General features: G+C 52.1%; 7 protein-coding genes across 12 annotated transcripts; 2 read left to right on the top strand and 5 right to left on the bottom strand.

Moving 5' to 3' along the window:
* Nucleotides 1–2,590: 2,590 nt before the first annotated feature.
* MRPL51 (mitochondrial ribosomal protein L51) lies at nucleotides 2,591–3,790 on the bottom strand. The gene is made up of 3 exons (XM_079715564.1): nucleotides 3,531–3,790; nucleotides 3,336–3,446; nucleotides 2,591–2,907 (listed from the first exon to the last, which is right to left on the bottom strand). The coding sequence occupies exons 1-3, from the start codon at nucleotides 3,637–3,639 to the stop codon at nucleotides 2,711–2,713; spliced, it is 417 nt and encodes a 138-aa protein (XP_079571690.1). The 5' UTR covers nucleotides 3,640–3,790; the 3' UTR covers nucleotides 2,591–2,710.
* A 1,713-nt stretch (nucleotides 3,791–5,503) lies between these two features.
* Nucleotides 5,504–32,072, top strand: NCAPD2 (non-SMC condensin I complex subunit D2; the record flags this gene model as incomplete). 3 transcript variants are annotated; one of them, XM_079715225.1, is made up of 31 exons in its annotated part: nucleotides 5,504–5,630; nucleotides 13,940–14,015; nucleotides 14,302–14,360; nucleotides 14,828–15,009; nucleotides 15,316–15,458; nucleotides 17,759–17,886; nucleotides 17,959–18,082; nucleotides 18,264–18,411; nucleotides 19,642–19,839; nucleotides 20,190–20,324; nucleotides 20,424–20,511; nucleotides 20,608–20,788; nucleotides 22,130–22,254; nucleotides 22,779–23,009; nucleotides 23,309–23,483; nucleotides 23,998–24,082; nucleotides 25,726–25,859; nucleotides 26,203–26,335; nucleotides 26,429–26,513; nucleotides 26,589–26,756; nucleotides 27,051–27,220; nucleotides 27,928–28,039; nucleotides 28,114–28,237; nucleotides 28,320–28,475; nucleotides 28,818–28,995; nucleotides 29,083–29,177; nucleotides 29,648–29,728; nucleotides 29,878–30,061; nucleotides 31,119–31,239; nucleotides 31,354–31,509; nucleotides 31,729–32,072. In XM_079715225.1, the coding sequence occupies 31 exons, from the start codon at nucleotides 5,504–5,506 to the stop codon at nucleotides 31,812–31,814; spliced, it is 4,188 nt and encodes a 1,395-aa protein (XP_079571351.1). In that variant the 3' UTR covers nucleotides 31,815–32,072. The 3 variants fall into 3 exon arrangements, with proteins under 3 accessions (XP_079571351.1, XP_079571350.1, XP_079571349.1); XM_079715224.1 differs by having other exon boundaries at nucleotides 31,119–31,245; XM_079715223.1 differs by having other exon boundaries at nucleotides 22,770–23,009; nucleotides 31,119–31,245.
* Nucleotides 32,073–34,715: 2,643 nt separating this feature from the next.
* GAPDH (glyceraldehyde-3-phosphate dehydrogenase) lies at nucleotides 34,716–39,015 on the top strand. The gene is made up of 12 exons (XM_079714204.1): nucleotides 34,716–34,749; nucleotides 35,010–35,050; nucleotides 36,848–36,947; nucleotides 37,028–37,134; nucleotides 37,253–37,343; nucleotides 37,469–37,584; nucleotides 37,674–37,755; nucleotides 37,967–38,118; nucleotides 38,202–38,280; nucleotides 38,363–38,446; nucleotides 38,530–38,627; nucleotides 38,731–39,015. The coding sequence occupies exons 2-12, from the start codon at nucleotides 35,028–35,030 to the stop codon at nucleotides 38,798–38,800; spliced, it is 1,002 nt and encodes a 333-aa protein (XP_079570330.1). The 5' UTR covers nucleotides 34,716–34,749; nucleotides 35,010–35,027; the 3' UTR covers nucleotides 38,801–39,015.
* A 756-nt stretch (nucleotides 39,016–39,771) lies between these two features.
* On the bottom strand, nucleotides 39,772–52,840 carry IFFO1 (intermediate filament family orphan 1; the record flags this gene model as incomplete). Of its 4 annotated transcripts, none has more annotated exons than XM_079714516.1 (9): nucleotides 39,772–40,863; nucleotides 41,506–41,636; nucleotides 44,409–44,504; nucleotides 44,764–44,884; nucleotides 44,987–45,144; nucleotides 47,370–47,510; nucleotides 48,136–48,231; nucleotides 48,322–48,382; nucleotides 52,053–52,840. In XM_079714516.1, 9 exons carry the CDS (start codon nucleotides 52,823–52,825, stop codon nucleotides 40,752–40,754), a joined length of 1,689 nt encoding a protein of 562 aa, XP_079570642.1. In that variant the 3' UTR covers nucleotides 39,772–40,751. The 4 variants fall into 4 exon arrangements, with proteins under 4 accessions (XP_079570642.1, XP_079570639.1, XP_079570640.1 ...); XM_079714513.1 differs by having other exon boundaries at nucleotides 44,987–45,168; nucleotides 52,053–52,825; XM_079714514.1 differs by having other exon boundaries at nucleotides 44,409–44,501; nucleotides 44,987–45,168; nucleotides 52,053–52,825.
* Nucleotides 52,841–53,363: 523 nt separating this feature from the next.
* NOP2 (NOP2 nucleolar protein) lies at nucleotides 53,364–61,867 on the bottom strand (the record flags this gene model as incomplete). The annotated part of the gene is given in 15 exon segments (XM_079714997.1): nucleotides 53,364–53,596; nucleotides 53,598–54,154; nucleotides 55,339–55,567; nucleotides 55,671–55,793; nucleotides 55,938–56,027; nucleotides 56,170–56,309; nucleotides 56,852–56,992; nucleotides 57,069–57,156; nucleotides 58,008–58,097; nucleotides 58,251–58,707; nucleotides 58,822–58,877; nucleotides 59,950–60,188; nucleotides 60,382–60,470; nucleotides 60,649–60,694; nucleotides 61,762–61,867. Coding segments are annotated over 15 exon segments (2,574 nt in total). The 3' UTR covers nucleotides 53,364–53,473.
* Nucleotides 61,868–63,119: 1,252 nt separating this feature from the next.
* Nucleotides 63,120–93,457, bottom strand: CHD4 (chromodomain helicase DNA binding protein 4). The gene is made up of 40 exons (XM_079714500.1): nucleotides 93,337–93,457; nucleotides 92,352–92,529; nucleotides 88,463–88,584; nucleotides 88,060–88,254; nucleotides 87,735–87,853; nucleotides 87,373–87,614; nucleotides 85,701–85,828; nucleotides 85,333–85,468; nucleotides 85,007–85,185; nucleotides 84,557–84,796; nucleotides 83,710–83,913; nucleotides 83,389–83,594; nucleotides 82,932–83,063; nucleotides 82,756–82,852; nucleotides 81,880–82,071; nucleotides 81,217–81,417; nucleotides 80,895–81,032; nucleotides 80,351–80,472; nucleotides 80,052–80,225; nucleotides 79,513–79,654; nucleotides 79,288–79,419; nucleotides 79,067–79,184; nucleotides 77,438–77,562; nucleotides 76,847–77,084; nucleotides 76,509–76,684; nucleotides 71,673–71,853; nucleotides 71,502–71,588; nucleotides 71,322–71,410; nucleotides 71,084–71,217; nucleotides 70,598–70,742; nucleotides 70,319–70,484; nucleotides 69,958–70,055; nucleotides 69,719–69,848; nucleotides 69,398–69,469; nucleotides 68,935–69,075; nucleotides 68,573–68,681; nucleotides 68,326–68,458; nucleotides 64,816–65,011; nucleotides 63,913–64,076; nucleotides 63,120–63,730 (listed from the first exon to the last, which is right to left on the bottom strand). Exons 2-40 carry the CDS (start codon nucleotides 92,449–92,451, stop codon nucleotides 63,713–63,715), a joined length of 5,721 nt encoding a protein of 1,906 aa, XP_079570626.1. The 5' UTR covers nucleotides 92,452–92,529; nucleotides 93,337–93,457; the 3' UTR covers nucleotides 63,120–63,712.
* An 11,138-nt stretch (nucleotides 93,458–104,595) lies between these two features.
* Nucleotides 104,596–105,758, bottom strand: LPAR5 (lysophosphatidic acid receptor 5; the record flags this gene model as incomplete). The annotated part of the gene is made up of 1 exon (XM_079714539.1): nucleotides 104,596–105,758. The coding sequence occupies one exon, from the start codon at nucleotides 105,756–105,758 to the stop codon at nucleotides 104,655–104,657; it is 1,104 nt and encodes a 367-aa protein (XP_079570665.1). The 3' UTR covers nucleotides 104,596–104,654.
* Nucleotides 105,759–114,308: the final 8,550 nt, after the last annotated feature.

Here is a 114,308-nt window from a genome sequence, read left to right as displayed (position 1 = left end):
TATACTTCCTTCTGATTGGTTGGTGGTGAGGTAACAGGGTGATGTTTCAGGAATCTCAATCATCAACTTCTGGTTCCAGCCAGTCTGGGGTCTATGTGCCTGTGGTCAGCATGTAGTTAACTTCTTACACCTGGTGGGGGTTTAGTATCTGCAAAACAGCTCAAGGATACGGCTCAGGATATTATTTATAACCCTCAGGGAGGAACTAAAGGTCCTTGATTTTGTTTTAAGGCTATTTATTTTGTCTTGCTTGACTGTTTCCCTTTGTTTCTGCATTTTCTCACTCCTCTGATTAAATTTGCTCTTTGGAACTTGGGGAAGGCCTAGGAGGCTAAAGATTTTCTACAAACAAGATGCAGAGGACACGAGTGGTGGTGGGGTGTCAGTCCCCAGGAAGGCCCCATGGGGTCCCGCTGGGTTTCAAGCTCTGACAAGAATTCTAACATGTTGCCAGGATTGAACAGCACTGGTCTACAGGGGAAAAAATAAATTTAAGCTCTTCATCCTGGCTGGCATTCAAGACTCCTAGTTATTTGGCACTAGATTTCCTATCCAAACTTATTTCCTACTACCTGAGAAAGCCTACTGTGTGTTAAAGATCACTAACTAGTCCTACGGACTTGTGTAATTCCCACCTTTCCTCACGTCTGTCCTCAAGACAAGGCTGCCCCCTCCCATGCCCCTTACCCATCTGAATTATCTCATATTCTTCAAAGCTCCTCCCTATAGATATTACTGTCCATATTTAACAAAGATTTCCCATTTCCATCAGCTGAAATTTTCCAAGATTTAGTTCAAATGTCATCTCTTCAACAAATAACTTTTCTGATCTTCCCCCAGCCAAAAAAGAATGAATTTTCCTATGCAATTATCATATCCAAATTTATATTGTTTACATATTGTATCTCTTAAGTAGATTGAAAACTACTGAGAGTCAGGAACCAACCCTGACTTAGGGATTTATGTCCCTTCAAATAACACTGCACATAATGGTTAAGTGTTTATTGAATAAAAATATTACACACTGTTTCACACCAAAACCAAGATTGTTCTGTCCTTGAAAACATGATCTTATATATCTTCACAGCAGGAAGATTCAATGCTCGTTGAATTAAATGATCATTTTCCTCTTTACCAAGAACCACACATCCTACTAAAGCATGTACTTATATTCTTTGGGGCACCTTGTACTTAGCAGAATCTCAAATGTTTGATTTTCTCTTCTCCAGTCCCACCAAATCATGTAAAGTATCCCAGAGCCACTCATACTTCACACCAACCTCTCCATTCTCATAACCAGCTCCTCTCCAGCCATCCCTTTAAAAATTCACTCCCTTTGAGTCCTGACACTCTCATATATACATTTACATGAGACCCAGGATCATAATGTATGGTCGTGTATACCCATCAATCCACTTCTCCAAAATCTACTTTTCAGTTAATCTAACACGTACTTAATTAGCTTCACTTCTATTGAGCCTTCCAAAAGATAAAGTCCCAACAAAGACACAAAACGTTACTGAGGTAGATTGCCTGAAAATATGTCTGTGGACACTTCCTCACATCCCTGTAATCGCATGCACGTTCTCTGATCCAAAAATGGAGTACATTTCCACATAGCCTTGAATCTGCGCTGGCCTGTGACTTACTTTGACTGGTAGAATGCAGCACAAGTGACAACATGTCACTCCTTGGCCTATGTCTGTCAAACCTTGCAACTTCCATTTTTGCCCTCTGGAGTCAAGCCTCCATGTAAAGAAGTTTAGGTTAGCTAGACTACTGAATAATGAAATCACGTGGAAAAATATCTCAGCCACTCCAACTGAGGCACCAGACATGTGAGTGAAGACATCTTGGACATTCTTGCTTCAACCAAGCTCCCAGCTGAATGCAACCACATGGTTGACCCCCGCCAGCGCCAAATGGAGCATAACCGCCCTTTTAAAAATTTTTAATTTTTTAAAATTATTAAAAAAAAAAAAACCTACCCACATAGACCCACAAGACTCAGCTCAGCTCTACAGATCACATATCTTTGGGGGCAGGGACTAGACTTTTTAAATTGTTAAACTATCCAGAGATTCTGATGATCAACCGGGCTTAGGAACCACTCAAGCAAACCACTCATATGGTACTTAATGCTCATATTAAAGTGTACATGTGAGACTATAACTTTATACACATAACTAGAAAAGCATGGGGGGAGGATATATTACATTTTGGTTTTCCTACAGTTCTCAGCTCAGAAAAGGTACTCAATAAATATTTTTTGACAAGATTAGTGCAGAAGTATAATTCCATTTTTCTATTATACTTCATTTCAGTGCGGAAGGGTTTTTAAAAATACATTTAACATGATGGCACTGTGGGGCAATTTAAAATTACCACTTTCAATACATGAAGGGCCAAAGATCAAAAGATGCCAACAATAATTTTTTAGTTTGTAAACATCATAGGTATGGCTAGACTGCAAAGGGCAAGTGGTGAAGTCCAAACCTAAGACTGTAAGACTGAGGGATGAGTACCACTTCCTAGTCGCATGAATGAGTGAAAGTAGCATCTAGAGGAAAATAAAGATGTGGGTAACAGATTTCAAAGAAGTCCCATTTTATTCCTGAGAGCATACAAATCCCTTTCCTCATAAGGAAAAGTACTTTCTCTTTCTCTTGGGTGATAGATACACCTCTTCCACAGTTCCCAGCATTCTCTTCTACCGGTGCTTTCCGCGTCGGTTAAAGCATTTGTAGAGATAGCTGATGCGTTTGTTCAGGTTGTGCAGGTCATCAATGAACATCCGATTTCCAACCATTCTCTTCTTTCGGATGCAACGCTGCAATTCATTCCCCTTCCAGCCTCGAAGCCATATGGGGCCCTTGATCAGTTCTTTGGGGTGCTTTTCAAAGTTTCCTGTGTAATGTGAGAGAAGGTATTAGTTCCAAGAGGAGAGAACCCAGCCTCCACCAGCTAAGCCTTCAACACGGTTGCATCTCCCTGAGCAGCACCTAGAGACAAGACACATTACGTTAGGGTAACAAGAGCACAGGCTCTGGAGCAAGACTGCTTGGGGTTCAAATTCTGGCCCTGCCATTTACTAGCTTTGGAAAAACTACTTAACCTCCCTGTGCCTCAGATTCCTCACCTGCAAAGTGAAAAGGTTATGAGGATTAAATGTGTTTATGCATGCGGGGCACACAGAACAGTGGCGAACACAACGTAAATAGCCACGTGTTTGTTCTTACTATCGAAGAAGGTACCATTTCTACACAGGTGAAAAAAGATAGTCATTACGGCATAACTGCCGTTCTGAAATTCTGCACTACGGAGTCGAGTCTTACCCAGGATCCCGATGTTGTCATATACCCCGAACATGGCCCTCTTCTCGTTCCAACGATCCACCACTTTGCGGGGCGGAAGGGTGACCCTCACATGGAACAATCTGGGAACACCTAGGGATGGGGAAGAAAAGGAATGAATCTGAGCCGCTTACTGAGAAGTAGTTCTCGGGGCGTCCTTCTGCACCAGCCACTTACCCAGAGAGAAGCTTCTGCAGGCCAGCGGCACCTGGCCCCATAGGCTCCTGCCTGCCACCAAGGAGAGGCTGCCTGCCACCCAAGAGAGGCTCCCTGCCATTGCTCTCATCTCTCTCCTACAACAGTCCACCTCACAAGCACAGGAAGGAGGGCCAGACGTGGCCTTCAAGGAGAGAACAAGAACCGTCCCCGCTGGTTTCACCAGGATACTACGTGCACGCAGCCATCTTGGGCTTTACGCAGGCAGCTCCGGGTGAGACCCAGCCTGGCCCCGCCTTCCCTAGCCACGAGCCCCGCCCTCCAGGTTCCGCTGCAGAGAGTCTTTGACGCCCCGCCCAGCCGAGGCGCTTCCGGTCTGCCCGCCGGAAGGTTTGGAGCCCCGGAAGAGCTGAGGGACTCGTCTCGTTGCCTAGGGCCCCCCCCAAAGCTGAAGGTCAAACAAATTCACCCTTTCCTGTTCACGTGGGCGTCCCTCAACTGAGGGAGAGGAAGGTCCAGAACCTGGAACCCAGAGCTTCCTTTCTCTGTGCCCCACAGCAGTTTTGCGCTGTAGCGGTTTTTATTCCCCCTATTCGACAGGGGAGGAAATCTGAGGCTGAGGAAGTGAAGTGACCTGCTGGACGTCATAAGGCAGAGGACATGGCGGAACCTGGACTAGAGCCTAAGCCTTCTAACTGCCGGCCTGAACTTGCTTCCTGTCCTGGGGGTGACGGAGTGGGTCACGGTCCCAGGGCACGGCCACTGCCCAGCTACAAACGCGGCATCTCCAGCAGGCACCGCCAGGGCCTCCTCTCCACCGACCGCGAAAAAGGAGGACCCCGTGGGGAAGGAGGCTGCCGCGAGACTACGGCGTGTGTGGGGGGTTGGGGGAGCCGGAATCTAGGCCCCGCCCTCCTCGGGCCTTCCAGCTCTTGCGCTCTGATTGGCCGGTGTCTGCAGCGAGCGTCGCCATTGGCCCCCTTGCGGCCGTTGAGATTTGAACTGCACTTTCGTGGCTTTGCCCGCGCGGCGCCCGGCTCGGAGGCGGGTTTTTGCCTCCGCCTGGCGGGTATTGGTCGGTCTCTCTACCGGCGGGGGTGCCGCGTCGCAGATTGGTGCGTCCTGTGCCCTCCTTGGTTTTTCCTTCGTTTCAGCCCTACAGCCCGAGTTGGAGGAACGGCTGGCGAAGTGCTCTAGTAAGGTGCGGTGTTGAGGGGGAGCGGGGAAGGAGAGGCCGGGAAAATCGGCCACCGGGCTGTAGGACGCGGTATCGGGCTGGGAGGTCTAGTGGGTGTGTCCTTGTGGTACGACGCGGTAGAAACAAACAGTAAGTCTCACAGATCCGCAGTGGAATTTGGGCAAATCGCTTAACCTTTCTTAGTTTCAGTTTCCTCATCTGTAAATTGAGCTATGTTACTATGCACTTCATGAGATTGGCATTTGGAGACTTAGATCAGATAGGACGTTCAAATAGCCGAACAGAACCTGGCACAGAGTAAACAAATAGTAAATGTTCATGTTCTCTCATTCTGGAGACAGGAAGCGCATTAGCCCATACTGGGTCACCATTCTGGCCTCAGATGAGACAGTGTCTATATACTTAAGAAGTTTTGCCCATAAAAACAGAAATAACAATGCTAACTTAACGCATCGATATGCCACTTTACAGTTCTTTAAATACTTAATACCCCTTGACTCATTTGATCCTGAGAGAAATTTTGTAAAGTAATCAGAGATCAGTAATCCTGCTTGACAGATGAGGCCCAGGGGGTTAAGTGACATGGCCAAGTGTCAGAGTCACAACTAGAATTAGATTCTAGTCCAGGCTTAATCTCACACGCCCTAAGATAATGTTATTAGCTTGATGTAAGACTAAAAAGTGTAATGTATCGGAGGAGGGGAATAATAGAACCAGATTAAAAAGACGACCCTTAGATATAGACCCTGACTTGTTTGCTGTTTGGCTTCTAGCCCTGTGAGCCACTGGGGGAAAGATGTCTCCCCAGCTGTATGAATTCCATCTGCCCTTATCCCAAGAGGAGTTGTTGAAAAGTGGAGGGGTGAATCAGTATGTCGTGCAAGAGGTACTGTCCATCAGACATCTTCCATCGCACCTTAAAGGTAAGACTCCATAGCTGCCACTGTGCCTAGCACTTCAAAACAACCACCCACGTGTGATTATATTGTCTGTCTGTTCCACTACACCACTAAGCTCCATGGGGGCACGGAACATGTCTTTCCTATTCCTTACTGTTTTCTCCCTAGCATTGCATTACACGAAGAGTATATTCATTGACCACCTTCCCTAGGTTATTCAATAAACCGTCTTGGTGTGTATGGTTAGTCTTTGGGGAGAACTTTATTTTAGATCTTGACTTCTTACCATATGCCAAAATAAAGTACTGGTGGTTTTAAGAGTTGTAGGAGAAGGTAGCTCCTAGAATGTCTGGGACTTGACCTGTTTCAGGTAATACTTTTTTAGAGTCTAGATCACATTTCCAGGAGTGTGCAATAATGGAAAAAAGCATATGTGCACAGTTGCAACACTGTACAATATATGTACAGTGCAGTTGCCCATTGAAACCTAGAGATGACCAAGAACAATCCATGCATTATCAACAAGACCCCATCCATAATGTCACTGTACTTCTTGGAAGTGTCTTGTGTCAGTTAGATTGCTTTGGAGAGTTATAGAGAGTAGAGATTAAGGCTGTGGAGCCAGGCTGCCCGGATTTGAATCCTGGCTCCACTACTCTGACCTTGGACAGTTACTGATTCTCTCTGTGCCTTGGTTTCCTCATCTGAATAATAACCTACTTTTGAACCTCCTACAACAAGTAGGGTTCATTAATTATCAAGCACTTTGATAATACAATTCCAGCTTGTTTCTTCTTGGCCTTCCCATCATTGTTGCCAGGTGACAGCTCCTTGCTCTGATGTGCAGAAGGAGAAGAAGGGATTTTTCTATCTTGTGCTTTTTCTTCTTTCTTGTTTTAAAACTACCAGAAGTCTCATAACAGACTTAGCCAGAATTGGATCAGGTGCCTATTTCCCTAACTACTGGCAAGGGAAATGGAATTATCCAGATTGGCTAAATTGATCAAGATCATTACCTAGGCTTCCCTAAACCCGAACATATCACCATTTGGTAAGCAAGGAAGAGGGCAGAGTGTGGAGTTGACTGATGGGTGTCCACAGAGAGACCATTCTCTCCATATTGCATGGATCTGTGCATCCCCAGTGGCACAAGCTGCACACTCTAGCAAACTGTTCTTCAGTTGTTATTATGCATCACTTTGTTACATGAATGCTCGTTCCTTTTAAGAGTCCTTTTTATAACAATTGCATTGCTTTTGGTATTTAGAACCCTAAATACAAGTTCTACGATCAGTACACAAGATCAGGTCATTTAATTTGTTCAAGTATTTACTGGTGTTATACTATGTGCCAGGCAGTTTTCTAGGCGCTGGGGATACAACAGTAAATAAAGCAGCCAAAGTGACAGAGTTGTTTCTCTCAAGGCTTTCAACAAGTAATAAATAAATATGGAGTATGTCCGATGGTTGTAAATGCCAAGGAGAAAAATAAAGCAAGATAAAAAAGAGTACGGTGAGCCAGGTTATGGACTAGCATTTTATGCTGGATGATCAGAGAAGGCTTGCTGTTAGGTGACATATGAGCAGAGACCATACAAGTGAGGAAGGTGAACTATGCAGATTCTCAAGGAAGGGCATTCTAAGCAGACAGGAAAGCCAGTGCTGAGGCCCTGAGGTAGGGAAATGTCAGTGTGGTTGGAGGGGAGTACTCTAGGAAAAGAGAGGTCAGGTGGGAAGTGGTACAGATTATTCTAGAGTCTTGCTCTTCAGAGTGGTCTTCAGACCAGGAGCGTTAGTATCATGATTTAGGAGCTTATTAGAAATGCAGGAGGAAGACCCATCCTCAAACTACTGAATCAAATCCATTTCTTAAGAAGATCCCCAGGTAATTCGAATGTACATTTCAGTTGGAGAAGCACTGATCTCGGGTGTTGTGGGTCATGGTAAAGACTTTAGCTTCAGAGAGAGTGAGCTTGAAAGCCATTGTGTTTTGGGCACAGGAGTGACATGGTCTGACATTTTACAAGTATATCTGCTGTGTTGAGCAGGGACTGTAAGGGGGAAGGGAAGAAGCAGGGGACTAATTAAGAGGCTAATAAAATAATACCAGGCAGCTTATCTGGGGTGATAGCAGTGGAGGTGTTCATAAAAGGTTAGATCCTGAGTGAATTTTGAAAGTAGAGCCAACAGGATTGTTGATGGACTGGATTGGATTTACAGGGTTCGAGAAAGAAGGGTTGAGGATGATTATAAATAAGGCTTTTTGGCTTGAGCAGCTAGAAGAATGGAGTTGTCATTTACTGAGATGGGTAGAGTGTGAGAGGAGCACATTGAGACGGTTGGTTATATGACTGTGGAGTTCAGGGGAGAGGTTCCAGCTAACGGTACACATTTGGGATTTAATATTCAGCATGTAGAGGGTGTGTAAAGCTGTGAGATTGGAGTAAGTATTGATGGAGAAGAAAAGCAGTTTCAAGACATATGACGTAAGACAGTCCAACATTTAGAGGCCGGGAAAATGAGAGAGAACCAGTAGAAGAAACTAAGGACTAGTTGTTGAGGCAGAAAGTGAACAAAGACGCTAAATTAAGAGAAATTTCAAAAGGGAAAGGAGAGATCAGCTGCACATTTAATTGCTGGACTTAGCAATGTGGCAATGGCTGGTAACCTTGAACACTATTTCAGAGCCGTGGGAATCAAGCCTGATTGGAATACGTTTATGAGAAAATGGGAGGAGAGAGGTTAGAGATGATGAGTTTAGATAACTCTTTCTGGTTGTTTTGCTTTAAGGAGTAGCAGAGAAATAGGGCGTAGCTGGAGGGGAAGGCAGAGTCAAGGGAGGACTTTTTTTTTTTTTTTTTTTTTTTTTTTTTTTGCGGTACGCGGGCTTCTCACTGTTGTGGCCTCTCCCGTTGTGGAGCACAGGCTCCGGACGCGCAGGCTCAGCAGCCATGGCTCACGGGCCCAGCCGCTCCGCGGCATGTGGGATCTTCCCGGATCAGGGCACGAACCCCCGTCCCCTGCATCAGCAGGCGGACTCTCAACCACTGCGCCACCAGGGAGGCCCTTTTTTTTTTAAAGATGGGCAACATTACATGTGTATGTGCTGAATGGGAATAATCAGAGAGGGGGGAAAGCTGACGCTACAGAGGGAGAGTGGATGAGTGTCGGGAGCAGTATCCTTTAAGGAGTCAGAGTAAGCGATCTGGTGCTCGGGGAAGGAGGTGGGTTATTAGAGCATGGACACTTTATCCACAGCAGCAAAAAAAAGGCAGAGCTTAGGGCACAGGTGCAGGTCGTGCCGATAAACACAGACCTTGACGCAGTTGGAGTTTCTCTTCTGTCCGATTCTGTTTTCTCGGTGAGATAGGAAGTGAAGCCTTTAACTGAAGGTGAGTTGGGGGAAAATGATCTTGATGTTCTGAACAGAGGAAAGGTGTGAAATAATTGCCTAGAAGAAAGCAAATAGGCCTGGGAACTTGTTATAGGCTTACTAAGAAATACTAAGGGCCTCCTTGAGGTCATAGAGTGAGGATAGTTGGCATGGTTTTATGTTTTTTTCGAGCCTCTTTTATTTGTGTAGTTACATGAATGGGGTAATCAGTGGGATATAATCCAGGTTTACAAGGGGAATAAATGTGTTAATAATTAGCGGAAAAAATTGGAAGTATCATAATGTCTAACGATAGAGGAAAAGGAAGTTAATTGAGGTACATTCAGTGGAATGTTATGCAGTCATTTAAAACGATTACAAAGATTTTTTTTAATATCCTTATGGTAATATTATGTTTTAAAAAACAGAGGAGAGTTGAATATGTGATATGACCTCAACAATAGAAATAGTATGCATAGAAAATAAACTGAAAAAAATTAGCCAGGTGTTAAGAGTGTTTATTTCTTTCTCATTTTCATTTTACCGTATTTTCCAGATTACAGAAGGAGGTTTGTAAGAGTGGGAAATAACTTTCAAGTACTGAGTTACATTATGTGCTAAGTATTGTCCTGACTGTTTCACGTGGATTATCTCACTTAATCTTTACCAAAAAATTCTGAAAAGCCCTATGAGGCATGATCTGTTATTATTCCCAATTTACAAAAGAGGAAACTGAGACTTGGTAAGCTAAGTAGCTTAGCCTAGTAAATGTTCAAGCCACATGTAAACCTAAACAGGGTGACTAGACTAGATCAGTGGGTGATGCTTCGGAGAAGTAAAGAGGGATGTGAATGGAGAGAATCATTGGATGTAATAAAAAATAGGCAATGGGTAATCTTTGAGAGAATAGCTGTTAGATTGGTAAATCTCAGAAACTAGGTTTCAGGGAATTGAGAAAGATTACACAAAATTTTAAAGGGATATGAGAGCAAAGTCAAATGAAAGGCACTGATCATTTTTGGTTTGTTTGTTTTAAAGAAGTAGGGACCTGAGCACGTTGTCAGGAAAAGAGCATTCCCTAGAGAGGACGAAGCCAGAGGTGAAAGAAAGGAGACAAGTCTTTGGGGCAGTGAGACAGCTTAGCTTTAGAACAGAAAATCTTTTCACTTGAGACTGAAGCAAAGAATGGGAAGGTGTTGGCAGAATGACTTGTTGACAGAGAGGCAGGATTACATGAAGGAGCCCATGCTTTGGGTCTCATTCTTTTTGGTAAAGTAGAAAGCAGTCATCTGCTAAAAGAAGAGAGGCAAAGCATAAGAAGAGGTATAAAGAAAGGGGGGAACATGCTATGGGTATAGTGCTAGGGAGTCAGTAGGAATTGGAGAAATAAAATAGTTTGTTAAACATCGCAGAGGACCAGGTTGTAGTTGGACAGCATAACACTGCAATATGATGAATCAGGTCAGTGAGCCAGCAGTGATAATGTAGTACAAGGTTCAAGCTTTGCTTTCTAGGCAAACCCACTTCTTAGTGCAGAAAAGAAGAATTTGGTGGCATTCTTTCCCTCCCCATCCACAGAAAGAGCTAGATAAACAACTTGGTTCAAAAGTTAACTCCGGGACTTCCCTGGTGGCGCAGTGGTTAAGAATCCGCCTGCCAGTGCAGGGGACACGCTTCGATCCCTGGTCCGGGAAGATCCGTGGAGCAACTAAGCCCGTGCGTCACAACTACTGAGCCTGCGCTCTAGAGGCCGCACATCACAACTACTGAAGCCCCCCTGCCCTAAAGCCCGTACACTGCAACTACTGAGCCCACGCACCACAGCTACTGAAGCCCACGCACTCTAGGGCCCATGTGCCACAACTACTGAGCCTGCATGCTGCAGTTACTGAGCCCACGTGCTGCAGCTACTGAGCCCATGCACCACAACTACTGAAGCCCATGCACCTAGAGCCTGTGCTCCACAACAAGAGAAGCCACCGCAATGAGAAGCCTGCACACCGCAATGAAGAGTGGCCCCCACTCACTGCAGTTGAGAAAGCCCACATGCAGCAACAAAGACCCAACGCAGCCAAAAAAAAAAAAATTAACTCCCATACTGCCTTGCTACTCTTGCATGTTGTAAGTCATAATTAGCTGCTACTCCCTTTTATACTGAAGTTTTTATATAGAAGCAGTACAGTGAAGATGAAAAGAGCCCTGAGTTTGAGAATCAAAAGGTGCTGGGTTTTCAGGGAGTTCCCTGGTGGCCTAGTGGTTAGAATTTCAGGCTTTCACTGCTGTGGCCCAGGTTCAATCCCTGGTCGGGGAACTGCAGCCCCCCCCCCAAAAAAAACAAATGCTGAATTTTCAAAATGTAATACAAGTACAGATATCCCCCAGCTTACGATGGTTCAGCTTATGATTTTTCAGCTTTATGATGGTGCAAAAGCAATATGTATTCAGTAGAAACTGTATTTCGAATGTTGAATTTTTATCTCTTCCTGGGTTAGCAGTATGTAGTAGGATACTCTTCTCATGATGCTGGGCAGCAAGCACAGCTCCCAGGCAGCCACATAATCACAGGGTAAACGACCCATACACTTAGAGCCATCCTGTACCCAGACAGCCATTCTGCTTTTCACTTTCAGTACAGTGTTCAATAAATTATGAGAAATATTCAATACTTTATTATAAAATAGGCTTTGTGTTAGATGATTTTGCCCAACTGTAGGCTAATGTAAGTGTTCTGAGCATGTTTAAGGTAGGCTAGGCTAAGCTATGATATTCAGTGGGTTAGGTGTATTAAATTTGTGACTTACAATGTTTTCAACTTACAGGGGGTTTTTCAAGATGTAACCCCATCATAAATCAAGGAAAAGCTGTGGTAACAAATGAACCTAAGTGTATTACAGATGTTTGACATAATCACACTAAAGGACTGCAGAAGAAAATAACTAACCTAAGTAACTAGGAAACCCAGTATTTCGGGTTTTTTGTTTTGCTTTGTTTGGCTGCGCTGTGTGGCATGCAGGATCTTGCCTGACCAGGGATCGAACCCGCGCCCCCTGCGGTGGAAGTGCGGAGTCTTAACCACTGGACCACCAGGGAAGTCCAGTATTTTGACTGTAAACTGTGTAAAAGAACTTTACACGATTAGCATAAGGTAGTTAGTAAATCTATTTTTTAAAGGAGTGTGGGTTAGCAATTCTGAAACTGTTTTATGTGTATACTAGGATTAAGCAAAGATATAAATGTTTACCTTATGTTTTTAATATATACACAGAGAGATAAAAATATAGGGGTGTGTGCATTTATACCTACATATATGTATATCCTGCTTTTCTCTACTGACAGGGCCTAAAAGCTCCAACAGCAGTGATCTTAACTAGGGCCTAGAACTTGGTTTCTACATACCATTCTCTCATAAAAGAAACCAGGACTCCAGTGAGAATGGTTGATTCCAGGACTGAGCCAGGGAAGGTACAAGATGAGCCTGGAACATCTTGTGGTACAGGAAAGTAAGAGAACAGGAGTGAAGGAAGCATGTCAGACACAGGCCAAGTTGAAGGAGCTCCCGGTGGTCAAGTATGGGACAGTCTGAGCAACAAAATTAATAAGAAGCAGAATGGATTAAAACACAGAATAGGGGCTTCCCTGGTGGCGCAGTGGTTGAGAGTCCGCCTGCCAATGCAGGGGACACAGGTTCGTGCCCCGGTCCGGGAGGATCCTGCATGCCGCGGAGCGGCTGAGCCCGTGGGCCATGGCCCCTGGGCCTGCGTGTCCGGAGCCTGTGCTCCGCAATGGGAAAGGCCGAAGCAGTGAGAGGCCCGCGTACCGCAAAAAAAAAAAAAAAAACACAGAACAAAAGAAACGTTCATGAGCCCATTCTGTTATAAACAAATAATTGGATACATAAATGAAGGGAAAGTAACAGCTCATACTTAGCCTGGCATTCCCATTAAGTAAGCATAAAAGGAATGATGGAAACAGACGAATCACCATTTAGTAAAAGTAATAATTGTGGCAGGCAGGAATCATCCATAGATGCTTAAATAAGTGGGCAGAATGTGGTAAGAAACAGGATTTTCGAAGTATCTCCCCACAAGATACTTATTAGTTGCAAAGGGGAAAATAGTAACTTTGCAGCGGAGACACCCAGGCAAACACTACCAACTGATCAAAGTTAATATCGCTACTAATAAGACATGACATCACCTACTTCTGGGTATGATGCGTCGGAAGGACCCATCCTCCCTTTCCCAGTGATCTAGCCAAAAGTGCATGACCTCAATCTAATCATGAGAAAATAGCAGACAAACCCAAAGTGAGGAACATTCTACAGAATAACTGGCAAATACACTTCAAGTGTCAAGATCATGAAAGACAAAAATTGGAGGAGACTAAGAAGGTATGACAAATCAATGCATTGTGGTGTCCTAGGTTGGCTCCTGGTCTGGGAAAAGGACAAAAATAGAACAGCTGGCAAAATTCAAGTAAGATCTGTAGATTAGTTAATAACATTGAATTAATGTTCATTTCTTGGTTTAGAATAGATCCTTGTACTATGGTTATATAAGATGTTACCATTATCTGGGTGAAAAATACAGGAACTCTGTACTGTTTTTGCTACTTTTGTAATTTCAAAATTAAAAAAAAAAAGAAGATCCTGAGTTTGTGTTCATTACTCAGTTGGACAAGTCACATAACTACTCAGACATTTAATTTATTTTCCCATAAAATAGGTACAGTACTGTTTGCTTCATCTAGTTCAGAGATGTGGTAATAAAACTCAAGTAAGGCTTTAATTGTAAAACAGGACAAAGTGTCAGATATTATTATAATAGTAGTTTACATTGAAATGAAGTGTCTACTTTTGTGATTCTACCAAGAAAAGCAATTAACTCCATTTTCTGCCATGAATAGAACTTACCAAAAAGGCCTGTCCCCTCTGTATTGATCAGTTTCTTTCATCTTTATAGCATTTCAGGCTGCCTTTCGAGCTCAGGGGCCCCTGGCTATGCTGGAGCATTTTGATGCCATCTACAGCATTCTGCAGTAAGTAAAGTACCCCTCTGATACTTTAAAAAGAACTGGTGGCTATTTGCCCTAACTTTGCATGTTAGTCCTGAAATTCCAAATTATAGTTCACTGATAAATGGTTCTGGGTGCTGATATTTCTACTCATGAGCATTTACCCCAGCTTGCCACCATATTTATTCAGTCGAGTAATTTCACGTGTTTTTTTTTTTTTAAGTATTAGATTCCTCAGGTTCGATCTGATCTATTAGAATGGGCTCTGCAGGTTCCTGTCTCACCCCCCCGCACTTTCTTTCCCTCATAGTCACTTTCGAAGTATAGACCCTGGCCTCAAGGAAGATACTCTGGAATTCCTGATAAAAGGTGTTTATGGGTCGGGGGTAGGGGATGGAAGGTGTGTGTTGCTGTTTGTTTGTTTACTGTTTCCTGCCACATGATGATATCAAGGCTGTGGTGATTCAGTTGGTTTGGCTAAGCCCGGGGACCTCCGACCTATAGGTCTGTAATCTTGGTGGGCAATACAGAGTGAATGTGTGTTCACTGTAAGGGCAGACCAACAATAAATTCTTCCCACTCTTGAACTGCCTCTTCAATAGATGCAGTTCTTCCTGTTACCAGAGAGAAATTGGGATAACTGGAGTGCGAGAGTAGGGATAGGGCATGTTCAGGATATCAGGGTCAGGGGTCCCAGAGGACTTAGCTTGTGTTGTAGCCACTGAGAGATGAAACACAGATCTTTGGTAATCTGATGGCTGCAAGTGCTGGGGGTTTTGAAGTTGGGTTGTATGAGGAAAGTGAATGAAACTGACTCCAGATCCTGCCCCTCACAGTGGTATCCCGCCACACCCAGGAACTTCCCGCCATCTTGGATGATGCAACTTTGAGGGGGTCAGATAGAAGCGCACACCTAAATGCCCTCAAGATGAACTGCTATGCTCTGATACGCCTCTTGGAATCCTTTGAGACCATGACCAGCCAGACAAGCCTCTTGGACCTGGACCTTGGTGGGAAGGTAATTTGTTATTCCTGGCTCACTTAATATGGGATCTGGGGAGATACGGGAATTGGTGGGAAAGATGGAATTCAGTGATTCTGAAAATCTTTTCCTTTCTGCCCTTGACCCATGTTTAAGGTTTATGAGGAGGTACTCAAAAGTATCAAATGTATCTTTTGCTGACAAGCAGCTCTTTTATATTTTGGAACTTGTAATACTTCCGTCTTACCTTCTACCTTGTCTCAATACTGGATAGTTTGGGCACTCAGACTAGCAGATCATGATCCTTTCGGCTTATTTTTTCTTAAGTATATCCTTTTTTAGGGTAGGAAAGCCCGGGCCAAGGCAACCCATGGCTTTGACTGGGAAGAAGAGAGGCAACCAGTTCTTCAGCTTTTAACACAGCTGCTCCAGTTGGACATCCGTCACCTGTGGAGTCACTCAGTAATTGAAGAGGAGTTTGTCAGGTGGGTAGTTGATTGCTATAGGTGATATTGGCTGTGAGGAATGAGGGCTCTGTTGCTAGATATGCTATATATATGTGTATATATATATATATATACACATATATATATGTATGAATGAATGACTGCATTGGGTCTTCGTTGCTGCACGTGGGTTTTCTTCACTTGCGGCGAGCAGGGGCTACTCTTCGTTGAAGTGCACGGGCTTCTCATTGCGGTGGCTTCTCTTGTTGCAGAGCACGGGCTCTAGGCATATGGGCTTCAGTAGTTCTGGTGTGCAGGCTCTGTAGTTGTGGTGAGTGGGCTCTAGAGTGCAGGGTTAGTAGTTGTGGTGCACGGGCTTAGTTGCTCCGCGGCATGTGGGATCTTCCCAGACCAGGGATCGAACCCATGTCCCCTTCATTGGCAGGTGGATTCTTAACCACTGCACCACCAGGGAAGCCCTAGATATACTTTTTGTTTGTTTGTTTGTTTTGTTTCAATTTTTTAACTTTTTATTTTGAAATAATTTCAGATTTACAGAAAAGTTGCAAGAACAGTACAAAGAATCCTCTATACCCTTCAGACTCCGCAATGTTAACATTTTACCACATTTGCTTTACTAGATATGCCTTTTAAATACTTCATTTCATCCCTCAGTTCTGTCTGTAATACATAGAAGTATTCCCATTACGTTGAGTTGTTCAGAAGTAGATAATGAAGACTAGAAACTGCGTTGAATTTCTCATCTTTAATGCCATTTATTCATTCATGAAACAGTATTTACTGAGAATCTCCTAGGTGCATGGCTGGTGTCATTAAAGTCACTGAAAACCAGCGTTTCTGCCCTCTTAGAGTTTATATTTTAGATCAGAAGACAATTTTTTAAATAAGTAGAAATATATAGTATGTCTTATAGTTTATTACTGTGGAGAAAGATAGTGGAGGGAGTGGGAAGTTTGATGGGAAAGTGTTGTAACCTTTATCAGCTCTTCTGGCAAGACCTCTTTGAGATGGTGACATTGGAGCAAAGCCCTCGAGAAGGTAATGAGAGCCGTGAGGATATTTGGAGGGAGAGCAAGGGCAAGGGCAGGAAACAGCAAGGACAAAGCAGGGAGTGTGTTGAGCACATATAAGTCATAGCACTGAGGCCAGAGCTGGCAGCTGAGACAGGGTGAAGGGTAGGCTGTGAGGTCGGGGCAGCAGGGAGCCAATTGCAGGTCCTCACAGGCCATCACGGTTTGGCATTTATAAGAGTGAGATGGGGCCACTCGGGTTCCGAGCAGGGCAGTGAGGTGGTCTGGCTTGTCTTCAGCAAGGTCATCCTGGCAGTTGTGTCGAAACAGACTCTGGAGGGAAAGGAGGAAAGCAGGAGACCAGTAAGGAGGCTGTGGTGGTTACTTGGGCAAGAGATGACAGTTGCTTAGGCCCAAGAGGGTGGTGGAGATGGGGAGAAGTGGATGCAGTCTGTACTTGTTCTTTAAGGAGAGCCTGCGGGATGAGCTGACAGATGTGTGTGAGGTTTGAGGGAGGGTGTGGTCAAGGGTGACTCACCCAGGGTTTTCGCCTGAGCATTTGGAAGAATGGAGCTGCCAGTAACTGAAATAACGGGGAAGGCTGTGGGGGCGTGTTTGGGGGGACAGTAGAAGTTCTGCTTTGGACATAGAAAGCTGGAGGTGCCTATTAGACATCCAAGTAATGTCAGATTTGGTTGTGGAATGTACAAAGCTGGAGGAAGACAGGAGAGCGGTCTAAGCTAGAGCACACATTTGGGAATATAATGTATTTATATAAATGGTATTTGTAGCCATGCGACTGAATGAGATCACTAAATCAGTAAGCATGGCTAGAAGAGAGCAGAAATCCACGTACTGTACCTTGGGGCACTCCAGCATCAGGAGAGTGAGATGAGGAGGAAGAACCAGCTGAAGAAACTGAGAAGGGAGTCTGGCCTCCTGGTACGAAATGAGGCATGTTTCAAGGAGAAAGAAGTGACCAGTTGTGTCAGATGCAGCTGAAAGGTCAACTAAGATGAGGACTGCGTTGGCCATTTAACAATGAGAAGTCAGTGGTGATTTTGTCCCGTCTTTTATCACATATTTCAGCTTCTGTGTAGACATTATAACTGGTTGAAGGTTGGTAATCCAGAAGGAGGAAGTATCTATCTGGGGGTCATTAAAGCAAAGCAACTTGGTGTAGAAGGCGATAGAATAAAGAAAACTAGAAGACCCTGACTGGGGCAGCAGAGATGGAATGAATGAGGCAAGACCAATGTAGTTGAGTCCAGACCGCTGATGCCACCACCTCAACTCTTCCTTTCTCAGTTTGGTTACTGGCTGCTGCTACCGCCTCCTGGAGAACCCCACCATTAGTCACCAGAAGAACCGCTCCACCCGGGAAGCCATAACACACCTGCTTGGTGTCGCCTTGACACGTTATAACCATATGCTGAGTAAGTTAGCACTCCGCTTTGCCCCACCCTTTTCATTTTGCCCATGATTTCTCATGTCTAGTACTTCCACAGGTGCCACTGTGAAGATCATCCAGATGCTGCAGCACTTTGAACACCTGGCATCTGTTCTGGTGGCAGCTGTGAGTCTGTGGGCAACTGATTATGGAATGAAGAGCATAGTAGGAGAGATTGTAAGGTGACCCTTCCTTCTCTAAGTTTCTAATTCTCATTTCCCTCAGGGAGAGTATAAAGATTGGAAATTGCTTCTCTGTGTAACATTAGATTCCTTCAGATATTAGATACCAACTTTACCTTCCCTTACTGAGACCTGAGTAATTAAGTTATGCTGCTATGGCTATGCTTATTCCCCTGTGTAGAGAGATTGGACAGAAGTGTCCCCAGGAGTTGAGTCGGGACCCTTCAGGGGCAAAGGGCTTTGCCGCCTTCCTGACAGAACTAGCGGAGCGTGTCCCGGCCATCCTGATGTCCAGCATGTGCATTCTACTAGATCATCTGGATGGAGAGGTAGGTGGTCCCCTGGGGATCTCAGGTTTTTCTAGAGGTTTTTTTTTTTTTTTTTTTTTTGTGATACGCGGGCCTCTCACTGCTGTGGCCTCTCCCGTTGCGGAGCACAGGCTCCGGACGCGCAGGCTCAGCGACCATGGCTCACGGGCCCAGCCGCTCCGCAGCATGTGGGATCCTCCCGGGGCAAGAACCCGCATCCCCTGCATCGGCAGGTGGACTCCCAACCACTGCGCCACCAGGGAAGCCCTTCTAGAGGTTTTAAGTGCATTGTTGAAAGGCTGTTTCTTAACAGGAAGAAAGCTTTCACTGAAGTCAAGTTGTCTAGGTTAATCACTGTGGCAGTTCCTTCCTATAGAGAAGCAGATGAAGTTTATTGAATTAAATAAAGAGCCACTTATTAATCCTATTTCAATATCACACTGGTGTCACCCAGGTCTGGTAGGGGAGATGACAGTTCCACAGCTTAGGTCTAGTGAGAGTGACTCAGCTGTGATTCTGGGTCCCACCCATTCCTCAGGATGAAGCCCCTTCCTGCCCACCTGGTTCTCAGATCCACCCACATCATCTGTCTTATCCCTCAGTGTTAGCCTGACTGCTTCCCAAACTGATGCTGGCACTCCTCGGTGAATGTCAGGAACAAAGACAGTCTGCCTGCTCATCTAATGTACTATAACTTTTTATGCAAGACCCCATTCTCTGGCTCTTGGCCTGGCAAAAACCCCAAACACTATTCTCCATGATTCTGTAATGGACTTGGTTGGCACTAGGGCTGGTTTCTGTTTCCCTGTCAGTAAGATGTGGGAAGGGAAGTGTGAGGGAAAGGCGGTGTTTATCAGTAAGGATGAAAGGCTTTGAGGCCTCAGATGAAAGGTAGTAATTAATGTTTTCAAACGTGTGTTGGTGGATGGACGTGATTTCACATTCAGCTGCCACCATGGTTACCTGGGTGAGCCTTGTGGGGAAAAACTGCTCTGGGCTCTTGTTTATTTTGTCCCTACATTCTCCTCTGACCAGACAAGGCCCTTCTGGGATTCAGCTTTTTCTAGTGACCTCAGGAGTCAATGAATACCTGCTGGGCAGTTGACCAGAAAAAGTCAGAGCTAAGAAAAGCAAGCTTAACCTTGCCTAAAGGCCTTACCCCTTCTTTGTGCCTGGATGAGCACAGAGTTTAGGAAAAGGACAGTCACTATGGGGGTGCAGAGGCCCATACCAGCCTCACACCCCTCTCAGAATTACATGATGCGCAACGCCGTGCTGGCGGCCATGGCGGAGATGGTGCTGCAGGTTCTGAATGGGGATCAGCTGGAGGCGGCAGCCCGAGACACCCGAGACCAGTTCTTGGACACCTTGCAGGCCCACGGCCACGACGTCAGCTCCTTTGTGCGGAGCCGTGTTTTGCAACTCTTTACCCGGATCGTCCAGCAGAAGGTGAGTGGCCTTTGACATGATAAAGATACACGTACCCCTCTATGTACAGGCCAAAGAAAAGAGGAATCCAGGGTCAAAAGAAAAGTAGCTATGTCAAAGAAGAGTCTAGAATTCAGGATTCTACTACCAGTAATAAAGGTCTTCCTCTATCAAGGACAAGGATTTTGGGCTCCATTTAAGGACTACAGTATGTCTTAACCACTACAGACAGTCCTCTTGAGCTATTCACATCCCGTAGAAAAGTTTCCTTAGAATGAGTGGCTAGCTCATGTAGAGTGTACTGCACGATCATCTGGAGCAGAATGGAAGGTGTGGGGCGGGATCTGATCCTGTCTTCCTGTTCCACATAGGCTCTGCCCCTGACACGATTCCAGGCAGTGGTGGCCTTAGCAGTGGGCCGTCTGGCAGACAAGTCGGTGCTCGTTTGTAAAAATGCCATCCAGCTCCTGGCCAGTTTTCTTGCCAATAATCCCTTTTCCTGCAAGGTAAGTAGTCTGGGCCCACCCAAAAGAGAAGGAATTAAACGGAAATAGCAGTAAAATTCCATGACTCAGTGACCCTGATGTTCATTTTTACCTTGGTAGCTTAGTGATACTGACCTTGCTGGACCGCTGCAGAAGGAAACCCAGAAATTACAAGAGATGAGGGCCCAGAGGCGAGCTGCAGCTGCTTGTGAGTAGTTGCTGCGGGGGCGTTCTCACCCCAGACATCCTTCCCCTTGCAGCCGGAAACTCAGTGCAAGAGTCTAAGTGAGACTTTCTCATTCAGCCGCAGTGCTGGACCCAGGGGAGGAGTGGGAAGCCATGCTGCCAGAGTTGAAGGCTACCCTGCAGCAGCTGCTGAAGCTTCCCCAGGAAGGAGAGGGGATGCCTGAGGAGGTTGCCGAAACAGAGACGGCGGGAGAGGTGGCAGGACGCGTCCGTCGGTTGCTAGCCAAAGCTGGCTACAGGTACGTGAGAGAATGGGGTATTCCCTCGTGACCTGTGAGGTTCAGAGGTAGCCTTTGAGAAACAGTATTTTTTTTTAATTGAAGTATAGTTGATTTACGGTGTCGTGCTAATTTCTGCTTTACAGCAAAGTGATTGTTAATACACATGTGTACATTCTTTAACTGTTTTTTCTTAAATGAACTGCACTTAGGGTATGCTGCCGTCAGATGGTGGTAGGTGTTTTCATTGCAGTAATAGTCTGAACACCAGATTTATGCCAAAGGCAAAGTCTACAATTAAGCATGCTTTTCTACTTTTACAAATGTTTAAAGAAACTACTAAAACAACTAAACGTAAATCGTGTTATAATTAAATATGACCAAAGTCCCGCTTCATTTGAAGAAGGCGACCTGTAAATATAATCCTAGTTCTATAAAGTAAGTTACTTAAACTTTCTGGGCCTCAGTTTCATTATGTATTTAAAAATAGTTGATTAGGTCATAAGATCTCTAGTGGCTTTCTAATTCCAAAATGGGTGAGCTGATAAATAAGAACAAACGTGCTCAATCGTGCCTTAATTTTTAAATCAACCTGGTATGAATCCTGATCTTAGAGAAGAGGTTTTTGTGACTAGAACTTGGGAGCACCTTGGCAACAGAAGCGTTATAGCTGTCCAGGTATTCTTAAACCTCAGCCACAAGTCATTAGTTTACTTCTTACCTAATTAGGCTGCTCAGAAAGGCTGAAGAGAGGGTGGCTAGTTGGCTCTCTAACTCCCTACGTCTCTCTGGTGTCCCTCTTTGCTAAAGCATAAAAGGCAGCCTGCTCTGCCTCCAAGCATGCTCGTGAGGAGGTAGGAAAAGGCTTCTCACGTTAAAGATGTCCCCTCGTCCTTCAGCAATCCTTGGCAGCCAGTGCCGGGTGAAGTTCTTAACAGCTGAGGTTCTGGCTTCCGGTTACAAATTTAAACGTGTTAGAACGTAACTTTTTAACAGTTTAATAGCAGAGGTTTTTTTGGGGGGGTTGTTTTTTTTTAAGCAGGAAGCTACTTTTTCGTAATTAGACAATATATTCACATCGTACAGTATTTAAAATTCGAACAAGGACGTGCCATGAAAAATCCCTTTCAAGCCTGCTTTCCAACCAGTTAGTTCCCTTCCCTTAGCGAGCCTCCTTCTAGAGATAATATGTAGTCACACAGTCAAACATATCTACATATTTTTCCCCCTTTTTATACAAGTGACAGAATTCTCTACCAGTAGGTCTAGGTTCTTGATGGAATCATGACACAGGCTCCCTGACACAAGGCTGCAGTGACACTCTTATGGGTGCCTGATTGGTGACAGGTGATGTTCTGTCAGGCAGGCCATCATTCTCACCAAAGAAGCCATAGGCCACTTCCAGGACTCTGAACCCTTCTCTCACATGGACCCAGAGGAGTCAGAGGAGACCGGGTTCCTGAATCTCTTAGGAGCTATCTTCAAAGGTAAATTCCTTTTCTTTCTTCAGTCAGCAAACAAGACACTTCAACTGTATTTATAGACCATTTACTTTATGTCAGACACTGGCCTGGCTGGCAACCTGGTGCTGAAAGAGGCCAGAGGGGAGTTAGTGGTGCTTCTGCTCTGGAATGGAAGCAGCCTACGGGCCTAAGATTTAGTCACAGGGTATAAAGGGTTATTTCCAAACCGTAGAGGACTTGAGGAATCTTTTTTGAGAAATCAACCAACATATTTTAGAATAAATTCTAAATTTATACTTTCCTAGTGGGAATTCCCCGGTGGTCCAGTGGTTAGGACTGTGCATTTCCATTGCAGGGGGCACAGGTTCGATCCTTGGTCAGGGAACTAAGATCCCGCAAGTAGCGCGGCACGGCAAAAAAAAAAAAAAAAAAAAAAAAAGCTTTCTTATTGTAGAAACAAATCTTCAGCGATGTTTAGAGCTGTTGGGTTTCCCTGTATACCCTTGAACGAAAACCATCCTGTAATTCTTTAACTCTAGGCCCAGCAGCTCCCACACAGGAGAAGAATCCCCAGGGGGCTGTGGGGAACTTGGGCCCAGGAGAGACTGGCTGCAAAGACAAGCCCAGTGTGTCAGAGCCTGAGAAATGCAGGGAAAACGATGAGCTGGTGAAGCAGGAGATGCTGGTGCAGTATCTGCAGGACGCCTACAGCTTCTCTCTGAAGATCACAGAGGCCGTTGGCATCATAAGCAAGATGATGTATGAACACACAACTACAGGTGCGCCGGCATCCCCTCTGCAAGGACTGGGTCTTGGAGTTGGAAGAACCAGTCTTGTCCGTATTTTATTGATGTCTGTCCGCTCCTTTGAAAGGCCCGGATTCTTACTTCAATTTGCTTTGTGTAGCCCTGCGGAGTGTGCATACAGTATTTCACGGGGCATTTAGGGGAGTTGGCATCCTCAGGGAAAAAGGAGGAAGGCCTCCGCTCGCATGTTGCTACCTTAAGAAAGGCTCCGTCTTTAAGTATTGGGGGAGTTTTGCCAAGCAGATAGGTGACATTTGTGTCTGTCCTCTCAGTGGTACAGGAGGTGATTGAATTCTTTGTGATGGTGTTCCAATTTGGGGTACCCCAGGCCCTGTTCGGGGTGCGCCGCATGCTGCCTCTCATCTGGTCAAAGGAGCCTGGTGTCCGGGAAGCTGTGCTGAACGCCTACCGCCAACTTTACCTCAACCCTAAGGGGGACTCTGCCAGGTAGATGGGCTGTGTCTCGCCTCCTGAAGGAGTGGGGGGGAGTGGGCACCCTTCTAGGGGAGTTCTAGCTCCAGAGGCACTAGGTCTGTAATGGGCTCGGGGTGGGGCTGAACTTCCAGTGAAACCCATCCTAAGCAGTTATTTGGTTTGTTTTTGTTTTTCTTTTTATTGAAGTATAGTTGATGTGTACAATATTAAATGTTATACGTGTGCAATATAGTAATTCACTATTTTTAAAGGTTATACTCCATTTATAGTTATAAAATATTCCCTATGTACAGTATATCCTTGTAGCTTACTTTATACATAACAGTCTGTACCTCTTAATCCCCTGCCCCTATATTGTCCCTCCCCCTTCCCTCTCCCCACTGTTGACCACTAGTTTGTTCTCTATATCTGTGAGTCTAAGGCAGTTATTTATTATTTGACACTGTGATGGGATTGCCTAGTAACCTGTTTGCCAGGTTCAGCTTCTTGGTCTTTTAATGACCCCTGATCTCTGCTGTTCCCACAGAGCCAAGGCCCAGACTTTGATTCACAATCTCTCTTTGCTGCTAGTGGACGCCTCAGTTGGGACTATTCAGTGTCTTGAGGAAATTGTAAGTCTCCTCACTTTGACTTACTCATTCAGCAAGTATTAGTAAGTGATTACTATGTGTTCAGCAACGTACTCAGCCCTGCAAAGAAGTATAAGATTATTTGCTTTCAAGTCTAGTTGGCAGCCCAAAACACAAAACATTTCTAGAGCAATGCTGCAGATTGCTAAGTGGCCCAGGCAATGGTTATAGTAGCGATAGTAATATAATAATAACAACACGTTATGCCAGGTACTGTATTTAGCACTTTGCTCATATTAATTTGCTAATCCTCACAACAGCCCTAGGAGGTTATACTATAATCAGCATTTTACAATGAGAAATCTGAGGCACAGAGATCTTAAAGAAGTTGGCTAATTTCAGCTACTTAGGAGCAAAGTTTGAGATTCAAACTCAGGCATAAGAGTTCCAGAAAACATACTCTTACCTGGTATGTTATACTGACGAGTAGAGTGGGAAAGAGAGCAGTGTGAGGTGGAATAGTCGAGGGAAAAGCTTCCTGAAGGTGGCAGGACTTAATTTGGGTCTTGATGAGTAGGATTTAGAGAATTAAAGAAAGGACGGAGTTAAAGAGAATTAAAGAAATGAAAACGTTTCAGACAGAAAGCCAAGAAGGAGCACTGCCTATATTGTAGAATGAAGACGACTGTGTTCTGGCTCAAAACTGTCATCTGGAAAAGATAGGAAGCTGGAAATGTGGGTTGGAACTAAACCGGGAAGATCCCGGGATGCCTTTCAAGAGTCTCGGGCCTGAACCTCGTCAGCCAGGGACTGCAGCATTTTAGTGCGGCAGAGCTGCTTTGGAGGGTTCGGATTGTGGGACAGAAGGCAGAGGTGGTGCTGACCACCAGCGTCCACTGGGAGGAGCGTCACCACTGGCCACGTTTTCTCCTCACTGCGGGGAAGAAGAGCCTGCTGGTGGCACTTGGCCCGAGACCTTGTAGAGTGGCTGCTGGCCAGGAGCCCATACAGCAGGCAAAGGAGAGCTATTTCTACGTGGTGAGCAGAGCTGTGGCGTGATGAAATAGACGTCTGGGGAGGTCACAGCATACAGGTTGGTTGGAGCAGAGGCTAGGGACAGGGACGTCCCTGGAGGCTGCTGTAGATGCGCAGTGACGGGGTCTAGACTTTGGGGCTGGGAGGAGAATCTATAGAATTGCACTTTAATGGAAGATAAATTTTAAAAGGAAGAATAGGTCGGACTAAGTGACTGATACATAAAATATTAGGTGACTGTGAAGTTTGAAGCATATGTGACTGTTGGTGTTGGTGCCGTTGGCAAAATGAAAAGGCAAGAGAGGACGATGGCGTCCATCTCAGACATGCTGAGTCAGTGGTAACAGCAAGGAAACCCACTAGGAATCTCCAGAATGTAGTCCGAACTGTAGATCCACATGAACTCAACGAGGTCAGTTTCAGTGTGTCATCTTAATGAACGTAGTTTTGAAGGCATGAGAGCAGAAAAGTAGCAGAGACGGAAGTACCTCCCCAGACCCCACTTTACATTTCGAGCCTCCTCCTTCCTCTCCCGCTCCTCAACATTGCCTTTACTTACTTAGGTTCTCGATATTCTCTTCAGAGGAGGTGGACCAAGCATCAGGGGAATTGTTATTTTTTGGCCTGAGCCCTTTTTCTTTTCTCTTCAGCTCTGTGAGTTTGTGCAGAAGGATGAATTGAAACCAGCGGTGACCCAAGTGCTGTGGGAGCGGGCAACCAAGAAGGTGCCCTGCTCTCCTCTGGAGCGCTGTTCCTCTGTCATGCTTCTTGGGATGATGGCACGGTGAGGCTCAGATCCAGACAGGCGGTAGGACGAGAGAGGAAGGGAAGGTCCCCTTAAGACTGCTTCAGTAATAGCAGTCAGGCCCAGCTGAGCTCTGCGCACGCATCAGCCACCTAAATGGAGAATAAAACAGTGACCGTACCAGTCTACCCGCAGGCAGCAGAAACAGTGGGGTCAACAGAGCAAGAGGGATGCCAGGGGGCCAGCCCTATGCCAGAGCCTCTCTGTAGCACTCCAAGGCTCTCGAAGCCCTGAGTTGGGTGCTGGTTCCTACCCCGCTTGGTGTTGTCCCCCACGCAGAGGGGTCCGTGAGTGGCTTTTAACTATGGCTTCCTTCTCCTAGAGGAAAACCAGAAATTGTGGGGAGCAACTTAGACACACTGGTGAGCATAGGGCTGGATGAGAAGCTTCCACAGGACTACAGGTTGGCCCAACAGGTGTGCCATGCCATTGCCAACATCTCTGACAGGAGGAAGGTACGTGGGGTGGGTACGTCCAAACTAAGGAGAGTGGGCGTCCTCCTGCCCACCCTCAACACACACCCACGTTGTCTTCCCTGCTTTTGACAGCCTTCTCTGGGCAAACGTCACCCTCCCTTCCGGCTGCCTCAGGAACACTGCTTGTTTGAGCGACTACAGGAGACCGTCAGGAAAGGTGAGCTATCATGAAGGGCCTCGGGCAGAATTGGGCCTTTGTCTGCAGTGGCAACTTCTCCCTTCTGCTGCGCAGGCGTTGTCTGCCCAGACCCACTCTGGATCCCATTCAAGGAGGCGGCAGTGACCCTCATTTACCAGCTGGCAGAGGGCCCCGAGGTGATCTGTGCCCGGATGCTGCAGGGCTGTGCAAAGCAGGCCCTGGAGAAGCTGGGAGAGAAAAGCACCCCCCAGGAGGCCCCGAGTAAGTAGGCAAGAGGGTCGGTGGGCCCGCGGGCAGCAGCCAGCTTCTGCTGCTGTCCCTGCCGGCCAGGAGCCACTGACGCCACCACTTCCTACAACCACTCCCGATCCCCTCAGTCCACGCTGTCTCTTTCTGTCACTCAGGCTGGGCCAGTCACTGCTACCACACCCTCCACCCCCATCTCTTGCTTCTTCACTGGGGTGTAGAGCGCGTGAGCAAGGGGGCCATCAGTATTGTGGGGGCCTGTGAGACTTTCGTCTTTTTCTCCCTGCTTTCCCGCTCCCCCTCCTGCAGAGGACACCCCCGTGCTCCCCACTTTCCTGTTGATGAACCTGCTGTCCCTGGCCGGGGACGTGGCTCTGCAGCAGCTGGTGCATCTGGAGCAGGCAGTGAGTGGAGAGCTCTGTCGGCGCCGAGTTCTTCGGGAAGAACAGGAGCATAAGACGAAAGAACCCAAGGAGAAGGTGAATGGCACGCCTGGGCATTTGGGTTCGGGTCCCAGGCGTTTCCCAGATTGGCTTCCGGCCCTCGGGTCTTTCACATTTCCTTCTGGGGATCTGCGCTTCTCTCCTGTTAAATGAGCTGATGGAGACTGTCTCCTTGCTGCTGCTACTCTGGAAACTATTAGTGAGAACAAAGATGGATCACCCAGGAAGGAAAGTTTTAGGTAAATACAGAGCATCGAGATAGGGACCTTGGCATAAGACACAGGCTGTGCCCTAGGCAGTGTTTGTTAGAACCAGCACACTCCCACGGCCTTTCCAGCAGCCTTGGTGACTGGGCCTAGCACCTGATGGGACCTTGTGTTCTCTCCACTAGAGGCAGTGACGTCTGGCAGACAAATCATTGACAGAGCCCTGCAGCAGTGAGATAAAGTCTGACCTTCTCTGTGACCTTGAACCATTGTCTGGCAGGCTCCATCTGTTTACTGTGTATAGGAAGTTATATGCTTCTGAGGAGGAATTCAGAAGAGATGTGGGATGCTTTGGCAACTTAAACACAAACGGACCTAGTTCTTTCCGGTTTAATTCACGAGTCCTTTGGATACACGTGACAAGCCTGTGAATGGTTTTGCAGAATTTGTGTTTCCCCAGATCCATTTGTGCGAAATGAAGGGTAGGCTGGAATCAAAACGGTCTGCTCACCCATGACCTGGCTGCTTTCCCATCAGAATCCAAGCTCTGAAGCCACCATGGAGGAGGAGATGGGGCTGGTTGGGGCTACGGCTGATGACACCGAGGCAGAACTCATCCGTGGCATCTGTGAGCTGGAGCTGCTAGATGGTGAGAAGAATTGCTGAGTGACCCTGTCCCTGGCGAGGCAGGCTGTCCCAAACCTAGAGTTGTTCCTCCACCAGGCAAACAGACACTGGCTGCCTTTGTTCCACTTCTGCTTAAAGTCTGCAACAACCCTGGTCTCTATAGCAACCCAGAGCTCTCTGCAGCTGCTTCACTTGCCCTGGGCAAGTTCTGCATGATCAGGTAGGCCTTGGGGTGGCCGTCGCCTTCTCCAGGAGGAAGGGGGATGGGTTGGTTTCCCTGATGATCCTCTCTTTGCCCCTAGTGCCACTTTCTGTGACTCCCAGCTTCGTCTTCTGTTCACCATGCTAGAGAAGTCGTCACTCCCCATCGTTCGATCTAACCTCATGATTGCTACTGGGGACCTGGCCATCCGCTTCCCCAACCTGTTGGACCCCTGGACACCTCATCTGTATGCTCGGTGAGGGACACCTCGCAGCACCTTCGCCGTCCCTGCCAGCCCTGGAGGCTGTGGTGGAGTCAGTGTGAGAATCCCCGAAACTGTTCCCTGGTCTTTAGCGTTCCCTTGAACATCTGTGCAGGCCCTGGCTGAGCGTGGCCGCAAAGGGATTGATGCTTCTTGTCTAAAGCCTTGGTTACAGCCTTGGCCTCTTTCCCCAAACCCAGCTTTCAACTCTAGACATCCTCTCCCTGCTTCTAGAATGGCACTAGGAAGAGGCCCTAGGGTCCTGCTGAGGGCCTCTCTGCCAGTGCCAGCTTTAGCCCGTGGCCTTGGTCCTAATGACTTGGATTTCATTCTCAGTCTCCGGGACCCCGCTCAGCAAGTGCGGAAGACAGCCGGGCTTGTGATGACCCACCTGATCCTGAAGGACATGGTGAAGGTCAAGGGGCAGGTGAGCGCCATGGCCCTGCTGCTCACCGACCCCGCCCCCCCGATCGCCGCCCTGGCCAAGAACTTCTTCAACGAGCTCTCCCACAAGGTGAGAGGTCGGGGCAGCTCAGAGTGTGCTGCCGGGGGGACACGCAGGTCACCTCGTCTCTTTGACATGACTCTCTCTCTCTTACAGGGCAATGCAATCTATAACCTCCTTCCAGATATCATCAGCCGCCTGTCAGCCCCTGATGGAGGAGTGGAGGAGGAGCCTTTCCGCACCGTCATGAAGTACAGTTCCCTGGGCCTTGGGGCACACTTTCCACTGTAGGGCAGCCTTAGGAAGCAGACAGAACTGTCTGTGGTTTCTGGCTCTGCTACTCTTTAGCCGTGTGGACTTCAGCAATAACCACCTCTGTGCCTGTTCCTCGTGTGTAAAAGGAGGCCAGGAATACTTCCCCTTTATTAGTTCTTGAAAAGATTCAATAAGGTAAAAGTCCTGACACTGGATGGCAGCTGCTTTTGTTATAAATTTGCAGTCACAGTGAAATTCCTCAGGAGGGTGGGGTGGACCCTTCCCTGAGGCTTGAGAGAGGGCAGGAGGGACAGGCCCGGGCATGGGCCGCGGCAGAGAAGAGCCTGCTACGGCGGCAGGAGGATGACGGAAGGCTGGTGCTGGGGAGGGTACGGGGCTGGTGTTGGCAGCGGGCGGGTTCGGAGCTGCCCCCAGAGACGGCACATCCGCATCTCTCCTCCTGCAGGCAGCTCCTTTCCTACATCACCAAGGACAAGCAGACCGAGAGCCTGGTGGAGAAGCTGTGTCAGCGGTTCCGCTCGGCCCAGTACGCTGCCTGCCTTGAGGGCTCTTTGTGGCGAGAGGGAAAGAGCTCCCCCCAACCAGGGGCCTCCCCAGGGCTGTGGGAGGCTGATGAGGAAGGAGGCCTTTCCCTCCTGGGTCCCACTGCTCCTCACAGAGCCGTCCCGCCCACAGGACCGAGCGCCAGTACCGGGACCTGGCCTACTGCGTGTCACAGCTGCCCCTCACAGAGCGGGGCCTCCGCAAGATGCTGGAAAACTTTGACTGCTTTGGAGATAAACTGTCAGACGAGTCCATCTTCAGCGCCTTTTTGTCCGTTGTGGGCAAGTTGCGGCGTGGAGCCAAGCCCGAGGGCAAGGTGAGCAGCGCCCGCTGCACTCCAGCCGCAGTTCATTTCACTGTTCTGAGGCTCTGGATTTGTGACTTAGCCCCAGCTGATTGCAACCAAGTATCCAGAGTGACCTGAGACCAGATCTTTCTGTCTCCAATTCCTGATTCTTTGTTTCTCTTTTTTCTTTTCTTTAGTAGACTTTATTGAGGGCAGTTTCAGGTTCAAAGCAAAATTGAGTAAACTATAGAGTTCCCCCATGTGCTCCCTGCCCCCAGGCAGGCACAGCCTCACAGCCTCCCCGGTTACCCGCATCCCCGCCAGAGGCTAAAGCGGGACATCCATGAACCTGCCTGGACACATCACCATCGCCCAGAGAGCGTGGTTTCCAGGAGGGCTCACTCAGTGACGTGCGCGCTGAGGGTTTAGTCAACTGTATCGTGGCCTGTGCCCACCACTGTGTGACATTCTGAGTAGGTTCCCTGCCCTGAGCATCCTCTGCCCCCCTGTTCACCCCACCTCCCCGCAGCCCTGGCAGCCACTGGTCTTTTTACTGTTGCCACAGCCTCGCCTTTTGCAGGGTGTCATATCGTCGCACCCACACGGTATATGCTCTTCTCAGTTGGGTTCTTTCATTTAGTGATATGCGTTTAAGGTTCCTCCATGTCTTTTCATGGACTTGTTTCTTTCTTTTTTTTAATTAATTTATTTATTTTTGGCTGCGTTGGGTCTTCGTTGCTGCGCGTGGGCTTTCTCTAGTTGCGGCGAGTGGGGGCTGCTCTTCGTTGCAGTCCGTGGGCTTCTCATTGTGGTGGCTTCTCTTGTTGTGGAGCACGGGCTCTAGGCGCGCGGGCTTCAGTAGTTGTGGCTTGCAGGCTCTAGAGCGCAGAGTCAGTAGTTGTGGCACACAGGCTTAGTTGCTCCGCGGCATGTGGGATCTTCCCGGACCAGGGCTTGAACCCGTGTCCCCTGCATTGGCAGGTGGATTCTTAACCACTGCACCACCAGGGAAGCCCCGACTTGTTTCTTTTTAATTACAGAAATAACTATATTTCCAGGCCTGCTTTTCACCTCTTTTTGCCTCCAGGCTGTAATAGATGAATTCGAGCAGAAGCTTCGGGCATGTCACACCAGAGGTTTGGATGCAATAGAGGAACTTGAGATTGGCCAAGCGGGTAGCCAGAGAGCCCCATCAGCCAGGAAACAGCGTGCTGGTACGTGAGGCAGCCCCCTCGCGGGACAGACCAGGTGGGGCCCTCCTCTCAGATAGAGGTTCCTTTTTTTTTTTCCTTTTTTGGACTCAACGCCTCTGCCTTTTCTAGTCTCTAGACACCGGCATCTGGCTTCTGCAGCATCACACAGTGACTTTGTCACACCTGAGCCCCGCCGTACTACCCGATGGCGTCCAGACACCAAGCAGCAAGTTTCAAGAAAGAAACTCAGAATCGTCTTCTCAAGTGATGAGTCCAGCGAGGAAGGTACGGTGCTTCCTTCCACACCCGGCCCAGAAGAAGCACCGCTCGGGGGGCGGTGGGGAGGCTGGCTTTGATGGGGTCCTGCTGTGTAGGCCCCCTGCCCCCAAGGCCCTCTGCCTCCCTGTGCAGTGCGGTCTGGGACTGTCCCATTTGTTCTCTGAGACCTATGTTTCACCATCTTTGTGACTCAGCTTTTTCTTATTCCCCCAATTCTTTGAATAGAACCGTTAGCAGAGATGACAGAAGATGAGACACCCAAGAAAACCACCCCCATCCGCCGAGCATCTGCTCACAGGCACAGGTCCTAGGGGCAGCCTTGCCTGTTCCCAACCCTGCTGTGCTGGTGTCTTGTGGAGTGACCTTGAATTCCATTCCCCTTGTAAAATACTTGTTTCCCTGTCTCCTTGTTTTTTTTAATGCATAAATGGTCTTTATAACAGATGGCTTTGCTCTTAAACTAGCCTAACTGAACCAAGTTGAGCTGCTATCCTTGGAATATACATTTGCCAGTTTCCTAGTTTTCCAATGAATAAATGTTTTTATATACTTTTAGAGGTTTTTCCTAATCTCATCTTTGTTTCATCTTTCTCGTTAGCCCAGAGGCAGGCAGCAGATAGAGCGTTACTGATCCCGAAGGATAAGATGAGCCCAGGAGTCTGGGGCCTGTCCCAGCATCTGCTGAGTTTCACGCCCCCTCAGCGCCTCGTCTTTCCCTCTCGACCTCCCCACCCTGCACGCGTGGCAGGATTGCTCTGCTGTGCAGAATTAGGCAGCGTCTAGACTCCAGATCTGCACTTCTCAATCTGGGGGCGATCTTGCCCTGCAGGGGACAGTCGGCAGCATCTAGAGACTATTTTTGTGGTCACAACCCAGCGGGGAGGGGTGCTACCAGCAGCTAGGGGGCTGAGGCCAGGGATGTTGCTAAATATCCTACAATGAATGCACAGGACAGAGCCCACCACAGAGAACGCTCCGGCCCAAAATGTCAGTGCAGCTGAAGTTGAGAAACCCTCCTCTCCACCAAGGGCTGGCTTCGGTCCTGCCCTCACCCCGACTCGTGCCCCTGACCCCATCTCTAAAGACCAGGTGACTGACCTGGCCAGGCTGATGGGAGATCAGGTCATGCATGATTCCCCGTCAGCTCTAGACAGTGTCTCTGGGGACTGTCTCCCAGGGATTCTTCACCGCGTTACAGGGTCTGCAGCACGTCAGCCCCTCAGGTGCAGGCCCCGTCCACCTCCTCCTACTCCCCAGTTCCTCTCTGCTGAGTCACCTGAACTGGAGGCAGTGAGGCTGTTGTCATGGCTACACTGGTGTCTTTGCTGTCATGACAACAGCACACTGCATCAGTCGGTCCGTGCTCCCGGAGCACTGAGCTTCCTCTTTTCAGCAAAGAACAGTAATGAGAAATGACAAGCACGCGGCAAAGGGGGACGTGCTTTGGGTAGCACAGGAGGGTGGAGGGGCTCCTAAGGCCCTTGTCAGGGAAGGCGCTGCCGTCCTGGTGGGGCCTGAGGAGGCGGCGTCTCCCCTCCACTTACCCGGCAGACCGCTGGGTGCGGTGCTTCCCGCCTCCCCCACCATTAGCTGCCCTGTGGCCCTGCCCTTCCTGCTCCTGCAGAAGTCTGGCCATGGGCCATGCAGATGGCTGCCAGCCACAGCCAGCCTTGGGTCTGGGGCCCCAAGAGGGAGGGCAATCCCAGAAAGGCAAGGGATGGGCTGGAGTCGGGGTGCAGGGCAGTGCTCTCTGCCTTTTAAGCAAAAGGTTATCACCATGCGGGGCTAAACTTAGCCACAGGCTTTTCAGCTGGAAAAGGGGGCTGGTCTCAGGTTACGCTGGGCCAGCAAAGAGGCCCCAGTTCTGTCCCCCAGCACCTGCTGATGGGCAATGTCCATCCCACCCCACCCCCCTCTAAACCCTCAACCCTTCACGTCCTCAGAACCAGCCCTTCCTCCGTCCTCAGCTTACAAACCCAGCACAGTGCAGGCTTCTGACTGACTGGTCTTGGAGAGGAATGGATCCCTTCCTCCACATCACGTGTGGGAAGGGGCTGGGGGCCTGTTCCCACCATGCGCCCAAGACCTCCCAATATTTTCCCTCTTCTGGACTCTTCACCCTGCCCCCAACATCCCCTGGACGCAGCCAGTGAAGGGGAGGCCCTGGCTGCAGGGCTGGCCTGCACGTCCCAGGATGGGGAGGGACTTCCGCCCTCACGTCCTGCTCTGGGCCCAGGGTGAAAGAGGCATTGTCTCCCAGCCCGGGCGGCACAGCCCTCAGGTTTCCCAGGAGCGCATTTGTGGGAGGCCTCCGGCCCTCTACCGGGCCAGCCCCCAGCAGTGATGCTATCCCGCCCCGGGGCCCCAGCCCGGGCCTAGGGGAGAGCAGCGGGTGCGCACAGGGCCTGGTTTGTCTGCCCCGATTCTCAGGTCTCCAGGCTGCCTGCGCCGCAGGACATCGTGACCTTCAGTGCAGACCCCTCCCCCTCATGCCTCCTCCGGAGCCTCCTTCCTCTCCAGGCCCGCACAGCCCAAGGCCCAGACCCGGCCCCCGGCCCCCGGCCCCCGGCCCGGAGAGGCCAGAAGCCGGGCCTTGGGAGGGGGGGAGGGGGAGGGGGCTGGGCAGGGCCCTGCGGGAGGCCCCTCGCGAGCCTTTTCCTCTGCTGTTCCTGTGTCACTACCGAAGAGCCTCGATAAGTTCCTCAGCCTTCCCGCCTCTCAGCCTTTGAAAGCAGGGGAGCGGGGCCGGGGAGGAGGAGGAAGGGGGACACTGCAGCCGCGAGCCGTCCCTGGCTCCGGGTCCAATACCCTATCTAACCAGCTCCCCAAGTTCTCCCGTTACATCCGTGCAGCATCCCTCAGTTCTCACCAGGGCCCACGGCCCCGAGTCCACAGAATCCCCCAGTAACCCCCCCGCCCCCAATCGCCGCCAAGCCCCATCACCGGTCCCCTCCTCCTCTGGGCCAGTCTCGGTCCCCTCCCCCTCTCCGTCCTCAGCCCACACGCGCGGTGCGTGCACATTTGAAGAACCAGGCTGGTCCAAAAAAAGGGGAAGGCCGACTACTCGCGACTTTACGGGCGCACGTAGCTCAGGCCTCCGCACCCGGGGGCTGGGACTGGGCGAGGCGGGCCCGCGTCACCACGCCCCCGCCCCTCCCCTGCCCTATAAATTGCGGCTGCAGCCTTCCCCTGCGCTCTCTGCTCCCCCCTGTTCGACAGACAGCCGTGTCTTGTGTGCAGTGCCAGGTAAAGCCTGGCGGAGAGGATCCACAAAGGGCTTGGGGACGGCCCCGAAAGGGACAAGGGGCGTGCGCGGGCCCGGGGTGCGGCTGAGGAGGCCGGGGTCCGGGTCGTACCCGGCGGGGCCCCCGCATTGCAGGGGCGGGAGGGGAGGACGTGCGGAAGCGCAGGTCCGGGATGGAGGCCTGGGGGAGGGGCGGGGAGGGCAGCACCGGACTTCAGCCGCTTCGCCCCGCGTTCTAATGCTCACCTTCCTCTGCCTGCAGCTGCGTCCCGGAGACAAGATGGTGAAGGTCGGAGTGAACGGGTGAGTTGCGGGGTGGGGCGGTAAGTCCTGCGGCCCCCACCGAATTGCGTCTGTGGGTCTTGCCCTACCGGGTCTCTGCCAGCGCGTGGGGGACCTGGATGGGGGTGGTGTACCCCCCCCCCAAGGAGAGCTCAAGGTCGGTGCTCAGACCTGGAGGAGGCCCTCGCAAGGCCTCGTGTCCCCCATCCCCGGCTGTTGCGCCTCCTGTTAACTCCGCCTCTGCGGAGCCTTCCACTCCGCCTGCGGCAGATGCACAGGAATCTCTGATTCTTGATCTGGACCCATTCTCTAATCTTCCAGCTGGGGCCCTTTCTTTCATTTCGCGCCCTTCGCGGTCACGTGCTGGGGAGGAGCCGGTCCCCCACCTGCAGCCCGTGCCCCCGGCCGGGCGCAGCCCGGGGATGCAGGAGGCACAGCTGCGCGCAGATCCAGCTGGGGGCGGGGTGGGGGGGTCATCTGCGGTAACCAGCCGCCATGTTGCAGCTAGGAAGGAAATGAATGAGCCGCCGTTAGGAAACCGTCCTTAGCCCTTCAGCCTTCCTCCTTCCTGGCCTAAGACTAATCCTCCTACCCCTGTCTCGTGGGGTGGAGTCGCCTTTATCTCTTAAGCCAGGTGAGGCCAGGCTTTCCCGTTCTTGTTCAATTCTGACCATACTAACCCTAGACCATCCATTAAACCGCTAGCCACATTTCCCCCCAGGGATGATAGGATGCTCTTCCTACATGGTTCTCTGATGAATCAAAAACGTGGGTTTATGGGGGTGGTCTTGTGTTGTTTTGGGGGTTTTTTTCCTTTCTTTTTTCCGGAGAGGTGTGGTAGCCGTGGCTTGGTGCCATGCTGGGGGAGCTGAGTCATGGGTACTTAGAAATTTTCCACCACAAAATGGCTCCCGGAGCTGCAGCCCCCGTCTTCACAGCGGCTCTCCTCGAAGCTCATTTCTTACCTCCATGCCTAGAGCTGACCCAACCCTAAGGGCCAGGCTGTAAAGGTCACCAGGAGGGATTAGGTGTCTGTGAGCCTCAGGCATCCTGCCCTTCTCCCCATCCCGTCTTCCAGAAACCGGATCCCCACTCCACCCTAAGCTGGGGTTAAATATAGCTGCCTGACCTTTCTGCAGCTGGGGTCCTGGGCTTCTGCTCTTTCCCACCTCCTCCCCGTGCCCTCCCCACACCCAAACGTCTGTTGCTCCCACTCCTGATTTTTGGAAAAGAGCTAGGAAGGACAGGTACTAAGCAAATCAGAGTGCTGGGATGAGGGGTTGAGAAACCATTCCTTTTCCCTATCTTTCCCTTTTGTAGGAGGGACTGGGGGAAGGGGTGGGTTTCCCCTGGCCAGTTCACTTCTGACCTTTGCTCTTGCCCTTTGAGCTTGGTGATGCTGAGTGTACAAGTCTTTGCTCTCTAGAGGGTGTAGCCCGAAGCTGGGCCAGACAGGAACAAGCATTTACAGTTAGTGGGTGTGATGAGTGCCATGTGCCTGCCACGTGCCCAGACTGTAGGGGGCAGCAGCAGCACACCACCCTGTCACTCCTCAACAGATTTCAGATGGGTGGGCAAGTCTTTGAGCCTAATCCCCTCTTGGGCAGGATGTGAGCCTTCACTTTGTGGCCGTGCTGGGAAGCCAGGCTGGCCTGGCAGAGTTGCTTAGGAAGGTGAAGTGAGCTCTCCTGGGACTTTTCTGATGCTAGCAAAGTGGCATCCTCTTCCCTCTGAAAGAGGGTGAGTGGGCCTGGGGCTGCTTACATACCCAGGAGGACTCCTCCCTTCTCACACCTTCTCACCTGTTGTCCCCCTCAGATTTGGCCGTATTGGGCGCCTGGTCACCAGGGCTGCTTTTAACTCTGGCAAAGTGGACGTTGTCGCCATCAATGACCCCTTCATTGACCTTCACTACATGGTGAGTGCCACCCGTGCTGGTGGCCGGGAGCAGAGCCTGGCTGAGGCGCAGCCCCTTGATGCCCTCCCTCGTCCCCTCAGGTCTACATGTTCCAGTATGACTCCACCCATGGCAAGTTCCATGGCACCGTCAAGGCTGAGCACGGCAAGCTTGTCATCAATGGAAAGGCCATCACCATCTTCCAGGAGTAAGTGTGGGAGACGGAACAGGAAGAAATTTGCCTTGGAGGAGGTCCTGGGATGGGGCGACCTCCTTGGGTCCGTGGCAGCCCACGTCCCTGAGTCCTGTCCTGGCTTCCCTTGTAGGCGAGACCCCGCCAACATCAAATGGGGTGATGCTGGTGCTGAGTACGTGGTGGAGTCCACTGGCGTCTTCACCACCATGGAGAAGGCCGGGGTGAGCAGCGGGAGGCGGGAGAGGAGGGGAACGGACCCCGGGCTCTGGTGTGACAGGAAGGTCGGGTGGGGCGGACCAAGGCCGGGAAGGCGGAGCCCGGGTTTGTAAGCGCCCCTCTGCTGCAGGCTCACTTGAAGGGTGGAGCCAAGAGGGTCATCATCTCTGCCCCTTCTGCCGACGCCCCCATGTTTGTCATGGGCGTGAACCACGAGAAGTATGACAACCACCTCAAGATCGTCAGGTGAGCGCGGCAGAGGGCGTGGAGAAGCGGGCAGATAGCGCTGCGTGGTACACGGTGGGCGCACCCCTGACCTGCCTCCCTCTTTCCAGCAATGCCTCCTGCACCACCAACTGCTTGGCCCCCCTGGCCAAGGTCATCCACGACCACTTCGGCATCGTGGAGGGACTCATGGTATGAGTGATGCGGGGCTCGCCAGAGCACATTCAGTCCACACCCAGGGTGGGACCCTTCTCCCTCCCAGAGCATGGCCCTGGGCTGTGGGGCTGAGGGGCATCCGGGCTTCCAAGGGATCTGCTCAGGTCACTTAGTTCTTCCCCCGGGAGGGGGGAGGGGTGGCGTGGTGAGCACTAGGCGGGGCCTTCACGCCCCCTCCTGTTTCCAGACGACGGTCCATGCCATCACTGCCACCCAGAAGACCGTGGATGGCCCCTCCGGGAAGCTGTGGCGTGATGGCCGAGGGGCTGCCCAGAACATCATCCCTGCTTCTACTGGCGCTGCCAAGGCTGTGGGCAAGGTCATCCCTGAGCTGAACGGGTGAGACTCGTTGCTGCTTTTCTGCCCTGGGGACCCGGGGATCCGGGACGCCTGGTGCTGACTCTGCTTCCTTGTGTCTACAGAAAGCTCACTGGCATGGCTTTCCGCGTCCCCACCCCCAACGTGTCTGTCGTGGATCTGACCTGCCGCCTGGAGAAACCTGTAAGTTGCGGCTGGAGCAGCTTTGGTGGGCTGGGGCTTGCAAGACTGGAGCTTGAATAACCGCCTACCTTTACCTCTTCAGGCCAAATACGAGGACATCAAGAAGGTGATGAAGCAAGCGTCGGACGGCCCCCTCAAGGGCATCCTGGGCTACACTGAGGACCAGGTACTGATGGGGCAGGGAACTTGGTGACCACGTGGCCGCCGTGAGCAAGACTGGGTTCTGTGCTTGGCTCTCTCCCTCCCTAGGTTGTCTCCTGTGACTTCAACAGTGACACCCACTCTTCTACCTTCGATGCTGGGGCTGGCATCGCCCTCAACGACCACTTTGTCAAGCTCATTTCCTGGTGTGTGGCTGGGGTGTGGGAGTGGTGCGTCAGGGTGGGGCTGAGTCTGCTGCCCCCTGGTGGCCGGCTGGGGAAAACAACCCTTAACTCCCTCTCCTTCCAGGTACGACAACGAATTTGGCTACAGCAATAGGGTGGTGGACCTCATGGTCCACATGGCCTCCAAGGAGTAAGAGTCCCTGGACCACCAGCCCCAGCAGGAGCACGAGAGGAAGAGAGAGGTCCTCCGCTGCTGGGGAGTCCTTGCCCCACCTCTGTCCTCCAACACACTTGAGAATCTCCTGACCTCCACCCAGTTTCCATCTCAGACCCCCTGAGGAAGGGGGGGAGGAGGGGCTTAGGGAGCCCTACCGTGTCATGTACCATCAATAAAGTACACTGTCCCCAGGCTACTGGTTTGTCTTGCTCCAGGGTCTAGGATAAAGGGGAGGGGAGCTGGCTGGGGCCAAGGAGAACTAACTACATCTTGCTGAGAGCACCCAACCAGGCAGGAGCCCCGCCCTGGTCTAGGAGCGGACACTGCTCCCCTGAAGAGCCACCTGTCCTCAGGTCACCTTGGTTCCTCTCTGAGGCCTTTGGGTGCCACGGGGACTCGCTGTGATCCAGATGGCTGTGGCCGAGCCCAGGAATGGCCTGGCTCCACGTATCCAGATGCCATTGTGTCTGCAGCTCCCCGGAGGGTGACACTGGCACAGGAAGTCAGGGCAGAGTCCACCTGGCCTCTGGCCAGTTAGCTGACCTCTGCAGCAGCATGGAGCACGGCCAGCCTGCCAGGTGCAGACCCCAGCTCTGACCAGCAGCTGCAAGTCTCAGTGCCCCAGTGACCACCGGCAGTGCAGCTGGGTGAGTGCCCTAGTGTCGCCAGAGGGGTTACAGTAGGCTGGTCCATGGGAAGGGTGGGGATGGCTTTGCTCCCATGTCATCTGGCACCCGTGGACGCACGTGGGTTTAGCGGTAGAAGCCAGCAACCAGGGCTGAGGCCCTGGCTGTGCCACTCGAGGCACCATTACTTTGGGCAGGTTACTTAAAACCTCTGCACCAGCCTTGCACCTGCATGTTTTTAAAGTGACGTGCAGAGGACTGTATAACCACCACCAGAAAGTGCTGGAAACAGTGACACAGACGTGTTCAATAAATAGTCGCCAGTTTCATGATTATTAGATTCCACACAAACAGCTCAGCCCAGCCCACCTCAGGCAGTGACGCTGAGGGACCCTCGGTCTCTGTAGCCCCAGTTCGCCAAGCTTTTCCGAGTCCAGGACATCTTCTCGCTCAGCCAGTTGGTCTCAGCTTGTGACAGACACGGAGGAGGCACACCTGCAGCTGATGCTTGAAGAAACTGAGACCCTGAGCGTCCACATACACGCTCGTGTGCACACACACGTGCCCCCCCCCACACACACACAGCTTCACCTTTCTGTCACCGGGCGGCGGTGACTGGGAAACAAGCAGGGGCTTCTGTCTCCCTCCACGATACTGACACTGCCCCCAGTCAGACCCAGAAGCCGCCGGGACCGGACGACCAAGGCCCCTGTAATGCGTGGCACTTCCACCAGGGAAGGCTCACAGCCACATCACTGCTGTCGACCGGCAGCCGGCCGTGAGCACTCGGACAACAGCGAGGACGAGCGCCCTGCCCGGGCCCGCTCCGTCCGCTTGTGCCACGGAGGGAAGCCCTCTCTGGTGCACAAGCCACAGAATGTCCAGCCTAATCCCCTTCATACCAGTGCCCAGGCCAGTTAGCACCAGTACAGACTCAAGACAGCCGGCTGGCTCGAGGCCACAGGGACGGAAGGAAGGACAATCCATCACGTTCCTTACTCAGTGGAGAGGGTGAGGGGCCACGAGCGCTCTGGCAGCATCTTAAAGATGGGAAAGTAGCATTCACCCACGCATGAAGGCAGGAGAGCCGGCTGTGCAGGGAGTCGCCTGGGAAGGGCAGGCCAAGCCTCACTCCAGACACCCCAGAGCCCTAGAGAGGCCGAGGACCGAGGGAGGAGGCTGGGGAGGAGCGCCCCGTCGCCGGGGCCAGGCTCGGTGCCGCAGGACAAACGGCGTTCCCTTCTGTGAACCACCCAGCCCTCTGCCTCGGTGAGTCCCAGCGGGCCGAGCTGGAGAAGGCCCCTATCTCATGGCGCCGTCAGATGAGACATCGCGATCGGAGTCCTCAGCCTCGCTTGGTGGCGGCGGGGGCGGCAGGTCGCTAAGCGGGGCCGCAGTGAAAGCAGGAGACTTTCTAGAAAAGAGCGTCGGCTGTAACCTCGGGGCGGGGAGGAATCCTGACAAGGCTGGCTCGCCCACCACCCCTGGCCTGATCCCCTGGCAGGCAGGTGAGCAGCGTCTCAGGGCAGAAGGACCACCGGGCAAGGGAGCGGGGGAAGGGGGAAGAAACGGTCCCCACTTTAACTTGGGGACTCGGCGAGGTTGAGTTCAGAAGTATCTGAGGTCACAGTACGAGACACCGCTGGAGCCGGAGGGCACCGGCTCCGTGGCCCCAGCTTCACGTCTATGAAGTGGTCTTGCGATTTTTAAAAACTTACGCAGGGTCAAAGGCACAAATTGTGGCGCTGACTTTAGATAAAAATCTTTCCCTTGCGCTCCTTGTCAGTTTTTAGCTGCCTTTCTAACCAGGGGAGCCGCCAGAGTCAGCGGCATCAGGAGGTTTCGGCAATCCAACCACGGATGGACGGATGGACGCCTGTATCGTCCAACTGCCGAGGGGGAGGGAGCTGCCGGGCGGGGGCAAGCAGACCAGGCGACCTCCAACGGGCAGCCCCACGGCAAGACAGGCCTGAGTCGCTGCCGGAGGGTCTCAGGGCTCTCCAGTGAGAGGCGCCGGGTACTGTGCCCTCCCCACCTGTGCCCGGGGGGCCCTTACCGGTCCCCGGACTGGGTGATGAGCCGGCGGCAGGTCTCCATCTGCACGTCCAGGCCCCGCTTCATGCTGCACATCTCCATGTACTCGTGCAGGTGCCGGTTCATGTCGTTCTTGGCCGTGGCCAGCTCCAGCTGTGGCGGGGGCAGGGCAGGGCCGCCGGGTCAGCAGGGCCCCTGTCCCCTGCCCCCAGGAGGCTAACCTGCCAAGGGCACCCCGGCCGGGGGCACAGGCAGCCGCAGTGGAAGTGAAGGACTCACTCAGGTTTTAAACTAAACCAGCTCAAGGCAGGAGGCGCCTGATACCCCACCATTCCTTCTAGTTTCCCCGGGCGTCTCTCCCACAGAGGCTCTCACTAAGGGATCTGCTCTGGGCCTGCATTCTCGGAACAGACTCCCAACGAGAGCCGTGAGGAAGGGATGCTCCCGAGTGCTCGGGCGGCACGTGGGGATGACCTTGCCCCTTCCCGGGCCCCCCCGGGGCCTGCGCCGGTCCTCACTCCCCACACAGCGCTGTCCCCCCAGCCTGTCCCCCTCTGCCAGCTGGGAGCTCCTGGCAGGGCTGGCCACGGGGCCTACTCATCCCTGCGTACACGCCCCGCACCTCGACGGCAGAGTCATTAGTTAACTTCAAGCAGCGTCCACGAGGCTCATGGCCAAGAGGCCGGCTGGGCCCTGGTGAAAGGCACTCTGCTCTCCCACCACCTATTCCCTCTCATTGCTTTTCTCACTTGTAAGTCCTTTTCAGAGAGAAACGGAGGGACTGCCTGCCTCGCTGAATGTCCGACGGGCTCTGAGATGTAGCCCGACTCAAGACACGTCATGCGTGACATGATGTGCGGCCCAGAGTCGGGGGCACGCAGTCTCCCTCCCAGACCCCGCCTCTGCGCCACAGGCTCGGAGGTAGAGCTGACAGCCAGGCGCAGAGGCGGTGAAAGATCTGGGCCACAGACAATGTGCCGCCTCTCTTTGTTCTGGGCACAAGGAACAGGGGCCACAAGGGGAGGCGGAGTAAAACTGCTCGGAGGTGACGTGCTCGACTGCCTGAGAGCAGAGAGAAAGGGCGGGAAGCCACCCGTGAACGGTCTGAGCTGGGCAGAAAGGATGGGAACTCGGAGAGAAAAGAAAATAGTCACAGAGCCAGACAAAGAGATGGTAGCCTGGGTGCATCAGAAGCCCTAGTGAGCACGGCTCAAACGACAGCCTTGGCTCCAGAGCTGGGATCCCAGCCGGGGCCCCCAGCAGCAAGAGCATGTCCAGGGGCAGGACGCACCGACTGCTCAGTCCAGGAGGGAAATACGGTGCCGCCAGCTCTTGTCCAGACTGGTCGCCACCTACACCCCAATCCCTACACCTCAGGGGAGCCGGTATTAAAGAGGAGGGGTGGGTTCTGGGGCCCATCACTCCGCGGGGCAGGGAACAAGGGAACGAACCAAACATATTCCAGCAGAATACGAGGCGAGGACGGCTGCCAGTCTCTACACAGTCAGAGCAGGGCTGCAGGAAGGAGACGACCCCAAAAGCCACACTGCAAACCCCGTGCACGCTGGCAGCAGGGCAGGGCGGAGGGGTGAGGCTGGGAGCAGATGGAGGGGAAGGGGTGGGGGGAAAGAATTCCCGCCCACCCTCCACCTGCGCCTTGGTCTCACCATCCAATGATGGAAATGGTCCTTGCCTCCATCCCAGGGCCCCTGAGAGATCAAAGGTCACTGAGTTAAAGGGACCTCAGGTGTCCCATTTGGATGTCCAGGAGCAACACTGCAACCAACACCACCGTGTCCGCCCTCCTGACACCTCCCCTCAGGCCATTCTAGCCGTAGGGAGGAGGAGGACAGTGGGCTGGGTGTAAACGGGAGAGCGGAGTGCAGTTCCCCCGACCAGCTCTTCAGCTAGTGGCACACAGCTGGCTGTGGCTTTCTTTTCTTTTTTTTGGCCACATGGCATACGGGACCGGGACCGGGGGGATCGAACTGGGGCGCGAACCCGCGCCCCCTGCAGTGGAAGTGTGGAGTCTTAACCGTGTGACTGCCAGGGAAGTCCCCAGCAGTGCCTTTAAAAGTGAGCATCTGTCTGCCTGGGCAAAAAAAAAAAAAAAAAATGAAAGCAGGTTTTGCTTAAAGGAGCAGCGCCAGCTAATGTGCGTTCGGGGAGTGAGGATGCAGGAAAATAATGCCTCAACTTCCACTGCCGCTGTGAGGGCAGCGGGCTTGGAGAAAGGCTGAGAGGTCCAGAAGGCCCCCAGCCTCATCCCCAAGTCAGAGCGCAGGGAAAGGAGCCTCTCACGCTTGCTCAGGCAGGAGGGCTCACGAGAATCACACGCAAGCCTCGTCCCACAGCCCCTCCTCCCAGGTGCCACAAATCCTTCCCGCCGCCCCTAGAGGCCTAGAGTTTAAGTTGAAGCACCAGTTCCGCTCGCATCTCTAGAAGGTTCCTCAAGGCTAGGGAATAAGAATGGAGATTTCCACATTGGCTCAAAGGTTGAGCCGACGAGGGGACTTCACTACAGCACTAACAATAATAACAGCAATGATAATAAAGCAACGACTACATGCTGTGCTGACTACGGGACAGATGCTGCCCCACGCTCGGCCTGGGCCTTATTTCACTTGACCTTCAAACAACCCTGCGGGAGGTATTAGTAAGAACCCCACTTTACAGATAAAGAAGCAGGCTCAGAGAGAAGAGGCCTGTTAAAAGTCGGAGTGGAAGTAAATGACAGAGCTGTCGGCCTCCCTCCCCAGCCCGAGGTCTTAAGGACCCACCAGAGGTGCTACAGTGGGGAGGTCACTCCGCCCCCGCCAGGAAGAAATGGCGAGGCCCTGGTGTCTGGGGTCCCGCAGGGGTGAGGCCACTGCACCTGCGACCCACCGGGAACCTGGGCCCCTCAGCTTCAGCGCACGGCCTTACCTCTATCTGGTCAATGGTTTCCTGATATTCTTTCTCTCGGGTTTTGAACAGGGACTCAGTATCTTTAATCACCTTCTCCAAACTGTCTTCCGGCTGCTGGAGAGGAAAGGGAAGCAGGGGGAGGCCAGATGGGAGGGGTGGGACGGGGCACCACAGGGCAAGGCGAGGAGGGAGAGAGTGAGTCAGGTTAAAGGAAGCCGGAGAGAGAGGGGACGAGGACAAAGGACCAGGGAGAAGCAGGTGACGGATGGTGGCCACAAAGGGAAGACAGAGCACGGAGTGGACGGTGGGCGGGGAGGAGACGGGCCTGGCGCCCGGAGAGGAGCCGGGACCCTGCGGCCGGGAGGGCGGTTACCTCTCCCGGGGCCTCTGCAGCAGCCAGCGCATAGCCCGAGAAATCCTCCCAGAGCAGCAGGGTCTCCTCGGTCTCCTCCCAAGTCAGGCTGTCACAGTCGTCCTCAAAATCATACTCCCTCCTAGAGACAGGGAGCCCCGGCGTCAAGGCGGGCGGCAGGGAGGGGCTGCTGGGCGGGGCTCCGGCCTCGGGGGAGGGGCGGCGAGGGGCCTGCGGGACTCACAGCTGGTTCAGCATGCGCTGCATCTCCTCGTTGATGCTGAGGGCCGTGCTCTCCTCCTCATCCCCGTCGGGGTGGCAGGGCCCGTCACTCTCCGACAGGGAGGTGTCCTCCTCGACGGCAGCCTTGCGCTCCCGCTTCCGCCCCCCCATGGACGGGACCTTAATGGGAGACAAGTGCAGAGACTACAGAGACGAGGCCGGGTGCATGAGGAGAAGGGCGTGGGCGCCGGCAGGGGAGGGAAGCATGGACCAGCGGGCAGGGCGGGCAGACAGAGAGAAGACACAGTTACAAGACGGAACAGAAACACCAGCGTCACCGAGACAGGCAGACAGACACAGATGGGGACGGGGCTGCAGACTAGGAGGAAGACAGAGAAGAAACAGAGAAAACAGAGCAGTAAGATAAGGGGGAAATGGCGGGCCTCGACCACAGTAAGATGTGCATAATGGCCCAGAGGATTTCTTTTCTAAAAAAAGTCTTCTAGTGAAATGACTGAACTGAGAGGGAACTTTCAGGCTGCAAGGGGGAGGGAGACACGGAGTTGACAAAGCAGAACCTGAGTCACACATCCAGATCTGGAAGCCAGAGGGCAAAGGGAGAGAGCGAAATGGAGGCGGAAGAATGAGAGAGGGAGGGAGAGAGAAGAAGGGGAGGGAGAGAGAGAACAGGTGGGGGAGAGAGAGAACAGGTGGGGGGGAGAGAGAAGTGGGGGGAGAGAGAAGTGGGGGGAGAGAGAAGGGAGAAGAGGGAGAGAGAAGGGGGAGAGGGATAGAAGGGGGAGAGGGAGAAGGGGGAGAGGGATAGAGAAGGGGGAGAGGGAGAGAAGGGGGAGAGGGATAGAAGGGGGAGAGGGAGAGAAGGGGGAGAGGGATAGAAGGGGGAGAGGGATAGAAGGGGGAGAGGGATAGAGAAGGGGGAGAGGGATAGAGAAGGGGGAGAGGGATAGAAGGGGGAGAGGGATAGAAGGGGGAGAGGGATAGAAGGGGGAGAGGGATAGAGAAGGGGGAGAGGGATAGAGAAGGGGGAGAGGGATAGAGAAGGGGGAGAGGGATAGAAGGGGGAGAGGGATAGAAGGGGGAGAGGGATAGAAGGGGGAGAGGGATAGAGAAGGGGGAGAGGGATAGAGAAGGGGGAGAGGGATAGAAGGGGGAGAGGGATAGAAGGGGGAGAGGGATAGAAGGGGGAGAGGGATAGAAGGGGGAGAGGGATAGAGAAGGGGGAGAGGGATAGAAGGGGGAGAGGGATAGAAGGGGGAGAGGGATAGAAGGGGGAGAGGGATAGAAGGGGGAGAGGGATAGAAGGGGGAGAGGGATAGAAGGGGGAGAGGGATAGAAGGGGGAGAGGGATAGAGAAGGGGGAGAGGGATAGAGAAGGGGGAGAGGGATAGAGAAGGGGGAGAGGGATAGAGAAGGGGGAGAGGGATAGAGAAGGGGGAGAGGGATAGAGAAGGGGGAGAGGGATAGAAGGGGGAGAGGGATAGAAGGGAGAGAGGGATAGAAGGGGGAGAGGGATAGAGAAGGGGGAGAGGGATAGAAGGGGGAGAGGGATAGAAGGGGGAGAGGGATAGAAGGGGGAGAGGGATAGAGAAGGGGGAGAGGGATAGAAGGGAGAGAGGGGGAGAGAAGGGGGAGAGGGAGAGAGAAGGGGGAGAGGGATAGAAGGGGGAGAGGGATAGAAGGGGGAGAGGGATAGAAGGGGGAGAGGGATAGAAGGGGGAGAGGGATAGAGAAGGGGGAGAGGGATAGAAGGGGGAGAGGGATAGAAGGGGGAGAGGGATAGAAGGGGGAGAGGGATAGAAGGGGGAGAGGGAGAGAGAAGGGGGAGAGGGAGAGAGAAGGGGGAGAGGGATAGAAGGGGGAGAGGGAGAGAGAAGGGGGAGAGGGATAGAAGGGGGAGAGGGAGAAGGGGGAGAGGGAGAGAGAAGGGGAGAGGGAGAGAAGGGGGAGAGGGATAGAGAAGGGGGGAGAGGGAGAGAGGGGTGGGGAGAGAAAGAAGGGAGAAGGGCAGGAGGATCGAGGGGAGGGGTCTGCGCTGCGAGCCCCGCGGGTCAGGAGGCCTGGGGAGCTGAGAAATGGCCCGGGGACGCAAGAAGCTCGCGTGAGAGCAGAACTAACCAGCTTCTTCTGTGGAGGAAGCAAGAGAAGATGAAAGGCAGAGAGGCGAGGAGGCGGAGGGAGAGAGAGGGGAGGAGAGAGACGGCGTTAGAGCCCGCTCCAGCCTCCTCTCCAGAGGCTGTCCCTCGCCCCCCAGCCTCGTCCCGCCAGGGCCCAGCTCCCGCGGAGGACCGGGCTCTCGCGGCCCCGCGCCCCCCTACAGAGCTCGGGCGCGGACACCAGGCCGTGGGACGGGGCGGGGGCCGGACCCAGGCGCCCCGAGCCCTCACCTGGAACATCTTGATCACGTCCTCGCAGTTGCGCTGCTGGGCCAAGTCGCAGAGCTTGGCGGTGATGTCGATGCGGCGGCAGATGTCCATGTCCACCTTCATGGCCTTCTCCTGGATCTTCGTGTCCAGGTCGGACAGGTTCTGTGCGGGGAGCACGGGGGCGGTGAGGGGGTCCTAGGGCCCGGCAACGTCCCCTCATCCTCCCAGACGCACGGCCCCTCCCAGCAGAAGGCACCCCTTTTCCTGGGTGCCCCTCCAGCACTCTGCCCAGGACAGCTGGCTCCCTGGCCAGACGGGGCCCCCGAAGGGCACGGCCCAGTGGCTGGGACATGCAGGGGGCTCCCTCCTGGAACTCAGGCTCCAAGAGAGACTGACTGTGACCACCAGGGGCTGTGAGAGTGGAGAAAGGATCGCAACGGTGACCTCAGCTGACACTGAACTAGCGCCGCAGCCTTCGAACCAGCCTGCGAAGTACGTGCTTGACTATCCCATTCCACAGACCCAGATATGAAGGCAGAGAGGGTCAGCACTTCACCCAGGGCCACACTGTGAGCAAACCACCCTGAGTGACGATGGAGGCCACGGGGACTTTTGCTCTGTCTTCTTCTCCGGGGTTAGGGGGTGAGCAAGGGAGAAAAGCAATGGAAGCACATACGCTGGGGGGAGGGTCAGTGAATTGGGTGCAACTAAAAAGGCCGGCGGCTCCCTAGCCTTGGGCAGCCTCGCCCCGGCGGGTAGGGACGAGGGGTGACGTGGCCGCACTCACGTTGCTCATGAGCCCCTTGAAGACCACCAGCTCGGCCTTCAGCTGCTCCACCTTCAGGGCCAGCTCCTCCTGGCAGGCGTCGGCCTCCTGGGCCTCCTACGGTCGGGGAGAAACCGGCGTGAGCCGCGCTGCCTGCGGGCGGCGGGCGGGGGAAGGCGGGACGAGGCGGGGCGGGGCGGCCCTCACCTCCTGGAGCTCGTTCACGCGCTCCTGCAGCTGCAGCCTCACCACGTACTCCTCTTCCCACCTGCAGACAGCGAAGGGCCAGCGCCTGGGTGCGGGGTCCTCCCGCCTCCCCTCTCCGCCCCCCCGCCCGTCTGGCTCAGGCCCCAGCCCTGGGTCTGCTTCCCCAGACGGGAGGAGCCGGGCACGGGCACAGACGTGTGGCTCCAGGCTCTCCGCCAGCTCCCAGCTCACCAGCTGCCTTCCCGGAACCTCAGGCCTCGCACCATTTAAGAGCAACTGCGGCTGCTCCGCTCCCTCGCAGGGCCCAGCCCGACCAGCTGTCCGGCCGGCCTCGTCCCCCTCCTGCCCACACCACCCGGCCCGGTCTCCCACCTCCAGTCCTCAGATCCGGGCTCCCGCCTGCTGCCTGCACCAGAACAGAGCTCGTCTAGCCCGCTGCCCTGCCTCCTGTGGTACCATTAATCCTGTAAAAGCAGCTGCAGGACACATATGGCGTCAGCAAAGTTGGTCAAGAGCCTGGTAGGAAATGCTTGAAGTCCATCCCCACAAGCTCCAGAAACTGCCCACCCAGAGGCCCCGGGTGAGCCGCAGAGAGGGGCCAGGGTGCAGGCAGGAGCCCGGGATCACTAAGCACCCACACCCAGAGGGAGAGGGAAACGAGCGTGGAAAAGTGCCTCGTTACTGTGGTGGATGAGAACTAGAGGCAGGGCCTCCTGGGCCCCAGAATGCAGAGCCTGAGACCACGAGTAGGCTAGAAGACACTCCTGGCCAAGGCTGGGAGCTGGCCAGTGCGTCCCCCTCCTCCTCACAGAGGCAGGAGGGCAGTGGCGGGGGCAACACCCCTGCTTAGGATGGACTTCAGGGCCCCGCAAGGTTGGCTGGAACAGCAGGACTCCTCAGACCCCACTGACATAGCCCAGCACTTCTCCCCCATCCTGGAAAGGCTTCCTCCAGGCTGAGAAAGCAGGGGAACTGCACCAAGAGAGAAACCTCAACACCAGGTGGTTAGGTGTTGGAAGGTGGTTAGGAGGCAGCACGGAGAACACACTCTGCAGGCCCAGGATCTGGTCTTCCCCTCCCCTCCCCTCCATCTCTGTTCCCAGGTGCCTCTCAGCTCTCTTCCCTGGGCTCCTCCTCCAGGCCCATCTCTCCTAGCTCTTCCGCTCCTCACTCAGATCCGCACTGCAGTATTCCTAATAATAACACCTTGACATCACCGTGGCTGCCCCCCGCCCCCCGGCGGCTGGGCGGGGAGAAGGCAGCCCAGCTCCCCTCCCGCCTTCCTGGCTCCCCACACAGCCGGCCCTCACATCCTCCTCCTCTTGCTCTGGCATTCTCATTCAGACAGTTGGGGCCAGTGAAGTGCCCCAGCAGTGTCAGGTTATGTATTTTCTTAAACAAGACCTTTATCTTTCTGGGCCTTGGTTTCTTCATCTACAACGTGAGGGCAGGGGATGCAGTACCCTGATGCCCCTGGGGTCCATGCATCCCTGGAGGAAGCAAGCAAGACAGACAAGAGGACAACAACCCTGGAGAAGACACATCAGGAAGGGTAGGACAGTGAACTCAACTGTTTCAGGTAGAAACTTAAGGAAGTCAGGTATGGATTAAGATTAATAAAATCTCACAGGGTAACCAAAAAAAAAAATCTGAAAATAAACCATCTGGAAGCTCACTAGACTTCCACTTGTACTCCAGCCAGACATTCCCATGAATGGGTTCGTTTTGACCTCCATTTAAATCTGGTCTCCCTCGCAAGGTTCTTTAAACACGGGTAAAATTGGAGCAATTTCCATGTATTCTACATTGAGCAAACATCTTTCTTCCAAATAAACGGCCTCCCTGAGTAAAGTGAGGAAGCAGGGGCCACTCCTATGTCGGAAAAACTGAGACCAGGAAAAAGAGATGCACCCAAGGTCACACAAGGCAGGGGAGCTGAACCCAGAACCAGGAGGCCTCAGCTCCTTCCCAGTTTAGTGCTCATACTATGCCCATGTCTTCCAGGCTACAGACAGGAGTCAGCTTTGCTATAAAGAGAAGAGAGCCAGGGCAGCGGATCTGGGGTGGAAGGAGTAGCGGCCGGTATCACGTACCACCCAGGTCTGGCTGCGAGGCCCGCTGCACAGCAGTGCGCTGCAGAGCCGTGAGCTCATCCGTCCCCGAGGAATAACCCTTTGGTGCCCTGGACAGCTGGACCAAGGACAAACACTCTTCCAGTTAGAAACAAAACACCCCAACAATAGCAGTTGTTCCTGTGGTTACGGATGTATTCCAGAACTGTCCACGTTCCACTGCTGACGGCGTTAATTAACTCCTGCAGTGGCTGGGGCAGGATGGCTCTGGGTGGCATCTGAATAACTGAGACTCCCAAAGACACTTCAGTCATGGACTACAACGAAGGAAGGACGCCAGCCAGCATGAGGACAGGACTCCACCTCAGCAAGCCTGCTCATCTGTGATCTGCTAGACTCTGGCGGGTTACAGATCCCTGAAGCTCGCCCCCGACCCCCAACCCGATCCAGCAGTCGTTTGCCTGAACATTCGGCCAATCCCCACCAGACGCCAATCTCTGCTCCACTGGGCTGCAAGGGTAATTCCCAGGCCTGCCCACAAGGGGTCAGACTGGCTCATTAAGAGGTTAAACCTGAAGGCAAGGCCTCTTTCTGACCGGTCATCTCCTTCGTCTTCAACCATGGCATCCCAGGCACAGAGGGTACAAAGGGCTGGCTGTGCTCATGCCCCTGTCCTAACAGCACGGTTATCAACCCTCTAGGGGACCCACCTGGATGCAACCAGCACTCCTGCGTCGCATCCCCTCCCCTGGCGCCTTGTGCTACCCCGCAGGGCTCCCTGCACAAAACCAACTCTTCATCTTCAGAGCGACCCGGCCTGCCCCAGCTGCCTTGTGTCAAAGGCGTGGTGTGTCCATGTGCCCAGCCTTCTCCTACTCGGGTCCTTGCTGCCCTCTTCACACTTCCTCCGCCTTCAGCTCTGCACTTTCAGATCCCCCAGCTTCCGCTAGCCCTGGGCCAACTCCACAGGCCCTTCCCCTCTCCCTAGGGAATTCCCTTTACTCCTTCGTCCCGCCTCCCTCCTTTTCTGACCTACTCCCAGAAATGCCCTAAGGTCCCCACAGCATTTTGGTTTGGATGGAACCAGAGCAGCCGTGCTGCTCCCTCGGACGCCGTTTTGGGAAACCCTGGGCAGAGGCAGGATCACCTACTGCAAGGTGCAGCCCCGCGCCACCCCCCTTCTCACTTCCCTTCGACTCCCAAATTAAAACTACATCCTTTGCCTCTAACTTGTGTTCAGTATGTGGAGCCTGAATCACAAAGTCGTCGCTCCGAGGGCTGAGACTAGGGGATTAAGCAGTAGCCCGGATGTGACCTCTCAGATCCATGTCCCTTTTACACGTCGCAAAACCCCCAGTTAACACAGTCCTCCAAACACTGCAGCCTAGATGAAAAACAAGGGTTCCCCGCAGTATTCGGCTCCTAGACGCCTCCTTCCGGTCACGAGCTTTGACTTCTGCATTCTCTAGGGATTCTAGTCTCCGGATATCCAATTCCGTCTGTGGACTTCCAAGCTCCTCCTTACACAGCAGGAGCTTTACTCATACTGACTCCTCCCTGATTCTTGGGCCCCAGCTGTTCTCGGCTCCTGTACGCACACCTAGCCCCGGCCCCAGTGTGGCGTGAGCTGAGCCCCGTCCCCACCTTCCCGATCCCTACCTCCGCTTGTACTCGTCCCGCTCGCGCTTCACTTTAGCCAGCACGTTGTAGAGAGCGCGGATCTCGGGGGTGATGGTGTCGATCTGGACGCCCACCCCGTCGGGGTGCACCCACGACAGGCCAGGCCCTTGCACCAAAGTGGGCTCCAGTCCCGGCCCGAGCCGGCGGGCGTGAGAGAAGGACCAGATGGTGCCGGGCATGAAGCGGGCCGACGAGGAGTAGGCGGAGGAGGCGGAGGTGGAGGGAGCCGGGTGGCAGGCCGCGGAGGGCACGAGGGGGCCTGCCGGCGAGCGCGCGGGCGAGCCCAGCACCCGCGCCGACGGGGTGCAGACGGCAGCCGGCCGGGCGCCCAGGGGCAGCCCCAGGGGTCTGACGGGGCTGACGAAGCCGGTCTGCACGGCCTGGTCTCGGCGAGCCAGGCCCCGCCGGCCCTGCTTACCCTCCTCTAGCGCCTGCTGCAGCTGCTTCTCCAGCAGCCGGTTGCGGCGCTCCAATTCGTGCACTTTGGCCAGGAAGCAGCGGAAGCGGAGGTTCAGGGTCTTGAGCACGTTGATGTTGGAGCCCAGGTCGTTGCGGAGCGCCATGGCGGCGGGGGGCGCCGGGCCCGGCCCGGGCGGCGAGTAAGGAGCCGGGCCGGCCCGGGCGAGCGGCGCCGGGGGCACGTCCCCGCCGCCGGCCAAGTGGTCGCTTCCCACGGGGTCCCCCAGCGGCCCGGCCAGGCCTTGCTGCTCCTGCTGGAGGAGGAAGAGGTTGGGGCCGAATAACGGATTCATGGCTGCGCCTTCTGCTGGGAGATGGAGACCGTGCAGGAGCAGGGCTGGAGGGCGAGGGAGGAGAGCCAATGAGGCGCCGGGGGGACGAGGGGCAGCCAATCAGACGGCTTGGCGGAAGGGGCAGAGGTCAGCGGGGCGGAGGAGGCCAGGGAGTAGGCCAATGAAAGGCTCATTCGGAGGCTGGCACCTGGACCGACCTTTCCGGGTCTGAGGCTGAGCCCTGAGCCGACCGGACCCCGACCCATGCCCAGAATCCAGCCACAGTGGCAGGACATAAAACCCAGGTCCTCCAGTGCTCCATGGTTCTGGTGGCACGAAATTCACCTTTCCTACACCCCAATTGCCCTCCTCTCCGCTGAATCCGAACACCCAGGCTCTGACTCCATGACTCTCCTTCTCTTAGTCCCTGGGAACTGACCTGATTTCTCAGTATACAACACTGTCCCCCCACTTCACAGGTTCCCTGTCCCACCCTCCCGCCTCTACCCTTTAAGCAGCAAAGCCAGTACCCAGTCCCCTCAAAAAAACACACAGTGGCCAGAGATTATAAAATGTGTATTAAATTTCACATCCACGGTGGGGGAGCCATCCTCACAGAGGTAAGAGTTCCAACCCAGTAACAATGGCAATGAGCCACCCCAGTATAGTTCAACCATCCATCGAAGACAGCAGGGGCTGGCTGCCGCCTCTGGACAGAGATTTTCTCCTCTTTGCTGGTGGGGGCCGGCTGTAACTGCAGGGGGGCATGATTGGAGTCTTAGGTCCCTTGGGGGGTGCCATCCTGTTTCTGGAAGGCAGCTTTCTTGAAAGGCTGCTCTGGCACCCGCTGTTTAACCTCCTCAGCCCCTGTGGTGTTCCCAAGGGGCTGGCCACGGTCCTCAGGCTTGAGAGTGGCCTGGGTCTTGGAGAGGGACGGCACAGCAGGTGTTTCTGTGTAGGTGCCCTTAGGAGGAGCACGCTGCTTCCGGAAAGCAGCTTTCTTGGAGGACTGCAGTTTGGGTGACTGTTGCTTTAGTTTCCCAGCTACCTTTGGTTCCCTGACCACTGCTGCTTTTTCAGCTGGCTGACTGCTATCCTGGAGCTTGGAGGAAGCTTGGGCCTTTGTGACAGAAAACACAGTGGACAATTCTGAGTCTGTCCCTTTGGAGATGCCATTCTGCTTCTGGAAGGAAGCCTTCTTGGGATGTTTCCGTTTCTGCAGCCGCTGCTTTGCTTGACCAGCCACTCTGGCCTTCTTGGCAGGCTGGCTGCTGCTCTCAGGCTGGGGGGTCACCTGCCCTTTCAGGTTGGGCAAGTCTAGGTTCGTAAGGGGGGATATCACAGAATTTCCTGAGGGTAAAATTAAACACATGGTTTGAGAAAACAGGCCTCATCACTGAGTCTTGATCATTAGTGGAGGAGGTAAGTAGAGGTATTAAAATAAGGAAACTGCCGGGGTACTATCTCTTGGCCAAGGGTTCCACACAATTGGGATGGTACCTAAGAGCCGATTACCTGGCTTCATATTACTTAATATCACCTGGTCTTTACTCAAGTCATATTTGAACCCTGTATTAAAGAGAAGAAGGGATCACTACCCATCCCCATCCTTGGGCCAAAAAGTTTTCAGGGGAAGCTGTGCCCCCTTGAGGCCAGCAGGTAACAAGACACTCTAAGGAGGAGGTGAATCCTGAAAAAAACTGAAGCACTGGGCTTTTCTTTTAATCAGAAAAGATATTTTTTTCACGCAGAGTTTGATGAGATGCAGGAAAATAAGAAGGCACACAGAGCAACTAGAAACAAGCTAGTCTTCATTAATGAAGACTGACGTATTAAATATGTATCTTTACAGTTACAGCAAAAAAAATGCAAGAAATGTTGCTACTTCTTAAAGAGGTTTTTGTTCTGTTAACATTCAGATGGGACTTTTGTTAAGAGGCATTGTTTATAAAGAGGAAAAAAAATCAACTCAATAAGTCACGTGGTTTGTGTCCAGAGAAGCCCGCCTCTCCCTCTTCCAACTCAGCTCAGGGTGGCATCCCAGCAGGCAGAGCCCTCAGGCTTGTTTCAGAAAACCCCACCCTTCCCCTTGAGATCCAGGCCAGACTCCTCAAGATAGCTGAGGAAACGATCTGCAATTAGTGTGATGGGCTCAGAGAACGGACAGTTCTGAGGAGTCGCATGCCAACCCAGTGCTGACAAGGCTGGCCTGGCAGAGGTCTATTACCGGTAAGGCAACCCTCGGCCAAGAAACCACACTCGCGCTGGGAATGCATTTAGTGCCGAACAACTGCAGCCATTTAGCAGAATCAAGGAAAATACCCCATCCACGTGAACCCTTTAACGTACCGAACGGGGCCCAGGCTTGGGAACAACTCTAGCTGGGAAGAAAGGGGTCTCTCACTCAACCGTGCAAAGGCCGGGAGAGGGAGGCCGAGACCTGCCCTTCCCCGCAGTCACACTAGGAAGCCTCCTGAAGCTATGGTAGAAAGAGCAAAGGTGGAGATGAGAGGTACAAAGAGCACATTGCTTACCCGTTTGGGACTGGGGGATAGAATTGGAGAATTTCTTGAACTTGGCAATAAAGAAACCGTCCACGTTGTGGGTGTGAGGGTAGAAGCGGCGGGTGGAGCGCAGGGTGGGGTGGAAGCGCCTTTCCCGGAAGCGGGTGAAGCCCTCCTGGCCGAAGTCCAGGCCCGTGGGCACCAGCCGCACGTTCCTTTTTCTCAGGGCGTAGTCTACCACCCACTCGTTCTCTTCCACCTGACGTGTGGGGGAGACAGAGACGGAAGGGAAAGCGGAGCTGGAGCGGAGGGGGTGCTGGGGGGCGCCAGCCCTGCCCCTCCCGCCCCCCGACAGGCCTCACCATGATGGAGCACGTGCAGTACACGAGGTAGCCCCCCGTCTTGGAGGTGGCGCTGACAGAGTCAATAGCGCTCAGCAGCAGCTCCTTCTGAAGGTGCGCGCAGCGCAAGATGTCCTTCTCATCCTGTTCCAGGACGGAGAGACCCACAGCGTTGGACTTTCTAAAGGTGGCCTCAGGAGACGTGAGCTGCTGACTGCCCACCTCCCACCCCGCTTCGCCAGCCCCGCTTCCCCCGAGACTTTTCAGCTGGTCCCCCAACCCCTGCACCTTGTTAGTCTTCACTGCTGGGTCCTTGGAGATGATCCCGGTGCCACTGCAGGGAGCATCCAGCAGGACTCGGTCAAAGCCCCCCACCACCTGGGGAAAAAGGTCGGCTAAGTGGATGTTTTCGGCAACCTGAACCATACCGATTATTTCCTAAGGGCAGGTCTCAACCTCCTGAGGTCGGGAAGAGAGCACGTGAGACGCCCCAGGAGAGACGCACAGCGGGGAGCCCCACCTTGGGAAACTGGCGCCCGTCATAGTGGCTGATGACGGTGTTGGTGACTCCCAGGCGGTGCAGGTTGCCCACAACACTCCTGAGCCGCTCGGCGTTGGCATCGTTGGCGAGGATCACACCTGTGTTCCTCATGAGCTGGGCTGGAGGGAGGAGGGCGCAGTGCTCACCGGCCGCTCCTGTGCCTCCACAGCTGCCGGCCACCCTCCAGCCCAAGACTCTGCCTATGAAGTCTCACCCCTCCCCCCAATCAGCTGCAACCCCACTGGCTACCCAGTGTGCACTGGCCCTGTGATGAGCAAGCCCGCCAGGACGACTTTCCTGATCGTTACTGAACGCCCTTCTGATGCTTCAGACGAAGTTACTTCTTCCAAGAGGTAACAGTTTAATGAAATGGTTACGACTAATTACACGTAGCGGTTACTATGCCAGGGACTTGCACATGCGCACCTCAACCCTCACGACCCACACGTAACGTAACGGCCAACACGAGCACCATCACCTCGCCGCTCCACAGGTGCCCAAGGTCCCGTGGGCAGTAAGAGGCCCTCGTGGGGGTGGGGCTGGAGCTGGGCCGACCCCAAAACCTGTGCTGCTGCCCACTCTGCTGACCGCCTGCACAACCCCACCTCCTTTCATAAGCAGAGAGCCAGCTGAAGCCTAGCCCCGCCGGCCCTCCTCATACCTATGTAGCTGGTCTTTCCTCCAGGGGCACAACACATGTCCAGGATCCGCTCATGCTCCTGGGGTGCCAAGGCCATGACGGGCAACATGCTGGAGGCCCCCTGCAGCATGTAGTGCCCGGCCAGGTACTCGGGAGTGGCACCTGTGGACGAGGACCCGCCTGTGACGTGCTGGGACGAGGGCAGGGGCGGGAGGGCTCCGGGGCGGGGAACACTTACCAATGGGCACCGAAGAATCATATACCACGAGTCCAGTCTTCGACCACTTGCCCAGGGGATCCAGGTTAACCCCACGATTGATCAGCGCCTGAAGAAAAGATGGATGAAAGTGTTAAAACCTCGGAAGCTACTCTACCCAGGAGGGGGATGGTCCTGGCGGGAGGCCTGCGGCACCACAACCCCTAGAGCTTAGTCAGGACACAATCATCACAGGCACGCGGAACCGTCTGTCCCATCCCGTCCCGTGGTCTCCTTCTCCTTAGCCTCAGGTTCTAACTCAAAGTCTGAACTCCATCCCAATGGAGCACACTGCCAGCTCCTGTTCTTTTATCTCCTGGAAGTGGACCCCGATTTTCCAAGAGCCTCAGCCCCCTTGCCATCCTAAAATTTAGCATCATTGTTTATAGCAACGTTAAAGATAATTATCATGTTACCTTCCAGGAGAGACAACAGAAGCCAGACACCAGGAGACAGACAACACACAGGGCCACACCACTGCCTCTGGCACCAGGGTTTTAACCTGGGGCCCCTGAACCCTTGGAAACGAGGAGCTTAAAATACTGCTTGTGTGTGTGTGTCGCATCTTCTCCTGGGAACAGGAATCACAGTCTCACCAGCTTCTCAATGATCTACGAGGCAGACAACCCCCTCCCGCTTCTCTGTGAGGCGGCACTTTCATCGTGATGCGGATGTCTCAGCCCTGTCACAGGGAGCAGAGGCTGAAGGGACGAGCTCCCCCATCGACAGGGGTCCTCAGCCCTGCCGGACAGACCCAGCGTGACACCAGGCCTAGGCCTGCCTCCTGGGACCATGCCTGTACCAAGAAATGCCTAGGTACTAAGACCCCCCACGCCCAGTGGGGTGGGACGGGGGTGTCTCTGGGATTCGCAGAAGTCAGTGCCTCCCTGAGACAAGCCAACCTCAGGGCCCACTCCTCACCTGAGCGAGGTCCCGGCGCCGGGTCTTCAAGGTATTGGTCCTGAGGGTGATGGGCCGAGGCACCTCATTGGCTTCCAAAAACTCCACCAGCTGGGACAGAGCATGGCAGGGAGCAGGTCAGGCTGGCCTAGGGGCGCAGCCAGAAGAGCAGAGAGCACGGGGGCTGGCGGCCTTCTTACACAGTGTAAGAGGAGAGAGGGTGAGGAAAGAAAGCGTGAAGGGCGCAGAATGGCAAGTCGGTACCTCAGACAGAGGGAAGAGGTCCATGAGCTTGCCCAGGAGGAAGTCTCCGTAGGAGTAGTAAGCGGCCAGATCCTTTCGAAGCCGCTGCAGATATTCAGAACGAGACCGACCTTCCTCCCGCTGAGTCCCAAAATCGCGCAGCACTCCCACTATGTCTTGGATGCGCTTGTGAACTCGCTGCAAGTCTGGAACCTGGGCATGTGGGCCTGTTAAGGAACTGCTTCCTGATTGCCTGGGGCCTGGAAATGCCTTCCCCCAAGCATCCCCCTCCGGCTCCCCCCGCCCCAGAAGGATATCCTGCTCCAACTCCCCAGCAGGGGGCAGCACAAAAGTCTCCTCCTCGTCCACGTTGATCCGCAGGTCCCCTTTCATCTCATCCTCCTCTTTGGGGCCTGACTCAGGGGACACTTTCTCCTCTTCCTCCTCTTCGTAGGTCTCCTCCTCGCTCCACTGGCCCCTGTAAACAGGTCCAAGAGCAGAGTGGTTCACAGATCAAAGCAGACACCTCCTCCTTCATTTCCTTCAGCCCAGCCGCTGCCTACTCTCCACCCTAAGAGTTTCCAAAACTCACCCAGCAACAGCCTCCTGGGCCTTCTGCTTCCGAGCAGCCCTTTCAATGGGCAGCAACTGAATAAAGAGACAAGAGGCTGGTGACGCAAAGCTTGCCCTTCCACCAGCCCACGAAATACTTCCCACCTGTTTTTTTCCTAAATACAAACATAACTCTTGCTCCCAGAAAGAAATTTAGACCCTGAAGAAGTGAATATAAGATTGGCAAAATAGTTACCATTACTCAAGTAAAATGATGGATTGAAAGAATTCGTTACATTGCTCTTCCCATATACCCATAGGTACATGGATGGGTGGGCGGGACACACACACACAAAAACTGCCCTGGGCACCCATTTTGCCATATTTTCCTCCACACTTACTCTACATTTTTCACATAGTTAAAATCGTGATTCATTTTCAAGTCTATTTCTTGCCTTTTCTCATTCACAGTTAGATCACAAGCATTTTCGCAGACATAATGGCCAAACGTTAATTTAGCATACGATGAACCATAGTTCATTTAAGCATATTAGGCATTTTGGAAGTTTCCAGAGTTTTGGCATTATGGTCCACATGGTGCCTGGAAATCTCAAAACAGTAGCTCTGTAGAGAGAAGGGGGGTTGGGGGACAGGGGTGACGGTGGGAACTTTCTTTTTATTCCATACGACTCGATTATGCTTGAATTTTCCTAGTAACACACTCATATACTTAAACTGTATAATACATAATAACTTCTTACACTTTGGCAAGTAAACCTCTGTCTACATTCTGGATCGCCTTCCTAAGGTGGAATTACTAAGTGAAAAGGAAAAACCTTTTTAAGGTTCTCAGATACCAAATGCTTTAAAAAAAAAAAAAAAAAAGTGTGTGCATTTCTAGTCCCAGCAGTGGGGCCATCCAAGTGTCCGCCTTACCATGTCCTCACCAGCACTGAGCGTTGTCATATTTTAAAGCGCTCTATCCTGCGGCTCTTTTAAACTTGCACATGCGCTGAGAGGAGGTAAGGTGCTACGAAAAGTGATGGAACACTAAAATCCCTTTTCTCCACTCAGGCTTGTCCTTGTCACCGAGAGACAGTCTCAAGGATCTGGAAAGACTCTAAAAGGCAAGGACGGCTTTCTGAAGACCCAGAGAGATAAAGCTCACCTCTGCACCGTCATCCTCATCTTCGTCCTCCGAGCCAGAGTCAGCTCCATAGTCATCCACCATATCAGCATCACTGTCCTCGGAGCCCCAGAGGTCCCCCTGGTTCACCACACCATCCCCTTCAGAGTCTTCCTCCTCTTCTTCCTCGTCACTGCTGTGGGTTGGTGCTGGGCGCTTCCGGCCTCGAGCACTGTTAAATAAGGGTGGGGCTCCCTTCTTGCTGGGTGCCTGGGCAGCTCCTGCAGAGATCCCGAAGGGTTTGAAGAATCCTGGACTGACGGCAGCCACACACTGATGGAGCCTGTACTTTCTACCCCCCAGGAATGTCCTCTGGCTGTTCCTTTCACTTCAGAAATACTCAACAAGCCCCTCCCTACCCAGGACCCAGAGGACTCCTCACGTGGCACCCAGCTCCTATTTCCTTCCACTGACCTTTTGATAGCTTTGCAGGCAGTGGTTTGGCCCCAGGGGACTTATTCACCTCAGGGGCTTCAGCAGAACCCAACCTCCTCCTGGCTGCCCTGAAAACATAAAAGGAGGAAACGGAACACATCTCTAGGCCCTGCCACTTCCCAGCGCAGGGAAACCTGACAGCCCCCAACAGCTCCTTCCATCAGCATGATCACATGGGAGCATGTGCCTAAAGACGAGTGGGACCAATTTAATCTGTGTGACGTAAGTCTAGACGTGCACACTCACCTCTTTCGGGCACGACTGGACAGCCTCTTGAAATTTTCATCACCACCTGTTTAAAAAAAATTTTTTTTAAACAGACAGAACAGGAGGTTACAGGGGAAATGAAAAAAAAGCAACGGGAAAGGAAATAAAAGGGAAGAGAACTAGAACACTAGTTAGAGGCAGTAGATTATAACTCACTCCACTGTGCTCTACCGGGAGCTGGATAAGAAATGTAAAGGAGCTGATTTCCATCTGGCTGTTCATCAGCCAAATCCAAACAGGGCCTCCCTCCAGACTGATTTCAACAAACAGCATCAGCATCATTCTGGTAACACAGATTCAAAACTTTCTTCTGCCCTTTTCTTTTACTCTCAACTCATCAGCTACCAACCACAATAGATTTTACCTTTACAACTGCTGCTGTTCATATATTCTCCAAGAAACAGAAAGTTTAAATCTCAGCTCTGTCATTTAATAATTATCTACAGGTTAACCTCTCAGCACCCATTTCCTTAGCAGGGCCTCTCTCACAGGACACTGAGAATGAGAGGATACAATGTGTCCAAAGGCTTCGGTGTAGCGTTTAGCATTTGCCAACACCTCGGTAAACTGCATCCTTTATATGATGCTCAACACAAACCACCTGCCCATTCTTCCCTCCCACCCGGTCTTCCACGCAGTAGACTACTAACCATGCGGGAACCAGATCTGTGCCTTCCCATCTCCATGCCCTCAACAACGCAGTTCACAGTGACTGGCCTATCCCCTTCCAACTTCCACTTGCTAAAATGTCACCCATTTTTCAAAACCCGACTGCTTCACAAAATCTTTTCAAACAAAATCTTTTCAAACTAACTCCGTAGGATCCCCCTCCCTCTGAACTCCCTCACTGTTAAACCACACCTCTCCTTGCATGGGTACTTGTGTCCCTGTCGCATCTTCCCTAAGGTCTAAACGCTAATGAGAGTATTTCATTCCTACTTATTTCCTAGTAACTCATTAAAAGAAAATTCCGCTTGAACAGAAAACGAACACACAAAATGACTAAAAAAACGGAAGGGTTACGCTACAGATAAAAGAAGAGCGCAAAAGCTGGAGAATCGGGAGAGGGAGCACGCCAGACCAGACCCTTACCTGCAGGCAAGAATTTGGCAAGTTCGGTCTCGGCACCTTTCTGTTTCCGGGCCTTTCGGCCCGGCCCGCGCTTCTCCTTCTTCGTAGGGTCCAATTTACGCCCCATGGTACTGGGGAAAACAAAACGGGAGACAGTAGAGGAGCGCGTATTGGAAGGGAAAGGCAGAACGCAGACGAAGCGAAATGGAGCGGGAGAGAGTATCGCCTCCACCAGAACCTCGACTCAACAGCCCCTCGAGGCCTGGCCAAACCTCCACTCCACGCTGAGCCCCGGGCTCTGGGTCCCACGCCCTACGTACCGCGTACCCCCACCCTCCCCACGCCCCAGTCCAGGTCAGCGCCTCACCCTTCCTTCCCCAAATTCCTCCAGATCCGCCCGAAGCCTCGGCTCACCTGGAAGCCAATCCAGCCCCGAGACGGGATTCGGCGGCAGGCGCAGGGCTCCACGTGCAGCCCAGGTCAAGCGCTCCGACGCTGCACCACGAAAACGTCTCACGCAGGCGCCCTGCGTGCCTGCCGCGGCCCCGCCTCTTCCGGTCTTCCGGTCCGCCGCGGAGGCAGGAACGTTTGTTTCCCCGGCCCGCGCGGGGCTGGGGGCTGTGCGGCCGGGCACGATTCTCGGGCGGACCGCTCTACCTTCCCACCGGGCGGAGAAGGCGGTGCATCCAAGGCGTTTTCGGCTTCCCCGCCCTCCCCTCCGGGCGAGGGCCTTTCGCCTTACTGCAGATTTCAGTCGGAAATACTGTACCCGGAAGCCGCCCCTTCCCCTCGAACGGAGGCGCCAGAGCCGGGCCCTCCTCCGCCCGACGTCGTCTCAAGATCGGGGGACCCCACGCCTGCGACGCGGAAACCCTCTTCCTTGACCCCAGACCCCGCGCTCCCCCTCAGGTAACGGTCCTCTCTGCCCAGGTTCCCGTCTTGGAGGTCGGGAGGAAGGCATCTCGCGTCTTGACTTCATTCAAGCAAGTTAACAGAAAAACCGACTTCAGCCTTTCTTCAAATAGACAGCAAGGTGGTGCTTAGCTGTTAAAACTGTTCCAGCCCTTCGTTGGTTTTGTCTTCCCAACTCTGCGAGGAAGACCCCTTCATTTTATACGCGCGACGTCCACAGCCCGGAGAAGTCCGCTTCCGCACCCTCGCGGAGACAGGAGGCCGCGGTGTGGGCTGTGAACCCCGGGGCTCCGGTGGCCCCGCTGTGCACAGGTGGGCTTGTCAGCACGCGGCACGTGCACAGTGGGAACTCGGCTCTTTCATGACATCTCAGGACACAAGGAAACTCTTTGTCTCCAAACCCACATGTCCCAGGGCTCCCATCAGAAACATCCACCTGCGCCTACACCCACACTGAACGAGAGCACTAAAATACAAGGAAACTTTTATTTTCAATTTTCGTCAAGAAATTTGCTGTGGTTTTTTATGCTTTTGGTTTTTTTTTTTTTTTCCACTTTATTTAATTCTAGCCACTCAGGGGCTGGAGCCGCTGGGTTCCTGGTATTAAAAAGATGCCAACAGAGGTAGCTGTGTCTCACCCAGGGGCCCGGCCCACTGTGAATACCCCCCCAAAAAGGAGAAAAAACACAAAATAAACCAACAAAATAAAACCAAAAGGAGGAAGAAATTCTGATCATTTTCTTCAAGCCTGTTGGGAACCCGCAACAGTTTGTGTGTAACAGACGTTACAGTGGGGAGAAGCCAGGGCCCGGAAGGCCAGCCCGCCAGCTCCCCGCAGATGGCGCCGGCGCTACTGCTGCATGTCTCTCCAGCAGGAAGGGCACCACTGCCCCTCACTCCCTCCCCTCCCCCAGTGCTCAGCGGGGCTGTTCCTCTACAACTTGGAAGATGGGGCAAAAGGAAGGAGAGGGTCTCTCAGGCCCCCAGGGGAGAAGCTGGGCAAGGGAAAGTGAGGAAGGTCACTGCTCAGCGGTGGAGGTGGTATCATCAATCTGGATCTTCACTGCTGCTGGGCTACCTATAGGAAGAGAAAGCCAAGGGAGTCAGAATTCCAGACTCCAGGAACCCACCTGATCCCCAGGGAACTCACTGGTAAGCCAGCCCCACCTGCCCAGTATGTAAAGCTAGGGACAGACAGCAGAGTTAAAGTTCTAGAATGGCTCTGTTGGGAGAGCTGGCCAGACGAAAATGGTCCTATACCTGCTGTGGAGGTGGTTCAGGTGCCCGGTTTGCCAGGCGACTGAGAATATTACGCTCTGACATCTGTAGCCTCACAGCAACTGGGGGAATTCGGGCAATAGTAGCTGGGAGTCGAGTCACATCGGCTTTCATGTCACTCAGCAGTTCTTCTAGCTGTTTCAGAACTGCAGGGGGAAGAGAAAGAGGCGGTGAGCCATGGTGGTCAAGACTGAGGTCCATCTTCCCATTAAGTGGACCCCCCCCATATTACTTCTCAATGACCAAGTGACTGATGTGCCAGAGTATTGTCTTTTGTCACTGAGTCACCTGACCTGGCTCCACCACACTCAAATTCCTGTCCCTCATATTCCAGTTCCAACTGTCCATGATTCTGTGCTTTCTAAAGCCAACTGTCCCTTGATCCCTATTGTCTCTATTTCCTCCACTTCTTCAATAGCTGTTTCTATTGTTTCCTCTTCTCCCTATCTCTCCTCTGCACCTTTGGAGCTGTCTCCCTCTTCCTTTATAACAGCTTTCTTTTCCTCATTTCACTCTCCATCCCCCTCACAACGTCTGAACTTTAATTAAAAACAGAATGTTGAAAGCAGTCTAGAATTTAACAAGATCTTAGGTCACCTTGTTACCTCTAAACTATCCCAGATCACACTATATTATTCTGCTTTCCTTTCCACCTCCAAGAACTGGAATACATTCAAGAGTTAAAAAGCAAAGAACTACTGTCCTTGACCGTCTCTAAGATGTTAGCTTCCTAAGAAGGAACGCAAGGATCCCCAGCACACCCTAAGCTCCCAGACAAAGAAAGGGGCTCCAGAAAGGCTCAGACCTGAGAAGTAGGTGTGTGTCGGGGAGGGGCAGAGGAGGAAGGAGGCCAAGTCCACAGGAGGCAGGGGAGCCACTGGCTACCTTTGTGCAGGACCGCATTTGCTGGCTTGTTGCCCGCCATCGACTCCTTGGACAGGTGCTGATGACTCTCTGCCAAACACTCCACCTCAGCGAAGCGGGTGTTCAGGGCCATGGAAGGGTGCGAGGGATCCTCTGACATGTTCAGGTAAGCCGCCCGACGCAGCTGCTCCTCAATCACCAGCGCTTGTTCTAAGAGCTGGACGAGAGAGAAACGGGAGATGGCAGCTGGACTGACACTCACTTTGCTCATTTCTCATGGGCCGCTCCGAACCCACACCTGGCCAGTTCAACATTCCGTTGCCTTTTTCACCCCACTTTGAAGGTCTGTGTTTTTAAAGCTCTTTACCCTTTATTGATTCACTCTTATACAAAAATGATAAACCCTCAATTTAGAAAATACAGAATGTATAAAGAATTAAAATCACAATTCCACCTCCGAGAGCTACTGTTAACATTTTGAGGTTCTTTTGTTACATGTTTTTTACAAAATTAAGATTCTATATATGTATTTATACTGTTTTCACTCAAAGTTACATAGTAAGGCTCTTCCCTTGTTATTAGCTGCTCTTTATAAAAGATGACTTTTTTTCCCCCATTCTTTTTCAAATTCTTTTCCCGTTTAGGTTATTGCAGAATACAGATGATTTAATGGTTATGCATGGCAGTCCATCTACCCTATCGCTTAAGTTGTTTTACTCTCTAAAATTATTCCTGTTGTTTCTTTTCTTTCATCTTTATATCTCATGCCCATTCCTTTCCTTCCTCAATAGGCAACCCTTCTAATATACCTACTGTGTGTCTTTTTGTGGGTTTTCTTGAAGACAGTATTGTTTCACGTGCACATGTCTCATTTACAGAATGTTTTTCTGTACATTATAAAATCCTTTTTCATTTCCCCACTATGTATCTTTTTTAAAGGTCCATTTATATTACAAAACGTGTACTTCGTTGCTGCCAACTGTTTCTTAATGCTCCATGATGTGAATCCACATTTTACCTACCCACACTCCCAATGTCAAACATCTAGGTTGCCTCCAGGCCCCACCACCAAAAATCATAATGCAACGAACGCTTGCACATGTCCCCTGATGGAGCTGTGTAAAACGGCCTTTGAAATACATTCCAAGGGACAGAACTTTTTTGGGGGGGGACAGAATGCTGATTCATGACTTACGAGACTTATTTTACTCAAGTAGCCACTGGTTCTTAAAAAGAATGAATCCACTAGGGGTCAGGAACAAGGACAGTATGAGAATAATGGACTGTTGTTTCTTCCAGAAGACCTGGCTCCATTCAGGCCTACTAACTTACCCCCAAACAGACCAAGCACCTACTTTCAATCTATATACCACCCTGTCTCCTTCACCAGCTCCCCTCCCTCTTGCCCCAAACTATGAGCTTTCTCCAGCATCAGCGTTCTCCCAAGAGCTCTCTCCCCTCCTGGCATCAGCCAGCACCTCTATGCAAATGAGTTGGTGCTTTTCAAACATGTATCTCAAGCACTGATTGTTCTGATCCCACTTGTGCATGGTTGATCACTTTGATCCCACTTGTTTAATGGTGGTGGGAGTACTGGGAGGATATTTACTTGTGAAAAACAACAAACGACTTGTGTAAAATTGAACTTAACTTTTTTCTACAAACTGCTCCCTCTCCTCCTCACTTCCCTGATCTGCCAATGATAATTTAACTTTCTCAGTGACTCAGACTCAAAACTTCACTTATTTTTGGAGTCTCACTCCTTTGTATCTCAAATTCAATAAAGTAACTCAGGGGTCAACAAACTATGGCCTGTGGGCCAAATCTGGGCCACTGCCTGTTTTTGGATGGCCCAAGAGCTAAGAATGGGTTCTTCATTTTTAAATGGTTGAAAAAAAATCAAAATAATAGTTTATAAAGCTTCATACAAATTATACGAAGTTCAAATTTTAGTGTCGATAAATAAAGTTTTACTGGAACATATTCATACTTACCACCTATGGCTGCTTGCACACAGAGTTGAGTGTCAGTGTCTCACAAGGCCTGAATTACTCTGGCGCCTTAATAGAAAAAGTTTGCTGACCCCTACAGTAAATCAGTAAATCCTGTAAATTCTTTAGTGTTTCATTCCCTTTATCTTTTATTTATTTATTTTAGTATTTATTTATTTGGCTGCACCGGGTCTTAGTTGCAGCACGCTAGATCTTAGTTGTGGCATGGGGGATCTAGTTCCCTGACCAGGGATCAAACCCGGGCCCCCTGCACTGGGAGCGCAGAGTCTTAACCACTGGACCACCTGGGAAGTCCCTCGTTCCCTTTATCTTATCCTTCTTATTTTCCACAACCAGCATCACAGACGAGCCCTTCCTACCTCATGACTATATGATAGTTCTGTAATCTCATGAATGTTCTCTTTCAGTTTCCCTTGGTTGTATCAAAACCCTTCACAAACCCTCAATGGCTGCCCATGAACTATAAGGTAAAGTCCAAACTCTCTTATCTGGTGCCAAAAACCTACCTACCGACCTCCAGCCTTACTTCTCTCTCCAGTGTACCTCCCACCATCATCAACACAAGTGTCTTCTACACCCCACCTGGACTATTTGCTGTTTCCAAACACCATAAGCTCTACAGGCTCTGTCTTTGCCTAACCTAATTCTTTTGATCAAAGGGCCTTCCGTTTCTATCCAGCAATCTCTATTACATTCACCAAAACTTCATTCCAATGCCATCTTCTCCCTGGAGCATTTGTGAGCTCTCCCCACTCCCCACATTCCCTCTGGAGAACTTTCTTAAGGATTTAGCAGTCTCCCTCGCAACACACAGAATGACATTCATTTGACCACACGTCTGCCTCTACGTTAAACTGAGAGCTCCTTGAGAACAGGCACCAGGCCTGTCCCTGGCCCACCCATTACCTAGCACATGATGTTGGAATGTTTATTAGTGTACATTTCTTATTCCCCCAATTATACTCAGCGTTGAGATCCACGTGTCTCATCTCCATGGTATCCCATTATGATGGTCTGCACACAAGGTGCCCTTAATATGCATTTGCTGAATTCCTGAGGAAAACCCCCCTTCAGTCCTGGGCCTATCAGCCCTAGTGATTCTGAAAATGGAGCTCCACACCTTTGCGTCTACCCCACCCTTCATCCACACAGACCCAGAAAAACGTACCACCAGCCCACTGGCAGCCCTGTCTCCTCAGAGATCCAATTCAGTCCCACCTCTGTATCTTTCCTGAACACTCCAGCCTACGTGTTCCCCAGCACACCCACTGCACTGGTCTGTGTCATGCATCAGGCACAGTCATCTTCAGCCCTTAACCAACTGGTTAACCTTCAGGTCTGTATGTGTTGATCTCTGATATTTAAGATATTGGGAGCAAAGCCTTTCACAGAATACAGAGCGAAGTGCACAAGAGAACACAATAATCAGCGTGGCTGAATGAGGAGACTCCCTCCTTTAGTCCCTTCTGCACTTTAAGGGCTGCCACTTCCACGCTGTATTCCTCCCCGTCCTGCTCACCTTGAACCTTCGGGCTAGAAACTTATTCTTGATCTCTAAGAAATTGCCACGGTTCATTTCACCCTTGAAAGGCTCATTGAGGATAGCATAGCGTGGGTCATTCTGGATGTCCTGCCACCGGGCATAGCCATGGCTATTGGAAAATTAATTGCTCAGGAAAAACGAAACAAGGAAATTAAGAACTTCAAACTGTGGACCCTCAGAAACCTTCACCAAGGACCTCAGCCCCAACTCAGGCAAAGGATACTTTATGATGCCAGCCAGCAGCCAGTAGTCGTGCCGTCGGTGCCAGATCTCGTAAGTCTTCTTGGTGACTGTGGCTGCCCGCTCCTCATTCTGCCACAGGGAGTGCAACTCTGAGGAGGAATTTAGGGAAGGTTGGGGAGAAAAAGAAAGGCAAACATCTGTGAGAATTCAAAAAGCTATTTATTCCTGATCCCCAGATACCAACTTAATATACCCTCTGGCTTTCTCACATGGAGCCCAGAGGAGTGTGCAGTCAGCCTGGCATTCTCTCTAGGAGAGGTAAAGTCTCTGTACCCTGGTTTCTGACAAGAACCCTGATTTCACCTCGAATCCACCTAACCCCAGTGGGCCCCTTTTTCATACCAGTAAAACCGCCATCTGCGATGTTGAACATGAAACGCTGTTTAATATTTTTCTTCTGCTTCTCATCATTCAGGTCCTTGGGGGTCTCTCCATTCTGAAGCATCACCTCTTTTTTCTCTACTTCTTCTTCTTTCTTCTCCTCTACAGGACACGCAGAAGAAAAATGTCAGCTCCAGACAGAAGCCAGCACCATAGCCCTTACCCATACATAGCACCATATGCTACAAGATACCCATCCACCTCCACCCTTTCTCCACAGAAGTGTTCTTAAACCCAGGAAAAGGTGCCACTGGCCCACTGACAGCCACATGTGGGGAGAGGTGGAGTCTTTTAGCTTGCGATAAAATGATTATATGGGTATGGATGGGGGAACCTGGGGGCGGAGGGGTGTCCGAGAGATAAAGTCCTTCCTCTCAGCTTTAGAGTCCTTTTAAAAGCACAGTCAGCTTCTCCAAACACCCACCTTTGTCCTCCACCACAATGGGAGTCAGATCGACGGCTGACTTCTCCTCCACCTTCTCCACATCAGCAGTACCTGGGAGAACAGATGGCACTGACAGCGTATCTAAGGAAGCATACTCTCTGTTCTACACTATATCCTGGACCTAAATCCTGATGATGAATGTCTTAAAAGATGTCTTGAGAGAGAAAAAGCCCACAGTTCAAAATCAAGGGTACAAGATTCTTCAGTGTGTCACTTCCTCTGCACTTCCCTCCAGCCGGGCTGCAAGTCCAAGAGCAACTGTGGTTCACAGGGATCTGTAGTGTGTGAAAATGTGCATACCTTTGGGATCTGTCTCCATTGGTTCCTCTGTTCTCTCCTTGACCTCTGCCTTTTCCACTTTCTCCTCTCCCTCGGGAGGCTCAACAAGGACTTTTTCGTCCTCTGAGGCAGGGGCAGGGGGCTGTGTACACTTCAAAGGAAAGAAGAAAGAAGCTGAAGCAGACAGGCCAGCACCCAAGAGGAAGAACAGGCTTATCCATCTGCCTTTGGTGTGGCATCCAGTCACCCCCGTCTCTTACCTCAACAGTGGCTTCAGGGGCTGCAGACTTCACTTCCTTTTCTCCTTCTGCACTGTCTTCTTCTTTGAGGCTATTTTCCTCTATTTTTATCCCATCCTCTGCACACCAATAATAGACATTCATTAGGAAGAAGGTCCCAGATCAGAGAGAAGGTCACACCTTCTCAGTTTGTCTCATCTTAAACTGTCCTCTCGTGCCTTTAAGAGCCAGCCCTATTCTTAGGACAGCCCTCCTAAACTGAGAGGGAGATTGCTGTGTGTCCTGCCAGATTCCCCTGTTAGAACTGAGCACAGGGAAGCAGAAAAAGCAAAGGCCAGGACAAGAAGAAGAGGCTAGGAAACAACAGTCCAGGCAGACTTACCAGCGGGTGGGGCCGGTGCAGGAGTATTGGGTTGTGTGTCCCCTGGAGTGGAGGGTGTGGGAGTCTTTGGGGAAGGTGACCCTGGCTGTGACATTTTCTTGTTTTCCTCTACTTCCGCAAGTTCGGGCATGCTCCAGCGCCCATTAACATGTTCAAACTCCTGAACCTGCAGCAATGGGACAAGACGCTGAAGACCCAATTCCATCTAGGTTCCTTTCCTGCTGGCTCTCCAGTTTCACCTAGAAACCCCTGAACGATGGAGGGAGGTTCAGGGCTCACCTTCTTGCGAATCAAGGACATGACACCAATCCTAGTAAGGACATGCTGGCGAGACAGGCCTTCTCGGGGTACACCATCAGCGAAGGTCTCGGCCCCGTCTGCTCCCGGCTCACATAAATGCCGCATAAAAAGAGAGACGTAAGCCCTGTAGTAAACAAATAGAGAAATGGGTTAAACAGCAATCATGCCAACTCCTAGATCAGATTCTTTCCCACCCGCAGTCAGGCATCACCCCAGACAACAACTATGGCTCCATGTGAGGTAAAGCCCACCATCGCGCTGAAAGCTGGTCTCCAGACCCCACACCATGTCCCAGGTCCTCTTCCAGGGAAGCTAGGAGTACAAGGAACCCTATTACTAACAGCTTCACTTGCCAACGTCAGCAGAGGAGACAGCCGATTTCCTGCACAGCCTGCACTAGTACTGTGGAGTGACCAGAGACTAAAAGCCCTTGCTCTACAACAGGCATTCCAGCCCCCAACTTACTTGAACTCTTTCTCTGACTTGCCTCGCAGATCTCTCACAAGCCACTGGGTGGTAAAAGCATCCTGAGGTGGCATCCCGTATCGCATAATCGCATTAAGAAAGGCTTTTCGCTGACGAGCATTAAAGCCAAGAACCTGGGGGGAGAAGGAACCTAGGTGAGAGAAGGAGTAGACCTTACTCCACCAAAGACCCGACAGCAGCACTCACCCAACCTTCCCTAGAACGGAACGGTACTTACTTCAATATTCCCACCAACACGGGCCAACAGAGGAGGCAATGGCTTATCTTTATCATTCCGCAGGCCCTTGCGACTGGGCCTGCGGGGAGCTGCAAGAAGAAAAGGATGCGTGAGTGACACTGATAGGGATATCAGACAAGGCAATATTTAAAAAATCCAGCAGAAAGGCATAGCCCTCACCTTCTGAACGTTCATCAAAGTCTTCATCACCTTCCTCTGAGGCCACTGAATAATCGGACTGGTTGTCGGACTGGTCGTCCTGCCAATCTGGAGGGAGAGAGGGCAGATGAGCGGGGCCCACTGCTCTAGTGGAACGGCCCATGGGTGGGGGGCGGGGCCGGCCACACACACCTCGGTCCTCCTGGGAGCCATCATTGTAGTTGACCTGTTTACGGATTCTCTTTCCTTTGCCCAGATTGCGGGCCAGATCTTCTTGCTGCTGCTCATAATGGTGCCGCAGCAATTTCTCCCAGTAGTCAGGGTCCACACTTTCTTCCTGTTTTATGATTTCCCGTTCTACCTCCTCTTCCTCCTGGGACAGAGGGAGGGCCAGGACTCAGGGGTGCTGAAGTCAGCACCACCAGCTACCCCTGGTCCTCACAGTTCCCATTCTGCTAGCTCCTTTTCATGACTGGACTCTGAAATACTTGGTGTGCCTGCTTGGACCTAAGAGCTTAAAAGAAATTTAATTGACAAGACATGGTTCCTCATAATTATGTTGAGATTAGCAGTCAGAATAACTAAAGAAAAATATAGGATGGAGCTGTTACCACAAGAGAAGGATGAAGAGACAGTATGTTTTCTTTTAAACCCTTTTACTGATGCATATACAGTTGCGAGACAGTAAAATGAAGAAAAGAGAGGTTACAGCCTTAGCAAGGTAGCATGGAGAAGCTTCTGAAATACTGCAAAAGATTTTCCCAAGAGATAAAGTGGAAGGGCCATAAGCCCTTTCTGTTCTTCATAAACTTCATAAAAGTTTACCAACTGTGAAAAAAAATTATATATATCCTCTTATACCCCAATAATGTTTATGCTCCTCTGAAAGTCTTACTATTTTTTCAGATCATTCAGGACCACTAATTCCAAATCCCTCACTTTAGAATTAAGCTGCTGCTAACAGCATAATACTAGAAACAACCTAAATATCCATCATTATGGAACTTGAATAAATTATGGGGGATGAAAAGGGTGAAGAGAGTCAAAAGGTATAAACTTCCAGTTATAAAATAAATAAGTCATGGTGATTTTATGTATAGCATAGTAACTATATAGTTATAAACTTCCAGTTATAAAATAAGTCATGGAGATTTTATGTATAGCATAGTAACTATAGTTATAAACTTCCGGTTATAAAATAAATGTCATGGTGGTTTTATGTATAGCACAGTAACTGTAGTTATAAACTTCCGGTTATAAAATAAATAAGTCATGGTGATTTTATGTATAGCATAGTAACTATAGTTAATACCGTACTGCATATTTGAAAGTTGCTAAAAGAGCAGCTCTCAAAAGTTCTCACAGGAAAAAAAAATGTATAACTATGTATGGTGACAGATATTAACTAAACTTATCGGGGTGACCATTTCACAAAATATACAAATACCAAATCATTATGTTGTACACCTGAAACTAATATGATGGCATATGTCAGTTATATCTCAATTTTTAAAAGTAACTAAATTATGGTACTTCCAAACAAGGATGTATCATGCAGCGAATAGAGGGGTGGGGATGGGGGGAAGCTCTTTAGGTACTGATTTGGACGAAATCTTCCAAGATTTATTAGGTGGACAAAAATAAGGTACAGAATGTCATGTATAAGAAACTACTTTCCTTATGCAGCAACATGGATGAGAGTAGATATTATCATACTAAGTGAAGTAAGTCAGAAAGACAAATATCATATGATATCACTTATATGTGGAATCTAAAATAGGACACAAATGAATCTATATAATAGAAACAGAATCACGGACAGAGAGAGAAACAGAATCACGGACATAGAGAACAGACTGGTGGTTGCCAAGGGGGAGGGGGTTGGGGAAGGGATGGAGTGGGAGGCTGGGGTTAGCAGATGTAAGCTTTTGTATAGAGAATGGATAAACAACAGGTCCTACTGTGTAGCACAGGGAACTGCCATAGTGGAAAAGAGTATATATAAAATAAGAGTATGTATATATATGTATAACTGAGTCACTTTGCTGTACAGCACAAATTAACACAACATTGTAAATCAAATATACTTCAATTAAAAAAAAACTACTTTCCTTAAAAGGAAAAGGAAAAAAGGCGTTCGTGTGTATATACATATATATGTATATATACATATATATGTAATTTGTGTGCACATAAAATAATTTATAAAATAAATATCACTTATCCCCAGGGAGGGAGCTAGGTAGCCAAAGGACTGGAGTGGGAAAGAGATACTTCTGTAGCTTCTGAATTTTGAACTAGGTGAATTACAGTTGACCCTTGAACAACACAGGTTTGAACTGCATGAATCCATTTATATGCAGATATTTCTCAACAGTAAATACTACGGTACTACATGGTCCATGGTCAGTTGAATCTGCAGATGTGGAGGAACCACAGATATGGAGGGCTATACTATCTATTCAAAAAATAAAGTTTAACGGGACCTAATGAAACTTAAAAGCTTTTGCAAAGCAAAGGAAACTACAAAAAAGACGAAAAGACAGCCCTCAGAATGGGAGAAAATATTTGCAAACAAATCAACAGACAAAGGATTAATCTCCAAAACATATAAACAGCTCATGCAGCTCAATATTAAAAAAAAAAACATCCCAATCCAAAAATGGGCAGAAGACCTAAACAGGCATTTCTCCAAAGAAGACATAGAGATGGCCAAGAGGCACATGAAAAGCTGCTCAACATCACTAATTATTAGAGAAATGCAAATCAAAACTACAATGAGATATCATCTCACACCAGTCAGAATGGCCATCATCAGAAAATCTACAAACAACAAATAAATGCTGGAGAGGGTGTGGAGAAAAGGGAACCCTCTTGCACTGTTGGTGGGAATGTAAACTGATACAGCCACTATGGAGAACAGTATGGAGATTCCTTAGAAAACTAAAAATAGAACTACCATATGACCCAGCAATCCCACTACTGGGCATATACCCAGAGAAAACCATAATTCAAAAAGACACATGCACCCCAATGTTCACTGCAGCACTATTTACAATAGCCAGGACATGGAAGCAACCTAAATGCCCACTGACAGACAAATGGATAAAGAAGATGTGGTACACGCATACAATGGAATATTACTCAGCCACAAAAAGGAACGAAATTGGGTCATTTGTAGAGACGTGGATGGATCCAGAGACTGTCATACAGAGTGAAGTAAGTCAGAAAGAAAAACAAGTATCGTATATTAACACATATATGTGGAACCTAGAAAAATGGTGCAGATGAACCGGTTTGCAGGGCAGAAACAGAGACACAGATGTAGAGAACAAACGTATGGACACCAAGGGGGGAAGGTGGCGGGGGTGGGGGGGGATGAATACGGCGATTGGGACTGAGATGTATACACTGATGTGTATAAAATAGATAACTAATAAGAACCTGCTGTATAAAAATAAAATAAAATTCAAAAAAAAAAAAATAAAATAACATTAAAAAACATCATAAAGTAGGGGCTTCCCTGGTGGCGCAGTGGTTGAGAGTCCGCCTGCCGATGCAGGGGACACGGGTTCGTGCCCCGGTCCGGGAAGATCCCACATGCCGCGGAGTGGCTGGGCCCGTGAGCCATGGCCGCTGAGCCTGCGCGTCCGGAGCCTGTGCTCCGCAACGGGAGAGGCCGCAACAGTGAGAGGCCCACGTACAGCAAAAAAAAAAAAAAAAAATTATAAAGTAAATAGCAGCCTCAGCCACTAATAAGAGGGCTGTCTGTATACCTGTGTAGTTGTCAGGAGAGGTCGTCACGGGGAGGGAGAGTGCCACCCCTCCCTTACAGCCACTCAGCACGTTCTGCCCCAGTCAGTCACTCCCATATGCGGTCACCACCCTGACAGGAGGGCTGTTTTGACTGAATACTACTGGTCTGTAGACCTGTCAGACTTTTCAGCCATAGTTACACCCAACTGAAGTTAGTAGCATCACTTTCAAGAACAAAGATAATATGTATCAGAAAAAGAAAAAAAGAAAAAAGAAAGATACAACAAGAGGGACGGTTCTGAATTGGAAGGATGAGAAAGGATGTCAAGGACCACCAGAAACTGATGCCAATTCAAAGAACCCTGACTTGGGTGGCTGAAAGAGGACCAGAAGAGAAAACAATTTTTTTTTTTTCATTTTATACCCTAGATATCATTAGGAGGAAAAAATTCATTACAGAGGCCAAACATTTATAGCTGAGTATGTTTTGTTTTCTACTAAAAAAAGACCAAGAATACACAAGAAAACAAAAAGGGAAAACAATTCTAAAGTTTTAAAAAGCACAGGGGGGAAAAAGAAAAGCACAGGGGGGAAAAAGAAAAGCACAGGGAGATAGGCTAAGTATGTATTGTATCTCCTACCTTTTCTCCGGAGAGACTTGAGATAGCAATCCAAAATTTATTTATAGGGCTAATAAAATACATAAGAGAAAATAAGATGAGATTCTGATAAAGAAGAGCTAATATAGGGCTTCCCTGGTGGCGCAGTGGTTAAGAATCCACCTGCCAATGCAGGGGACACGGGTTCGAGCCCTGGTCTGGGAAGATCCCACATGCTGCGGAGCAACTAAGCCCGTGTGCCGCAACTGCTGAAGCCCGCACGCCTAGAGCCCGTGCTCTGCAACAAGAGAAGCCACCGCAATGAGATGCTTCGCACCACAACGAAGAGTAGCCCCTGCTGGCCGCAACTAGAGAAAGCCCGCACACAGCAACAAAGACCCAACGCAGCCAAAAATAAGTTATTAAAAAAAAAAAAAAGAAGAGCTAATACAAGTGTTTTGAGTGTGAAAAGTGGCCGGACAGCCACGTCAAAGATGAGAATGTGATTTGCTCATATGTTACAGAATTTCTCTTCAAATGAAGAGGTATATCAATTCAACAATGTACTAATTTGCCTACAGATGGTTTCCTCTCATCTCAAATACTATTGTGGTCTCAATTCCAATTTTTGGACCAATCACCAAGCACAGCATTGCTCTGGACTCATACTCACCCCCATTTCTTCTTCTCGCACCACATACTGGGCCACTTTGAATGAGCTCAAATATTCATTCATGCCCTGCAATTCCGTATCTTCGGTCTCATCCTGGTTCCGGTCCAGCAGTCGTTCAATGGCCTTATCGTCATAGTGGATAACACTGCTGTCTTCTCCCTCTTTGTTGTCTCCTCCTATAAAGAATCAGGGGTCCATACCCCCAGTTAACTTCAGCAGCTGCAGTGGAAAAAGCAAGTCCCAGAGGACCCTAGGTCTGAGTCTCAGGACCCTAGGTATCAAAGATACCCTTTAGAGAAGCCAAGCCCCACACCAAAACAAGCTCCTGCCTAGCTCACCTCCATCTGTGGCTTCGTCCTTGAATAGCTCCTCAGTGCCAAACTTGAGGATGTCATCAAGCTCCTGTTTGGACATGGATCCAGTCTTGGAGCCCAGCCCAGGCCGAACAACTAGATGCGTCAGCATCATCTTCTTCTTTGCCACCTGCGTGATGCGCTCTTCTACTGACGCACGGGTCACGAACCGATAGATCATCACCTTCTTATTTTGCCCAATACGGTGAGCTCTGCTGAAGGCCTGGAGTTGTGCACAAAACGGAGGCAAAAACTGAAGTAATCATATTTCCTTACTTCTACTCTTGCCCTGACTTTCACATAATAAGTTAAATCCAGCATAAGGCAGGAGCTGCAGCTTGCCCTCACACAACACTTCCCTTAGCACCCCTACCCCCAGATACCACCCTCTATCATGTTACCCAAAATAGGACCATAGCTAACCCAAACTCTCTGGCTTACAATAAGGTAAAAGACATTTGAAAAGAATCTATTGTTTCCCCCTGAAACAACTAATCCCAGATGATAGAGCCCTCACAGAGAACACTATGCATTTCCAAAAAGTCACTGTAGACCAAGGCTGCTACCTCTGCTCACCTGGATGTCATTATGGGGGTTCCAGTCAGAGTCATAGATAATAACTGTGTCAGCAGTGGCCAGATTGATTCCAAGGCCCCCAGCTCGAGTGGAAAGCAAGAAGCAGAACTGCTGAGCACCTGGTGCTAAGAGAGGAACCAAAAACACCATTAGAGTTGTCTCTGGAAATCCAGTTAATAAACGTTTAAGGGATATCAGAAATATAAAACCTCACTAGGAGATGCAAACTATCGTATATAGAATGGATAAACAACAAGGTCCTACTGCATAGCACAGGGAACTGTATTCAATATCCTGTGATAAACCATAATGGAAAAGAAAATGAAAAAATATATGTATAACTGAATCACTTTGCTGTACAGCAGAAATTAACACAACATTGTAAACCAACTATATTTGAATTAAAAAAAAAACCACCTCATTAGGCAAACACAAAACGAATAATATTAATAAGTAATACTCATAAGCAAGGTCCACCACTGAAATCAGTGTGAAAGTTTAAGGAGAAACAGGATGTCACCACAGTCTCAAGTATCTCCCTCAAGATATTTATCAATCACAATGAAAAAAAAAGAGTAACTTTACATGGGAGGAATTCAACAGACACCACCTTAACCAAGTGATCAAGGTTAACACCAGCAATGGAACATTATCAACATCATGTCCTCTCTGGGAATGATGCACTGAAAAGGACACAGCATCGCTTCTCTGGGATTCCTGTCCAAAATGTCTAGTGTCAATCTCATCATGAGAAAATATCAGACAAAGCAGAGTCGTTCTAGGGTTTCCCTGGTGGCGCAGTGGTTGAGGGTCCGCCTGCTGATGCAGGGGACACGGGTTCGTGCCTCGGTCCCGGAGGATCCCACATGCCGTGAAGCGGCTGGGCCCGTGAGCCATGGCCACTGAGCCTGTGCGTCCAGAGCCTGTGCTCCGCAACGGGAGAGGCCACGACAGTGAGAGGCCCGCGTACCGCAAAAAAAAAAAAAAAAAAAAAAAGTATCAACGTCATGAAAGGAAAGGAAAGAATGAAGAACTGGAAGAGAAACAACTACGCTCAACGTGGGATCTGGGACTGGATCCTGACACAGTAACAGTGGTGACATTCAATTCAAGTCTACAGTTTAGATAGTAGTATGACACCAGTGTTAATTCCCTGGGTTTGATCATTGTACTGAGGTTACGTAAGTCATTATTAAGAAAAGCTGGGTGAAGTGTATACACCAACTCTCTGTATTATTTTTTGAACTTTAAGTTCACAATTATTTCAAATTAAAAAGTAAAAAAAAAGAAGAGGAGGTGACAGTGGCTACTGAGACAAGCCTGCCACTAACTTGCTATCTGGGTTTGGTAAGTCCTGGTCCCTCCTGGGCCTCAAGATGCAATGCGGAGGGTTAAATAAAGTGCCCTTCTTTTTAGCAGAAAGAACAAAGACTCCAAAGGGAATAAACAATCTCCCAGCAATAATCCAATACATCCTTCCAATCAGGACATTCAAAAGTACTCTTCCACATCAATTGACAAAAGACCCTAAACCACTACACAGAAAAGCAGATGCTCAAGAAGAACAAGTGATCGGTCCAGAGCCGTGAGTGAGGGAAGCCAGGATCGGAGCCACTCCTTCCCTCTCACCATTGAAGCGGTCAATGGCCTCCTGACGCATGTTCCCAGTGATTCCACCATCAATACGTTCATATTTATAACCTTCATGTTCCAAGAAATCCTCCAGCAGGTCCAGCATCTTGGTCATCTGGAAAATGAGCACACTTTAATTATGGGATTAATCAGATGACAATCCCTCCCCTGTGTCACTGAGCTGTCCACTGCTACCCACAAAAGCCCCCACACGATACCTGAGAGAAGATGAGTACACGGTGCCCACCCTCCTTAAGGTTCTTGAGCATCTTCTGAAGCAGCAATAACTTCCCAGATGCTCTGATTAGGGCACTGCCATCATACATGCCATTAGGCATCTTAGGGGCTTCCTGAGGAAAGAAGCAAAAAAGGAAAAAATATTGAAAGAAACCCCAAATGGAGCAGTTCCCGCCCAGGGAGGAACAAGAGGTGGCACAACGTACCATGGCAGCCACGGGGAAAAGATACGGGTGGTTGCAGCACTTTTTAAGATCCATCACGACATTTAGCAAAGAGACCTGGTTGCCGCCACCTCGAGCATTGAGCGCTTCAAAGTTTCGAGTGAGGATGTACTTGTAGTATTTCCTATGTGGGCAAGACAGCAAGATAAGTCATGCTCAAGAGCCTTTATGTGACTCATGATGCAGTCCCAGGGTCTGGGATCTTCTTTCCAACATATCTCACTTTGGGACTGAGGAAACCTAAGAAGCGCCACCATCATCATTTTAAACAAGGTAAGGATTAACTCAGTAAGAACTCTGGGCCGCACCACTGTAAAGCAATTATACTCCAGTAAAGATGGTAAAAACAAAGAGCTCTGGGCCCCAGCAACCTGGCAACAGGTTTCTTTAGCCCTCGCTGGCTCCTGTCACCACACGCCTTGCGGCGCAGTATGGAGAAGACTAGGAAGCACCGTGCAGACTGGCAGGTGTCTAAGCGTGCCTGTCAAACGGAGCCAGTGCTTCCATCCCTTCAGACTCACTTCTGCATAGGGCTCAACTCCACACGCACAATCAGTTCTGTCTTGGAAGGCATGTTCTTGAACACGTCAGCTTTGAGCCGCCGCAACATGTGAGGCCCCAGCATGTCATGCAGTTTTTTAATCTGGTCCTCCTTGGCAATGTCAGCAAACTCCTCCAAGAAGCCTTCCAAATTGCTTCAGAAAGAGAAAGGAAAAAGTTGTTGGAGAGGGGGAAAGGAAGAAAGGAAAGTGACACAGGAAACGGGCAAAAGGAAGAATTAGAAGAATGCGGAGCCGATTATGGATAAGCGCACACTCACTGGAACCTCTCAGGGGTGAGGAAGTTGAGCAGGTGAAACAACTCTTCCAGGTTGTTCTGTAATGGAGTCCCTGTCAGCAACAGCTTGTGCTGGAGCGAGTAACCGTTTAAGACGCGGAAGAACTGGTGAGGCAGGAGAGAAGTGGAATTCAGTAAGAAGACGGCTCCAGCACATGTCCACAGACTTCTGCTTTGCTGCCCAGCAGTTACGCCCCCATCCCCACCTTTTTTTTTCCTTCATCTTCTTTCCTGTTACTCTTTTTTCTTTTTTTTTGGCCACACCGTGCGGCATGCGGGATCTCAGTTCCCTGACCAGGGACTGAACCCGTGCCCCTTGTAATGGAAGCGCGGACTCTTAACCACTGGACCGCCAGGGAAGCCCTCCATCTTACTTTCAAGGCCTGGCCTCCAAGGGTGATCTATCACGAGTGAGGATGGAAGGCAGAGAGCCTTTCCCCCTTTCCTGTCCTCCTAGGTCTCCCCTTGATGAGGAGGTAGTACTAGAACACTAAAACTGGAGGCCACACCTCCCGACCCCCCCTCACCTTAGACTGATTGTTCTTGAGCCGATGGGCTTCATCCACGATGAGGCAGGCCCAGTCAATAGAGCCCAAGATGGCCATGTCAATGGTGATCAACTCATAGGACGTCAGCAGCACGTGGAACTTCACAGATGCCTCTTTCTGCACAAGAAGGCAACCTGGTCACTCCTGTCCGACTCCGCCGGTACAGGCCAAGTCAAGAGACTCCGGGGGGTTTCCCTCCTCCCAGCTATTATCCTTTCGCCTCACCCCGGGGACCGGGACACGAGGGGCCCAGAGCAACAACTCCCCTCTCCGAGGGTGGGTCTCCCTCCCGCTGCGGTACCTTCATGCGGGAAGCCTTCTTGCCGCCACGAATGGCATTGTCCTCAAAGGAGAACTCATTCTCTCGGATGATGGCACGGCTGTCTTTGTCACCCACGTAGGTCACCACATACATATCTGGAGCCCACATTTCAAACTCCCGCTCCCAGTTGATGATGGTAGAAAGAGGGGCGCTCACTAGGAAGGGGCCTTTGGAATGACCCTTTGAGGAAGAAGAGGAGACGGAGATTAAGGACTGAGAGTCCCACACGCAACCCGAGCACCCACCCTGCCCCTGCCCCGAATGGGCGGAGGACGGGCGTGTGCCGCTCCTCTCCCTCCCTTCTCCATGTACCAACACGCCCTGCCTGCCCTGCAGGGAGCTTACACCGCACCCCTGCCGCTCAACGTCTCTCCACGCTACTTTTACCCACAGTTCTGCTTGTCTCAGCGCATATCTGTCCCCCAGGACCGAGGCTCCAGGCACCCACCACTAATCCCACCCACAGTTCCATTCCCTCCAGTCTGTCTCTGTGTACTTGCGTCTATCTTACTGTCACTCAACACTGTTCTCCAGGGCCACAGACCAATTTTTTTTCTTCCTTTTTCTGTCTCCTCAGAGTGTAAGAGAAGACCACGAACACAAAATACCCACACAAAAGACCAACAGCCCCAGCTCTCCTACCTCCTTGTAGAGGGAGTAGAGGAAGACTGCGGTCTGCACGGTCTTCCCAAGGCCCATCTCGTCAGCCAAGATGGTGTCGGTGCCTTGAGCCCAGGAGAAGCGCAACCAGTTCAAACCCTCCATCTGATAAGGGTGCAAGGTGCCACCTGTAGCGTCCAGGTACTCTGGCTGTCGCTCATATTTCACTGTTGGCTGAAGGATGAAATAAAGAAGTCAAGAGCTGGCCAAGAATTCCCTTCCTTCCGTTAAGACAGCGGCTGCCTCCTCCTGACACACTCTCACTAGATCCTACTCGAGGGGGCCACAAAAAATGGTGGGAAAAAGGTGCCTAATGGTTACTGTAACTTTGTGTTTTATTTAGGATCCTCCAGGAAGCAAGGCAAGACGGAGATCTGGGTCCTACAGACATCCAAGAAAGACACATCGTAGTCTCCTTGGCAGTACAGTAAATTCTACTGGTCAGGAACCACCAGGTAAATGATCCTATGCTCCCTCTAGATTTATCTGTTTAACCTTAACCAGACTCACCTTCTATTACACAAAACCCCGGAAGAATTGAGCCGTGAATTAAGGGTCAGAAGACCCAGGTTCCAAAACAAGTTTCACAAAAGCTCGGTTACGTGACCCCTCCATACCTGACACCTCCTCAGTCGTATAGACACTAACATCTACGTTTTTATTTTTCTGATGAGGAAGAGAGAAAATAAAGTAATCTTAGTATTTTCCCCCCGATTTACAGAGATGTGGAGAATTAGGGAAGCAGTCTGTGTGAAGCAACTTAGCTGCAGTGATCACTTGAGATCATGCCTTCAGACCGGAGCACACAACATACGTCGTCCTGCCCGACAGACCACCCTCCCTCTCCTGCTGACTCACGTCAACCGTTGGGGTTTCAGGGGGCCTCTCCAACTTCCTCAGCTTCACCTTCTTGAGCTTCTTGCCCGGTCGTCCTTCCTCACCCCTCATCAACTCCCTAAGGAAGACAGATACGTCACACAGCTGCCTGGAGTCCTTCTCAGTGAGCAGCAGCTCTACTCATCCAAGTCCCTCACCTGTGATTCCAATAGCCCTGCTTGAACAGGTCGTAGTCCTGTATCTCCACGTCCTCACTCTCCCAGGACGCCTGGTCATAGGGCAGGTCCCGCCACTTGATCAAGTAGTGGACGTGGCCCTTCTTGTCCACACTGCGAAGTCAAGGAGAGAAAACCCTCAGAGCCGGAAGGCCACCCTGCTCTGTTCCTCCCAAAACCCAGACCTCTAGGGAGGCCAGACACCACACGTCTTCAGAACCAAAGACATCTGGTCTACCCGTCTTTGCACCAAAAATGATCTCTCATCTACAGTCTACGGCTCCAATACCAGGATTCAGTCAGTTGATAACATACTGAGTGTCTCATCCAAGTGTAACTTACCGGTAACATCCATTTTCTTTAATTAATCCCCCGCGGAGACGCTGCCCACCTCCAGTATGCCCAAGACAAACACAGTCTGGCCCAGCTCCCCTGGTACCTGTGGTTGAGAATTCGGTGGATCATCATCCACTCAGGTTTTATCCCGTAGCGATAGAAGCGTTCCTCCATCTCTGCAAATTTAGGGTCCTTGTTCTTCCGCTTCCGGCTCTTCTCTTCATCACCACCAAAGTCCCCAGAGGGTGGCTCATCCATATCATTCTTCCGCTGATAGTTTCGGAACATCACTTGACAGTGCAGCTCCAACTGCAAGCGGAAAGAAGTCACCACGGAGTCATGTCCACGCCTTCTACCCACAAGGCTGTTTTCTCTCACTACCCTCCTTCATTGCAGCCCCACATCTACTCTATCCCAGGTTTACCTGCAGTTCAGACACCCAGGAGCAGTGCCAGTACGACATGCCTTGCCACTTCACAAAGAACTGCCGCTCCGGCCGCCCCTCCAAGGGCTTGGGGGACGGAGTATTGGGATCAGCATCTGGGGGCCGAGGCACTGGTGTGGGAGATGGTGGCTGACCCCACTTCCAGATTAGGATCTTCTGAACTTTGCCCTTAAGAGCTGGACACTAAGAGGAAAAGAGATAATCCAACACTGAATCATTACCACGGCATAGCCCACAGGCAGCTTCAACCTCATCAAAGGATTATTAAAACCTCATTTCAAGTAAGACCTAATCCCAGGACCCTAATCCCAGGAGAGAAGAACAGAATTCCCTCTCTGTTTCTGGACTTCATCCAGGATTTGTGAGACATTATCACTCCTATCTGCCTAACAGAGCCAGTAGCTAGACTTCAACAATAACCCAGAACAAGTAGGCACAGAAAAGTCACAGACCTGGGGCTCAGAATTCCTCTCTTAAGCAATCTAACAGCATTCAGTGGCCCTATTATATCGCCAAGCTACCAAGACCTCGAGGCTGGGTGTCAAGACAGGAAAGGATATTCTGGGCTAAAAGAACACCGCTCCATCCCACTTCGGAGAGCTGGCAAAGCATCAACTCTGTTCAAAGTTAGTCCTACGGTTTCCCAGAACAAAGGTATCCCATGACTATACGGGGAAGGAAACTCCGTGCCTCAGGGCTAAAAGGCCTATATCTCCAGTGACCTCTCCTGCACCTCAGCCTCACGACACCTGCACGTAAGAGGGGTAAACCCTGCTGCTGGACCACACCTCCCTCATCTCTCCACCGGCTGGGGCCGGGCACCCACCGTACAACGGGGACAGAGCCACTCTCCGTTGGGGATCTCTGGAAGGGGAGGGTTCAGGCAGTGGATGTGGTAGGAGGAAGGACAGGCGTCGCAGCAGAGCAGCTCCCCCCCATCCTTGCAGACCCGACAGAACTCCATATGGTGGTCATCCTCCTCTTCAGGGTCTCCCCCCACCTCTTCCAGGATCTCCTCACCCTCCGAATTGTCCTCTTTAGCCTCCCACTGGATGCCTTCCTTCTCCTGCAGTCAAGGACCACAGAGTCAGATTACTACCACCCCCCACCCCGACCCCCACCCCCGTCTGAACCGCGCCCATCATTCCTTTGAAAGCTTCCCAAAGCCCGTAGCCAGCAACGCCACCACTTCTACCCCCATCCAGGCCCGAAAGAGTTTCATCATCCCACCCTTCCGCTCGAGGGTCCCAAAGGGCCACGACGGCCGGACACTCACGCAGTGTGGGCAGCTCCACTTGCCCTCGGGAGCCTTCTCCATATCCGGATCCAGGCAGACCATGTGGTAAGCTCGGGGACAGGTATCACACAGGATGATCTCTCCGCCTTGCTGGCACACCTCACAGTAGTCCTGGTGGTCTGTCTCATAACCATCCACAGCAGTCACCTCCTCCTCGCCTAGGCAAGGAAGAGGGAAAGCCCAGTTATTAGAAAAAACCTCCCTCCCCCCACCCCCCTAAACCCAACCCCTATCTCCTTAGGGAGACGCTTCCCCAATCATTCCCCCCTCATTCCATTACATACTGATACAGAAAAGAAACACACCTTTCTTCTTCTTTTTCGTGGTCCGGAGTTTCTTGCGGCTGCGGCTACTGCGGCTGGTAGAACCATCAGAAACAGAGTAGCTATTGATACTGGCATCATCGAAGTCGGACTCCACATCTAAGTCGTCATCCTCACTCTGGCAGGATGAGAAGGTTAGAGGTTCAGGCCAAGGGGAAGGAGAGAGTGGTGCAGAAGGGATCACCCTTTTACTAGGGGTGCCGGAATCCCAGCAAGGGAGCCGAGTCACCTCTTCTATGGCCAACTCCCCACATCCTCATGCACCTACCGTGAACCCTGAATCCTGACATAAGACCACATCCTCCCCGTTAGCTAAGGCACCCTCACCAGGGGATAGGCTGGGCTCTCACCGAGGATCTCTTACGCTTAGAACCAAAACCTCCCAGCTTGATTTTCAGGGGAGCTACTTTCTTGGGCTTAGGCTTCTTGGCATCAGGGACACGAGGGCTGCCCTTGGGCTTCCTCCGAGCATTGGGACCTAAATCAGGAGAAAGCAGGTAAGATCATACAATCCAAATACACACCACAGAGCAGAACATGGGAAAGATATTGGGTTGGCCAAAAAGTTCCCTCGGTTTTTAAGTAAACATAAAAGACACATTTTTCATTTTCACCAAGAACTTTATTGAACAGCGTATTCACCGTTTTGTTCCACTACCCTCTGCCATTTTTCAGGCAACTTCATAATTCCATCTTCCCAAAACTTTTTATCTTTTTGAGCAAAGAACTGTTCCAGGTGCCTTTCACAGTCTTCCAGGGAATCGAAACTTTTTCCCATTAAAAGAATTTTGTAAAGACCGAAACAGATGGAAATCCAAAGGTGCAATGTCTGGTGAATATGGCGGAGGAATCAGAACCTCCCAGCCAAGCTGTAACAGTTTTTCCCTGGTCATCAAAGAAACATGCGGTCTTGCAATAGCCTGATGGAAGATTATGCATCTTCTGTTGACTAATTCCGGACGCTTTTCGTCGAGTGCTGCTTTCAGTTGGTCTAACTGGGAGCAGTAGCTGTTGGAATTAATCATTTGGTTTTCTAGAAAGAGCTCACAATAGAGGACTCCCTTCCAATCCCACCATATACACAACATCACCTTCTTTGGATGAAGACCGGCCTTTGGCATAGTTGGTGGTGGTTCATTTCGTTTGCCCCACCATCTTTTCCGTTCCACATTATTGTACAGTATCCACTTTTCACCACCTGTCACAATTTGTCTTTAAAACGCCAACATTTTCGTTACATTTAAGTAGAGAGTGGCATGCGGAAATACGGTCGAGAAGATTTTTTTCACTTAATTTATGTGGAACCCAAACATCAAAGCGATTAACGTAACCAAGCTGGTGCAAATGATTTTCAACGCTTGATTTGGAGATTTTGAGTATGTCGGCTATCTCCCGCGTGGTATAACGTTGACTGTTCTCAATTAAGGTCTCGATTTGATCACTATCAACTTTAACTGGTCTACCCGACCGTGGAGCATCATCCAGCGAGAAATCTCCAGCACGGAACTTCGCAAACCACTTTTGACATGTTCGATCAGTCACAGCACCCTCTCCATACACTGCACAAATCTTTTTTTGCATTTCAGTTGCCTTTTTACCTTTCTTGAAATAATAAAGCATAATACGTCGAAAATGTTGCTTTTTTTCTTCCATCTTCAATATTAAAATGGCTACACAAAAATTCACCAATTTTGATAAGTTTTTTTTTTTTAATGCACGCTGATTGGACGGCTGTCACAATACAACCTAACGAAATTGTTTCGAATGAAGTTAAAGACAACTAAGTGCTACTAGAGCCATCTTACGGAAAAAACAGAACGAACTTTTTGGCCAACCCAATAAAATATTCCCCACCTGAAATATTTCTACGTGGCCAGCTTCCCCAGTTTCCCTCCTAATCCACGGTTCATTCCCACCTCCTAGCTTCCATCTTTGGGCTGACAGAATAGCGCGTCCGCGCTTCCTCCAACTTCGACATCCCAAGCCCGCACTAGTCCCCACTCCCGCTGAGTCCCATGTCACCTTTGCCCTCCTTGGTCTTGGCCTTGCGGATAGGCACCTCCACAGGGGGCGGAGGAGGTGCAACTTCAGTGGCCGTCACCATGCTCTCCACCACGGCCACTGCCGCAGCTGCCGCTGCTGCCACGGAAGCCCCAGAACTGCCTTTGAAGGGGTTGTTGGTGCTGAACTCCCGCCACTTCGCACCCAAAACCATCATCATCTTGGAGACAGCGATCTTGGGGTTTTTGGCAGCAATGAGGGGTCTGGGGGAAAAGTGGCAGGAACAGAAAAGAGAAAAAGGTTAAAAATAAAGGAGGCGGGGGAGGTGAGAAGAGATTACAGAAGCGTTCTCCATCTCCTGCCCCCAAGACCCTCCTGTTTACCGGACAAACTGACTGAAGGCCTTGTAGTTGGTGAGGGTGCGATAATCCTCCTCTGAGAACACATGGTCAATGTCTTCCATGCCCCAGTCTTCCAGGAGCTGAGCAGATGATTTAGGCTCCTGCAGAGAGAGCGAAGTCAAAGCCTGACTCCCAGGGCCCATCCTCGCTAAGGGAGGTTGAGTTGCCACTAAGGCTGGCAAGTCCAGGGTAAGAGGGCTAAGCAGGAATCATTAGAAACAGGTGGAGAGAAAACATTCTAAGGGGCAGCAGAGTGTCTGGAAGACAAAGGACAGAAGCACAGAGAAGAGGCTGGAGGTCCAGGCACCTTTGAATCATCGTCTTCGTCATCCTCCTCCTCTTCCTCTTTCCGCTTGGACTTACTCTTCTTTTCTTTCTTGGGTCCGAGCTTCTTCTTCTTCTTCTTGCCAGGGGTATAGTCGCTGCCCTCACTGTCTGAGCGCAGAGCCACCTCTTCGTCCTCCTCCACAAACTCCGGCCCCTCCCCAGAGCTGTCCCCCAGCTGCCGGCATAAGAGCATACGCTGGAGCAGGCAAGGGGGAGAGGGAGACACACACACACATGCTACACACATGCTGACCTCAGGACAGCCCTGGGGCTCCCGCCCAGGACCTGGCCCACCGCCCCAGGGCAAGAAACCAAGGCCCCAGCCCTCCACCGAGCACCTCCCATTTCCTCCTGCTGCCCATAACATCCAGTCACCCACTCACCTCCTTTTTTTGGCGCTTGCTCTTAGGGATTTTAGGGTCCCGAGGTTTCTTAGGCTTTTTCTTTTTCTTGAGCTTTGGAGTCTCTGCTTCTGACAAATCCTCTTCCGGGTCCTCTTCGTTTTCTACATATATTTTGGCAAAGAAAGGTAGGCAGGGAAAAGATCAATAGCAAAAGGTTAGAGCCCAATCCAGAGGCTTTAGACTTTATTCCCCCACCTCCTGTCCCAGATTCCACTGAAGAGAACTGCTATACACGCCACAGAAGGAAGCTGATACTCAGGACAAAAACAGACAAAGAGAGAGCTGTATATGCCTGAAATAGGCCTGCCGGGCCAGACCAGGCCCACCTCGGGCAGCTGTCCAGACCCCTGCCTCCTCTCCCTCATCCCTAACACGAGTCCTCTATGTGTTCACCAGCGCAGCTGAATCAAGCTGCATACAGTTAACCAAGGAAGAGAAATAGGCCTAGTCCTCCTATAACCAGCCACCAAGTATTCCATAAACCATGAAATGAGAATAGGAGGTCCTACGCAGAAGGCAAAAACTAAAGAATATACCCTCAGCACATTCCCAGAACAGTACCTGCTTGAGGGTCCCAGAAACCACACCCTTCACTAACCCCTTTGGCTCATCACTGCGCAAAACAGCCAGAACCTCCAAGCCCCAAGTTCGGGGGCCAGCACTCCCAAAGCTGATTTCCTTTCCCCATCTCCAGCTCTGCTGCTCCTCCCCAGCTTCTCCTGGGTCAGTAGCCTCTTCTCCCCAGGGGCCCAAATCAGCCCAGCTGTCACCATCCCCCCCCTTCCTCCCCCCATCTGGCTCCACCTCCTCCCCGGCTGGGAGCACACACAAAGCCTGGGGTAATACTGAGAGCTCCTGGGCAGGCCTAGGTGGGAAGGGGCACAGAGGGGGAGGAGAAGGCCAGGAGGCAGCCTCCTTTGTAACAGCTCCCTCCTCTCTCCCTCCTGCTTCCCAAGCCAACCCCCCCACAAGGAGGGAGGAGTGGAGAAGGGAGTGGAGAGAAGGAGGGAATGCCTCACCCACTGAGAAGGAAAATGGCTCCTGACCACAGAAGCCAACCCAGGGCACCCAGCTGCCAAGAGAGGACAGACAGGAAGTGGCAGGGGAGGGGGTGCGGCTGAGAGAGGTAGCCGGGCACAGACTACCCTCTCACAGAAGACTTCCCAAATTACTACCTGGCCCCAGGTCCAAATGCCACCTCTTCTAACACCTACTGTGGGATGACACTGCTCTCAAGAGGCCATTCTAATAATGTCTTAGACAAGGAAACCCAAGACACCTTGAAGGGTGACACCATGTGAGGGGCTGACTTACTCCCTCAATCGTTATGATTTCAATCGTCATGCTTTCAATCGTCAGAGCTTAGATTTAACAAGAGTTCAGTGGAGCTGTGGTCAGAGCACACAGCCTTCCTTCTGACACCCAAAAGATTTACCTTGAGGAATGGGAGCCCACAAGACGCCTCTGAAACTCAGTTTCCTCATCACCTCTACCAGAGTGCAGGCCACAGATCCTAAACCACCGCTAACAGATTAGAGGCAGCCACCTATCCACCACAGAGAAAAAGGAGCAGCACCTAGAGAGTGGTGGACAACACAATGCTTCCTTTCCTCCTACACATGCTCTCTGCTCCTGACCCCCAGAACTGGCCCTAAAATGCCTCTGACTCCGCCCTTCCTGTGCGAGGCAGATACTAGGGAACAGGCGGCACTGGGCTGGACAAAGCACCATCAGCCTCCCCGTTTCCCGCTCAGCCCAGGATCAGGCCAGGCACAAGACAGCCCCTCCCATTCCCTTGGGAATGGGACACCAGCCTGGATCTCACCAGAAAGAATCATTTTCTTAAGGGCTTCTCCCCAGCAATCCCCGTGGTGCCCCCCTTCCCAATCAGCCACGCCTCCATAAAAGCTGGAAGTAGAGACAAGGACAAACTAAACTCACGGAGGCAAAGGGGACGCCCTTCCATCCACTTAAGACCCTCAAACTTCTCAAGCAGATGTGCTGACACGGCAAGCGGCAAACTGGCTGAGACACAGAGAACGATTTGGGAAAGGGGTAGGAATGGGGTGGGGCGAGTGGAAAAACTGGGTCACGCTACAGCTTGGGGGAGAGTTCACCCTGGGAGCCCACAGGCTCCCAGTCAACACAGCGGCAGCCCCAGACCAAGGGGCCAGTGGGAAGCCAAGATGTGGAACCAACACTGGCTGGATGGCACTGCTACTTCTCATGCCCCGCACAGAAACGATGGGACTGCCTCACCACTAGCACCACCCTACCCCCACCTTGGGCCATAGCACAGAAATCTACCACCTTGGGGCTTCCCTGGTGGCGCAGTGGTTGAGAGTCCGCCTGCCGATGCAGGGGACACGGGTTCGTGCCCTGGTCCGGGAAGATCCCACGTGCCAGGGGACACGGGTTCGTGCCCCGGTCCGGGAAGATCCCACGTGCCACGGAGCGGCTGGGCCCGTGAGCCATGGCCGCTGAGCCTGCGCGTCCGGAGCCTGTGCCCCGCAACGGGAGAGGCCACAACAATGAGAGGCCCACGTACCGCAAAAAAAAGAAATCTACCACCTTGCCCTACACAGTGATGAGACTCAAGCCTGAGATTCTTATCCCAACAGCTGAAGATTCAGTAAGAAGACTGACCCTCTCCTAAGTGGCCTCAGGTTGAAGTGAAGACTTCCAACTTAGAAAGTGCCAAATGTGGAAACATCTCTCCCAGACCACCTCAACTTGCAGCTGGAGCTAAGGAAAGAGAAGGCAAAAGTGAAAGATGTTTGATGAGAAACAAAAACAGGACCAGCAGGCTCCAGAATTAAAATAAAAATATAAACGAGGAAGATGAAGAAATGGCATGTTAAAAAAAAAAACTAAACTAAAAAAAAGATCAAGGAAACAAGTAGGTGACTTAGCAAAGCGCTCTGAAGAACGAAGGACAGAGGAGAGAGACATCCACTTAGCAACATGACATCCATCATCAGTTGAGGATAGACAAGAGCCATGCCAATCATGCAGGCTGGTTATAACCACTGGGATTCGGCCAGTCCAAGGAGCCACCCCAAAACACAGACAGCACAACCCCCAACACACCGACACAAACACTTCACACCACCAGCCCAAACCCCAGGCTACCTGCACAGGGCAGAAGCGTCCTGGGAAAAAAGCCAGGATTAAGTCCACTTGCCAGGGGAAGAGGGGTGCCCAGGGTGTCACCTTCCTTCTTTTTGCTCCTCCTAGTATATCCTGCAGGGTATGACATCCTACCCCTAGCCTCACTCAACATTCCAGCAATCTGCCTGACTAAAAGCGCTCTAGATCCCAGCTGAGAAGCGCAATTCAAACTTCACACGGTTGAAACTGCACAGAAAGCCGGTAACTGATCAGAAGCTAAAAATAATCAGAGAGTAACCCGCACTCCCTCTTTCCTTTCCACAGCAGCAGCTACAGGATCCTACTAGCAGAGATGCCCGGCTGGTCTCCTCCAACCGTAATCCTCAACCCCGCCGCCGCCGCCGCCGCCGCCGCCGCCGCCGCCGCCGCGCAGCCTCCAGGGGTCCCAGCTACCTGCATTCCTCCTAGGACCCACGCCAGGCAAAGCCTGCCAGCCCAGAGAGCTCCCTCAACCGGGATCTGCACAGCATTCCCGAAGACAGTGCAGCAAGCTTGCATCGCGGTCCGCGGAGCCCAGAAGGCACATGGCTTCCAGCCCCCTCGCACAACAGCTCCGCAGAAGGGAACCACTCCCTTCGGATGCCCTCCACCTCCGACTGCACAGAGAAAGCCCAGAAACTCAACCCTGCCACACCAGAGTCGCCAGGGAGGGCCCAGATGGCTCCTTCCTGCCCGGGGCCCTTGGGGAAGCTGTTACCTGGGTGGGGAGGGGGCAAGCTGTTGTTCAAAAGTGCATCCATATCCTCCTCCTCGCTGCCCGCTGAGCAGGGGGACGGGGAGCCCAGGCCCGACGCCATCCCCTTCCGCTCCCGGCCAGGGAATTGGCCCAGCTGCTCCTGCCTGCGGCCTGGGGCCCTCGACACTGGCCCGAGTCACTGTGCGGGGGAGGGGGGAGAGAAAGAGAACAGTGACGCGCACGGCCCCCTCCCCCACCCCGCCGCGCTTTCCGCCCACCCCCGGCCGCCCCACAGCCACCCGAGCAGGGCACCCGAACCACTCAGGCTGAACTTTAGTTCCACACTCCCGGGGGCAGCCCGGAAGCCGGCTCCCCGGCTGGAGCCCCCCAGACGAGAGGGAGAGGCGCCCCCGAGGGCAGGCCGGTGCCGGCGTGGGGAGGGGAGAAGCCGCTGGACGGAGCCGGGCGTGACGGGGGAAGGGGTCCGAGTGGCCGCGGCGCGGGGGGGCCGGGGGAGGCGGCCGGCGGCGAGGCGCTCGGGGACACAAGGTCACTGGGGGGTGGGGGGGCGCCTCCCTGCGCCTGGGGAGGGGCCAGTCCCCAGACAGGGTAGCTCTCCAAAGGCTGTCCTCTGGGACAACTCGGGCTCTCCGGAGGAGCCGCGGGGACGAGGGGGCGTGGAGGCTCGGCGCTCCAGGGGGCTGGAGGCAGGGGCGTGGGGGGCCGGAGCTCCCACCGGGCAGGGGGCCGGGCCACGTGTCCCGGGGGCCGCCGGGCATGGTGGGAGGCCAAGCCTGAGGTGGGGAGTCGCGGGGAGCGAGACTCGCGCCGGACGAGGGCGGGGGCTGGGCGCCCTGCAGGAAAGGGAGAGGCAGGGTCGGCTCCCCGGGCAGGGGGCGGTCCGCGGGTCCGGGGACGCCCGAGGGGCGGTTGGGTGGAGGCAGGACCCTCGGGGCTGGTCGGGCTGAGAGGGGCTGTCTCTCTGGGAACCCCGCGTTCTCCTCACCCCAGAGCCGCCTCAGGTCGCGCTGGGTCCGGCCCGGTGTCACTCCCGCTCCGGCTCCTCCTCGCCGCGGCCGAAGGGGGGAAAATGGCTCCGGCTCCAGCGTCGCCTCTTAAAGGGCCCGAAACACCGGCCGGGAAATCCCACCGCACAGGCCCCGCCCCCCCACGGACAGCCCATAATAACCTCAACCAACTCCAACCCCCCCTCCACTACCGCCACCCTCCTCCCTAGGTCTCCCGGGCAACCCCCGCCCCCTCGTCGCTCCGGCAACCATTGACCACGCCCCCTCGAGCGCGCGCGCGCGTGTCACCCGGGCAACCACCCACCCCCTGGCCATCCCATAATACACACGGACACCACCACCACCACCACCACCACCACCACCACCACCACCCCCACGCACACACAGTCCATACACATATATGCCAGGGCTGTTGACATCTCATGATATTGCCGACCTTTTGCAACTAACCCTTTACACCCCCAGACATCCCATAATAGCCATCCTTTGCCAACTTCTTCACTCTTGGCCCTAATGCTAACATCCCATAATAATTCGTCACCTCTCCCTCCCCATGGCCATCCCATAATAAGCACCCCTCCCAGCCATTCAGCCTCACATCCCATAATACTCAATCCCCATCCCCCACAGACATCCCATAATAACCACTCTTCATCCACCCCCAGTTTGATATCCCATAATAGGCAGAAACTCACCCCCCCCCCCACAACGGACACTTCGGCCTCCTCCCACACACATCCCGTAATAATCAGTCTCCCACCTTCTATACTGACATCCCATAATAACTAACCCCCTGGCGCTGCCCTCGGCCCCTGCAGGCTAGATCCTCACAACACGACCCCCAAGCTTCACACATTCATTCTAAGTCCACAGCCCGTAATAACCACTCCTCCCCTATCAAAGAGATATCCCATAATGATCAAGAGCCCTACTGTCACCCCACAGAGGGACAACTAATCTCCTTTCCTCTAACACTGGAAAGATATCCCATAATTTTACTCCCCCACCCACACCCTGACATCCCATAATAATTGCAAAGAACCCGTGGTCAACCAGACATACCATAATACTCCCAGCACAACCCAGAGTCACATCCCATAATGCTTCATCTCCACCCCACCACCCCTCTACCTTTCCAGCCAGGCATCCCATAATATTCATACTCGTACCTCCCCTGTCTCCAAGGCTGTCAGTCTATTCTAACACCCACACCAGCGAGGATGAAACAGACTACCCACATTGCCCTCTCCCCCACCCCAGCTTGTACACACCTTCATCCCTTAATGAGCCAAAGCAGTGTCCTGGCACAAAGCCTCTTGACGTCTAAGATGGACCCTAGCTTCCCTCAGCCATCATTTCCAGACACGCAGGAACTGAGAGTCAACCTAGGGCCCCACCCAATCCCACCAAAATCCAGGTGTTCTCCAGACACTTACCTCCAGTTGAGTTTTGAGTAAGACCAACCAAATACCATACTGGCCAGATGAGCCATTCACATAAACTTTAGTTCACCCCAAAGCATCCCATAATAATTACAGACTCCCACCTAAAGATTATTTCTCAGCATTCCAGCAGTCCTCTTCCCACACCGCCTCCCCAGGTCAAGTGGTCTATTCTCACCCCTAGGCCATTCCTATGGATGGACATCCCACCATGGTGTGAACTGAGGATCCAGCTACATACACACAAAGATCCAAGAACTGCTCTCCCTCTGCTCACTGCTACTCATGCTTATGCAACAGATGTTGATGGAGTACCTAGCAAGGCACAAAGCTGGGCACCATGGGGAGTGCCTCCCTTCAAGAAGCAGAAACAACCAAACTCCAAGATGAGATAGAATGTCTGGTGTCAACGGAAAACTGAGTGCTATTTCCTAATTTTCTGTTACAGAGAATAAAACAAATCCCAACTGATCTCAGGAGAGATCAGATCCCAGTAGAAGTTCTCAGCGGTCCTTCTAGAGCCCGGAAGGTATTTCAAAAGGATTTACAATATAGATGGATGGTCAAGATAATCTCCTATCTGCTCCCTACATACTAAGGGATTTTGATTGGAAAGCAACGTTCATCCATCCAGCGTTTCTAATACTGAAATCCTATAATATCATCATGTGCTTCCTTCTTGAGAGATGCATCAACATGCCAGAATTGTCATCCTCATGCTTGAACACCAAGTTCTGTTACCCTCAATGCCCCATGTTTCTTATTTATATCCTTTCTCATTTTATATCCTGAAATCTCATAATACTTCCAACTGCCCCCATCCTCATCTTGTTGAGGTCCCATTCTCCACCCCAAAAAAACCCCTCATCTTTGTATAACGTTCACCATCTTCCCCTCCTGTGTACAAGTCAACATCCCAGAATGCCTTCTTCATTTATTATGCCACAAGGTAGCCTCCCAACACATACCACCCCCTTCCCTAACTGCACCTACCCTGCAGCCACACTGGGGACCCAGCCCAAGAAAGTCAGAGAGCCCAATCTTAGAATCTTTTGGCCCTAAGAGAACCTAAGTCTACAGCCTGTCACTTTTCCCTCTTCCTGATCCCCAGGGAACCAGGGCCTGGGTGAAAACCAATATCCCAGCGCCACTTCCTTGCTGCCACCGCTCCAGACCCCAAAGTCAGATAATATCTTCCTCTGCTTTTCACACAAGTCCAAGACCCTTGGTGGTAGGACAGGTTGAAGAGAAACCGGAACTTCCTCCTAGGAGAGGCCCTTCCTGACCAGAAGTGAGTGGGACGAACCTCACATCATCTCTGCATTGCCCTTCTAATCTCACTTCCCTAGAGAAAGGGCCTGGCCAGATGACTCTCCCTCCTCTGGGAACCTCAGGACTGGAGAACTGGAGAGGAGAGATGAATTCAGGAGATGCAAGAGCTTGCTTCGGGAAATCACCATCCCTATGCTTCCAAGCAGACCACCAGTGATGCTGATAAGGCTTTCCCCCAGCTCCCACCTGACTTAACTCCCTGGACCACCCTTTCGGCATATCCACTGTGGCACGCAGGCCGTTCCCCCCATTGTGCAAGGCTGCCTAGTCTTCTCATTAAATTCTCTTGACATCAAGATTGGGCCCTATTCATTTGTGCAACCCCTCCCCCATGCTTATTCTGAGTACTAAGAGGAAAACTTGTACTCCTTACTTGGGGGAGAGGAGGCAGCTCTTTCATTAAGATACATAATGTGGGTAGACCTCCTTTCAAGAAGTTTCTCATTTGTGTATGAACTGCCAGGTACTTAGTATGCCCTCCTCCTTCCCCATTTCTCTAGGGGATCCAGCCTGCCTCCGGGGCTCAAATCCCCTTCTGTAACGTCTCCATCTGCCCCATACCCTCTTCTTCCCATATATATACCACGTTACTACAGTGACTCATAATATAAACCAGGAAGAGAGTTTTGTAACTGGGTAGTCACAGCCTCTTGCCTGTGATTACAAACATGGTCCCTTTTGTCCACCACAGCCCCTCTGCCCCACCCCTGCAGGTTGTACCCACTTAGCCCCCGGCTCCCCTTACTTCCCACCTCTCCATGATACCACCACAAGGAGAAGGTTAAAGTCCCTTCCTCTCTTCCTGAGTTCCAGAGGGCTAGGATGTGTGTGCTTGTGTTTCGCTTTTGTGGTCCTTCTGTGCTTCGCCTCCATACCCTAGCCCCATGCTACCCTCCCAGAAAAATTATAAATAAACCACCAGCATGATTGGCCCACAGAGACTAAGGGTGGGATAATCTCCTGATTAATGCACCCAGAGGGACAGCCTCTCTAGCTGGTTACCTTAGAGTTCTGCTTCCATCCCATGGTACAGAAGAACCTGGAATAACAGAGTGAGCTGTCCATGGAGTTTTCAGCACATGCTCTATAGCTCTTCTCTCTACATCTCTGTTCTGTGAGTCCCAGAAACTCTGCTCATAAGACGTCTAAGGGACTAGGGTTCCCCTGCTCTGCCAGAAAAGGGGGTTTGGGAAGGCAACATAGGACAGAAGAGCCACAGTGACAGTGCCCTCTGATAGCTAGACAGGATGCAGGTGGTGCAGGACTGGGGGGCACCACCCAGGCATGTGTCCTGCAGGAGCCAGCACAGTCTCAGCTCCTTGGGTGTGACTGCAAGGTGGCGGAGCTCCCCTGGCCTGACCCCTACCTGAGCTACAGTCCCAAGGCTCAAACCCAGGAAGGCAGGGAGGGAGGGGAGTACTTGGTGCTGTGGTCACCCAGGAGCACTACTCCCTCGTGTGTCACACAGCCAGAACCCAGGCCTCCTCACTGCATGCCTGGACTCAGCGACCCCGTAGCTCACAAGCTGTTTAGGGACCCAGGTGTCCGGGGCTCAGATCCGGCTAGCTCTAGCCTGCCCCTGGGGGCCTCTTCAAACAGCTGTCACTGAAGAACCTCTCCAGCCAGTCACTCTTGCCAGGCCTCAGGTCTGGCTCCAGGGCTCACCCCACCCTCCCCAGCTTCTTCCCTCCCTCTTCCTTCCTTTCCTTCCCCATCCCCCTTCCCCAGAGCTTCACCTACCCAGGACAGCCCCACCCAGCTGCGCTGGGCACATCCCATAATAATCCTTCTCCTTGCTAGCCCCCACCCCCCCCAAAAAAGAGAGGCGGCCATCCCATAATAGCCACCCACAAGAGACATTCCGCGGTGACCGCCCCCTCCCTGCAGAGCTGCCGGGAGCAGCCATCCCATAATAACTGGCCGCCTGTTTTACTGGTTACGGCTGTGGAGGGAGCTGGAGAGGAAATGGAGGGGAGGGGGAAGAGGAGGAGGATCGAGGGCCCCCACTTTGGGGAAAAGGGAGGGGGAAGGGGACGGAGAGTGACCCACGGGGAGGGGGAGCCAGGGGACGCCGGGCAGGTGGGAGGTGTGGTCCACTGGCCACCACATCCCCGCTTTGGGACCTTCTCCCCATCACCAGGGGCTTCCTTTCCCCCTCAGCACCCGCGAGGTGGCTGCTAATTAGGCGGGATGCTTAGGATGGGTTGAGGTGCCCACAGAGCGAGTGGGGGGGCGGTAGATTTCAGGTGTTCTCCTTGGGCCATTTGCGAAAGAAGGCAGACCTTAGAGAGGATGGAAAGAGAGTAAGGGGTGGGGGGGGCGGTGGGAGAAGAGCGTCTCAGGCCCTCCCCATTCTGCACCACCATCCCATAATAATCCCCCAGCCCCTCTCCCCCTCCCACACACGACATCCCATAATATCTTCTGGAGAAGCAGTCCCCGCAGTAGGTACAAAGAGCTATCCCATAATATGCTCCCCCACCCCCACTCGCCACCCCCCCAACTTGGCCCCCCCCTCGGTCACATGCAGCCGGTGCCATCCCCCGCTGCTCCCCCCTCTGGCCACCGAAGGCCTTGCCAGCCCATAATACTCTTGCCTCTGGTCGCAGGAGGCCTCCAGCCCATAATATTCCCTTCCACCACCACCCCCCCTTCCCGCCCCGCACCCCTTCCTCCCGCCTCCAGTTGGAGCCGGGCCTCACCAGCCCATAATATTCCCCTGTCTCCTAAGGCTGTTCCAGCCCATAATACTCTCCCTGTCTCCTAAGGCCTCTCCATCCCATAATACTGCCAGACGCCTGACCTGTGGGCCAAACCCCAGCCCGTTCCACACATCGAGGCTGTGTCAGCGCCGCCGGTCTCCCTGCCTGTCCCTCCCTCCTCCCTCCCCAGCGCTCTCCCTCCCAGGCTGTCTCCCGCCCTCCGGCCCTGGGCCCCTCTCCCGGCCCCACCCTGTGCCTGCCTGGGCCCTCACTTCCCCTCCAGCCTCCTCTTTTGCCCTTTCTCCCTTGCTCGGTTCTTCATCCCATGCCCCCTCTCCTCTCCCTTTCAGGCACTTTCCCACCCACTCTTCTGTCTGTGGGGTGGACAGCAAGGCCGGTGGGGAGAGAGTGCCCCCAGAGGGCGACAGGCCAGTCACTGCCCCTGCCTCCTTGACCAAGCACCATGGCAGCTGGCCCAGCCTGCCTTGCTCACCCATCCCCGGCCCTGGTTCTGATTGCCGGCAGAACTCTGTCTGGGTGAGGATTCACCTGGAACCCTTGCCGTCTTCCAGAAACACTTCCGTTGAGCATCACAAGCAGACTTTACTAACAGCATCTTCTCCCCATACCCTGGTTGGAAAGAGAGATCCACCTTATGGGATGTCTCTCAGGTGCCTTTCAAAGGTGACCTCGTTGACCCTCACTACAACCCAATAAGTAGATATTATGATCCCCATTTCACAGAAGAGAAAACGGAGGCTCAGAGAGGTTAAATAGCTTCTAAGGTCACATTGCCAAGAAGTGACAGAGCTGAAATTAGTACCCAGGTTTGTTTGATTGCAAAGTTCTGAGGGCCTTCGGGATTCCCCAAGCCCCTGGGAGAAACTTCACTTTTCAGTGTTTTCAGGGCTCCTCTGGAAAAGATAGCATGGTGACAGTTCCCCAGCCTCCCTTGTCTCCAGGGTCTCCTGAAAGAAGGGAGAAGGAGGTCTCCATGTGAGATTAGCCTCCCCCTCCCCATTTCTTCCAGGGGACCCCAAGTGGCAACCCCACAGGGATTTCCCTCAGGATGGTCCAGGGCTAACAAGCATCTCTTCCCTTTTAGGATCCCTTACCTTTGCCTTGGTTCTCCTGAATTTGTTTTACCTCAAGACCAATGATCGTTAATCTTCCCCCAACTACCTCAGTGCATGGAAGGACCATTCTACGGAGGAGACAGACTTTGAGGAGAACCAAGGGGAAGTGTCCTCTTCAGTTTAGCTGGTGGACAATCAGGAATGCTGTCTTGGAGGTGTTGGGTACATCCCAGCTGGGGGAGGGGAGTCATGGCCAAGTGCCTGAAGGCGGAGCCATCCTGCCTTGGGTGCCACCCATGAGCCACTCCCTTCTGAGCCCTCGATGCGGTGTGTTTTAGGACCCACTACCATTGGAACGATGAATGAGCCCAGTTCTCAGCGCTCACACAGCCACACCGGGAAGGGGCAGGTATGCTGTAGGGTGCGTGGGTTAGGAGCGTGGGTTAGGAGCGTGGGTTAGGAGCGTGGGTTAGGAGCGGGGAGGAAAAGCTGCACGAGGTGGGCAGAGATGACACAGTAGACTCAAGGTGAGAGAGTGGTGGCCTACATGAGGAGGGAAGGAGAGGAAAGGAAACCAGGGAGCGGTGGGTGTAAGGGAACCAGGGATGAGAAGGTGGGCAGTAAAGGAAGGGGAGATACTGTAGGGTGTCCTGCAAAGAGTAGGAGTTCCAGAGTCTAACAGATACTGTGCCACTTCCTGCTTGTGTGACCTTAGACCTCAGCTTCTCCGGGGTGTTTCATCTGTAAAATGGAGATAATCATCATTCCTAACTCAGAAGGTTATTGTAATAGTAAAATAAAATAATTCTTTTTTTTTTTTTTTTTTTTTTGTGGTACGTGGGCCTCTCACGGTTGTGGCCTCTCCCGTTGCGGAGCACAGGCTCCGGACGCGCAGGCTCAGCGGCCATGGCTCACGGGGCATGCCGCTCCGCGGCATGTGGGATCTTTCCGGACCCGGGCACGAACCCGTGTCCCCTGCATCGGCAGGCGGACTCTCAACCACTGCGCCACCAGGGAAGCCCTAAAATAATTCATTTTAAGCACTAAATTGAGGTCTTGGCATAGCAAGTGTTTTTACAACTTGTTAACGCTCTTCTCCCAGCATCTAAGATTTTATCCTTTTCCTCCTTTGGATTTTCCTAAGCCTGAAAGGGGTAAGTGACTCCAGGGCACGGGGTGAGGACTCTGGATTTCCCACATCTTGCCCCCGTCATACTGGCCACCCAGTAGTTGGGGGATCCTGTGAAAATGGCAGGCAGTGGCTACAGGCTTCCTTAAACTTCCTGTTAGCGTTAGCTTCTGTTCATTCCTCCTCTGCCTGCAACATCTCCTGAATCTATTCTCTCTTTTTTTAAAAAATATTTATCTATTTAGTTGCATGGGGTCTTAGTTGTGGCAGGCAGTCTCCATAGTTGCAGCATGTGGGCTCCTTAGTTGCAGCACATGGGCTCCTCAGTTGCGGCACGTGAACTCCTAGTTGCGGTATGCATGTGGGATCTAGTTCCCTGAGCAGGGATCGAACCCGGACTCCCAGTATTGGGAGCGCAGAGCCTTATCCACTGTACCACCTGGGAAGTCCCATCCTGGATCTATTCTTGCCTCTCTGTCTTCAGGATGGAAACCCTTTGGATATACTGAATGTGGGGAAACAGTCCACCAGAGCTTAAACAGAGGAGATTCCACACTGGAGAAAACTCATTTCCATCTGCCTCCACAGGCCGCGAGCACACTTCTCCTAGACCAGCTCCCTCACCAGTCTTTCTTCCCCCTTAGACCCTCCCCACATCGTTTCCCTACAGCTTATCCCACCCAGTGTGTCAGGGTGGGCAAAATCTCACTGAAGAACTTCCAGAGGGGTTTCCCTGGTGGCGCAGTCGTTAAGAATCCGCCTGCCAATGCAGGGGACACGGGCTTGAGACCTGGTCCGGGAAGATCTCACATGCAGCGGAGCAACTAAGCCCCTGTGCCACAACTACTGAGCCCGCGTGCCACAACTACTGAGCCCTCGTGCCACAACTACTGAAGTCCGCGCACCTACAGCCCGTGCTCCGCAATGAGAGAAGCCACCGCAATGAGAAGCCTGCGCACCGCAATGAAGAGTAGCCCTCGCTCGCCGCAACTAGAGAAAGCACGCACGCAACAATGAAGACCCAATGCAGCCAAAAATAATAAATAAAATAAATATATTTTTAAAAAACTTAAAAATAAAAGAACCTCCAGAGACGGCCCACTGCCCACCAAATTAACGGCCAGAGCCTTACCTTGCATTCTTTCATCTTCCATCTTGAATGATAATTATTGTTGACTTGTTCTGTGGTCCCCACTAGATGGTAAACTACTTCACAGCAAGATTCAACTGTTCTTTCCAGCAGTAATTAACACAACATTGTGATTCAACTATACTTCAATAAAAAATAAATTTAAAAAAAGATTCAACTGTTCATCATTCAACAAATATTTATTAAGTACTTCTTTTATGCCAGGCGCTGTTCTAGATCCTGGGGATACATCAGAAAATGGACCAAGCAAAAATCCCTGTCCCCAGGGAGCTTACATTCTACTTTGGGGGTGAAGGGGGAGGACAGAAAATAAACTATAAAAGTTATAATAAATAAATAAGTAAATTATATAGTATGTTAGAAGAAACTTGCTATGTGAGTTTTAATTACTTTAGAATTCATTCACATTATTTTCATATAAAAATACTCAAGTAATTTTAAAAAATTGTATTCTGTTCAGTTTGGATAGGGCAAAGTCCTGAGACTTTAAACGGTGATGACGTTTGGTGCCCCCAGGGCTGGAAGGGCATGGGTCCTGAACCCTAAGGATGGAGCAAGACGGAGCAGGTGCTAACCATCAAGCCCCCTCTAGAGCAGCAAGAGGTGAGGGCTCTAACCCGCCAGATGGAGGAAAGCCCGACTTCACGGCTATCTCTGAGGAATCTGGGTCAGTTCTCCGGTTTGGCCACCAGGGGTCGTTTTACCCTTGTAAATCACCATCTGGAGCGATCACGTAAAGACACACAAAAGGCTTAGTCCGAACTAAACACACAGAGACACACCCGGGAAAACTCTGACACTGTCACACACACACACACGCACATACACAGAAACATACAGCATTGAGAGACATAGGGACAGAAATGCATGCAGGACGTGTGCATGGCACCAACTCCCTCACGAATCTCACTAATGTCAGGGTCTCAAGATGTCCTAGTGCCAACTCCGCCATTCCTCCCGGCCCCGACTCCGCTAAAGAGGGAAAACAGTAGGTGGCCTGTAAACCAGACTTCCATTTCCTTACCTCCAGCTTGCCAAGAGCAGTCAGCTTACTCCTGTCCTCCCGTCCATCGCACTCTTACTTTCCCATAAACTTCTTGCCTGGCTCTGGCACAGTTCCCTTTTCCCTGCCCAGAGAAGCCCTCCACCTCCTCCTGAGTATTTGTGCAACTAGTTCCAGCCCCACCTCCCGCTGCAGCTCCAGGAAGCCCCAGGTAGTGTTCACTGGGTGCGCAACTCCTACGCCCCCTCCCCGAAAACCCCAAGCCTTACGGACTACAATTAGCAATTGATTTGCTGAGCATTGCCCTCTCCTTGCAGCGATAAAAACAATGTACATAATGGCCTGGGAAGACTTTACACACGACTCTAATACTTCAGTATAGGTATGGCTCTCCAAGTGTGATCTGGGGATGGATTCTTTGCGGAAGTCCACGAGAACAAAACCGTTTTCATAACACTACTACTAAGATGTCATTTGTCCTTTTCACTCATTGTCTCATGAGTAGACGGTGGAGTTTTCCAGAGGCTTCATGAAGTGTGATGACACTTGCTCTCATAGCTATTGGAATGTGTGCTTGGGTATTTCTGTTTTAAAAAACGTACTATTTTTTATTTCTAATATGGTCATGTATCAAAAGAACAAAGTAGAAGCAAACTCTCTTTGGAATTCTCCATTTTTTAAGAGCGTAAAAGGGTCTGAGACCCCCAAATTGGAGAGCTACTACTTTAGTACAGAGAATGTTCTCATTCTAGACGAAGCAGCAGAGACACACACACACGGTGGTGGTGGGGGGTGGAGGGGACTTGGGATCTAGAATGGAGGAGCTTTTGAAAGGGTGGGTGAGGTGGAAGGGGAAGGCAGGACCTAGAAAGGGGAACAGTGACCAGGAACTTGGAGGAAAACCCCCTCTGCCCCCACCCACCCACGCTGGGCGTCAGATCTAAATTGTTAAAAGTCACTAGACAAGAAGGAAACCAATTCAGCCGGCATCCAATACGCTTTTGCATTACGCCTCAGTGTTGGGCAGGCAGAGCCCAGGTGGAAAGGGGAGTGGGTGGCGTCCATGGCCCGAAGACCTCTGTGGTCGGTCTAAACGCAGGACACCCATCTTCTGCTCCAGCTACCAGCTACGGGCCGGGCCGTGTTTCGTGCCCCGCCAAGGGCATTTCACCCAGTCTCCAGCCTCTGCACGGGCAGGCTCACGGCAGCACTTCCTAGGTACTAAGGAAGGGGTCCTTCTGCGCTCGCCATCACCACCTAGTTAAAGACATTTGCAGCCGCGCTCTTCCTTCCCCGGGCCCCTGCCCCCCACACTTTGCTCCCTTCTGCATCTGTGAGCTGGAGCTGCCGCTCAGAAGCCCAAGTGCCCAACCCACCGCCCTCCTGTGCACACCCTGCGTGTCTGCGAGTGCGAGAGGCGCGGGGGTGGGGTGAGGGGACCGCGCTCTGGCACGACGTGCGTTCAGAGGGACGAGTCCTCGGAGCACCGGGTGAAGGAGTCCTGGGGGTCGGAGGGCCGGAGCAGCCCCTGGCTGGCGGCGGCCGGCACGGTGGCGTGGGAGGTCTCAGCGGGCGGTTCGGCGAGTGCCCCCCGAGCCCCGTTGGTGGCCGAGGTCCTGACCCGGAGCGGAGAGCTCAGGCCGCGCAGGGTGTTGCGGAAACCCTCGGCGCTGAAGTAGTACACCAGCGGGTCGAGCACGCAGTTGGCGCCGGCCAGCAGCACCATGACCATCAGCACCCCGCGCACCTGGTTGCGCGCCGCCGGGCTGGCCAGCACCACGTGGCCGCGCAACAGCCCGTACACGGCCAGCGTGGCGTTGTAGGGCACGAAGCACAGCAGGAAGATGACCAGGCTGGCCAGCAGGAGGCGCACCGTCTTCCGCCGCCGCCAGCTCCGCGTGGCGTCGGGCCGCGCCAGGGTGCAGAAGACGCGGACCGAAGAGTAGACCACGGCTGCCAGGGGCAGCAGGAATCCCAGCGCCTCGGCCAGCAGCAGGAGCGGCAGCAGCCAGCCCTTCCACAGATCGTCGCTGAAGTGCTCGAAGCACAGGTGCACCCGGCGGCCGTCGCGGGCGCAGGTTGAGGGCCGGTGCACCAGGACGGTGGGCACGGCGAACAGCAGGATGAGCGCCCACACGCCCAGGCAGAGCAGCCGCGCCACGCGGGGCCGCCGCAGGTGGCGCAGCCGCAGCGGGTGCACGATAGCGGCGTAGCGGTCCATGTTGATGAGGGTCAGGAAGATGCAGCTGCCGTACATGTTTATCTGGAAGACGGCGCCCGCCAGCTGGCACAGGAGGTCCGAGAAGGGCCAGTAGTGCTGCGCATAGTAGGAGAGGCGCAAGGGCAGCGAGAGGGTGAAGAGGAGGTCGCTGGCCGCCAGGTTGCTCATGTACACGGTCACCACTGAGTGCACGCGCAGCGCGCGCAGGAAGACCCAGAGGGCCAGCGCGTTGAGGGGGAGCCCTGCCGCCAGCACCAGGCTGTAGACCACCAAGTGCAGGTGGTGGGTGGGCTGGTGGTCCGGGCACCTGAGATCAGAGTCGTTGGCCGAGGAGTTGGCCAGCATCGTGCCAAAGGGCGAGGAGGAGCTAGGCCGGGGGCATCAGGGGGCGCACCCGCGTGCTGGCTTCGCGTTCATCTCCAGTCTCCAGGGCGGGGGCCTGGAGGCTGCGCAGAGTCCCAGAGCAAGCGGGGGCCAGGCATAGGCTTGTGAGCTGTGGCTGCAGGGCCGACAGCTGTGGAGGATCAGATGCCTTTGGTCAGAGCTTCATCGGCCGCAGTGGAGACCTGGCATAGGAGGGAAGCCAGAAGTCAAGACTGTGCGAGGAAGGGCTGAAGACACAGATGTCATGTAGCTGAACCTGCTGGCCTCTTGGGCCTTTTCCCAGCCTCACATCTTTCCTCCACCGTTCTGGCCAGAACAGCTTTCTGCAGCCCGCTCTATGGCACAGTGCTAAATGCCCAGGCTCTAGAGTCAGGCCTGCCTAGGTTTAAATCTGGGCTTTTGTCCTCAGAAAAGTGACAATCTCTCTGCCCCTCATTTTCCTTACCTGGAAAAAAAAGAAAGAAAGAAAGCAGAGGGGCCCCTACTTCACGAGGTCGTTAGATTCAACGAGATATTTAAAGTGCTTTGCCTTACTGTTATTATCTACTAATGTCTCTCCCTTGCTTCCTTTCTTCTACAAATGCTTACCAGGATTTTATCTTTTATAATTATTATTATTATTATCATTTTGGCCTTGCGGCATGCAGGATGTGGAATCTTAGTTCCCCGACCAGGGATCTAGCCTGTGCACCCTGGAGTGGAAGCCCGGAGTCTTAACCACTGGACCACCAGGGAAGAAGTCCGTACAAATGCTTACTGGGACTTTAGAAGGCTCCAGGCATGTTCACAGCAGTGGACAAAACAAAGGCCTTGCCCCCACCTATGTTCCCTTCCATTGAAGGGAGACAGATAATAAAGTCCATGTAAAAAGGTATTATGTCAGGTGGTGAGAAGTACTGTGGAGCCCCTCCCCTGGCACCAGCCCGTTCTGCTGACTCCCCATTATCTAAAGAATAAAGTTCAAACTCCCAAGTACAGGACAAAATCCCAGCCTCATCTCCACGATTGCTCCTGTGTGGGCTGGGTTTGTGCTCAGAGCAACCTGGTTCAGCTGGATTGTTTGACCTCTCTAAGTTTCCTCATCTGTAAAATGGGGACAGTAATATAATGGGGGTCCCTTAGGCCAGGGGTCACGAACCCCCAGGCCACACAGCAGGAGGTGAGCGAGCGAAGCTTCATCTGTATTTACAGCCGCTCCCCATCGCTCACATTACCACCTGAGCTCTACCTCCTGTCTGCATTTTGGTGAGTTGTATAATTATTTCATTACATATTACAATGTAATAATAATAGAAATAAAGTGCACAATAAATGTAATGCTCTTGAATCATCCCGAAACCATCCCCCCACCCCGTCCGTGGAAAAATCGTCTTCCACAAAACCGGTCCCTGGTGCCAAAAAGGTTGGGGACCGCTGCCGTAGGCTGATCGCACACGCCAGCACAGTCCTTCCAGGCAGGGGCCGGCACCCTGGGTTGAACTTTTCCAGGTGCTCCCCTGGAGAGTCTGACTCGGGTGCTTCCTAGTTGGGATTCCGTGATGGGGGCAGATGATGGTTTCGTCCTAAGGGCTCGAAGGGGGCCCAGAGAGGGTGGCAGTGAGACAAGGAAGTACCGTGCGTGATGATGAGGCTACTGGAGAGGGCAGACCACAGCCGCTGCCGTCCCCAGGCAAAAGCTGTCAGAGGAAGGATGTGGTCAGAGGCGGAGGAGTTAGAAGACAGGACTTGGTCTTAGGATTCCACCTTCCTCAATGCCATAAGGCCACAGCAGCCACCCCTGCATCTGCGACCCCCAGGGGCCATCTATTTTGTGTGTTGTAAAATATACATAACTTAAAAATTACCATTTTAACCATCTTTAAGAGTACAATTCAGTGACGTTAAGTACAATCGCAATGTTGTGTAACCATCGCCACTATTTCCAGAACTTTTTCATCATCCCAAACAACTCTATACCCATTACCCAATACCTGCCCACCCGCCCCCTCCAGCCCCTGGCAACCTCTATTCTACTATGTGTCTCTATGAATTTACCTATTCTAGACACCTCAACTGAGTGGAATCATATATCTGTTCTTTCGTGTCTGGCTTAATTCACTTAGCTTAAAGTTTTCAAGGTCCATCCATGCGGTAGTTTGTATCAGAATTACAGTCTTTTTATGGCTGAATAATATATTCCTATATATATACACCACATTTTGTTCTCCCATTCATCTGTTGAGGGTTACTTGGGTTTTTCCATCTTTTGACTATTGTGAATAATGTTAATGAACATGGGCGTCCATGGGCCATCTTAGGGACAGAAGTTATCCGGGGACCCTGAGTGATTATCCCAAGATACGGAACATACTCCCTTCAAAAGGAACCACTTAAATCCTTACATGGAACGAAGTTGTAAACATGACTATAACAAGTTTTCTAGGGTTTTTTGGTTCGTTTGTTTGTTCTCCCTCCAACCATGACTCTGACTCCAGCAGTTTAAGACTTGTAAGAAGCATAGTACAACAGTTGAAGGGAATAAGGAAACACTTTCTCTGCAAAATACCAATTTCATCAATGAAAATAATGCTAGATGGCTCTTAAAACGTGCTGAAAAGCAAGTAACGCCAGGCTCTCTTCCCGAAACGTGCCCACCTTCCATGCTACTTTGCTCCAGTCACACCAAACTAGTGATAATTCTGCACATACCTTACATCTTCAGGGCTCTGCCTGTGCACATGCTGTTTCTGCAACTGGGAATGCCCTTTCTCCCATTCTCCAACTGGCAAACTCAATCATTTCTCCAGACCCCGTGATGCCTTTCCTGACTCCCTCCCTTCCCACCAGGCAAGTCCCCTCACTGGAGCTTTCCCAGCACTTTGGCCACAGGTCAGCTGTTCCCACCTGTAATGTAATTGGCTGTTCTTGGTCTGCCTCTCCCGCCTGCCTGGGAGCTCCTTGAGGGAGGGCCTGGGGACTGTGACTTATTCATCTCTGTAGCCCCAGCCCTCCCTCCATAAATATTGGGTCAAAAATAATAGCTGCTGGGCTTTCCTGGTGGCGCAGTGGTTGAGAGTCTGCCTGCCGATATAGGGGACACGGGTTCGTGCCCCGGTCCGGGAAGATCCCACATGCTGCGGAGCGGCTGGGCCCGTGAGCCATGGCCAATGAGCCTGCACGTCCGGAGCCTGTGCTCCGCAACGGGAGAGGCCACGGCAGTGAGAGGCCCGCGTACCGCGGAAAAAACCATTTACCGATCACTCACCATCTCCCAGGGTGTTTTACATGCACAAGCTCTAATCCTTCCAACAGCCCTTTGAGGTAGGAGCTTCTCCTGATTTTTACTCAAGAGCTCAGTCGGTGAGGAGTGAAGTCAGGACTCAAATCCAGGACATCCGGGCTCCAAAGTCCAAGCTGCTTCCAACAAGAGTGGGTGGGTGGGTATGAGGCTGGATGCCGCACAGAGCACCTAACTTTTATAGCTGCCTATATCAAATCTGTGCCCATGGGTGAATCATTTTACTTCCTCCTTTGTCCAATTGAAACATATACTTTTTAATAACCCACTTCCTTCTTTCTCCCACTTCAAACACTGGCAACACAGACTCATCTCTCTTTCACACACACACAAATATGTCCTTCCTGGTGATTTCCCCTTACCTACAGAAACAGTTTGCTGCTTTGAACTCCTTAGGTCATGACATGTGTTTTTGTCCCATTTCCGCAGCCAGACAGTAGGGTCCTGGGGTGCAGACCACACCTTCCACAGCTTTCTTCCCAAGCTCACTCACACTTCAGTCTCTCTACCTAGCAGGCCCTTGTGATATGCATTGGCTGCCTTTCAGGAACTCTGCCCCTCCCCCCACGTCCGCCCAGCCTGTAATCCTGTTATAATATTTCTTGCATCAGTCCAACCACTTCTTATCACACTCCTGACTATCTTGTCCGCACGTATAACTCAGAGAAAGGCATGTCCCTTTTGAAAGGCTCATTTGGAAACAGCTTGCATTAAAACTTCAATAACAGTTTACAGCTACAATCACAGTAACATTTTATCGTTCTTTTTTTTTTTTCTTGCGGTACGCGGGCCTCTCACTGTTGTGGCCTCTCCCGTTGCGGAGCACAGGCTCTGGACGCGCAGGCTCAGCGGCCATGGCTCACGGGCCCAGCCGCTCCGCGGCCTGTGGGATCCTCCCAGACCGGGGCACGAGCCTGTGTCCCCTGCATCGGCAGGCGGACTCCCAACCACTGCACCACCAGGGAAGCCCCCATTTGATCATTCTTAAGCATTATTTGGAGCATCCATAGCTCCCTACAACTAGGAGGCACATCCTAGACACTGAAGGAGTGAATGGAATATTATTTTCCAAGAATCCCAAGTCTTTCGTCAACAAAGTTGCAATGTTAAAGAGACCGAAGTGCATTAGGTGAGCTGCTACTAAAAGGTAGAGAGTTAGGAATCCTTCAGGAAAGCAGATGGCGATGCTCTCACCTTACTCCATTCCAAAGCGGAGAAGCCCTTGAGTTTATTTGTCAAAAAGCCACCCCTTTCCAACAGACTCACACAGAATGGCCCAAGCTGTTGAGAGCTGCCAGGCCCCTGCCCTGGTCCCCACCCGATCCGCTTGCTTCCCGAGGGCTCCCCATCAGTGGGGCTGAATGGGCACAGTGCCAGGCCAGATGGCAAAGATGGGAAAAACTGCCAAAAAGGAGGCAAACAAGAAGTGGAAGGAGGGCTCTAGATGTGGGGGAGGAGTGGCAGGGCACTCTCCTCAATCCTGCCTTGAGCAAGAGGTCAGCTTGGGGGGCGCGGGAGACGTGAAGCAAAGAGGCAGCAGGTGCCCCAGAAAAGCAGAGACACTGGGATTTCATTTCACCAGGGAGAAGGGGGACGTGGAGGCCCACGCCGGCTCCGTAACCTCAGCACGCCCGGAGGTCATGTGAGCACACCACTACACACACACACACACACACACACGGGCGCGTGCAAGGCCACACGCAGGTAAGGGTACACTGAGGGATGTGCACACAAGATCCCTAGTAACATACGAATCAACGTGTATCCACAGCCTGTAACACACGTGTGCGCGCATGGAGGCACAGACAGCCGAGCCAGGGGAGGAAAGCAGACACCGTCCCCGCCTAGGGACATTATCCTTAGCCGGACAGACAGACGGGCAGCTTCAGGAGCACACACACGCATGCAGATGTGCACAAACAGATCCCGGCCCCAAAGCACTGAGAGGCAAAGAGAGGCCCTGGGGATGGCCCCGCCCACATCTCAGCCCCCCACACCACGCACATGCCAGACGGTGCGCGGCCACCTTCCTCCACGCCGCTTCTCTGTCCTTCAGCTTCCCACCTGCACACCCGGGGCCCAGGTTCCTTATGTCCTCGGGGCCTCTGGGACCTGTCCCATTGCCCTCTGAGCTGGGCTGGGCACTACTCTTGGCTGAGATAAGTCACAGGGGCAGGGCTATTTTCTGCCCTGGCAGGAAGTGAGAATGGAGGGAAACAGTGGCCAGGAGGCTGGATCGTGATCTTTCCCTTCCTCTCCTCCACACAGCTGGCCCGGGGTGTCCACCCTTCCGGCGCCTGACCAGGGATGCAGAGGGCAGCGGAACAGAAAGGGATGGGTGATCTGGGACAGTGGTGGGGGCAGGGAGGGGAGAGAGGCACCCCGTCTCTGTACAGCTTCCTCCTGTCTGCCACCCTCTCCATGTGCTTCCTGCCGCCCTGCTCTCCACCTCCTCTCCTCGGGAATCCACGTCCTTCAGAAGTTTGGAAAGTGGGAATGTCAGTCCTCCTCAACCTCCTTGCTCTGGAAGAGCTCCCACCTTCTTTTAGGTTCTGGTGGCCAGGCGCCAGGGAGCGTGTCCACCCTCCACCTCCCCCGCACAGCACGCGCTCCGACCTGCGACCTGCGTGTTGCTGGCTGAGCCCACTTCCTCTGCCGCTACACCCCGGCAGCCAGGGGAAGATGCACCCTTTACCCACAGACACTCGTAATTGTGAAGACCTCTTAACGCCTGTAGGTTCAGACTCCCCAGACAGATCCAAACTGTGCTGAGCCTTCAGCGGAAGCTTCAAGAAGTCTAAAGGCTTTGTGAAAAGCTCTGTCCCAGGGCTGCTCTGGGTACACATGAATCCTGCCCATCAGCTTGTCCTGGGTCTGGGGAGCCTGTGGGGTGGAGATAGTACCAGGTCACCGGGCTGAGTGGCCACCTCCGCCTGCCCTCGGGGCCACGTCCTACCCCCCTGCCGGGTGTCCTATCTTCTCTCCATCCTCCTGATCCAGCCTGCTCTGCTTTCTCCAGCCCAGATTCCTGCTCCAGCCTCTCCCCACCCTTCCCCACCTGAGCCTCTCTTCCTGCCTTTCCAGCACCATCCCTGGGTATTCTCATCTCATCCCTCCCGAAATTTTTTCTAGGAAAAGGCAGAAAGCAAAGGCAACCTACAGCTCCATAATGAAGTCTCCCCAGTGCATGGCTGTCACCTCCCCGCCTGCAGACATTTCTCCACCCTGCTGTCAAGAGCTGAAAAAAACAGGAAACATAGTCCCAATCAAGATTCAGATGGGCTCAAGCCTCCCTCTGCAGCCCTGTGCTCTGGGTGCTCCTTGCTTTGGGACCTGGCTGGGTCCCGCTGCCTCAGAGAAACCTCCTGGAGCCTTTGGCTTCATGGACCTCACCCTGACCTCGGGCAGCACTGAGTGTGCTCCACACGTAGCCCTCACGCCTCTGCTGCCCCCTTCCCCGCGGGCCTGGGCATGCAAGGCTTCCGTGTTGCAGGGGTACACGCTGGGGGCATCAGACAGAGGCACAGCCGGGCTCTGGGGTCTCTGGGTGGCCAGGAGGTGAGGCTCGCGGGTCGAGTAAGTTTCTGCTTCCTCCTCAAGCCTTGCTTCCATCTCCCCTTCGGCGACAACTTCAGCTCATCCTGAAGGGACTGGAGATGTGACCTGATGGGAGGGCCCCTTCCCATCAGAGAGGCCCCCATAGACCCAGGGAACTGGTGGGCAGCTGCCCTCAGTGGTGTGATGCAGAGGTATCAGAAGGCATCACCCATCCTCCAATATCACCCCCGCAACCCCATGGTCAGTATCTGAAATTTTATCCACTTCATGACACCCATGGGCCACATTCTACCATAGCTGTAGGAACATGGGAGACAGCTGGTCTAATCCTCTGTTTTTTTCTCTTTTTTTTAAACTAATTCTACCAACACTTTATTTTTTATCTTTTATATATATATTTTTGGCTGCGCTGCACAGCATGTGGGATCCCAGTTTGCCGACCAGGGATCAAACCCGCACCCCCTGCAGTGGAAGCGCGGAGTTCTAACCACTGGACCGCCTGGGAAGTCCCTAATCTTCTTATAAAGAGAACGCACTGGGTGAAGGCAGTATCTCTCTAAGGCACCGCTTGAACACTTTGGTTAGCTGGGAAGGATAACTGTGAGAGCAGATGTGTGCCTTGAACCCGCTTGTGGAGTTTAATCAGATCCGTTCATTGTCCCCAGCAGAGGCCCAGCCCTGGGGTGAGAGGGTCAGGGGTTGTCTTATCTGAGTGGGGAAGGGCTGGAAACCATCCCCAGAGGGCCCTCCCTCCCCAGTGGCCTGGGATCTGGGGTCCAGCATGACAGCAGGGGCCTAACAGGTGAAAGGGCAGGCGCAGCCCCCAGACATAGAGGCCCCAGGGTGCGTTGGTGCTTCAGGTCTAGGGCGCATCATCCTCTCGTCTGAGGTCTGCCTGTCTGAGGCCATCCCTTTGAACTCTTTATTCAAAAAGGTTGCCCAGGGCCCAGGGCCCCCTCTCACCTCCATCCCCACCCATGTCTCCCGCTTCTAAAGAAGGGGTGCTGCCCCACGTGCCCCCGTGAGGTTCAACCGCAGCTGGCCACCCCCACCCGCCCCCCGTACCTGTGCTCATCACTGTGGCTCAGCTGCTGCTCCGAGCCGGCTTCTGCCTGCTCTGGACCAGGCTGGGCTGGTAGGACTTGTTCCCAGTGGGTGGAACACACGCACCTCAGCAGATCTCAGCAGATCCCAGCTCCCTGCACGCACCCAACCCCGAGCGGGGCAGGGAGAGAGAGAGAGGAGGAAGCAGTGCCCTCAGTGGCCTCCACGGATGGGCCAGAGAAGAAACCCCAGCAGATCATGGCACTTAATGCAGTCCCGACTCTCCCCACTGATGCCCCCCACCCAACCACCCACCCATGGCTCACACACTCCCTGCAGTTTCCGGGAAGCCTAACTGACACACCTACCCGCAGATGCCAGATGACTAACCCCCGGGCTGCCTCCGTCTCTTCTGGGTTCCGGCAGGTGGTTTCGTTCTTACGTGTGGTTTTTACCTCCCTCTGTGTGGGGGGTGGCAGATGGGGACGGGGAGCGGGGCTCAGATGACAGCCCCTAAGTCTCTGAACCCTGGGCTGAGCCCCTTGTCTTCTGGATCAATAGGGCCGGGCGGGTTGTCTGCGCTCAGTACTCGAAAACAAGCTTTGAGCGGTAGGTGAAAAAGGACAATGCGG

This window comes from Hyperoodon ampullatus, assembly GCF_949752795.1.
Source record: "Hyperoodon ampullatus genome assembly, chromosome: 11".
Classification (NCBI taxonomy): Eukaryota; Metazoa; Chordata; class Mammalia; order Artiodactyla; family Ziphiidae; genus Hyperoodon; species Hyperoodon ampullatus.
The sequence above is the reverse complement of the archived record's forward strand: the minus strand, read 5'-3'. Positions and strand labels throughout refer to the sequence as shown.

Excerpts from the sequence above, each read along its gene's own strand:
- MRPL51 (XM_079715564.1), bottom strand. The coding sequence starts at position 3,639 with ATGAGAGCAATGGCAGGGAGCCTCTCTTGGGTGGCAGGCAGCCTCTCC. Across the intron at positions 3,447-3,530 it reads CTGCAGAAGCTTCTCTCTGG|GTGTTCCCAGATTGTTCCAT; the intron begins GTAAGTGGCTGG and ends CCCCATCCCTAG. Across the intron at positions 2,908-3,335 it reads TGACAACATCGGGATCCTGG|GAAACTTTGAAAAGCACCCC; the intron begins GTAAGACTCGAC and ends CACATTACACAG.
- GAPDH (XM_079714204.1), top strand. The coding sequence starts at position 35,028 with ATGGTGAAGGTCGGAGTGAACGG. Across the intron at positions 36,948-37,027 it reads TCATTGACCTTCACTACATG|GTCTACATGTTCCAGTATGA; the intron begins GTGAGTGCCACC and ends TCGTCCCCTCAG. Across the intron at positions 38,281-38,362 it reads CCTGCCGCCTGGAGAAACCT|GCCAAATACGAGGACATCAA; the intron begins GTAAGTTGCGGC and ends TTACCTCTTCAG.
- CHD4 (XM_079714500.1), bottom strand. The coding sequence starts at position 92,451 with ATGGCGTCGGGCCTGGGCTCCCCGTCCCCCTGCTCAGCGGGCAGCGAG. Across the intron at positions 85,829-87,372 it reads CAAGACCAAGGAGGGCAAAG|GTCCCAATGCTCGGAGGAAG; the intron begins GTGACATGGGAC and ends CTCCTGATTTAG. Across the intron at positions 70,485-70,597 it reads TGTCCTTGATTCGCAAGAAG|GTTCAGGAGTTTGAACATGT; the intron begins GTGAGCCCTGAA and ends CCATTGCTGCAG.